This window comes from Anas acuta, chromosome 1 (assembly GCF_963932015.1).
Source record: "Anas acuta chromosome 1, bAnaAcu1.1, whole genome shotgun sequence".
NCBI classification, from domain to species: Eukaryota; Metazoa; Chordata; class Aves; order Anseriformes; family Anatidae; genus Anas; species Anas acuta.
Window position 1 is genome coordinate 93,663,052 of NC_088979.1, and position 144,179 is coordinate 93,807,230.

Genomic DNA, 144,179 nt, shown 5'->3' on the forward strand with positions numbered 1-144,179 from the left:
TACCATGTGCTCTTTCTTTCTTGTTCTTGCCTTCAAAGTTAATTCTCTCCCCCTGCACGGTGATAGGCCTTTGTAGCTAACAGCTGTCCCAGAGATCACCAGCAGAACCCGCAGATACCAGCACTCCTCCCCTGCAGAGGGCCAGTGTTAGCTATTTACACACGGGTGACCTACTTCACCGCTTAACTGTTTTTGACACTATTTTCCTGCTATATGGATTAAGATTTTTTTCTTCCTGGAGTCATCGGTGTTTCTCCTAATCTTTTGTGACTCTGAAACATTTTGTGATGGTGAATCTAACCGCCTCTGAATCTCTCCTATGGAATTTGCATGAAGAACTGCTATACTGGGAGCTTAAACCTTGTCTGGTTTAGCATCTGGTTTCCAGCAGCAGCCAACAGAGGATGCCCATTTTAATAACAAGGTCTGCGTGTTGTCCCCAAGCACTCCCAGGGTCCACTAATTTGAGTTTTGGAGGCTTCTGTGGTATGGATGGTAGGTGATGTTTTCTTCTGTTAATTTGTCCAATTGGGTTTTAACTCCTACACTTTGCATCTTGCAGCATCTTGCAGTATCTCACAGCAAAGATTTCCAGAGCTTAGCCTCCTGTGAACACCCCTTCTTCTTGTTTTGAGCATAATTCCTACCAGTTTCATTAATATCCTTTTTCCTTGCTTGGAAAAACACAGTGACAGTGTCTCCCCATTCGTCTTTTCCCTGCCACTGGTGATTTTATAGACCCCTGTCATGTCTCAGTCACCCGTTTTTCTGACAGAAGAGCCCGCAGGTATACTTCATCCAGAACCATTCTGTTTCTTCCGTTGTCCTTTCCAAACCTTTTTCTGAATCATTTCCTGCTCTATTATGCCCTTTCTGAGATGTGAGGAAAAGCACTGTACATACTACTCAGTATGCAGTGAACTATGGATTGATACAGAGGCGATTGCATTACAATGTTCTCTGCTCCTCTCTTGATAATTTCAAATATTTGATTTGCTTTTCTGCGTAGAGGGGAACACTGAGCTGATGTTTTCACAGAAATACTCATCAGAAACCAAAGATCTCATTTGTGAGCGGAAAGCCAGCTTACAGTCCATCACTGTATATATGATTTGTTTCCCGTGAGCATTACTTTATATTTAGCTGAAAGTGAAGTACACTACCTCACATTTTATCTGCCATTTTATTATCTAGTCACTCAGTCTTGTAAGGTCTTTCTTCAGCTCTTCACAGTGAGCCCTTTAACTTCATCACAATTTGTCCTCTAACTTTCCTTTACCTGAATAGCTTAATATCATTAGCAATCTGTGATATCTCACTGCTCACCCTCTTTTTCCAGATCATTTATGAATACATTAAGCAGCACAAGTCACAGCACAGGTCCCTGCAGACTCCTCTTGTGATCTCTCTTCTATGAAAACTGACCTTTATTTCTGTTTTATTTCTGTTTCCTATCTTTTAGACATTTTTGATCCATTCCTTTTTCTTCTTATTGCATAAAAGCTGTGCTTTAAAAAAATATATTTATTTATTCATTTATTTTAAATGAAGCTTTGACTGGGGATCTCATTGCCACTGGAAATCCTGGTAGCCCTTAAACATGAGCTGTCCCTTGTCCACACACATTAAGTCCACCGAAGACCTGCAAGACGTGACGTAACGTAACAAAAGCTGTGCCGTGTCTTCCTCAGCATGTCACATTTATATACGTATCTGCTGGTTCTGTTATGCAGGACAGATATTACTTATTTACCCGGTCTGGACAACACAACAGGCTTCATCGTGTATGGATGCCTCGGTCTTCACTGAAGTCTTTTTTGAAAATGTCTGGTACATTCCCCACCCAGTGAGCAGGGGAAGGGGTCTCAAAATTGGGGTCACACTCTGCAGTCAGTGCTTCGGCTTTCTGACGCCTGAGTCCTCTCAGAGCTCTTGGATGGAGGCCATCTGGCCCCCACGATGTCTTGCTTGCATTTTATCTGTTTGTTCCCTCACCTTTTCTGCCCCATACTTTAATTTGAGATAAATCTGCTCAATTCCCCATAATGGAAAGTGCTGGCATGAGTTTCTCTAAGGCCCTGTGCTGTGAATACAGATGCGAAAACATAAATGTCGTATTTTCTCCTATGGCCTTGCTTTCTCTAGGTGTTTCTTTGACACCTTTTACACAGGCCCTACCCAATTTGTGGCAAGCCTCCTGTTCCTGACACTTAATTGGAAAGGGATTTTTTGTTGTTGTTGTTGTTTGCTTGTTTTAGTTTTTTGCCTGCATGGCTTTGCAATCATTCCTCAGACTCAATTCTTACCTCCTTCATGCTATTAATGTAACAGAATTTATGTACCCATCTATCTTCCAAAACGCTTATCAAAGGATAGAAAGGAAGTTTCCTTTTTGCTTCTAATGGCTTCCCTTACCTTGTTCTTTAGCTGTGCTGGCTTCCTCTTATGTCTTTCTTTATTATGTTCTGAGAAGCTTGAGTAGCCCATTATTAGCAGGAAGACGAAAACTAGGTTTCTCTTGAATACTGGAGAATAGGCCTAAAGGCCAGGATTTACCTTGCAGAAGAGTTACTTTGCATCTTCCTGTCAACAGAAATTTTATTCTTGACCATTAAAGGATTCTTCCTCCTCTGACATTCTTAGTCATGCCAAGTCCAGCTCAAAGAGCAGCTGAGGATCTGCCTCCGCAATGTTGAAAAGGATATAAAATTGAACACTAGCATCATTTTTAAGAAGAATTTTATACATATACTTGCCTTACTGCCTTTAAAAAGAGCAGATGACTACTTTGGAGACATTAAGAACAGAAGTTAAGAATAATTTCTATAGTATCCCTTACCCCGTTTTAAAATATTGCCATCCAAACATAAAGACAAGTATGTCACTAAAAAGGCGTGGTGTCACTCAGCGTTTTGTGATGATATCTCATTGCCACCGTATCTATAATATGACAAATGAAAAAACTATTTTAGGGACCCAGTTACATACTTTTATTTTTAACTTACAAGAAGAAAACTAAAAAAAAAGACCTATTTAATATCTCAGCTAGTCCCGCAGTCCACCAATCAGAAAAGTATGGTTGTAAATATCCAGTCACTAACATACCTTGCATTGCATGCCCAGTTGCATACTCCCTACCACTACCATAAAGAAACATCAGTGGATAAAAACTAATCCATAAATTTAATTTTAGACTTGGAGTTTGAAAACCTATTTATGTCACAGTAGAAATGTAAACAGCTGAGGGTATTGAAATCAGTTGCTAATATCAATTTTTGTTTCATTTTCCAGTGCCAAATCAATATTTAAAACATTGATAAACTCTGAAGGATAATTTTTAATAAAAAGAAATTTCTGTGCAATGGAAAGTGTTTCAGAAAATATGGATAAAATTTAATGTGTAAGCAGCTCCTATATGCAGTGTAAAGTTTTTTATTTCTTTTTGATTAACTTGTTTCTGAGGCATTCAGAAACCCTACCAAACACGTCTGTGTTGCAATGAGAGTATTTGGTATGATTTCTGCACCAAAGGTAAAGAACTGAAATATGCTTCCTGTTGTTTAGTGGATCAGTTACAGTCCTTTCTTCAGCTAGCTCTGTTGTGTTACTTAGGGGTAAAGAGTGGCTTTTCCGCTCCTATTTTTTTATTTTCTGTACCTCAAGAATATGCTTACATAAACCTTGTCTTGCTGTAAAAAAATTCCAAAAAATGAGATAAATAAATATTTGCAATGACTGCTTTGTTAGTCTAAATCATCTCTTTTCTCTCTCAGTAGTATCCACTCTATATTCTTCTGATGACAGCTTTCAGGTATGACTTTGTATTACCTGTACAATTTCACCCGCTAAATTCCTTAAGTATGCTGCTGTTTTCTAAATTTAATTTAAATTTTGTTTATTAAAAGTTACAAATGTTGTAATTCAGTACTTGTTAATGCATAAATATCAGCCTTGTGTTGAGGCAAATACAGAAGTCTGATTGTTCTAAACAATTTAAGCATATTTCTTAAAACAGTATCCCTGAGGAGGTCAGTTAAATCCAGAAAACAAACGTACGTACCATTCTACTGAAGTGATGTAATTTTTATTTTGTTTCAGTTTAGGTTTGCCTTTTAGAAAAATTTTCCTGATTCAGTTCTGGTTCAGGCTCAGCAAAGTTTAAAAACAGTGACTGAAGTTCAAATTGAAGTTTGGGTTTGGTTAACTCCACAAGTAGAAATACATCCAGGACGAATTAAAGCAAAGTATGTACCCTTTGAGACTAGTTCTTTGTGCTAAATACAGGAACAAACAGAATATATCTATTTAGTCTTGTTTGTGCAGCTGAATGCAGCACTGCATGAACCAACAACAGTAATGCATGAATTAGGCAATAAAGAGATGTCTCATGACAGTAGCTACTATGTTCCTAAATCAGTTCACATTTCCTAAATAAAACCATGTTTAAAAAAAAGAGAGTGAGAAGGGGTAATAAAAGAACTACTTCAAGGAATAGAAATATTTATTATGACTTTGTCATTGAAATGCATATACATAGAGAGCACCTGAGGACTGCAGGCTGATAATTATAGACTGCTACCCTGTCTATAATTACTGAACATATGATTCTGTAACTCTGGAGTCTCACTAGCACCTACGACTTCCTAGACACTGAAGAAAGCAACAAAAGACCCTCCTGGATTCTGCTGTATGGAGCAGCAGTGGTTCCCACACTCGTCTGCTGGTTGAGAATATCTTCATCCGCATCACTGCTACTTAAACTGACTCGGAGCGACGCCAGTTGTCATCACCACGTGGAGGAGTCAGCCACACGCACTGCACCTGCGGGAAGCACCATCCCCTTGAGCAGCCTGTTACCCCTCCTTCAGTCTCACCATTTGTCCAGATTTTCCGTGGGATTTTGCAGGGGGCAGGAAGAAGCACGCTCCTGACAATGAGCAGGCTCACTGCCAAATTTCAAGCCTTTGCTGTAAAGCTAGAACAACAGGTTAACTGATTTTGCTTTCCAAGCCTTCCAAAATAATCCCGTATGAGGTAAATAATCAATAAAGGAAATATATGACTTAGATCACTTGGTGACTCACAATCATCCCCTCAGAGTTAGATTTGGCCACAATGAACCCTTTTTTTCTAATCTTGGGATAAAACTGGCTAAAAGGAGAAGGGACAATCACAAGACAGTAACAGTAAAAATCAGTGTCAGATTTTGGAAAGATTAATTGAGGAGTAGAGGATGTTATTTGTCTCTGAACTGGCCAGGGCATCTCTGATCACTACAGCCAGTATCAGCTCAGTCCAGACATTTCGAAACACCGACGAGCACATCTGCAGATCTCTGCATTTCAGCCAGCAGCCTCACCGGACCGACAGAGCATACCTTGAGTCAGAGGTCGCGGTGACGAAGGCGATACGGTCCGGTGCTGGCACGAGGGATCGCACTGAGAGTGCTGAACTATCGATAGAGAGACCGTATTTGGCCACCGCATTCATGGGGAGCTGCGGGCGGGTTTGTTTTGTGATGAGCCGTGTTGCTAGGCAGGAGCGCAGCTACAGCTTGTACCAGCCGCGGCTTTTTCTGGACACGAGGCTCCAGTTCCTAGAAATGAGTAACTGGAGTACCTCTAAAAAAGTTTCCTAAGAATGATAAACACTTGATTGTGAAAGTGATGGCAGAAAATCTGTGCACTCAGAAGACAACTACACTGCCTAGGCAAATATTCTTTCCTTTCAAATCCCCCTTTGCTGGGTTAAAAATAAATAAATTAATTAAATAAATTCGCTTAACACACTTAAGTAGCAAGGGGGCACAGTGGTTAGGTGGTCTTCCTCCTTACAGCATCCCTCTTAATACTAACGTGTAGGGGTGGGGGGGATAGGCCAGAGACATCTGGGCTTCGTAAGGCTGACAGGACCGAATGCAGACTCGGAGCTTTGCATCCTCTTCACGTCACTTGCGAGTGCCTCTCCCTGTCATTTCTGGAGCCCATTCATGCTCGGGAATGATCTCTCTGCATGCTGCTGCTAGGACATGGTACCTCCAGCACTTGTATTTATTTTCTCAACTATTTGAAGCTAAGAAAATGTATCTTTAGATTACTACTTCTAAATATCAATTGCTAAAAAAAGGGCAATTATTTATGGCAAGACAATAAAATTAAAATCCAGATTACTTCAGAATTCTTCAAATGTTTATTCATTCAGTGATGCCTTCAAGACTCTTTTTATTCTTACTGAGAGCAGCAAAGAAAATGCTAATTAGTCCTCAAGCTCAGGTCAAGAAAACCAGGTTCAGACATCCAGAGTGCCACCAACGAGCAGCTGATGCAAGTCTGGATCCCATTGGCCTTCTTGGCCACAAGGGCACAATGCTGGCTCATGGTTAACTTGTCCACCATCATGTCCCTCTCCATAGAGCTGCTCTCCAGCAGGTCAGCCCACAGCCTGTACTGTACAAGGGGGTTTTCCTCCCCAGGTGCAGGGCCCTGCACTTGCCCTTGTTGAACCTCATGAGGTTCCTCTCCAACCAGCTCTCCAGCCTGTCTGGGTCCCTCTGAATGGCTGCACAGGACTCTGGTGTGCCAGCCATTCCACCTGACACCTTCTTGGAAGACAACTCCATAGACAAATGCATCTCTATCATGCAGCTGCGTGCTTGATCCAAACTAGTTACAGTACAGCATGCTTATAATAGCTGAAAAGTCCATTTCCAGGTCTTTTTGTTCAGGCTTTTAGTGTAGTTTTTCTTCATCATGCTCAAAAAACCTGTCACAACTCTCCTCCACATCTGCCACCAACAAACGCCAATTTGAGAGTGAAGGAGGAAACTCCCACCATGCAAGGTGAGGTAAGGACAGAGCTGGCAGTCTCTGAAGCTGGTGAGGCTCATGTTTGCCACGTCTCCATTAAATCACAGAATCACAGAATTTCTAGGTTGGAAGAGACCTCAAGATCATCGAGTCCAACCTCTGACCTATGCTTGCCCTCACTTTTTAACATGGTAAGAATAATGACTTTAGATAAGGCATTAAAATATGTAACAAGATTCATGCTTTAGAGATTTCCCTCAGGACTTGAGACACCACCGATGGACAAGTCCCAGTCCCACTGAAATCACAGGAAAAACCCTTCTGTGGCCCACATCCGTGGGAGGTTTAACTGCTTCCCTCGCTGCTGATGCATGACCCTGCACATTAATTGTTCACCTGCAACAATCACCAGACCAGATACTTGCTTTTCTTTTAATTTTCAGGTGGATTTTCTGACTTTATAAGGCATTGCCAGAAATACATCAAGCGAGTTTTAGACAACTTTGCCAGAGCAGGCAGGAATGCGTTACGAGACACCATATGCCAAACCACACCCGTAATTATTAACAGAGACAAATCCAGGCCATATATATAAATATATATACAAGTTCTTTATTTTTTTTTCATTACTTTAAGGCGTGCTTTAGACTGTTTTATTTTAAAATAAAATATAGCCAGGGGAAACGCTTAACAAATTTAAACCGCTGCTGCCGACGCTCAGCCTCCCGCCGCCTCCGTGCTCCTCAACGCACGGATGTTTGCGGGACCGCCGCCCTGCCCGCCTGTCCCTCTGTCTGTCCGTCCCTGTGTCCGTCTGTCCGTCCCCGTGCCCGCCCGCCCGCGCCAGGCGCGCCCTGAAGGCCGCCCCGCCCCCCCCTCCCCCCCACTGAGGCGCCCAACGGCCGCCGCAACGGCCGCGCACGCGCGAGGCCCGCCCCCGCCGAGCTTCCCCCCGACCGTTAGCGCGCCCTGCGCATGCGCTCTGCGCATCCCCCCCCCCCACCACTCTACGTCACCAGCTGCCCGCCCCGCCCCGTTGCCCTGGCGACCGCGAAGCGCCAGGGCGGGAGCTGAGCCGTGACGTCACGGGGGCCCCGGATGGGCGCGCCCCGCCCCGCAGGCGGAAGCAAGTGGCGGGAGCTGGGGGGGGGGCGGGGAGGGGAGGGGAGGGAGGGGGAGCGGCCGCCATGGGCACGGCGCTGGACATCAAGATCAAGCGGGCCAACAAGGTGTACCGCTGCGGGGTGAGTGCCGCCGCCTCACGGCTCCTTCCTTGCTTGTACGATTTTTTTTTATATTTTTTTTCCTGATTTCCTGTTTTTTTCCCGATTTTTTAAAATGTTTATTTCCTGATTTTTATGTTTATTTCCTGATTTTTTATTTTTTTTCATTTTTTTCATTTATTTTCCGATTTATTAATTGCTTCTTCTATTTTTTTTATTTTTCTCCTCATTCCTTAATTTTTTCCCCGCTGACACAGTTGTTGATAGCTACAGAGCGGTCTTGCAGAGTTCCCCTTTTGCAGCCACTTGAAGGAACGTGGGGGCTTTTCCCCCTTTTTTCCCTTTCATTCTTCATTCACTTCAATTAATAAAAAAGAATATCACTGGCTCGTGTTTGCTCACTTTTTCTAGAAATAAAATATCGTCAGTCAGAGGTTTCCAGCTCACTTCTTTCATGTGCGGCAGTCCAGCCACTCACTCTTACTGCACCCCAAATCCTTTTCACCCATGGGTCTGTCCCCCTATGCTACAAGCTCGCCTGTCACGGTGTTTAGATCTAAAGCACATCTCAGTTTATTGAGTGTTTTCAATGCTGGGAAGCTGCTTTAATCAGTTTAGAGTGGAAGATGATGGAAAATCAGTTCTGCCACCGTCAACTCACAAGAGGTGGCGTTCACAACCAGCGCAGGTATCAGCGTGTGAACAGCACGAATCTGCAGGTGTGGTGTCACGGTGGGAAATGCTACCCTCCGGATCTCTCCGGCATCATTTTGCCATTGCATGTTATTACAATGATCTTACTCCTTTTGTTTTGGTATTGTAGTGTTGTGTTGTTCTTCAGTTTCTCTACTTGGCTTGCTTTATGTCGTTCTGAACAGGACCTGTTTTCTTAATACAAGAAAAAGATGTTTCTTCTGTCTTCAAGCTGAAATTAAGTAAGATTTTTATGGTTGGTAAATCTGTCACTTCTGCTGTAACTCCACGTGAAAAGGTTTATAATTTTATTTCGTCAACTAGGTCTGAGGTTTGGATATCTGAGTGGTGTGAAAGCACAGTGATAAAAGAGCCGTGCACTAGAAGTACAACATGAATTTTTGATGGAAATTTCGAAGGCACAGAAAGGAATTACAAATCTCCCTTTAATGTGGCATGGAATATGTGTACCTTTGTTTTTTGTAGAAATTTACTGATGGTTGTACACTTCACTGACATCAGCTATGCTAATAATACTTTTAGTCTTTGTCAGCTTTCACCCCCAAGTACACTTTCATCAGTGCTACTTGAAAATGAAGGGATTCCTGTAGTGAAGGTCATAGTTCATCCCAACGTCTAGCTATTCATCTGAAAGCAACAGCGATACTGTGGCTTGACCTGATCTTCTGTTGTCTAAACCCATTTAAAACTGCGTTTGGATACAAAAAAAATGTGATGTCTCAATTGTGTGGTGGTGTAGCGGCCTTTTTGTTAGGCCTATAACAAGATAACAGCACAAAACATTGCTAAAACACTCTTGAGAGCTTTCTAAGTCATAATTTGTGTAAGACTGTGATTAATTCAGCGTAACTTCATGGTGCAACTCACTTCTGCAGTCATTCAGCTTCCGCTGCCTGTCTTGTGCTGAGGGTATTGGCCAGGATCGGGAAATGGTATTTGGTTGGAGTGACTCTTTAAAAAAATAATCTGTTGAATCAGATATCCCCTTTTGTTTTTCTTATGAATGTCTTCTCAAATAGAGTAGAACAGAGTATATTTGATAATTAGTATCCAAATGGACTTGTGCGGATGTGAAGAAGGTGACAGTAGAGAGATGTCTTAATTGTGAGCTGTAGGAAGTTTGTAAGATAGCTTTGCGTAAGTATGACAAGATTTGTCCGTGCAGGGAAATGTTCTGTGCAATTAAGCAGAGGGATAGCTAAGGTACCTTTAATGTGCCTTATGTTAATTTTTGTGTGATTTATAAAGGCATTTGGTGTGTAGCGGACTGCTGTAAAGACAAAGAAGATTGCCTTGCACTCCTAAGTAGGTATGGAGCATTTGCTTAGAGAGCTGGTATGTAATAGCTAGAATATTCTGGTCTTTTTAAATTAATAAATTATAAAAGTACCAAGCAGTATTTATGCTGAGGGTCATTTTGGCCTTAACAGCAAACTAAATGGTGTACGCATGTGGTAGCGTGTAATTGCCTTCTCTATCATCTCCACATGTTGGTTATGTGAAAGTAAGTGATATAATCTGGCCTGTAGGTTTTCCCTTCATTGTGCAAGAATCAGACATGTTCTGCCTAGCACAATCTATTTCTTCATTTAAGAAGCAATTGGTAGTCTATGAAATGGAGATCAGATGCTTTGGATCAGCTCCAACTGAGTAGGGAAATAGATAAACAAAACAAAGTTGGGTCGATGAAGACCAGTCTGAAGAATCTCAGCCTGCGCTTTTAGGTGATAATAGATCAAAGATCAGTGGCAACGGCTGCTGATTCTTCCATTCAAGCTCTGGTTTTGTATGTCAAGAGGTGAAATACTAAGGGATTCAGAAATATTTAGGTGAAATGTTCAGGGATTTTTAGTGGTTGGCATCTCTGGATCTGTTGTATGTATGTCAGCTAGCAAATGCCAAGCTATTGAGGGTATTCGCTGTACTGCTTTATTGCCTTCAAGAGGGAAAGAATGAGAGTAAATAGATGTGGGAGAGACCCATGTACAACACGTAATTGTTCAGAGGATCTCATTATGCTAGATTCCATATTGATCGAGGCCCTGAAGGTGTGGGAGTTTTTAATATAAACTTCTAGGGAGGAACTCCTAAAGTTTACAAACTTACCTTTAATGTTATTGCAGAAATCCATCGATTCTTGTTAGGGGAAAATATTGTGTAAGGGACATATTAGAAGGCTGGTGAGTGAAGAAGAAAGAGTGTGTTCAAAATGGATATCTGGCCAGGAAAATTAAGTCTGAATAACTTGTTATTTTTTGCTTTTTGTAAGGTCAGAGTGATACGTATGTTTCACTGTAGGCTTTCCCCATAAAGCCAAGACCTTTTGAATTTCAATTTGGTGCTGAAATAATTGTGTAACCCAATCTTCAAATTACTGTTCCTTGTTGCACTGAGTTGGGTCAGATGACTTCTCATCCTGGTACAGTGACCTTGGTTTTACTAAATCCAGTTGAGCTCAAGCATTTTTCATTGTTCTGAAACAATCTCCCATGTAAAGTTGAAGTCTCTTCACTTTCTTTAGTGCAAGGTAGTCAAGAAGGCAATAACTGTTATTTTTAATTCCTTTTTGCTTCTGTGTTTAACTGTTCTTCTTTAATTGGGAGAAACAAAACCGTAGCATTTATAAAATAGTCACACATCGTAGAAGTCTGTGGTTGTGTTGATGGTTTTAGAAAGAAAGCTGGTTAAAATAACTTGCTCTGATAAATGGTAAGCAATTTCTGTATTAATTACTTATAATCATCAGAAATTGGAGGAACTAAGCAAACAAATACCTTTATTTTTTCTAGACTTCAATTTCAGAAGACCTGGTTTAAACAAGTGACCTTAAATAGTAGGTTAAAAAATAAATAAATAAAAACAACAAGTTTGTCATTTCCTGGAGCAAAAAGAGTAACAGGATTGTTAGGGGACGGGGGATATAAGAAAAATTGTGTTTAAGTTCACAGGAACAGAAGATTTGTGTTCTGGAGACTTTACTTTTTTCGTTTTTTAATTGAATAGAAAATTGCGAGGCTCTGAGGCTCATTCAATAAACGCAGGAATGCTCAGAGAATGAGAGGGGATAGGCACAACTAATGATGCGTTTTGGTTGGCAAACCGAGCAGGATGGCTGGAATAACTGTGGCAGTTAGTCCAAGACTGATAATTAAAAGAACTGTGGGCTGAAAAATGCAGCGTGCTAAGAAGGGTGCAATAGTTAATGTCAGCCAAGACTTAATGACAAGTGAGTCCAAAACATACTAAGTCAGAATTTGCCCATACTGAGGCCTTTTACTCTTTCTAAAACAGCAAAATGACTTGTAAAACTGAATGTGGAGGTTTTAAAGCATCCAATGTCTCGTTCATTGGGCATAGCAGGCAATTCCTATTGAATGTTGTCGGTTTCTCTGTAAGGAACCAGGAGAATATGTAGTTAAGATCTGCAGGTGGGTTTGTTGGGTAATAGATGTGACAGAAAATGATCAGGAATACTTAGTAAATGTGACTTAGATGAACTTAATTTCAGTTCTAAAATTGCCAAATGTTTGTCCCTGGACCTAAAAGTAAAGGCCTGCGAGGGGGAAAGAGGAATCTGATGGGGAGCTGAAGCGCTGTGCTGGTAATGAGCTGACAGGGCACTTCAACTCTGCCAGGCCAACAACAAGCTCAATTCATGGATGTAAAGTTAATACCAAAAGGAACTAGAGAAATGCTGAACATTTCTATAAGACATTCAGTATGATGTCTTCTGCTGCTGTCAACACTTGAAAAAGTATGATGACGGATTTCAAGTGGCCTTGAAAGCCTGCCTTGTGCTTTGGTTCGGTTTGTTTTTGTTGTTTTGTTCAAAATTACCTCACATTCGAAAACAAATTAGGCTGATATTTCTTATCGGTGATTCTGAAAAGTGATCAGTTCTAATCTGGAAGTACATAGTATCTAGATAAAAAAGGTATTTTTTGTAGCTCATTAGTCTAGCAAGCAGGCCTGACAGCATGAACAGGCAGATCGGAATCAGTATGTATTTTAATACTAGAAGCAATTTTTGCCAAACAACTAAGGGACAGTATAGTGTGTACTTTTATCCTTTGAATCCTTACATCAAGTTTAAAGATGCTGAATAACAGCCTAGCTCAGTCAGAAGTCTGAGCATGGCTTAGGACTGTATAGCTGACACTCAGAGGCCTACGTTATGCACTGCTTCATCGTACTGAATGAAGATCCTTCCTAATTGTCCCAGCCAAACTCAATAACTCTCCTCAAGAAATAAGAACTACAGGAAGAAAAAAAAAAGGATTATGCTGTTGGATTAGATGAAGCAGATGTTCATTTTGGTTGTGACTTTGAAAGTGTCAGCTTTTCTGGTAGCTTCAGGTGCATATTTGAAAGGTTCATATATGAACCTTCAGGTGCATATTTGAAAGGTTCATATATGAACCTTCAGGTGCATATTTGAACCAACAACAGAAAACTAAATGCTTGTTTGGGACCATGAACCTGGGATGATCTTCTCACAGGAATGTTTTGGTCACAGTGTAGCATGTGTACCTCATGACTCTGCTCTGCATATTATTCTGTCCTTTTTGTGGATAGATACCCTTTTTAGGTGAATAATTCTTTGCAGAACTGCACTGGTGTAATTCCATCTTGCAAAGTTTTGTCAGCACATGGTAAAGGAATCCCTAGTGAATGCAAAGGTGGAAAGCGAGCAAAAGCAACTGACAGTAAGCTACTGCATTGTGATGGCTGGAGATCAGTGCCAGTGGTGGCTTCCTCTGGGCCTTTAGTCCTGTGGTATTCAAGGTAAGGGAATCCCTTTTGGTGCGGACTGAAAACAGAGCTAATTAGCCTAGTGATGTCGTGTAACTTTTTCAAATGTTTACATGTTTGGTTTTGCAAAAATAAAGCTTTCTTGTAAATTGTCTGCTGACTGTAAGTATGTGAGCATCTTGGTAAGTTTATGTTCTTTGATTTGTACTTTTTGGAAGGAAGTATACTGACAGCTTTGTATTTAGAGAGGACTGTGTTTACACACAGAAAAGTACAAAGTAACTCTTGAGAAAAGACAGCAGATTTTCCCACCCCTCATCAAATGGAAACATAGCCTGATTGCATATAAGCAACTTAGGTAAAAATTATAGAAGCTCTTTCATTATGTTCCCCTCTCTCTCAAACAAGTGATTTAATTTTTTCTTTCTTAAAGTTGCAAGTTAGAAAATAGTTTTGAGCAGTTTTCCTTTTATATATTTATTAGGATGGTAGGAGAATAATGTATATTTATTGGATGTTAGAAGAAAAAATCATATTTAACTTCACATCATTCTTTTCCTTTCTGCCCTAAATACACACAAGCTTCTTATGTGAAGCTCTCTAGGTGATAGCTCTGGGACAGGTTGTTGCTGTGTGATAGGAGCCTGTCTTCATTTAGTGAAGCAGTTCATATGTTCAGGATTGTCCTTGCTCCTTCCAGTGCAGCAGTACTCATTTTTCAAAGCAATAACCTAATTGCTTGTACTAATTAAAGCCTGTTCGCAAAGCAGGATGGTATTTAGGTCAGCTTTTCTTCACTGTCCTTTTGTGCCTCCAGCTCCTGGCGTTTCCCAGTTGCTGCAGGTCCTCTACTCAGGAGTGTCAGCCTTTGCTGTGATGCCTGATGTCCAGTTCTGCCTTAAACGACCTGACCTCTTCCCTGTATTGTCATGCCCTACCACCAGTAAAGACAAAAGGCTGCAATGTTCAAATAGCTTCTGTTGTGTGGATACAACCAGACTGATTGTAACTGGTCGAGTGTGGAGTGGGCAGTCTGAACTGCTGTTTGAACTGAGTGGTCCTGAGTTTGGTGTCTCGTTTGCAAGGCTGGTGAAGGTGCAGAGAGCACTACTGCTGAGCAGAAGACACAGTTAGCCCTAAGAAACTTTCTTAAGTTGTCAAATAACTTGCTTCTAGTTCCAGGTGTGTATGAGCGTTTGACGAGGAATAGTGGAGTGGAGTGGATTCTCTGTTGTAGGGGAAGGATAAACTATGGGGTATGTGATATGAACTGCGTGTCGCTCTCCTGCAGTTAATCTTTTTTTCATTATTAGAACTTCTAAACCGATCCTTGAAATTGATGCTGTGGTCTTGTGCAACTACTTTCTTAATGGGATAAGTGACACATCTCTTGACTCATACACCTTGTGTCTTGGATTCAGACATGCTTTGAAATTGTTTGCCCAGTAGAAATAGGCTTGTGTAGGCAAACAACTGTGTGGTTTCTTTGTTTCTTTATGAATCTGTTCTGTACCGCTCTTGGGGTTAACCTTATCCTTAGCTTAGACATCTCTTTTACAGCTCTGCCTTCTCTTCCATTTCCCTTGGCCGACCATCCTGCTTTTCATATTCCTTGTAGAATTTGGAAATGGAACCTAACTTTTACCAACTGAACCTACAGGTATTTAGGAGGCTGTTTTTCATTTGCCTGGACAGGAAAATGTCAAAGTTTAGGAAAGCAAATGAAGCTCTGGCTAGTACTTCTGCAAGGAAGAAGAGCATATTTTTAAAGAAAACAAACTGGAAGTACAACAGTCTGTTCCTCACGTTGCTATCATTATCAGTATTTGTCTCTTCTAACAAGGTTAGACTGTACTCTGGGAACAGTTTTCTTGAGTTGTTTGAAAATCGGTTAGCGTACTGTCTGAGTAACAGCAATAGAAGAAATTGCTTTAAACAAATGTGCTCATGTTGTCTTTTCTCCCATTAGGAAATTCTTTCTGGAGTTGTGGTCATAACAAGTAAGGACACAGTCCAGCACCAAGGTATCTCATTAACAATGGAAGGATCAGTAAATCTGCAGCTTAGTGCCAAAAGTGTGGGTGTCTTTGAAGCTTTCTATAACTCCGTCAAGGTAAGACTTACACTGAATAATATTTTTAGCATGGAGCTCTTCTATATTTTCTTAAGTTTTTCCCTAGTGGCTTACAGATGGTCATAGCACTTCACGGTATGAGAATGACAGAAAGCAGAGCATTACCTAGCAATATATGGTGACATTTTGAGGGAGGAACTTGCACAGACAGGAGAACTTTCTTTAGGGCTGAAGTATAGTAATGCTAATAGTAAGGTTACTGGAGGATGCATTAGAGAAGCATCATGCAGTGACTGAATTTAATCAAATTTGGGTGTCAGATCAGTCATTACACTAAGAGTTTCTGCAGAAGCTGCTGAGGTTGCATGTTGCTGGCCATGGTAGAGGACCTGCAGAGGTTCCTCTGTGCAGGATGCTGCTGCACCCAACCTGTTTGACTGCAGAGCGCCTGGAAGACCTGGCCTCTGTACTGCCCTCCAGGTTTGGAAGTGTGGGTTTTGGAATCCAGCAGGTCAGGTTGTCTTGGGCTCCATGCAAGCATGACTATATCAATTGAAGGCAAGGCTGGCTATGTCTAGAGGCAGTGTAGCTATATTTGCAAAAATAGTTTGCCTAAATTAGCATAGTTTAAGTGTAGGATCTTTTAAGCCTTCATTTGTATCACACTTAATTTGTTTGTAGTGTGAATAATCAGACCATGAATGATCGGAAAACAGTAGAAGCAATAGATGATTGTTTGTTTCAGCATAGTAGAGGGAAAATACAATTAAAAGTTCAGAGACAAAAGAAGCGTAATCTTCAAGTAGAGCTACCGTGAGCATGCCTCTTTGTAGCTGTGTAGTACCCTTTTCCTAGTCTGAAGTCCGCATTTGTTGATTAGCTCCCTTCTAAGAAAGAAATACTTTATTTTGAGCTAGAGAAATAAAGTTCCCATTATGATGACCCTTAAGATGGGCTCAGTTCATTTAACCCCCTCACTTTATTCAGCCTCGCTTCTTTTGCTTTCTTTTTTGCTCATTCTGGTTGATTTAATTTACTAGAATAGTAAACAAGAGTAGTAAACAGTAGAACAGGAGAGGGCACATTTATTTCTGATAAATCTGGTTAATTGATCTGAATTGCATTATGTTATTGATAGGCCAGATGAATGTCTAGTCTGGCACAAGAGAAAGTAATGCCACATGGCAGAGCAAGTTAGGCTGCTTCTTTCAGCATGAGTGAACAGTTAGCTTGGTGCAGTCATTTCTCCTTCTCATGTTAAAAGCACAGGTTGGAATAAGCCTAATTAGGGGAAGTATAGCTTTTGTCTCATTAAATGTCAGAACAGTAATTACTCTTTCAGCTCTTGCAGGTTTTAAACTCAGCAAATACATACAAGTAATGGAAAAGATAGATTATATCTCTTATCAATGAGAGGTTGAAGCTACTTTAACTGTTTGCAAGAAACAAAAACCTTGAATGAAAAAAAACAACACTAATACTGTAGTATTACAGCCCAGGACTGTACTGGATATTCAGTCTGTTTCCTTCTCGTGTACTAGTCTTGCTGCTTTTGCTCTGTTTGTATTTATGTATGCATATTTCATGAGGATTAGGAGGATTCCCCAGTCAAATGCCAAATCACAGCTAGCCATCGTTCCAGTGAGAGATTAGTCCTCAATATAAATCTTTAGGGTGGGAAAGGTGGGCAGCAGGGTAGGGGGATCACCTAGCTGCTCAACAGGTATGTATACTTGCTGATTCCTGATGCTACTATCAAGGGACATAATTTAGAAAATGGAACTTTGCTTTCCAGGATGCTTGGGACTCTGCTGTTTAACTCTCTGAGTATGTTTAGCTGTTAATTTGATGCAACCATAAAATAGATCACAGATTGTTTTCCTCTGCAAAGCATTTGTAATATTTATATTCCATGTAAGACTGGAGAGCTGCATATCAGGAAGAAATACCTGAATTTGGGGAAATTCAGAGAGTCTATTAAGAGTTCAGTAATGTTGTTGGTTCATTTTGAAATGATGGAACTGTCACTGTGCTTCAAACTAAATCTTTATTTTTGCAGCCTATCCAAATTATTAACAGCACTATTGAGATGGTAAAACCAGGGAAACTTCCCAGTGGCAAGACAGAAATTCCTTTTGAATTTCCGTTGCATGTGAAGGGCAACAAAGTTCTGTATGAGACGTATCATGGTGTCTTCGTTAATATTCAGGTAAGGCGGTCATACCTGTAAAGAAAATCTGAGCTTTTGTTACCTGCAGTATCTCTTGTTCCATGGAAGCTGAGAATGAAGTTTTCTGGTAGTTTTATTTTCATAGTGCTAGTCTTTATATATGTTTGCTTCTATTAATTTGAAGAATGAGCAAAAGGTTAAAGATCCTTTGAAGTACAGCTTTTAAGCTTCTTTTTATTGTTACAGTGTTCTTGTGATGCATGCTAGACATTTTCATGCATGCTAGACGTAACTTAACATTAAAAAACGTCAAACATTAAACTTCAAGTATTAGTTTGTAGGTAGTTTCTTGCTGCCTGTTTCAGTTCGAGTTTCTAGGATTCGGAGCTTTCCACAGGTGCTAACACTTGTTAAAAGTGGCAAAGAAAACATCTTGAAATTTCTGAAGTCTGCTGTTATAATGTCTTTTATAACTTGCTGCAGGATCTGTTCCCCTTTCAGCAGGTTTAAGCCTTGTATTAGAGATAGCCAGTGGTAATGAAACTGATCGGGTATAATATGGGATGTACGAGAGAATTAAGAGCATACTGGGGTTTTGGGTTGAGGAAGTATAAAACATATTTACTATGCTTGTTAAATCTCATGATATTCTTTTGCAGATAAAATATAAAAATACATTCAGGATGATATTTGCATCTAGTTCTGATCTTTTTATTATTATTTGTGGTGAAAGAAGCTGCATCTCCTATTACATAAACAGTCTGCAGTGCATACCCCAAAAATAAACGTGTGTACTGTTTATCTAGTATCAGTGAGGTTTTGTTAGCATAGCAGACCAATGAATTACTGCTAATAATACTTAGCATACTTCATTTTTAGTATCTGACTTACCAGATCCATCTTAAGACATGGGCATAAATCCAACAGCAACAAAGCTACCTAATGTTTGGAGTGTGTTTTCCTGCATTCATTTTGAAGAAGCATCCTCTAACTGGAAGAAATCTTTCCACCACTTACAGTTTCAGGCCTTCTATATGGAGTAACCCTTTAAAGAAATATGACATTAGCCGAACAGTAGTGAGATGTCTTGCCTGAAGTACCTTAAGTCAGAACTATTGTAACATAACTGATTACCCCCTTGATGTTGTAAACACACTACATCTGCTCCCTTCATGGAAAAAAGGCTGCACCACTCTCTGGTGGCTTTTTTTTTTTTTTTATTCAGAAAAGCCCAGGTGTCTGAGTAATTTCATAAGGAAGTCTCAAATCAGTGTTGAGACTTTGTAGCATCTTCAAAAAACATGAGTTGTTTGCTTTCCTGTAGAGATGGGTAGTAACATTTCCTGCCCCAAACTGTACGTACAACATGGTTTTAGCAGAGTGTTGTGGAAAAACAATTCTGAAATTTGACCTTGTTTGGTTAAAGATTGCCACACCATAAATGGGTTATTTTGAGGGAAAGTCTATTTTTCAGCCATCTCTGAACATAAATGTTGTGTTAATCGTTGCTGCTTCTTACTGAAGAGTGTTTTGTGTTTTTCTTCAAGAAAAATTTGAAAGGGATCCATGAAATGGAAAACTTTCAGAACAATGCTGATGAAGAGTCACTGGGTTATAAAACACTCTTTTCCTGTAGCACAATGATGTATTAGGTTTGATGACATAGTGTAACACTATTAGTTATTTAGCTGAACTGAAAGCTAAATTCCAGACTTTTCAATTATATTAAAAAGTCTGGGATTTTAAAAACAAACAAAAACCTATAAGCCTATCAGAAGTTACTGAAAGAAAAGCAGGAGCATAAACTGGAGGATTAGACCTGTAAAACTAGGCATTTCTTTCTTGTTAAAACTCCTGAGACCTGACTTTATTTTCATGGGATACAAAGAAGTAGCAGTGATAGAAAATTCATGGACAAAATACTTCTAACTAATGCTCCAGTCTGCAATCTTTATAGATCTTCCTTTCCATGAGAATTTTAAAATAAAGTTTTAGTGAGATTATGCCTTCAGATTTACTTGCTTAACATGCGTCTTTAGTTACTAATTTTAGTATTTTGCTTCAAGATCTTATTATTATGCTTGGAGATGTTACTGAGATTTTATACTGTAAGCATACTTTCTCAATATTATTATCACAGGTTTGTACGGTTGGCTTCTAATCCAGTCATACTAGCTATGACTGGATTAGCTAGTCATAGCTGCATCTAGATAGTACCATGATTTTGTACTAATGGGGAGGATTTAGAAACCAAAGAAAGAGTTCTGTGCCTATCTGTGGACTGTATATTTTGAATGAATAATCATTATCATCATAATAAAACTCCTGATAGTCTTGTTTGAGTATGTTTTGCCTGTTGTGAGGTTTTCACAGGGGCTTTTGTTTTTGTTATTTCCACTGTTATGGAGCAAATCATGATCCTGCTTTTCATCCTGTCTTTCATTCCTTTTCAGCATCCTTTTTATCAAGTAGATAATATTCTTTTAGCCTTAGCAAGGAAAGCCTTGTCTGAAGACTTGGCATGCAACTTTCAGAGATCTGATTTCCTATCCTGTTTTGCCTTAGGTTACTTGTAAACTCTGTATTGATATGTCTGAAATTCTTTGGTATCCATCAGAATTTACCATTTTTGCAGAACAGTTTTGGACAATTCAGAAGCAAGCTGAATGTACTTATGTTGATGAACATCTATAAACTACTAATAAAAAAAAAAGTTTGTTGTTTCCATTCATACACAAAGCCTTAGACATCTTATTCTTGTGTTCTCGCCCATCCTGCAACAAGATCTTTTATAGAAGGTCAAGCCTTCAAATCCTTTTGTTTACCCTGTATTTCCATTGTTTACTTTATTCCTCCCATCATTTGCATCCAGAAGGATATTGCTTAAACCTCAAATTATATGGAGAGAGTCATGTAAGTTGGAAGAGGCCCATAAGATCAAGTCCAACCATCGCTGAACATGATAAAAGTCCATCACTAAACCATGTCTGTTAGCACCATGCGTGCACATCTTTTAAATACCTCCAGGAATGGTGACTTTGTCAGTTCCCTGGGCAGCCCGTTCCAATGCCTAACCATTCTTACAGTGAAGAAATCCTGACATCTAATGTAAGCCACCCTCGGCACAACTTGAGGCTGTTTCATCCCTTCCTGTGTGACTACCTTAATTTTATATACTCCTGGCAGCACACAGGATGGAAAAGTCCCTTGTTTTTTCTCTACGTTCAGATGTTTTTTCTAATACTTCCCATATCTTTTTTCAATCCTGGATTTCTAGGATAACATCTGATGTTTCTGGTTGGTACTTGAAAATGGTGCAAAACTGGTTGACTTGCTTTCCATAGTCCTGATAACTTGCTTATGATCAATATCAGGTCTTTCAAGATATACTTCAATCATGAATATTTGGTTGGGTTTCTTTTTGTGTATGTGGTGGGTTTGTTTTTTTTTTCTTTCCATCTCTCATCTGCATAGCTTCTCTTTGCAAGCTGAGGATAGACTGTAATTAACAGGTTGATCATTAGATTTCAGCCAGCCTGAATCTTTTTTTTCCCCTCTGTCCCTGAAGAGGAAAATGTGGTCCTTCCCAAGGTTATTTAACCTTTATCTGATACCAGATAAAAAAGATGCATAGATAAATTTGGGGAACATTAAGTCTCTTTTACAAATTAGGTTTTAACTGCTTTAAAATGTTTTGCTAATTTCAAATAAATCAAATGGAAGTGTTCATTTGCTTCTCACTACTTTGTATTTGTTCTCTGTCCAAATCAAGAAATGGAAAAAAGGGACTATAAATAGTACGCTGCCTATTTATTTTTTCATTTGAGGAACTAAGGGTGCTGTTTAACAAAAACTAGAAGTTCTGAAGCTGAGACCTTCAGTCTGAGCATACCCATTTTTGCCTATTTGTCATCTCTAAAGAAGGAATTAAAAGTCATAAAACCAGACAAACAAAAAACACACAATAAAACAAAACCCTAAAATATTCCACCCCCAAAAATTTCTTATCTCGTAAGGACATTGATAGACTATGTTGTAGGTGCTGAAGTGTATGAATACAGTGAAGGTTATAACTATTTTTCAACCATTGGTTTATGGTTTCCTTTGTAAGGAAGAAAGGAGAGGACATAGGCAGCAAGTTATTGAACAGCAAAATTAACCTTAGACATTGCTGCTTTTAAGTTGAACTACATGCTTAAAGACAGTTCCCTATTAACTGTGCTTACAACTGTTATCATTGCTAAAGTTACTGTAAGATTGAATTTTAAATTAGAAGGGCTGTGAATATATCTTGCTGATGATCACTTATCCAAATTGTGATGAGAAGCAGTGGGGTCATCAGTCTTAACTGAATGTAGTCTGGGTGCTCAAGCCACACAAGAATGTTACTCTGTCAGTGAATTAGTCCCTCACTCTCCTGTCTTAAGACAGAAGATAGGAAAAGCATGTGAAAATAATGATGGGATTGTAAACAAATTATTTTTCATTTGGGAGCATCTACAATCATTGTATACTTTTTGTGTACTTCCGCCGCCCCCCCTCCTGAATCACTGCTACATACGTTGCCCACTAATCTCTTGTAAATGGTGCTTTAAATATTAATAACAGCAACATTTTGCACATATATATATATATATATATTTTTTAAGTATAAAAGTTAACAGAAGGAGGAAATCTTAAGTTCTTAAGTAAGGCTCTCTTCCTTTTTCTTTGCCACCCCATTCTTGGCAGTATACCCTACGGTGCGACATGCGGCGTTCTCTGCTGGCAAAGGACCTAACCAAGACTTGTGAGTTCATCGTCCACTCGCTGGTAAGTGGGGTTTGCATTAACTGTATGAACTGAGCAGGATTTTTGTTTTGTTATGCGGTGGTGGTCTGTTTTTGGTGGGTTCTTTTTTCATTTTAAGTGAAGTTTGGAGGTCAGATTAGAAAACTAAGTAAAGCAATTGGTAATAGCAGCATATGTGATATCTTTGTATGAATGTAAAAGACGTTCATAACAAAAGTATCTAGAAGTTGTAAGGTGTCACTTGTTCCTGATTAGAGTAACACACCTCTCTTTTCATTTAAAGAAAAGGGTACAAATAGGATTTGCACTGAGTTTATCCTCTTACTCATTCTTTTCAGTTCTGAAACACTGGTGTGGTTTCAGGTTATCTGAACCTATCTTAGCCAAAGGTTCTGGGCACCTGCAATGCCTGTCCTCGAAGTGGGAATTTGTTGGTGGAGAGGCAATGCCTAATTTCTGTTATTCAGATCGTGAATTATGATTTAGAGCCCTGAGTCAAAGTATTGAGGTTAGGACTGCATCAAATTGCTAATAAGAAACTTGTCAGCTTAATCACCTGCATTATATAAGCCTGTGATTGGTGATATGCTGAGATATGCAGGTTAACAAATATCCACATGCTGCAGTCAGGGACACGGAGACAGTCTTTCTCCTCTGCAGCAATCATTTTAGGATGACATTTGACTGTCTCACAAGAAATGCTGTACTGCTTTTTAGTTGGAAGTTCCTATTGTTTTGGTTTTGTCTTTTTTTAAATCTTTTCAGTTTATGTTGCCACACATGTTCAGAGCATCTGATATCAGTACAGACTGTGCAGGCCTAATTAAATACCTCTTTTTTTCCACCCAGAATTTGCTAGAACATACTGTTTGTATTGTTCCTTAGAATGCTTTAACAGGACACTTAAAGTGTTAGACTCTGTTGTCTGTCTTATGAGTAATGGTGGAAACATGTTGTTTTAGTTCCGTACTACTCTTGTCGCAGATTTAGCTAGGTGCTATAAAGAGGTCTCCTGTTGATAAGATTTCATTAATTTCTAAAATATGCTACTTTTTGTTAGTCCATTATTATATTATAAGTAAGCCACAGTTGTCAAAATTGTGAACAAATTATATTATGCGGTTTCCTGATCTTATTTCTTGTTCCCACTACAGCAGTTCTTAGATCACAAGTCAGTTAATCATGACAAACCTCGCTGTCAGGGTGAATTAATGAGGTTTTACTGAACATATAATTCTCACTGCCCATGCTCAATGCACCATTTCCCCTAACCTTATTCTTTGCCAGAATTTGTCATTTGTGGGAAAACAGTCAATCCTTTTGCCAGTATCTTCCATCCTGCAGATGGGCAGCAGAAGCTATTTCAAATTCTTGAGTAGTGAGGGTAAATCCTAAGACTTCAAGCTAAGCTCACTGGTGTTGCAGTGCTCTGCCAGCTCCCAGTCACATACGGTTGGGTCTCTCATAACTGATGTAGCACTGCTCACTTGCTCTAAATGTGTAAGGAAAAGACAGTGCACCTCTCTGAGATAAGGATGGAGACAGGTTGGTGAATGGCAAGTGAAATTTGCCTTCCTGATGCAGCGTACAGACTCATCTCAGCAGGGCTCAGGGCCCACTGAGCCACTTAGGTGAAGACTAACTTCTTGGTTTTGTGGTAACTATCTGGGGTGATAGAAACTGAAGAACCATAATAATGTGCCCCCAGAATTGCTTCTCTGGTGCGGAAAGCTAACCTGGACCAAGTTTTGTTTATTTTACAGTTAAGGAAGCAGAAACCCTTAAGTCATTAAATCAGTGCTAGACTAGATTCCATCACTTGAGGATCTCCTAGTGATATGAGGATGGCTTAACAGAGCTGAGCTGTTACTGGAAGGCCAACAGAAAGAGCTCAGAGTGCTCGGAGATTGCAAGAGGGAGAGAGAGTTCATAAAACATATTTGGAGTAATGGAGCAAGTTCACTTAAAATTTACCCCTCTCCCCTGCCAAAATTTGCTAAGTATTGATAATAGCAGGGAACATTAAACATGACATAGAAAATGTAATTATTTGTAAATACAGAAATGTGAAATTTAACTTCTTCTGCAACATCCCTTATGTTTCAGAAGATTGGTAGCACATTTTTCTCTTCCAGGTGGTTTAGAGTAGTCAGCCACTCGTTTTTTGTTTGTTTTATTTCAGTGTAGGCAGAGCTTATGCCAAAAACTTACAAATGGGAAGTGTGTTGTGATTTATTGCAATGGTGAACACAAAGTAACCCAAGTCTGAAGAGTTGTGTTTCTGCAACTTGGATTAGTAATGCATTGTGATTTGTTTAGACAAATCTTAATATTATTTATTAACAAAGGTAGGAAATCTCAGTCTTCTGTTATACAGATGGATACTTGCAGTATGAAGACAATCCTGAAAATTAACACAGTGGATGGATGTTTGACTTCGTTGTATTTTTTTAGTATTTAGAGTGTGTTTGTGTATTGTAAATCAGTTTACAGTTTAACTGTTTTAATTACAGTCACAGAAAGGGAAACTGACGCCGAGCCCTGTAGACTTCACAATAACTCCTGAAACTTTGCAGAATGTTAAAGAGGTAAGGTTTTGTTTCCTTTTTTTTTAATTTTAATTTTATTTTTTTTTATTTTTAATGCAATGCTTGTGTGATTCTGAATGAGAACAAGAGAAGAATGAATAAATACTTTGTGCATCAACTCTTTTTCTTTCCTATAAAGTGATTCTGCTTGTTCTCTCCTGATAGTGGTGATTAAAGTAAGGTGGAACTTCAGTAATGGTTAATTTTTTTTTCCCATCTTTCTGAGTGAAAGATGGCAGTGAAGCAAGAGAAAAAAGTCTCTAGCAAGATCCTTTAAAATAGGTATATTTTTATATCTTGTTTTTTTTTTTTTTTTTTTTTTTTTTTTAATAGCACTCTGTGGCTTTGGGAAGCCAGTATGAACAGTAGTAGCTGCCTCAGTCAGTTAGCTTTCTGAATATGGCTTTCCATTTGTCCATTGAAATCTGTGTTCTGTCTTTCCAGATGTTTTTGTTGTGCTCTTTGTTAGTAAGAATACTTTCCTGCTGTAGCTCTCCTTTCAGCATCCCCAGTTTGTCTTCCATTGATCTTAATTCCGGGCTTTTGAATTTCCACCTATTTTTCCAGTTGTTTCTCAAAGCAGACCTCTTGATCAGCTGTTGTGTCATGCCATCATTGAGCTTATTCTGCGTATTCACAGAATGACTGCAGTTGGAAGGGACTTCTGGAGATGGGTTATTTCAACCCCTGTGCTCAAAGCAGTCATTTAGAGTGGGTTGTTCGAGGCCATGTCAGTCATGTTTTCAGTATCACAAAATGATGGAGACATGCAACCACTCCAGGCAACCTGCTACAGTGTTTGACCACCCTCAGTTAATTTTTCTTTCAATGTTTAAACGTAATTTCCTGTATTTCAATTTGTGCCTGTAGCCTCTTGTTCTTTTAGTGGCTGCCACTGAGAGGTACGTGTAAAGCTAGCTTAGGATAAAATATGAAGGGTACTGAGAAAAGTAGTAAGGCTTTAGGGGAAATACACATTTATTTACGTTAAATCTTGTAGATTAGGGTTGTAGAAAATGGCCTTGAGTTCTTGTTCTGCAAATTCCTTTTATCTCTGTCTCTGAGCTTCCTGACCACTGTACTTCAGGGGATGGTTATATGATGTCCCTGTTGGCAAGGAAGTAAGTGTACTTTTAGTAATAGTAGTGATGAGAAGAACCTGCTAGGGCTTGTACAATAAAAGGGCATTTTACTAATACATTGTAGGACTTGGGTATTTTATAGAGAGGTTTTGTCAGGGATGTAATTTCTGCTGTTTCCATTAGGAGGTAACACCCAGATGAAGTTACATTTACAAAGCACATGAAAATTCCTCTTTCCTTCACCCAAAGATTTGTTTCGAGTGGAACAGCTGAATTCTGCAGAGGTGCTGGCTGTGAGTGAAACAGCCTAAACAATAGCTGATGAGAACTATTCTGCCATTGCTTCTGGCAGTCAGGACTAAGAAGCAGAAAGATTGGGAGAAAAAAGGGAAAATCAGTTACATGGGCAAGGACACCACAAACACGCGTAAACAGATGGTTGGAAGGTAGGGGCGAACATCAAAGATGTCGATAGCAGAAAATGAAGGAGGGAGAGGATAACACTTTCAAAAGAAGGGGAAGGTTAGAGCAGCATGATGAAAGGGATCGAAGAAAACTGGATGGTGAGATACGAGCTGAGGATGTGGGTAGAGTACATGACTGATTCAGTATGCTTCCTGCCAGAACTTGAAGTGTAACAGGAGCTTCTGTCATATGAGGAGTCGCTCTGCTGGCAGAGAATATGTGATGCCTGCTGGCCTAAAACAGGGGGCACAAGGGGGCAGAAACCCACTTTGTTCTTCTGTGGAAACTAGTTTCTAGACTGTCATCCTCAGTCAGCTGTTCTAACAACTCACTACATAGAATAGGAAATGTGCTTGCTGTTGAGTGGATGTTGAGGGTTCAGCGTGATCCTGTATTGAAGTTAAGCTCCTGATTGACTGTCCAGTCTCTTAGTTGGTGTCTTGATACACAGCAGTATGGTACATCTTGTGTTAAATGAACATTTTAAATGCCTGTCTTCTCCCACAGTAGTGGCATTGAGAGAGAAATTTAAAAGGCAGAGAAAATTACTGAAACCATAGACTGTATTATAATTTGTATTGAAACGGGACGAGAATGCAGTTCTTTAGAGCACGGTGAAGTGACTTGACCGAACCATCTTGGTAATGCCTGTCAGTATGCCTCCTTCACGTGTTTCCTGACTTCTTGTATTGTAATTAGCCAAGTTTTGTCAGCTCATCCCAAGAAAAATGCTCCTGTGGACGGAAGGAGTAGGGGTGCATGTCAGGGGGAGGGTAGTAGGACATATCATAAGGCATATCCATAAGGATGCATATTTGAAGAGTTAAACTAACCAAGTATTTGAGGCATTTCTGATTTTTTTTTTAGTTCTTAATTTTGCAGCTTCTTGGGCTTTCCTATGTATTTTGATAACTACCTTACAGACAGAAAGACAAGGAGTCATTTTCCTGGCCTGCGCTTACAGTTCTGTTTGTTTTTCTCCCCATCTTCCCAGAGAGCCTCACTTCCAAAATTTCTCATCAGAGGTCACCTCAACTCTACAAACTGCATCATTACACAGCCGCTAACAGGGGAGCTGGTAGTGGAGAATGCAGAAGCTGCAGTGAAAAGTATTGAGCTGCAGTTAGTACGCGTGGAAACCTGTGGTAAGTTTCTCTGTAAACGGAGTGTGTACAGCAGACTGCAGCAATTACCAACTGCACTTTCACCCTAAATATGCAAGACTGTCAAGAGCCATACAATTGAGAAGATTGAAAACACTGGCAAAAAATCATTTTGCACTTCAGGTGGCACAGTCCAAACATTAATTTCAGTTAAACCTCTATGACCTCTAGTCTGGCGTGCTAATGTGAAAACTCACAGGTTAGAGGGCAAAAGGTCACGTCCCATTCCATTCCCTGTGGTGTTTGTCTGTGTGCCCCCATCGCCCTCCTCGGTAAATCGTTATGCTTGAATTTTGGACACTGCTTTGCCTTCCTGCCTTCCCTTCCCTTCCCTTCCTCCCCCTCTAAATTCCCCGCTTTTTCACCAGGGTGTGCGGAAGGTTACGCCAGAGACGCCACAGAGATACAGAACATCCAAATCGCTGATGGGGATGTCTGCAGGGGCCTGCCCATTCCTATATACATGGTGTTCCCCAGGTTGTTCACCTGCCCCACGCTGGAAACAACAAACTTCAAAGTTGGTAAGTGGGTAGGATTTTGTGCTGCATTTACATCTTCCATTAGAAATGTTTTTAGTGTCACTTTAGCTTCTGGCATGTGAAACTTGCACCATGGACGAAACGCTGTGGAAGAAAACCAAGGACATCTCTTTTGCTGTGTTTCATATAGATTGAGAAATTGGAGACCAAATACTTCCAATTAAAATCAGTTCTGAAACTATTATGCTAGTTCTGACTAACAGAATTACATGTTATAGGGTCAGAAGAAACATAGTAGCAGTAAGTAAGTAATTTTTTTCTGCCAAAAAGTCAGATGTTAATCAAATGTTGAATAAGAAGAGTAAAATGCAAAGATAATAATTTCCTTCTTTTCATCACCAGTGACAATCCCTCTTTCCATGGCATCTCTTTCTTTTTGTTTCCCATTCTCCTAATGCACAGACTCAAATAGAAACTGAGGCAGACTTGGCTTTCTTGACCTACACAGGCCACTTCTTCCTGCTTATCTATCCTAAATCCAACCTTTTTCATTAAGATTCTTCTCATTTGTTCAAGCAAGTACTTCAGAAATTCTCCTTGCCCACCTGTTCTGCTGCTCTTCATCTTCTTGGAGTGTGTTGGTTCTCCTTTTTGTATTGCATTGCATCAGATTGAAGTTGCTGCTATAGAAGTAGCTGTCCCTACAGTGTAAGTCCCTACCTTGAGGATCCTTCCCAGCTGAAGCTCCTCTTTATTTTCTGCTGTGCATCCTGCACAAATGTGCACAGGTAATTTTTCAGTTTTGGCTACCTGATTATCTGTTCCCCCAAGAGCATTTTTGCACTTATGTATGGTGATTATTCACAAAATAATACTGTACTCTACTTTTGCTATCTTTAGCAATTAAATAGTAACGTACAGTGACAAATGGCTACTGTTAGTGTAGTCCCCATTTCTTGAGCATCTTCATATCTCTATTAAAACTTTTCATAAATAGAACTAAACCAGAAATAACTCTTTTATCTTTGGTTTCCATCACTCATTAACAGTCTTTGAATTCTGTCTCTACTTAGAATTCTTTATAGATCCAATACCAATTTTGTTACTGAACAACGCGATATAATATTTAAAGATAGAGAATTTTTGAGAATTGTTTTCATAGGTTGCAGGTATGTTGTCTTCTGGTGTTTAATTTCATTTTCTGTAATGCCTTAGAACCTTCTGTTACATGTGGGCAGCATGGACAGGAGTCTTCCCTACCTCTTCCACTTTAGTCCATTTTAGCAGATGTCTGAACTTTGACATGCAGCCTCCTGGTCATCAGGCAGATTTTCTCAGTGACATGAGACTGAATCTGGAGGAATCCCAAAGATTAGAACCAGCCAGGGCTCTCGGGGAATGACCCAAGGTCTCAGGTGCTGGTGACTATGTTCTGTCTGGAGCACCTGGTTCAGCCCTGCCTTCCTGTATTACTTAGCCACAGAAAAATGTAGGGTATTGAAATAGCTCGGGGGAGTCCAGTGAAGTGATCATCTGAGAGCAGGAACTGTCTGCCCTGACCCTACTGTGACGGTGCAGGTTATGGGATTACTAAATGGAACTCTGTTTTTTTCCCCTTCCCTCAGAGTTTGAAGTGAACATTGTTGTCCTTCTGCACGATGATCATCTTATCACAGAGAACTTCCCTCTGAAGCTCTGCAGGATGTAAATAGCCAGAGGAAGATTCACTTAAGGATTTATTGAAAAAGGATGAAATTATTCAGAGACCAAGTAATACTTTATCTTTTTTTTTTTTTTAACTGAAAACTCCTTGAAGATAGTTCTTGAGCTTTCAGTCTATTGCTCTTCCTAAAGACTGTGCTCATCTTCCAACAGACTGTGTGGATGAATCTATCTAAAGGGCCTCGTCAAGTATCTTTCTGACTTCAACAGCCACCTCTTACCCCATTTTTGCCTGCGAAACTATGTAAGAATGATTTTTGGATATTTCTACAACTTGCAGAAATCTGTAATAAATTTCACTGCTTATTTCATAATGCAACACTTGTTCTAAAGTCTTTTAACAGCCTCTTAAACTTAGGCCTGTTCCATATAATGTATAGAGATGGTGGGGGAGGGTAAGGTAGGGTGATATAATACTGAATAATATATATCTTTGAAATTACAATAAATTGTACTACAACAACGCATAGTAGTGTCATGGGATGAATACTGCAAGATGACTGAAATAAGAGATATGAAATGAATAATATGAAGTAACACCAAATGTATTTTGGTCAAACTGGGCATGAGTTTGTATTGCAGGAATGCTTACAATAGAAGTTAGTGCTTTGCAGCTGACTTCTACCTCCACTGCACCGGATCTTCGCTGGATTAGAAAAACGTGGTCTTATTTCACCTTTGCTATATATGTAAAATATAGCACCAAGAAAGATCAGTCATAGGTTTTAGGTTAAGAACATGCTTATTCTTGGCATTTTACCATCTTTCCTGTTATTAGACTTAAAGATGTTTCAGCTTTAAAAAAGGAATGAGGTGAAAAAGGAATGACTTAGATGACAAACAGCATCACTGTGTTGTTGCAGACCCATCCCATTCAGAGGGCAGACTGTACCAAGTAAGGGAAAAACTCCATAAACTTCTGTGCTGTGGACCTTGTGCCTTTAGGATATGATTCCTCATGATGTAAGTTACCGTTCCAAGGGAGACAGGCGATTCAGTCTTTAAATAGGTAGGTTAATATTGTCACCTGATCAACATAGAACTGTAAACACCAGGAAAGGCATTTGTGAAGGTAAGATACAGTTTCACGTTGAGAAAGACATTACAACATTTCTAATACTACATCTTAAAGGTACATGTAAACTGTCAAGGCCGGCACTAGATGGGAAAACCATTTCAGCAAGAATTAACCTTCCCAAGAACAGGTTGTGGATTTTGGTGTTCGTTAAAGTCAACAGAACAGCCACAATGTTCTTCTGTGATTTTTTCATAATTTTTTTGTGTGGAACAGAGGTAGGCTGAATATATAGAATTACATCAAGTTTGAGTGTCAAGATGACAACCTAAAAAGAATTAAGAAAACTGCCCAAAACAACTTCCTATAGCTTTATCTAGCAGCATTGCCAAACATGAGAATGTAATTCTGGCTTTGGCCATGAATCGGTATCAGCTATACTTCAGGAAAACAATTAAGGTGTTACTTTAATGTCTTACAACAGTCTAATGTATATTAAAAAAAAAACAACAACCTCCCTGACTACTGTGCCCCACCCCCCATTTACTGGAAATAAACACTTGTGCAAGATCAAGATCAGCACAGGATGATTACTGGAAAACAAGTTCCTGCTTCTAGTCTGCACGATGTTAAAGGAGTGCCACCTGCTGCTCACAGCTGAGGCAGCAGTAGCACTTCACATAGAGGTTACTTGAAAATGCACTGGTGTTTGATCCTGCCTCTGGCCATAGCATCTGCAGCAGCAGATCTCTTACCTACACCCTACTCAATCGCCTCTCTGCCTGCACCATGATGATCCCAGGGGCCTGGTGGGTCAGAAATCCAGCACGGACAGCTGAAAAATCCTGGTCTGGAGTGAGTGCTCCAATTGCTCCCTGAAACGCTCTTGGTCTTCCAGAAGCAGCTTTGACAGGAAGCCAAGGATTAATGTTACAGTATCTGTGCTAAGCTGCCTAGAAGTGGTCATTGCGGATTAGAAATTGGTATCAATGCGTGAGAGGAGTCCAGATTACTTCTAACGTAATTATGGAGCATTTCATAGACCTTTCATGTATAAAGAAAAAGGTCAACAGCATCCTGACACTGCAGCAATAATCATTTAGCACACAGTGTATATCCTTAAGTTGGGAATCCTAGGCAGAGCAAGGCTGTACCTTGTCCTAGTCTGGAAATGAAGTAGCCTTATCTACACATACTTACCATTAAAGAGTCTGAGACTTCTCATCTCCATAAAAACTTAGTCTTAAACGTCTTAGAGATAGATCGTGTTTCTTTTTTTTTTGTCTGCTCTAAGGCCTCCTTATTAAAGATGTGAATAAACCACTTCTGCCAATCAGTAAAAATTCTTGTGGTTTCTGCGAGTCAGGGAAGAGAAAAAGGAGCACAGATTAAAAATCACCCCGCTTGCTTAGCAACCTGGGCTCTTACCGGTGCTGTGAGTATAGGGAAAAAATAAGACTGGCTGATAACAAGTGCGAACATACACAAATATCAATTCATTAACTCTGCATTAACACTAAGTGTTGCCTTACCCGTTTTCACAGCCAACTTACCCATTTTAAGTTATATTCTGTTTGGAAAACACCAAATAGTCGACCATGGCTTGTGGGACTGCTTTGCCACTGCTTAGCAGGTCAAGGATCCCTCTGCCCTGGAAAAGTGGCCTAAGGGGCAAGGACCTGGGCTGCTTCTGTGAACAACTGATGAAGTCTAATGAATATATTTCCCCCCCCCACTAGGAAAATAATGGAAGCTGAAAAGGATGCAAGTGGTGTAGTGCTGAGCAGCACAGTACCAAATTCTTTGGCTATACAGTGCCTTAGCCCTATAGCAAATAGTAGTTTACTCATCAGTAACTCATACCTAGCAAAAAATATTAAAATAAAAGAACACCACGTGAGCTGCAGCAGCAATTTTATTTCTGATCGAAGTTCCAATTAGCATACTGACGTATCTCGAGATAGTTTAAAACTTCCTCTGTAGTATACATACTCCACTTGGGGAAACAAATGATCCATTAGACTTACCTAATCTCAAATAATCAGCTTAATACTGCTTGTACCCAAACAGTCATACTCACTGTATTTTCAGTGTTTACGCTACCAGTGTACACTATCTAGCCCTGGTCTTCTGGCCATCTGAAACAATTTTTTACAATGAAAAGGGGTACTTATTCTGGCAGGTTCCAACTTTTGAAGCAGTAAGGTAGCTATTCTTTGAGCTGTTTGTATTGCATACCTCACACTGCTCGTAAACCACAATTCACACACAGAATACAAATGCACTCTATTGCTTCATCAAAAATAAAAAATGTTTAATTCCAGTTTAGACAGATCAGCTCAGCTATGAGGGATATTTAAGACATTTTCACATTAAAAAATTGAGTCATATTATTCCAAATCAGTGATGCACAAACAGAAGGAATGACAAGAATAAACTTCTTGCTTCAAACTGTTGTTAGAAGTCATTATTTAAACACAATCTGAATTATGAGATGTAGATTTATGTGGAAAAAAGGAGTTGAAATTGTATGAACCGTATTCAAAATGATCACAAAAATCCCGATTTGAATCCTGCAGTTAAGTTGTTATTGTTTATCCGGTGAAAAGGTAGTGGATTGGTTGTTCCAAGATCTAGTCTGTTATTCAGCTCACCTATTATTTTGATATTAGAATTTATTTTCAGTGTAGAATCAGCTCTGAAGGACTCCACACGCACTTTTTACAGGAATTGTTCATAGGCATAACCATCCTTTGAGAACAGTAGATATGGTAGTTTAAACCCCTTAGCCAAAAAACCTACCAGCTTTGTGTGATTCTGGCCTCTGAACTACATCAGCTGCACGCATTCAGGCAGCAACCAGGAGAAGTGCTGGATTTTGGAGTATACTAACTTGATAGTGTAGGTGCTGTGGCAGTACCTGCATCTCGTGGCTTCCAGCCACGCGTTAAATACTGGACGAGAATGAGTTCTGCTGTCCTTTCCAGCAAAACCAGGGATCAGCCTCTTCCTAGGCATCACATTTCCATTCCTTGTCATAACGGTTATTTATCTGCAGCCACTTTACATCTTACTATGCATTAAATAAAACAAGATTTAGGTATATTTTTTTCTTGCAGGAAGCTCAGGAAAGTCTTCAGGTAACAGAACGTGATTGCGGCAGATAGGGCAGGTACTTGAATGTTCCTTTAGCCATTTTCTAATGCACTGCAAGAACGGGAAGATTATGTTGAGGAAACAGTCCAAGTCTGGTATCAAGAGATCAGCTTAAATTCATTCTGATGAATTATCATAGTTGAGATCTAAAACTCGAAACTTTTCAACATGCACAAAGTACGGTGCACAAAGTACGCAACAGAAAACTATGTATTATTGTTTTTAACTCCAGGTAGTGGAGGATGAGGGGGAAAAAGTTAAGAAGTAAACTGACTGTACAATTGAACAAAGAGTAAACATTTGCATCTAAGTGATAAGAACAAGAATCCTTACCTCTCTGTGAAAATGATGCCCACATTCCAGTTCACATGAGTCTCTACTTAGCTCATCATGACATATGGTGCAAGGATCATCACTGGAGGCCTGTACAAAAAATGTTACTTGAAAGCTAGCAACAATTAATCATTGAATTCTACTAATGTAATGATATTATTAACTTTAACCAAGTCTATTTAAGGTTTTGTCCACAAAATGAGCAAGTCCTGATTATTTTTTCCAGCAATGCACCTAATTATTTCGCATCTCATAAGTAGTACAGGGTAATAAGTTGAAATGTATTAAGTAGTGGAGAACTTACTGTAGAGTCTATTTTTTTCCATTTAGATTTAGGTATTGCTCCAACATTTCCCCATGGCTGGAGATTTGGCTGAGCTGGATATGTATTTTGACTCGAGGCATTTTTGTGCACAGGTTTTGCCTTGGGTGGGCTGGGTACATTTTCTTCTGCAGATACTTCCTGACTCCAAGTCCCAGTCTGTCCTGGTGAAGCAGATACGGACTTCACAGGTCTCTCTGTTGAAGCTGATGCCTAGACAGGTATTGGATAAGAATTTTGAGCAAGTTCACAGTTCAGAGCCTGACAGCAAAGAAAAACGTGCTTTCTCTTCTGAAATGTGCTGTGTTATTTCCACCATCAGAGGTGAACAGCAGAAATGGCAGCAACTACAACAGTACCTTATTTTGCTGGTCCAGAATAAGATCTGTCACTCTTCTTAGAATTTCAGTGGAGCTCAAGCTTAACAATGTATTCCCATTTCTTCTCTGTACATCTTTTATGAACTTGGTAAGGGTTGAACTGAAATAAAAATGACATTGTTACCAATTAGTAACACTATGGCTACTGTAGACATAATCACAGTGTTGGAAAACACTATTTTCCATGTTTGATTCATAGCAGTAGAGCCTACTGCTCCGTTAACTAAGACACTAACGTCTCAGATGAACTGCAGCAAGCACCTGCTTCCAACAGTTCTCAATAACTAGGATCTACCTACTTTAAATCATAAAAATAAAACACTACTAGTTCTGTTTGCTGGTGCTTCTAAGTGAGGACACTGAGGAAACTCTGTAGGTCTGTTCCCTTAAGGAATGTCTCACTGAACAAGGGAAAGAAACTAATGTTTTAAGAAAATTCATCTTATAAAATAGGAGTCATCTACTAACAAATCAATTCTTTTTGTACTTTTATCATTGAATGATTAGAATTTTTATTGCCCAACACAACACTGTACACATTAAAAATTACCTGCTGTAGCCTGGAAATATAGTTTGTAGACGTGCAATAATATTTTCAAATGTTTCTGGAGGCAATGCGTTGTTTGGAATTCCAGGGGGCCTCATACGTGTAGCTGAATCATCGTGGTGGGATTGGTTTGCTTGGATATTCTGAGTATTATTTCCAGAAATCCTTGATGGACAAGTTAATGAAACTTTATCGGCATATGATCCTTCCAGAGGTTTGGAATGTTTTTTCACTGCTCCATCACTTGCAGAATGAGACTTAGAACTTGCAGGTGCTGGCTTAACACCAGCCTGTGCATTAAATGAAGCAGTTGTTGGACCTTGATCTTTAGAACTTGAAAACGCCGGAAGTAAATTAGGTTGTGCAGATGCAGAGGAGTACATGACAACAGCTGGATCACTGATAGCCAGTCTGCTTTGTTTTCTCTAGGAAATAAACAGATTCCACAAGAAAAATAGTAATTAAAATAAATCGAGCGGAACTCTTGAGCATTTGCAGCATGAACTAGGCTACGTTTTGGCCATGAGAAGGAGCTGAAAGGTCATATCAATGTATCTGAACTTGTTCTACCTAGGTAAAAATATCATACAAAAGTGCTCTTTAATACTTACTACATACAGACACCAGCTTGCATTAAGACATTAAACTAAATAGGGCAGTATATATGTATTACAGCTGTTACTTTTACTTATTCTGGGTTTACTGAAGGCCAAATGGCTGTTGGACAGCTTTAAGTTTTAAAGAAGTGTAGTTTGAAGTTGGTGGTAGAAGCCACTGCTTTAAAATAAGTGCCATCCATTTAAAAATACAAAATGCATCGATATCATCTATATATAATCCAGTGTAACATTTATTTTAAAACCAAACACATCAGCTATAATCGTCACCCTCAAGAGCTTGGAGTTGCAGTAATTCATGAAGATTTCTTTTTGAGCTAACAAGTCTCTTCCATAAATGGAAAGAACTCCTTAAAATAAGTTGTTTGGCCCCATTACTGCTGTTGTTTCAGAACTTGACTGCTCTAAGGCAGCTGGCTGCCTTCTAGCACATAGAACTAGAATTCTACATTTACTCATAATCGAATTAAACCTGCTGCTCCTTGTTCTCAGTGTTGTTTAATTTAATACTTTAATCACTTTTTGAAGTAATACTTCACCCTCTTGATACGGGTGTATGCCCATAACCACCTTTAACAGAAAAGGATCATCTCCTTAGGAGAACAAGAAGAAATAAACTAAAGTAAATTTTGGCATAAACTACTAGTCTATGAAAAGCCAGAGACTGAAAACTTGCTTGACAATGTGATTTTTAAAAATCTGTACATAACCAGCTTAGCTTTGCCAACAGAGATATGAAAAGTCAGCTTGACCTAAAACGTTACATAGTAGAACAGCCTAATCTCAATTTTAGACCATTTAGATTTTTACAAGTTTTCACATTCCTTAGGACAAAGCTTTAGGTTTATTTTTGTAGATTCTTACGGAGTTTTTAGGCTTTATCAAATGATGTTTTTGTATCACTTGATTCAAAAGTGGTAAGAATTAGATGGAGAATTACACAGTCAAGGAGAAAAATAGCTTTCATCAAGTCTTTTTCATTTGGATTCAGTATTCTCCTAGTAAAGTCTTCATGAAGCTGAAAGAACTACAGATATCTTTTCTAGTTACTCCTGCATTACTGCAGTAAAATCAGATACCAAATGCAGAACAAAAGGATCAAAAGTCACCCTGCTTCTCAACCTCTAAATTGATGGCAACCTAAGGATATAACTTAGATAACTAAGAATATCTGCAACATCCTTAAGAGTTCTGTGCCAATAAGGAGAAAAAAGATACCTAGAAATAATTGGGAAGAAATAGTATGCAGGAGAATGTAAGGGTAACCATACATGACTCCAGAAAAATTGTAGTAACAAACATAAATATACTACAGTATTAGAACTGAGAATTGGGTCCAAAGTAAACCAAAAACAAAGGAAAGAAAACAAATGACTTTCTGCAAAGAATATACTTTTTAGAGAAAGTTTCTTTTGTGGCATCTTTGATGTATAGGGATTTCATTTATGAATATACTATGAACGTTTTTACTTAGCTGTTCATTTAACTTCCCTGTCTTAAAGGGTTCTTGACTGAACCCTTATTTCCTTACTCCAAACTGACCCAGGTACAGTGATTTTTGGATACTATTTGTCTTCATGACTGGACATCAGCTCTGTGCCCTAATTTCAATTTTACTCCCAGTGAACGGCAACATTCAGGTTTTTGGCATCATCACTGCAGCTAGCTTGCCTCCAAGTATTTCAGCATGGCCATGTGTCCCCCCACCCGCATGGTGATGAATAGCTAAAGGACATCAACTTATGCTGGCTTTGTCCTTGTACCAGGAACAATCATGCGTAGTTAGGAAGTAACTGACGAGGTTTGAGCAAAGCACTTGTTGAACTTCTAACCCATATGAAAATACTGTTAATACTATTTGTCTGGGATGTAGTTACTGCAGGTTAATTTCCACAAATGGCTGAAACTGCCTCTAGTTCCTAGCAGATAAAACTGGAAGCTAATTCCGGTATCCACCATCAGTTACATTTGTTGGTGTAATGGGCTCTTGTCCCTGTGGATTTTGGTGCTACAATAAAGTCATGACGTACAAGAAAACGGGAAACATTTTAACATTAACTTTAAATAGCCTAAGCCTCTAAAAAGGGCTTGAGAATTTGTCACTGGATGTTATCCTGCTAATCTGCAGTCACCTTTTCCTGGGCATACGGAGAGACATAGATTAGTTTGTGTTCAAGGCTACATATTCAGGTTATGTACATGTTCTGTAAGAGATACTCATGCTGGATACAAACCTAAAAAATTTCTTAACACACAGCTATCAAATGTAAGATACATACTAAGACACTGGGAGGAGATGAAATATCCACAGCTTCTATTTTGGTGAGGCAATTTCTTACACCGTTTTTCACCATCTGAATTTTTTCTTCATACCCAACCTGCAGAAGGAAAATAAATTCTCCAAATGAGCAATAGCTAAAGCTCTTTTGTTACTTAAAATGGCATTAGTAACATTAATAATGGCATTAACACCTTTGCAAAACAAAGGTATCAGGCCTTTCACGTGGAGACATAAGGCCTACCATTTGGCGTAGTAACATAACTCTACTGAAGGACTTGCATTAATGTTTGAAAGGGCTCATGAAACATCTTCTAGTTTTTAAAACTTAACATATATAATGTATTCAGCTTCTCTTAGCAGACAGTTCTCCGTTGTTTTTATAAAGAAGTTGCATGGACATTTAAAGTTCAAAGAATACAAAATAACTGAGATTACAGACTCGTTAATCTGCAATCCAATCTTCAAGGACCGCATACAAAGGAAAGAATTTTGTCTTTATGTAACCGAAGATACTCATTGGAACTTAACTATATTTAATAATCAGGCCTTATAATCAAAGTTTTCTTCTGTCATTAAAAAACTGCAGATGAGTATTTGAAGACAGTGTTTTAAAAAAGGAATGTAAATTTATTCTGTTTAATCTCCAAAGTTCAATTTATACCTTGTTACGAGAAATTAAGACTTACCTCTACTTTTTCCATTTGTTTCTTTATATTTGAAATAAATATTTCCCAAGAATCAATCCATGACTTCAACTCAGGAAGTGCTGAGGCTGAGCTGCTGAAATAACAAAGATTTTCAGTTAAACTCCAGAATTTCAATTAGTTTGTCTGCTATGGAGAAGAGTAGACTGAAGGGTGACCTCATTGCTCTCTACAACTTCCTGAGGAGCAGAAGTGGAGAGCCAGCCGCAAGCCTCTGGTCACTAATGACAGGATATGTGGGAACAGCACAAAGCTGCTCCAGGGTAGGCTCAGGCTAGACGTGAGGAAACATTTCTTTACTGTGAGGGTGGTCAAACACTAGAATGGGCTTCCTAGAGAGACAGTTGATGCCCCATGTCCATCATTGTTCAAGAGGCATTTGGACAATGCCCTCAGTAACATGCTTTAACTTTTGGTTAGCCCTGAGGTGCTCAGGCAGTTGGACTCAAGGGTAGTTGCAGGTCCTCTCCAACTGAACTATTCTATTCCATTATTTTTTTGTTTAAGACCGATGGTTTTAATACAACAGTTCCTTCCTATATGGGCAACTTCTACCAGGAGAGGGAATATGGCATATATTTTTAAAGAAGTAACTGAAAAGGACTATAACTTAGTTCCTTGTAAGGAAGGCAACAATCTTGTCATATGCCAGTTTTGTTTCACATCTTCTTTATTTACATTGCAGCCCTCTCCCCAGTGATACTGGGCAGGATAACCGGAATGTTCCCAGTAGCCTAATCTTCCCAGGCTAAGAAAGAGTAAGGCAAGAAGATTGCTGCTGCTTAAGTATTTCACATGTTGATAATGTAAGACTAAAAAAGAATTCAACTTCAGTGAAGTTGCATTTAGCTACTGCGTAACTTTCAGGCAGCCACCACTTAGTGAGAAAAATTGACTTGTCTAGTTAACAGATCATGACAAAACATCCACTAATTACTTTTATTTAGCAACTAGTAGTACTGAAATTACTGGTGTAAAGTCTCCATACCTGCTTAGTGACTTCAGCATCTTGAGATTTTTGTCTGCATTGGCAGCTATGACATTTAGCTTGTATACTTCAGTTTTTTTCCAGTTTTTGAGTACTGATATCTGTAACAAAATAATTGCTTAAAAAGAATAGCAATAAAAGCACTGCTGTAACACAAGGAATAAAGCCGTGAATCATCTTAAATGATAATTTGATGATACAGAGCACAACATACACAGTGCTCCTATGGTGAGGAGTTTCAAAAGTAGAATTAAGGGCACTGGTAAGCCTTTAGGAGGATAACTAGGTTATATTCACTTCAGCTGATTGTAGAAAGCGTCCATGTGTATTCCCATTACACCTTATCAAAAATGTGCATGCACATGTGTGCATGCACACATTTTAAGTCAATAAGGTGCTCTTTTAAATACTGCATGGTTGAAGATCAACATGAACAAAACAGTCTAATCTTTTTTATGAAATCCCACTGCAGGTTAAGACAATTTTCAAGCCTTTCCTAAGAAGAAAGCATTGTTTGTGCTATTTAAAGCATTTCCAATATAAAAAGCTATTTTAGCGAAAATCTTGATCAGTAATCTGCATTTAGTGAAATACTGAAGTTACACTGATTCTACCCAAGAAAGAATTAGCTAACATTCTCTAAGCATGACTTCATTTTGGAAAGGAACCTCTATCTTCCTATGTTTTTTTTTCTTACTAGTGGAAGCAATTCATAATGCAGGTAAGTCTGAAACTGAATTATTTAATTTTAATTTTGTTGGGGCAATAACAGATGCCCCAACTTCTGTGCACTTTTAATACAGGTCAAAAATAATGCACCATGATGATTTGCTAAGTTTTCCAAGATAACATCCAGCATAACATAACAGAAGTTGTCAGTATTTGGTCAATGCTTTTACTATATTTTTATAGAAAGTTTTATATACTACTTCAAGGGAAATTATTAAGACTTTAGCAGTCACCTTCCCACCTAGCAATGCAAATGATTCAGGCTATAACAGAAGTGGTTTTTTTGTTTGTTTGTTTGTACCTCTGCTTTAACAGCTCTTTTCATATGTTCCTGGTAGTCATCTTGACTCTTTTTTATAAGTTCTTCCAATTTTACCTTCTCATTAGCAAGTTTATTGCTGCAAAACAGAAAGAGGTTAAAGATTTGAGTAATATTTACCACAGAGTAGTACATTCTAGAGGTTTTCTTCAGCCATTACTTGTCTTTTCCTCAGAACCATATATCTTCATTTATGTTGTACAGTTTGTGCCTTTGGGAATAGTATCATGTTCTTGTAGCCGTACCACTGGCTCCATGGACATAACTTTGGGATTTCTTAACCAAATTTCACCATGCAATGTAAAAAATTTATAGGGGCTTGACTACTGCAGACATGCAAGTTTTATTGTTCTAAGCCTGTTCACATATATAAAGAATGTATGTATAACTGAACCTTAAATCCCATCTATGCGCAAGTGAACAACAACTTTTAGAAACTGTTCAGATAACTTTATGTACATTTAGAATTACAAATATCCGAGGATCCAAAGCTGCATATGACAGTTCAGTATGTATGTACAGCACCCAACTTCTAATGTGTCCTAAAATACAGCATCATATAATCAAGGGAAATATATGACAGTAGTTTGAAAAGCCAGCTTTGAATTATTCTAAATAATTGAAAGAAAATCATATTTACTTATAGTAAGTAAACTAACTGAGAATAAGAGTTATGGGCTAAAGTGCTTATTTTTTCTAATCTTTCACCCAGAATGAAACAGGCAACTCCAATAATGACAAGTCAATAGAAAAATACAAATATTGCTGAGAGTTTTATAAGAGTTTTACCTGGTGTCAAGACATGTATTGAAATTTATGTTATACTGCTTCTCCTTCTCATCAATGGTCTTTGAATACCTAGAGTAATCAAACATTTATTAAGCTTTTTCTGAAAATTGTTCACTACCAAACACATTACACGTTCCTCTATAATCACAGTGATAGCTATGCAGCAGTGACAATCTATACATTTTATATGTTGTTTAATGTTATTTACACTAAAAATATGAAAATATGAAAAAATAAAAATAAAGCCCAAACTATTCATATGAAAGATAATACAACAGCATTCAAGGACGGATATCTTCTGAAGTCTGAAAACGGACAGAGAACATTAAAAGTATAGTAGGTATTGTCAGGCCTGATTAGAAAAAATATTACTAAATAAGTCAGTTTCATCAGTTTTCTGACAGCCATTTTAAGATGCTTACCTGTGCTTGCAATATCACAACAAAACACTAAAGCAGACATGCATATTCCAGCCTATTACTGTGAAAAAGCTACTAGCTGGTTATACAGCCAATGAGTAGACTACTTAAAGATTGCTGAAGTGCTTGAAATGTTTTGGGGAAAGCTACTTATAACACTATTTCAAATGACACTGGATTTATTTTTTCAGTGTGTCAGTGACGTAACTTCCTAGATGCTCTACGACTATAGTAGGAGGTTGACTGAAGCTGTCTCTTGTTGCTTCATAGCCAGGAAAACTAATTGTCAGGGGAATGCCTGGGATTGCTGCACATTGGGCCATGATGGGATATTACTGATCTAAGTTCCATGGGAGGCCCTGCAGACTTCTGTTTTAGGATGATTGATGGGTTAAAAACAAAAACAAAAAAACAGCACACAATAGATACATTGTGTATCTATCTATGTGGTTCTTGCTGATTTACTTGAATATGAGAAGTAGGGAACAAGACTAGAAAAGAAGGAAATGTGCACCCTTAGTTAATCTTCAGATACACTCTGTGGCAGTACAGGTAAAAAGCGTGTAAGAAAGATGCAGTTGGGTTGACTGTATGTGAGGAAGAGGAACAAAAAAATGAAAATTGAAATGAAAATTTAAGGCTAATCATACAGCTGTAGAGGAGCATACCAAAGCAGTAATGGTAAATCATAAGGAGAAAAGTATACAAACAGTGCTGATCTACAGGATCCTGGAAAACTCACGAAAATCTTAAACAGTGATGAAGTAGTATTCATTAAGTAGGTTAAATAACTATATGCAGATCCTATTGACACCAACTCTAACTCAAGATCTGCATTCAACTCATTTCAGAATGATATTATCAGGGCAAGAAGCTTGAATTCTCCTTTATAGAATCAGAAAATAGTAAAACTTACTATAGGCTATCAGAAATAACTCTACTTACTGCTGCTTTAAAACAAACAAACAAAATCAAGCAAAGGGACAAAAACATAGATCTACAGATGTGAATCTGTATTCAAAATTTTTACCTGTCATTAGTATCCATATGCTTTTTGACGGTGTTCCTTATTGCTTTTAAGTTCTCTTGATTTTCTTTTTTCTCCTGTTGCCATTTTTTTACTTTTATTTCTAAATCTTGATTAAGCCAGTCTAGCTCATTCTTTGATACCTAAAAGAAAACAAAACAAAACATCATTTCTGTAAATCGTATTTTATTAAAATGCAAGTTAAAGTTAGAGCAGATTGCAGACATATGATCAAAACCTTAGCCAGCAACATTTACAACGACAAAATTTTACTTAGTGCTTAACGTACTTTTAGGCTAGGTGTTTAGAACAGGCAGCATACTCATTAATGCTTAACTCCAATGATCTTCACATGCAGCTTGGAGTGCACCCTCAGCAAGTTTGTTGATGACACCAAGTTGTGTGGTGTGGTTGACACACTGGAGGGAAGGGATGACACCCAGAGGGACCTGGGCAGCCTTGAGAGGTGGGCCTCATTCAACAGGGCCAAGTGCAAGGTCTCACACTTCCAAGCACAAACACAGGCTGAGTGGAGAACGGATTGAGAGCAGCCCTGAGGAGAAGGCCTAGAGGGTGTTGGTGGGTGAGAAGCTTGACATGAGGCAGCAATATGTGCTGGCAGCCCAGAAATCCAACTGTACCCTGGGCTGCATCAAAAGCAGCGTGGCCAGCAGGGTGAGGGAGGGGATTCCGCCCCTCTGCTCTGCTCTCCTCTCCTCTCATGAGACCCCACCTGGAGCTCTGCATTCAGCTCTGGGGTCCCCAGCACAAGAAGGAGATGGACCTGTTAGAATGAGTCCAGAGGAGGCCCTCAAGGATGATCAAGGTGCTGGAGCACCTCTCCTGTGAAGACAGGCTGAGGGAGTTGGGGTTGTTCAGCCTGGAGAAGGCCCCAGGGAGACCTCAGAGCAGCCTTCCAGTACCTAAAGGGGCCTGCAGGAAAGCTGGGGAGGGACTCTCTGTCAGGGGGTGTAGTGATCGGACAAGGAGTAATGGTTTTAGACTAACAGTGGGTAGATTTAGATCAGATATAAGGAAGAAATTCTTCACTCAGAGGGTAGTGAGGCCCTGGCACAGGTTGCCCAAAGCAGCTCCCATCCCTGGAAGTGTTCAAGGCCAGGCTGGATGGGGCTTTGGGCAACTGGGACTGGTAGGAGATGTCCCTGCCCATGGCAGAGGGGTGGAACTCTTCCAACCCAAACCATTCTATGATTCTGTGAGTGTTAAAGCTGGAATTCAGGACCTCCCAAGATGCAGTACAGGAATTTACTCCAATACACAAATGAAAGGAAGAAAAAGATGCTAGAGATTGAATGACAGGCCCCTTATTTGAAGATCTTATTAAAGAATAAAGCGAGGTGGTAGGGAGAAAGGTTTTAGTCTCACCCGATTTATTTATTTTTAATTGAAAAAACGCAGACAGATGAGTAGCCTGTAGCACACTTGGCTTTAACTGTAAAACCCAAGTGATAATAGGCTGATGGTGATGCCTGGAGCCTGCTCTTGCTCCCAGCCAATTTCAAGGAAAACATCTGGAAAAGCCCGTTAGCTGTCCTAGCAAATCTGACCACTTGAACCCCTCCTCCTCAAGAAGAGGGAAAGAGTCAATAACATTGTGCTTTTTTCTTTTTGGGTTGAATCAAAGCTGGTACCTATCCACTAGATGGAGACAACCAATAACCAATGTGTTCATTTAAATGTGTTCTGAGGAAGATGCCACACAGATTTTCAGATCTGTTAAGACTTCACAGCAATGACGACTACAGTTTCAAAAATCCTGTTGACCTATCACAACCAATATTGTGAACCAATGCAGTTTGTCTTTGCTAACCCCACCATCGCATGGATAAAAACATTACCTTTGTCTCTTCAACACTTTTTTTTATCAGCTCTTTTAAAACACTGATTTCCTCTGAGCTTCGGCTTTGTAACTGTTCATATTTTTCCTGTGCTTCTTTAAGTTGTTCTTTTAATACCTGATGCTCTTTTTCCATACGTAGAATATCTCCCTGAAAATAAATTATAGAAAGTAATTCAACAGCCATTATCCACAGGGCAGCAAACATTCACAACAGCCAGTCTGCTCTCAGCTGATGGTTTTTAGCGTGTTTGTGTTGTTTCTTTTGTTGGGGGGGGTTGTTTTCTGTATAACAGAAATGAACATTAATGCCTGACATAAATGGAGTATGAAGGGAAGGCCATATCTTCTCACTCATCTCCTGATAAGGACAAAGGACTGCCATTAACATCAGTCTGAGCTGCCTGCATGCTCCAGTGGAACATTTAAATCAAAACTCAAGGTTTTGGGGGAGGAAATACTGAATTTCCTCTAAAACATATTCCAACATTTGAACAGAGACAGCTTCCTTTCTGTGGGCCTGCCTGAAGTTTGGATGAAGGACATTACAGATTATGGTCCAACAGGAAGGGTGGGAAAAAAAAAACAAACAAACAAAAAAACAACAAAACACCTCAAGATCAAAAGTATCTGTTACAACATCTTATTTTCAGATAACCTTCATCTTCACAGTCCTGAATGTTTGGGCACTCCTTTAAACTCCTTCATGAGAAATATGAACAAATATACAGGTAACTTACTTGTTGCATTTCAAATGGATGAAAAGGCAAGGTATTAGTTTCCCTATCAGCTACTTCATGATTCACCTAGAATACAAAGAGTCATTAATTGATGAGAAAAATCTCCTATTTACATATGCAATTACTATGCCAGCTGTTTTTGAAGCTTTTGTACCTAACCTACAGTTACATGAATCCAACTACATCGTGAAATATATGTCCCCAAAATTGAATTCAAGCTATAAAGAAAGCACTTTTTTCCTGATATTTTCCTAGTTTAATTGACCATGAAGCATTTATACTGGGGACAGTTCTTTCTGTCTTTAAATACAGCTGCGCTCTACACATCTGAAAACTTAAGACTGGCAAAACCAGTGTCTGACAACTCACAGAGCAGCTGTGTTTTGTGGCTTATCCTAAACTCAAGATCTGTGACACAAGTGCCTGTACTTAAAAAGGACTACATTCAATGACCAGAGTCCCTGCTTGTTTTCCTCCAATATCACTCATCAAGGACCTACTGGAAAAAAAAAAAAGTTTAAAATCTAATCTTGCAACATACTGAAGATTGAGTTTATGTTACACTCTAACACGCTATTAAAAACCACAGTCAGATGTTAAATGCCTTGCTCTCCCACACTTCTGCAAACAAATATCTCTGTGCATTATAACCTTTTGAACTCTGCTAACCAGAATTCCCTAAATTGAAAACCATTGCTTTTCTATTAACAATTCATTACACGTGCTCAGGAACCAAATAGAAATCACATTTTAGGTCAGCCAAAAGGAAAACAACTTACAGTAACTGCCTGGGAAAGACTTAAAGCAAAGAAGTGTAGACATAACAAGCTTTGGAACAAAACAAAACAAAAAAAGAAAAAACAAAAACCAAAGCAATGGAACACATTAACATTTTCATAATTTAGAAAACAATAATGAAAATATGATTATTTCATCATACAGCTATAAACAGTTATTCCTCCCTTAAACTGCCGTATCTTTAACCCTGAAAACCTGGCTTCTTAGCCCAAACTGTTTTCTATAACTTTTGCATGCGATCACTGTCTCTCTGTGTTACTTTAAGTGCATTTTCTTAAGTGGCCCATGCTGATTAATCCTTGGGGTGCATTAATAAGTAAATGTTTTGGTCCCTTCTTCTGGTCAGCTGCATGCTGTGCCCCTTCAAGGGTTTTCAGCAATGCTTCCTGTGCCTGTAGGACAAATTTTCTCTTTTGTTTTGTTGTTGCTTTCCTTCTTCAGGAGGAAAAAGTAAGGTGAAGGGAGTTTGCCTTTGAACTCACCCTACAGCTGGGCCATCCCTGTGAACTGGCAGGTAAGCATCAGCCAGTGATGGTTAGAATCTACAAACCATCTAAATCCTCAAATACTGTACAAGTTAAAACAAGTCACTGAACAAAATGAAAAAAAAAAGATACAGAAGCACGTCCCCTAACCTCTAAAGCAACATTTTCACTTGTGTGCACTAGTTCCCCCTCTTGACCCTGGGTCAAAAGATCTCCAAAAACTTCAAGCAGAACAAAATTCAGAGACTGTTCTCTAAAGAATTACAAATGAAACCCAAAGATAACAGAAAAAAGCATCAGCAATTTAAAATGAAATTCTAAGGAAGCTCCCAGTCTGATAAACACCTCAGTATTTTCTAACTTGTGGCCTTTTCAGAAAGATAAATAGTAGAGAACACTAATACTATTGTTAGTATCTCCTATATTTGAGTAGCTTGAAGCATTACTTGCAGGTTTCCCCTTGAAACTCTATACAACATTTGACCCTTTGGGAAGTCATAAAGAAATCATCCCAAAAGGTGTTGCACTTTGCACAGCAGCAGAAACCTAGCGCAAGATGCCCAACACTACCTTTTGTCACTTGAAAGTTCTCAAATAATGGTTCCATTTTAATCTCTTACCTGAACAGCTACCATTCTTGTATGAGGATTGTTTTTCATTACAGGTATACTTCTGCTTGCTTTTCCCTTCTTAGTCACCCGTACACAACATTCAGCTTCATTTGTACTATTTGCAACAGCAACACTGCCCTCATAAAATGAGTTATCCGAGTTCAACAGGCACTGAGGGTCTTTGTATGGTTGTGTTTCTGTTGGTGTTAAACTGCTGCAGACACATTTTCTGTCTGAAATAGCTGATTCATCATTATCCCGATGAGCTACATGGTCAGCATAAATATAACGAGGTTGCTCGGCAACGTTTGAAATGAGAGGCATTTGAGAAGTCATTGGCGATATTCTTTCACATCGATAACCCCAGGAAGGCTGAGGCAAGAACATATCAAGATTTTCAGAATCAAAGCATTCTAGTAATACTTCAGAAAAAGACGACCTATTTTCTATGGTAGCAATATTCTGACTAAGCATTGATTGACATGAAGCAGGTAAAGAACAGGGCAAATACTGTGGAGTGTCATAGCTTGCTACTATTATATCAGAAGATGTAGATAAATGAGGTTGCTCAAGATAAGACAGGGGTTTGAATTCCTTAGCAGCTGGATTTAGCTGTAGCTTGTTCTGGAAAGGATTTTCTTGCACATCACAGACAATAAAATTTTCTTCTTCATTATCTTCAGTCTCATTCCTGTTTATATTTTCTTTTATAAGAACTTCATGCTTTAGTAAGCTAATAATGTTATCCACCATAACGAAACGATGGGATTTCAGAAGAAAAGATTTCAGACCACCTTCATCTTCTACAATCTTTCGAGCTTCTTCAGGGAAATGTTCGTATTCCCCAGTTAGCAATTTATTATTAATTTCCATAGGACCGTGTTCTTCCAATATTTGAGAGAAATAGCTTTTTTTAAAAAAAAAAAAGTTGTAATTGTTAATCAAGGTTTTCTCATACAAAATTTTCTGTAATTTTTTTTTTTTTTTTTTTTTTTTTACTTGTCCACATCTTACTTAGAAACCTGCCACTGACTGAAAACACACTTATGTGCATACCTGCAACAGGCCATAACAACTCAAATGGGCCTTAATAAAATATGTTTTTAAGTAGGATGTTGCACGTAACATTTTTGTCTCCAAAAAGCAAATGATATTTATGTGAGGCATTATTGCAGAAAATGTACACACCACAGTTAACTGAGAATTGAAAGGATCAAAATAAGAAATAGGCTGTCTAGGCAACATCTGTTAGTTGCCATTAGACAACAGAAACATAAAATATGCTGTCAATAAACTGTATTGAGCCATCATCTCTGTGTTGTTACATGCCTTTACTTTGACATTTAGGAATGACTACTGTGAGTACCAATGAAATGAACAGATAAATTACATCTTCAGATGTCAGAAATGCCATCCTGCTCACTGTTTCAAAGCAAAACTACAGTTTGCCATTTGACAGTTTTCCTTTATTACTTGCAAGCACATTCTTAAATGCAAGGCCTCAGTTTTCCTGCAGTGGTCCAAAATTAGAGCTTTCCTACTGTTCATAATTGTCAATTATTTCTATGCTGGGAATCAGATACTTTCTTCCCAATTACTTCTGTCACTTCTGTCTAGAAATAGTATAATTTTAATTTTCTAAAACAATGATATAGAACTTCTATGTATTTCAGCTTAAACAGTAAAATTTTTTGAACTGCTAAGCACAGAAATGTATACGTACTCATATAAACTTTCACAGGTTTGATCTGGATTATCGTCCAAAAATCTTTGATAGCTGTTACTACTTGAAATGTCATATATAGCTTCAAATTCCTCTCGTCCTCGAAGATATTCTGGGATTATACATGGTTCATAAAAATATGCAAAATCTCTAAAGATTTGAAAAGAAGAATAGGAACAATGATTCTCGTCTCTGGAAATAACTGCGTTTTTCACATATACTAAGAACATTATTACCATACGGTAGCTACACAGGTGCTAAGAAATACCCCAAACAGCAAACTCTTTTTTCTACCAACAGAATAAACGTTATCCCCCAAATACTTAACTGCTAAACTTCTTAAATTGAGAATAACTGACCTGCTAACTAGTAACTGTTAGTAATAGGTCTTAGTTCTTTCCTAGCAGCTTTCACATCTATAAGAGCGAGCAAAACCAGGCTCAGGACACAGGAGTTTGACTGCTGATTACCACAAAAATTCTGAGACATGTTCTACATCACAACCGGCTTGATACAGCATAGAAGGCAAAGTTCTTTTGTGACTAATGGTATGTATATGGACTTATCAACCAATTTCTTCCTATAGTAAAATGGAAGAGGAAGATAAGACGTTAATTGAAAGAATCCCTTCTGGCCTAGAAGACTTATTGGGCTGCAACCTGCTAATCATTTGTTTCTCTCCTATATCATTAAGATTTTTAAAATTCTAATACCCATTACACCTGTCCAGGAAGCAGAGAAGTAATGGCTCTCTGGAAGCTCATATTAAGGTCATCTCACAAAACACTGAGATATGAACCCAGACTTTCTAAAGTGTTTCAAAGCCTGTCTTCTCTGGTACCTGGCAAAGTACTTTGAAGTTTGGGCAATAAAAGCAAAGGTGCATGATGATACTTACAATGTATTTTCTTCTATAAATATCTTTTCTTCCTCTATTGGTGCTGTACTAACTCCACTGGATAATACTAAAATAGACTAATTAAAAACAGATTATTATTATTTTTCTTACTGGAAAATGATCTGATGTGAACAGTATGAGTAGGCAGACTATGGAACTGCAAAACTGCTAAGTACAATTATCAGTATTAAGCCACAACGACAAGCTTCTTAACTTTAGATTATTAATTTCTTCTTCAGAATTTATTTTGGAAGAAGAAATTGGGACATTCCAACAGCCAAAACAGTGTGTTTTTTTTTTTTTCCTCTAGATGTGCCTGATTTTTCACTGAGTTAGATAACAAACAGATTTTTTGTTAAGACTTCTGTCTAAACTCATTCCATTGCTCTGCATATCAACTGAATTTCTAGGAATCTCTTCCACTATATTTGAGAGCCTTCAAACTTTAATAATTTTACTACAAGCAAGTCTGAGTGATCCCTAGTTCAACAGTTTTAGTATTATATCTCCTATTCTTATGTTCACCTATTACATGCTTTAGCTATCTTTTATTTTTTATTACCTATTAACTTTAGAAGTACACAGACTTGTACAAATGGGTCCAAGTTAGGAAAAAAAAAAGGAAAGTTCTGGCTGATGAAAATAGCTTGAATCTTCATTTTACTTGAACTTCATGACAAAAAATATAAAACATTGGGGGCATGGATGAAATCAAGATGATTACATCTGAGACAATCAATATAAAAGATCACTTTCAGCTAGAATATTATTTCTAGCAAAATCTATAAAACACTGAACAAGTAACATTTTTTCTGAGCATTAAATGAAACACTTGCATCTTCAGTCACTGATATACCCATAAAAATCGTCAGAAAAGACAGTTAGAAACAAAATTTCAGATTTATTTTGTGAGGTATAAGGACACATTCTTCATCCTCAAATGGACTGCTAAATAGCCTTTTGCCAAATTTGAAATTTATCAATGCAAAACTAAATGGATGTGACATACTAATTATATAGTGCAGTCTGAGGATGGTATTCACGGATGTTTTTTACTTTTACATATAAGAATTTAAGATCAAAGTACGAGGACAGTGGATAGATTGAGGTTACTAGTACACAGTCAGAACCAAAGTTATTCATAAATAATCTATTTTCCAGGTCTAGAAACTCATTTTATGTTGACAAATTCATACGGTAACAAAACAAGGAAAATTGTGTTAATTGAGTCTACACAGCTTACTACTTCTTCAGAAAAAAATCATTTCATGGAATAACCTCCACAATATATTCAGGAAAACAGACGCTATACATCTGACCTTCAGCAACTCTAAAAAGACTATTTATAGTAAGCAGCTAAAAAGTTACTGACCTTTGAATCTCTACAGTTCTTCTTTCTGTTTTTGTTTTTAACTTTGATATTGTTAGTCTGCAAGAAAAAAAGAATCACTTTTTTATTAGAATAAAATTATGATGCATTTCCAAAACCAGTATATGAGTTCAAAAATGTCATGCTAGAATTCTTATTCTGGTTTGAACAGACCAAGAAGCAAACAAAACCATCAGAAGTTTGGGTCACTTCAAATTGTTATTAAGATAAGCAATGATGGAGGAACTAAAATGCATCTTCATTTTTTAATGGCACTTGATTATATATTAACACAATTCTACTAACAGTAATTTAATGAGAGAACCAGAAATCGTCACTTTGTTTTAAGATATAAGTAACACTGAAATAAAAATAGTTTTATTGTAATTGCTTTTACTTCATTTCTAATTCATCAAAGAAAAGAGCAAGGGATTTCACATATTATTAAGATTGATATCTAGGTTAACTTACCAATATATCTTCATTTCCCTGCTTCTTTAATATGATGGTAGGGTCATCTATTAAAATGATAACAGAGTCATATTCATAAACTAAAATATTACTATTTCAAGTAATTTAGAACTGTGAACTACGGAATCACAGTAATAATTATTATACTCCCTCAAATACCATTGAGGCATCTCTAAGACTGTTGTTGCAGAATCATTATGCTTAAAATTAAAGAAAAAAAACGATTTTGTTTGGACTGCATATATGCATAAAGGTTAACTTATGTGGTAGTTGTGGCACTTGAAACAAACAGCAGACCGTACCCTTTAAAAGGGTGATTTGCCTTTTAGACTCTGTTGAATTTTATGCACTGAACACGTAAATTCCCATATAATGAGGTTAGTAATTTACTGAGATTTCAGCCTTTTGCAGAGTACACCAGATGAGGTATAAAGACAGAAGAAATACAATTCTTATGAGAATAGAGACCTTAGCATATTTACCCATTTTATCAAAGAATTCATCTAAAGCTTGATGAAGAGATGGAAAATTTTCTCTGTTGAGTTCTAACAGCCATATAAAACAACGAGCTTTTTCTAGAGGCGGTTTTGAGAAATAGTCAAGAACTTCTTCAGAACTCGTTGACACGTAATCAAATTTACTACCATACTTCTCATTCCAAAGTGTTGTTAAAATAGAAAGATCAAGTTCTTTTAAAAATTGTCCATATTGAAGGAAAAAGTTCTCTGTAGCTGTCAACCCTGAAAGAGCAGGAAAAAGATAGCATTTTATTGAGGCCTCAATTTGTTTTTCAAGTGTGATACTCCTCTTAAAAGAGGAACAGCTTATTCCAGAAATTAAATATATGGTAGATGAAAGATTATGTAAAAACTTTTTTATCTTGAAAATGCAAGCTAAAAAAGACAAATGGATTTTATATGAATTTTACTATAATAAATCTATACAAATTCCTTCAAGGGCATGGATACAACACAAAATAAAGAACCCTTGGCACCTTACGTCCATTTTGCCTGCAAAAAGAAACTTGCATCTTTATCCAATTATAAATTCAATAGGAAACCACATAGCAGGGCAACACTACCAAAGAGAACCAAGTTAAACTACTTCCAGGTGATCTTACCATATCTTCCCAGAAACAAATGATTTAGACAAATAGTCTCATTTAAGCCTAAAAAAATGTTGGCATACAAAAATTGTTTAGTTCTCTTTTTCCTACATGGGCAAAGCCCTGTCTACATTAAAATGCTTTACTTATTCAGAAAAATTTGTCTCTGCAGAGAAGAGAGAGGTGGTTGCTGTGTTACTGATGGTCATATCTTCTTCTCTAGAAATCCCGCTAAGGATCAAATAAATGAAGAAGAAGAAAGTTTCACTTCATCACCCATCAATGTTAACAAAGCAAGACTGGAAAATATAGGTTATCTTCATCTGCAGACTGAACAATTACGACCAGGTAAGGTCTTCTGCTATTACATAAACATATAGCCTACCCAAGTTGTTAAGGTGTTTCATCCACTTCTGTAACTTGGGATCCACTTCTTCCAGCTCACTCAACACATGAATAAAACCCCTTGTTTTCACTCTGTTTTTTTCCTGAATTAAGTAACTGATGAGCTGCTCCATCACTGCATGTGACATGCTGCTAGTTTTGCAATATGATGTGTAATCCTCCCCATTGATTACAGACCAGGAAAGCAATTCCTTTAACAGTTTGGAAGCATCACGAACAGCAGTTTTTATTTGCTCAGCATTTTGAATGATACGCTGAAGGACTCTATCACCAGTATATAAGCCTTGATCATAGCCTGCATAACCTAAAGTGGGATTAAAAAAAAAAAAAAGAATAACAGGATTTCATGTTTATTTGCCACAAATAAAAGCATCAACTTTAAAGCACAGAGAATCTGGACTAAGTGGAGTTTTCTTTTTACTGGATTTTTAATATTAGCTTTTTCACAATACCTAAAATTACAGAATATTTTTTTAATATGTAATGTATATATTTTTTAATATATAAACTTGCTTTATCTTCATAAATTTGACAGTACATGGCTTTAAATCTGGTTTACACAACAAAGTAATCCTTAGCACCTCGACTGGATTTTGGAAAGAATATGTTTTTTTTACCTGCCAATAGCAGCAGCTTGAAGCAATTGCCTGTACAAATTTATTTTTTTCTGCGCAGGCTGTATGCCAGCCCTGATGCAGAGAGAGAACTTCCCCAAGCATCAGTTTCCAGAGCAAAAGCACATTTCTGAACATCCAAGCATATACCTTGGATGCAAAGACTATCAGTCTAGCAGAGACTGCTCAGACGTGAAGAACTTCATTCTTGATTTCTTGGTTCAAAAAGGAACATAAACCATCATACAGTACAAACTTCCAGTTATTTATAGAGACTAAAACCAAAACTGAAAAAAGCAATCCTTAGCATAAATTTAAGTTCCTATGGTAAGATTATACAAGTCTTCAGGGCTGGGGAGGGTATGTCCAAAATTAGTAGTTTTCTGTCATTTGATTTAGGACATCCAGAATGCTAACTATGGTATCTCATATTGTTTTAGAACAATCATCCATAATTCTACATACCACTGTGATCACGGTGTTGAGATGGTTCATTTCCCATCTGGTTTTCTTCTATTTTCTGTTTAGCAGCATTCAGTGCATCCTTCCGTGCACATTTTCTTCGTATTTTTTTTTCTTGTTTCATTTTTAGCTTCCTAAAACTGATAAAGACAATTAAACAGTGAATCTAATGTTAAGATAAATGTGCCTAATTACTTTGGCAAATTAACTTTTTTTCCATGTCTTACAATAGCTATACACTTCCATTCCACTGTAAAATATTATTTTGAATAGTACATATATAATAAAACTTTTTTTTTTTTTAACTCATTAAGAAACCACAAAATTTCATTAAAGTCTCATAAAAGCAAGTATGTAATGGTAGGAATATTCTCAAGATTCCTGAAATTATTTTACTCCGAATTTTACTTTTAATGTCTGAAATAGCATTAAGTACCGGAAATACTTTTTTTTTCCTTTCTCAATTTATAACACATTTTGCACCAAATAATACCACATGACTTTTATTAACTTATTTTTATTCCAAGAAGATGCTCTAAATTAATTTTAATGTCTCATTATTTATAATTTTGCTTCAGCTATAGTATACTATATACTATAGTATATATACTATATATAGTACATACTATATATAGTATACTATACTAGTATATAGTATAGTATATACTATATTCTACATAGTATATTCTATATACTATATATAGTATATAGTACGTATATACTATAGTATATAGACTATATACACTATAGTATATACGTACTATATACTATATATAGTATATATATACACTCTATATAGTATATATACTATATAGAGTATATATACTGTATATATACAGTATATACAGTATATATATACACACACTGGTGTGTGTATATATATAGTATATATATACACACATTATATATATACACAATAATATATATAGTACATATACTATAGTATATACTATACTATATACTATAGAATATGTACTATATATATACTATAGTATATATAATATATAGTATATATATGGTGTATATATATAATATATATACTGTAGTGTATATATAGTGTACTATAGTATATATAGTATACTATACTATAGCTATACTATAGCTATAGTTAACTGAATTGTGTTAAGCTCAATTCAGTTATGTCAAAGGTTTTGGTACTAACTTACTGAAATAGCATTACTATATGGAGTTTTTATTTACATTGATTTCTAATCATTCCTATAAATTTTGCTAGATGGTGTGGTACTGAATTTATGCTATGCAGTGATTCTTCTCCCACACAGCTAAAATCTTGCTGACTTCTTCCCTCTAGCAACAGAGGAATAGAACAACATTTGCAATTTAAGGTTGAAAATAGTGGTGGTTTTCTAATCCAGATGCACTCAACTTGCAACACTGTGTTTTTATTAGGACACTCAAGCCATTACGAAAAATAACAGAAAACCATTCTTTTAGCATTCCAATTGTTAAATATCTTAGCATGAATGAAGGACATGCATGGAGAGCTGAAGTAAAGAGAGTTCCTAAGTTCTACACGTAGCCTCTGCATCATAATTGTGCCATATGATGTTACTTCACCACCCACACATTTCACAGTGAATTCGGTTTCAGGTATATGGGCTTAAAAGATGTCTATGTCCATTTATAGTCAAAAGCTATAGTCAGGTGCTAGTTGCCAGGAAATCAATGGTGCAATGCACAATGTAATCCTCAATAGGAAGGTGCGGTATATCAGTTTTTGCAACAACTCAGATCTCATATATTTGAAGAGGAATGGTCACATCCTGTGACCAAAATAAAAATTATGTTTTATAGAACTAAGACCACTAGAGAGCTAACAATAATTTTAACAATAATAACAACAATAATTTATTCAGAAATATCAGTCAATGCCCTTCTGTGCTCATATTTATAAAAATAATATACAGAGCTACAGGTTTATAAGTTAATTTAAATATTTTTATGATGGGACAATAAAGTACTTTTACCCGACTTCCTAGTCGATCTGCTTTTTTTTTTTTTTTTAAATCAAAAAATGATTTCCATTCATTCAAATACATCTTTTCAGATGTAAAGCACAAGAATAGCTTTCCAAAGTACCTGTGGTGTTTTAGCAATTCATAAGAAATTAATTTCTAGAAAAACTCACTCCTCCAGTATGACTGAACTTATTTTTAAACGGTAGAGAGCTTACCTTGAGCATTTCTGTTTAATATTGGCTCTTGGTGGTTCCTTAGGTTTTGTGATTTTTTGTTCAAACTACCAAAACAATTGACATCACATTGATTAAAACTTAGGTTACAATGCAACATTGATGTTCTCAAAACCAAACAGCATTTGAAGCTTTGGAAAACAATGAAAGTAATACTGCAAAAGACACTGTGCACCCTTGCACATATGCCTCATGAATGTCTACCTAAATACCGGTTTCTACTACTACAACTTAGTACACAGCAATATATTTCTCTGAAAAAAAAAAGACAAGTGGAAATATAACACAAGGCCAGAAGAACTGGATGCTGTTTCTAGTTCTAGTTTACTAGTAGGCAGGAAGCAAACTTTACAATCTTTTTTTTTTTTTTTTCTTCTCACAGAGCAACAGAAACATTTCCAGTTCCCTTCAGTGACAGTTCTAACCAAAACAAGGTTAAGAACAGAACAGGTAATTTACGTCCCTAAATAATGCTCAGATTTTTAGTGAAGATAACATATTACTTATGAGCTTGCATATTATTTCTGAGTTACATTATCACCTTCACTTTATCTCCTTCACCAAAGTAAATATTTTAAAGATTATTTTCATATTTTATATGAACATTTACTTACTTCGCATTTTACCAAACCAGAAGAATTGAAAATAACTATTTTTGAAATAAGGCCCGTACAGTCAGGAGTGAAACATAATTCTTGAAGAAAATCCTGTAGGAGAAAACGGTACACACAAAGAAGACATTTAAATTCATACAAATTCTATGTTTTTATACAGATTACAGTTTCTTTATTTGAGTTCAACAAGGTAATTAAAGCTACCACATGCCTAAACTCTTACTGGATGAGGATAGAAAATCACAGCTGACTTGGCAAGGACTGCAAATCCAAAGGTTCCTATACCTATGGCATATACTTGTTATTCTCAAAGCCACAGTAAATCCCCTCATCCTCCAACTTCAGGTTCAAGAGTCAACTTTAAGAATATTACTTTATGAGTTCATACCCTCCCTGGATTACCCTTCATTTTATACTTACTGCCAATATAATCTTTTGTAAAATTACTTTAGATATACTCAATGTCAATTTGTTTCTTCAACAGCAAGACTGTAGAAGGAATACACTTCCATATGGGAGGACATAATTGATGCAATAGAAACAGGCTAAGCATACTGCATTGGATTTATGTGGCAAGATTTTGGTAGGAGTGGGGGCCGCAGGGGTGGCCTCTGTGAGTGGGGCCAAGCAGCTGTCCAATGGGTCTCCAAAAGAGACCCACTGCTGGTCAGAGCTGAACCAGTAAGTGATGTTGTTTGCACCTCTGTGAGAATAGATTTAAGAAAGGGAGAAAAGGCCATGCAACAGCAGCCTGAAGAGAGGGGTCAGAACCAGCCTTGCAGCCCCCAAGGTCACTGCAGCAGGAGGGCAGGAGGTGCTCCAGGCAGGCAGCAGCAGTTCCCCTGTGGCCTGTGGAGAGGTGCCTGGTGGAGCAGGCTGTCCCCCTGCAGCCCATGGGTCCCACATGGAGCAGATCTCCACGCTGCAGCCCCCCTGTGGAGGAGTAGGTGGATGTGGCCTGGAGGAGGCTGCGGCCCATGGAGAACCCCCGCAGGAGCAGGCCCTGGGCAAGTACAGAGCCGTGTGGGAGCAGTGCTTGAAGAGCTGCTGCCTGTGGGCAGCCCCCACAGGCTCAGTTGGGGAAGGACGGCATCCCGTGGGAGGGACCCCATGGGGACCAGGGGCAGGAAGGGACTGTGAGGGAGCAGTGGAGAAGTGTTGGGGACTGACCCCATTCCTCTCTGCTGCTCACGGGGAGGAGGTAGGAGAGAGTGGATAGGAGGAAGGTGTTTTTATGGTGTTTTTAGCTTGCTTTTAGCTTCCCACTGTTCTGTAGCCTGTTAGTAATATGCAGCAAATTATTTTAATCTTCCTATACCAAGTTTGTTTTCCCTGTAATGATAATTGAGTGATCTCCCTGTCCCCTGTGATCTCAACCCTTGAGCCCTTTTCATTGTATTTTTTTTCCCCTTTTCCTTTGAGGAGGGGCAACGAGAGAGTGGTTATAGTGGAGCTCTGCTGTGTAGCAGGGTAAAACCACCACAAATACACAAGCCTTTCTTCTGTAGACGAAAGAAAGCTTTGCCCACACTTGCATATTAGACAATTTAGCAAGAGACCCCTCCTTCCTTTCTCTCTTCTTGCTATTGTCAAATGAATGTTACAGCCATATATATGTTTCACTTCACTTGCCACAGACCAAAGGAATGCTGTAACATTGACAAAAAAAGCTTCTAGTCTGACACAGGTCTTACCTTATCATTTTTATCACTGTAGTTTGTAGTTTTCAACTTTTTCCAACAGCTGATATGAAATTCCACTCTACATTGCTGACAGCAGGTAATACGTATAAAACCCTAACATTGGAAAATAATATTAACATCTTTGAAAACAACAGAAAAACAGTGCACAACTAACAAAAGATATAATAAAATGGTGTGCTTTAGATAGTGTTCTAATATAAAAGTGGATAGAAAACATGAAAACAGGATACTGCATTTCCCAAACCCTTTTAAACTAAAATTTACCTTAAAGTCTGGATCTGTAAAAAATATTTGGATTTTGGAGTGGCCATGGCATTGCTGATAGCGACAGACTGCATCTGGTTCTGGAGGGAACTTGCACTCCTCGATACAATTCTTTAAGATCAACTGAGAAACATAAAACAATATCAGATAAATTGCACAGAAACCAGGAGAAGATTAAATATCTACTTCTAGGGAACTTTCCAGTGAAACAGACAGACATCACTTTTTGAACTAATACATACAACTAATACCAAAAGGTAACTTTTACTAGTGAAAGCCATTCAAGATTTATGCCAAAATATTCAAAAGTTCATTTGAATTGCTATCAACTAAGTAACCATAGTTTTCCTATGTGCAGGTTTATACATGCTTAACAAATTTGAATTGCATGAGAATATAGTAAGTTTTCTATACCAAAATTCCCAGGGACAGCTCAGACCTGGTGCTGCACTGGAGCTAGTGAGGTCTCCCTAAACAGCGTCTGAAGGTAAAGATATTAAAATAGGATAATGTCAAGTGTGTTCCAAGTCCCTTGGTGTTGGCATTGAGCCCAAATTAATGAAACATTATTAGAAACAAATAGACCTCCAGTTGCAGCTTTTCAGATATTTGCATTAAGCCCTCCAGCAGTCCCGGACCACAGCTGTATAAGGCCAGCTTACTACAGTATTAGCCTGATGTCTGTGAGAAATCATTGCACCCGTCACACTGTTAGAAAACAACAGAACTGCTGCTTTGACCAGAAGCAAAACAGGTTAATACAGTATAGCCACTTTCATACAGTGAGTAACCTCACATGCTCTGCTGTGTCAGAGTGTCTGCATGCTGAGGAGCTTATGTGTCTTGACTTTCATGGCATGGTAAACTTCAAAGCAATAACACCACCAAAAATTAAAAAGCTTTTCAATACAAAAGAGTAATCTGTAATTTCAGAACCAGAAGTTGGATTTTTCAATTCAAACAAAGAATTTTACCTTAAGAACTATACAGTCAAAGTATCCCATTTGGTTTTAAATATAGCATTACTTATACAATTTTCAACTTCATATTTTTGCTAATTCTCATTTCTAATGTGTTCTCTCTAACATTACATTGCATATAGTATTCATAGCCATTTAGTTCGATAACATCAAATCCCCATTATGTACAACTTGGGGCTGATTAGAACCACATTATTACATAAAAATATTAAAGTATAAACTCCTATACAGAGACCTGCCCTTATGCTGTAAATGGTATGCTTTCCAAGAGTACAGTTTTGCCATTGCAGAAAGAGCTCTTCTCTGCACAGACCAGGCTTTGGGGTTGACAGTGCTCTAGGAAGTTTACTTGCACTGGCTGCTTCATGCAGAACCCCTCCTCACTTCTGTCCTCCACCTTCCTTGGCCTTGATAATGGGGGGAAAGGAACAAAGTGAGGATGACAACCTAAGAGTCACACTACTGAGCTTTGGGAGATTTTTTTTTTTTTTTTGGAATGTCCATTTGAGAGAATAGGATTTTTATTTTTGTGGTTAAACATACCTGTAAATTCTCTTTTCGTGTTTCTTCAATGACCTGAGATGTTGTGGGCCAAGTTAACACTCCGGGTACAATCTTACGACTGACCATTGTTTGAGACTTCATAAACTGATCAAGTGCATCTGAGAATCTGAAGTTTAAGCAGGCACAACACGTTCACATCATCTATCAATGACTTCTGCTCAGAATATGATTCTTTCATTGTTCATTTTATGATCCAAGAAAATCAAACAGTAACAATAAGAGTACGTGGGATGAAAAAGAATTAAATTATGTGATAATAAATGGCTATCCAGTGTAAAAGACTTGAGGCCTGTGGCAGTGGCTGGGTAAAGGGTCCAGAGTTCATGCATGGATATTAAGCAGAATGAGAACCTGTGCTGATATTCAAGGGATACATGACTGTGGGTGTGCTTGTTAATCTGGAGCGTGAGGACATGCATAGTTTCACTAGCCACCTTCAATCCCAGTCAGCCAGGGAGGGGGCAGAGGATGCTGCTACCTGTACTTATGTTTTGTGTGAGTTCAGATAGTGCTGCATGGGTGTTGAAGGGGCAGCCTGTGTGGCCAGCTCTATTCACAAGTGTCTGTGGGTGTGTGCAACTCTTCTAGACACAGCCTAAAGCTAAGCTTCTACCAGCCAAAACTGCAAAGGGAAGGGACAGCCACAGCCATGGGACTGGGACACAGGCAACTTCTAGGTCTTAGAACAGACCTGGCTACACTGCAGCAGCAGAAAGGAGGAAACCCCTCCCAGAGTCCAACACTCCCTGGCCAGGTTCTTTCAGATATTCCACACGGAGTGGGGGTTAATGGTTAATATCAAACTTACTCATTGGATAAGGCTGGCATTGTATTAGGTTTAAAAGGCAAGGGTTGGGTTTTGGCCAGCGGGGGTGGGGGACAAGGGTGCAGGGGCATCTAAGATCAACCCACCATAGGCTTTTGATTGGGATTTTGATTTAGTAGAGCGATACTGGATACTATCCTGAAATCACAGCACAAGCTGGGAGTTTCCAGCTTCTAGAAAGGAATTTGTGAACTGAAGCCAGCCCATTGCTCTCTTCAAAGATTAGTTGTCTACTTTTTACACATTTTGTCAGGCTGAGCCACATACACGCGCCCCCCTATTCTTGTCTGGCTAGCTCAGGAAGATCATTGCTATTTATTTCAGGAAACTTGATGACTCACTGATGCAGCTGGCTTATCTAAAACCAAGGTTACTCCCTTGTCTCCCTGGTGTTGAAAGAAGTTCAGCTTTCTTTACAATGCATTCTTCCCCAAACTTATCGTTTTTTACTCTGCCTATGAGCTCTCCTCCACTGGGGGGGTGTGCTGGTTGACCGGTCACGTCCCCATACCCTGGAGTCTGCTGGATTCAGCAGCTTCCATTACATTTTTAAAAGAAAAAAAATAAATTTGTAATAAATCATTCTGATATTTGAATGTGTTGATTAACAAAGAATAATTACTAAAAAATCATGCAGGACTACCACAAATGAAAATATTTTTTGTATCAAGTATTGAAACTTTTTATTACACAAACCTGTTTTGCCTGAGGTATACTTTTCCAATTCCATAGTATGCCAGACAATCAAATCTTTCTTCCTGGTACTGTTCAATTATTTTGTTAAACTGGTCTTCGGCCTTTGTCAGTGCCTTGAAAATAAATTTAAGACAAGAACATGACATTTAGCCAGAAGCTTTTCAGTTTTTCCCCTCTTTTTCCCTCCAGTAGAGTGGGTCAATATGCCCTATTGTTTGATCAGTCCTATGAACTGTAAACAGAATTAAACAGTTTTATGTTCACACACAAAGGGCTCTAAAAAATAATGATATGAGCTAATTGAGCTTACTGATACCCAGACATTTTTAATTAATTGAAAGACACTGAATATTTATAAACAATACTGAAGCAGGGCAGGGGGAAAGGGTGCATCCTTCTGTTTTGGTGTTTTCTGGAACCAGAAACATTTTATTTATTTATTATTTTTTTTTGAAGATTAGTGCATAACCATGTTATGACAAAGATGAAGTTGAAGAAAAAAATGAATATACTTCAGTAATACTTAAGAATCTCATTTGAAACCTTAAAAAGTACTTTTCTTATTTGGTAGCTTAAGTTGTCTAAAACTATTAAAGACCTAGTCCCAGATTTAAAAAAAAAACACACATGGTTTTCAAAACTGTGGCAATGCTTTCCTTCCCAACTCTTTTTATGTCTGTTAAGAGGAGACAAAAACAGATGATCAACTGCCTGAACTAAAACTTTGAATAAAAGCAATATAGTATCTTAATGTCATACCTCAGGCTGTCCTATTCCAAGGAGAGCAGTGGCATGTCCATAGATGATTACAACGTAATTAATAATACGAAGATTCAATTGCTGTAAATAGAGTCAAATTATAGTAATAGCGCAAAAACACTTGGCTAGTAATAAGAACATTACTATCTACTGTAAATTGAAAATCTTCACCACAATAGACACAGAAAACCATCATAGTTTCTACACAGATTAATGTTACAATCAGCATAAGAAGTGAAGGTAAACTGCACCTTTACTGCCGGTCATTTCATCCTGATACATCAGAGTGATACATCCTGATCCTTTTAAAAATGCTACAATTACTGACCTTGGTATGTTTTCATGTAGTACAGTGTAACTTTGCTGGATTTCATATTCAGAATCGAGCAGATTCTGTTATGTTTTTAAATAAAAAAACTTCTCTCAAAATTTTACCTTCTAATAAACTAGGTCACAATTCCAGATGGGTTGGTGCATTACTTGCTTAGTAATGCATTTCGTACAGACTTGTTGTTGGTACTGCAATAGCTCTTACTAAAATGAGACCTTGAAGTACAGAGATACATGTGCACACAAATGTTCACAGAAAACTTAATGCTACAGTAGATTGAAAAAAATTAGGCTGCCAGTTGGGTCACTGGCAGAATGACTAGATACACTCACACAAAAATTCCCAATACTTGCATCAAGGCATTACCTGATCAGAATAATATTAAATTATTTTCACCCTACAACATTATCAGTAAAGCTAACAATAGACAGTAGTTTCATATTAAGTAGTTTGGTAAATATTTTAAAAATTGTATATAGAAATGTACATGTGTATGCTGAACATTACAAAGATAGAATTACAAAGATATAATACCATAGTTCTCTTATCCTGTTCTCAATTTTTTTATTTTTAAGCTCCTTGGCATACGTATCAGTGCAACACCTAACACTGGAGTCAACATCACAGGCAACAACTCAGCAACACTTATTTTGGTTGAAGGAAGGAATGACACACAGTATTGAAAGAATAAAGCTCAATTACCCTAATAACTAAGTTATTCCTCTCAATTATTTACCTTTAATTCTGGAGGATTTAGAATGCTCAGTAATTGTGAAAAGGCTTGTTCAGCACTGCGACACCGCTGGTCCATCAAGGCTGTATAACCATCACGAACAAGGGATTTAACCTCTTCTAGCAACATAGCTGAATCCACCTAAAACATTTAGGAAAACAGCAACTCAAAATGAAAACAGACTTTTTTTTTTTAATAAAAAGTGAGCTATTTACTAAAATACTTATCCAATAGGTAACTGTCCAAATTTTCTACTTCTACAGTTTTATTGTAATACTGCTTTTAAAGCTGGTCAGGTAACTTTTTTTTTTAAAGTAGTTTTAAATTCAACTTCTAAAAACTTAAAGTAATTATGGACCTACTGCTGACAATCTCTTAAAAACCTATTTTTATGTATTTATTTTTTTTTTTTTTTTGCTGAAGTCTAGATCATGTTTCCCTTCAGAAAGTTCCAAGTTTAGTTCAAGCATTATCTTAATGCTTCTTACACATAAAAAGCAGGCATCTCTCCCCCCACTTGTAGACTCTGTCTCACGTACAAATATTTTTAAAAAATAAATCAATACAAGCAATTGCAGAATTAGGAACTTGGTCTGCTGAAACACTTAAAAATAATGTTATGCTTTGGAAAGAGATCTTTGTGCTAGCGTAGAAGTACTTTGAAGCTCCTCCATCACCTTCTCCTGTCATCACAAGCAAAACCAAACAAGAAGGCCCACCTGTCTATTTTAGACTAACTCTTAATTAACTAGGAATTCTGCCTTACAAGCTTTTCATTAACTTTTTTTTCCCCCTCCCTCTTCATACATGACGATTCAAAGTTGTTTTTTTCCCCAGGATTCTGAATACAGGCTTGTGGGCTGGGAAAAAATAACGGTAAGGTTTTGGAAGAACGGGACATTAATCTTTGAGTTGCCTGATTTTTTAAACATTACAATAATGTTGTAGTTAATTGTATTCCTGTGAAAGAAACTAACATTTTGATATACTAAAATTAATGCTCATCCACAACACAATTTCTGTATCATCTACGAACTTCAATCATACTTTGTTTTTGTTTTGTCACCTGGTTAAAAAGGACAAGTATAGGAAAATACCCATGATCCAATGAAAGTTGTAAACAGAAGTGGCAGGGACAGCAGAAACAAACTAGCAGGTATGGGAGAAAAAATGCAGGAAAGATATTTTTTAATTTCCTAGAAGTATTGACATGAGGTAACACTGTCAGAGCATTCAGGTATGGAACAGAACTAACTTACTGTTAAGCTAATAATGTACACATGACATAAAGTTGATTAAGCCAACAAAAAAAAAATGAGTTTTGATTCTAGTGCTGCATTAACCTTACAAAACCAGGTATTTTTAAGGAAGCAAGGGAGTCTTAGTGCAGTCAGCACCTGCATCTTCTCCTGAATCCATTTTTTCTTTTTTATGAAGTAATTAATTATCAAAAGACTAATTATGTATGCCCCCATTAATTAATTCATTCAACAGTTTGGGAATACTCATTATTTGTTGCTAATAAGACCTGAGAAATAAGACCTCAATTTCTGAATTTTATTGAGTTTGAACAGCTGTTCAACAAAAAATTCTGTGACCATTTCCAAAGATATGTATCAAATACTAGAAAACATATTTAATCTGAACTCCTGGGGAAGTACTATAAGCCCCTGAATGACTCCCAGTGATTTTTACAGTTTCACACATAAATTGAGATACAAGGGAGCCAATTTACTAACTATTTCTAGCCATTTTATGAGTACATTGGAAATCAACAAAACTGCATAACAAAACTGCATGGTGTCTTTCAGGAGTGGAAGGTGATTTCATTGTACAAAAGCAGCAAGTAAATTGATTTCACTTATCTGTGTTTACACACCAAGAAATAAACATTCAAATGGTCTACCTTTCCGGTTCATCCTGACAGGCAATGATACATTCACTTTGGTCTTGCTTTTCATGCCTCATAGGAGCTGCTACCATTTCAGATCTTTGACCTTTCTACTTTACCTCGCTAGTAATAAGTCTCTGACAAAATTCCTTAATTTCTCTTTTCTAGTTTTCATTATCTGAGTATTCCATGGTTCCAGACCTGCTTTCAATCTTTTCATTCAGTATTTGTCTCCTCTTCCTTTGAATAAAACAACACGTAACGGTGGTCTGTAGCAATCAATGTTAACTTCTCTTTTAACACTGCTATTTTCTCTGGTGTTCATGCATGCAAGTTTACATTTGTATTTCATTCAAACTAAATATTTCTAGAGCAAATCTCTGCAACTAAGCCATCTCAGAGTAAGAATCAATTCTTTCAGTTGGATGGAAGAAGTTTGATCTAGGACCAACTAAGAACCTAAAGAAACTGCTCAGTATAAGTACATACTATTTTCTGGTTATTAAACAGATGGATGCATAAACCCCCACTGACTTCAGTATTAAAACCATGCATTTGATATATAGCTAGTCAAATTTTAAGTATTTAAGCATTAAGAAATAATTCTGAGAGAAGTTACGAAACCACATATGCTTCCTGACACCCAATAAAAGATGATCTCGTTGCCTTTTCTTCAGGGTCACAATAGATTTTCTTTCTTCTGACTAGACCTTTTGTTCACAAAGCTTTTCAGCATGCACCATCACCGAGACAGCTGCCTTTTGTGAATGTAAAGCTAAATGGCAGTGGGTGGGGGAGAGGAGAAGCAAAAAGAGGACTACCAGCAATGAGACAATATAAATCAGTGTAATCACATGACCTTTGTTTCTTGATAGAAATCAGGCTAAACATGAAGTGTTCAATTTTTGAGCAAACTGGGATTTTGGAGAGCATCATTAAAAGTTTGTAATTGTTTACACTTAAGGTCATATGCTAAATAATTCCCACAGTTACCTGTTGTACAGTACAGAAGAGTTTATCTTGGATGCTTTTAGACTCTATCTTCAAATCAAGGTGATCTCTACAAATAACAGGACAATGGTATTATGAATTCGTAGATGTATTTTATATGTGATCTAATTTTCAAGAAACGAGAAATTTCTGTGCTTTTACCATACCACCACATGAGCCTATATGTTAGAAATTCTTATGGCACACTTTTCCACAATAATATTCACAATAGTATTTTTCACAAGTATTGTAACATTATCCAGGATTATGATACTATTCAATCTTACGGCTTGGGAATCACTAGGGCTTCAGGGAAGTAGAGGCCTTCTCCATCATTTTAGTTTTCTTTTATCTTCTCCAGCTCAATGTCAGTTGAATTGCTTTTTTGAAGGGCTGGGATAGGTAACTAGAGAGGCAGAAGTATACGAAGCCACTTAGGCCTCTTCTCCCTTCTCCTCTTTTCCCTGCTGTACCTTTTTTTAAACACAAGTTCCTTTACCCCAGCACAACAACCACTTAAAATTGAATGCATGTAGCAGCCATGCATGGCAGAGGCAGGGAGAACAGAGAAGAGAGGAAGAGAGAAGTTCTTTTCAGCTCTTCCTTTCTTCTACTAGGGCAGAAAGGCAATGCGCAACTGGGAAATGGAGCAAGCGCAGAGGCAAAGTATTGCTCAATACTCTAAATTAAATTCTCAGTGCTAAGATTGCTACTCTATCCTCAATGCTACTATATTGCCTATGGCTAATATACATTTAGTTCAGTCACATTCAAAGGCATCAAGCACTCATCGCTTAGGGTAAATCCTTTACAGTGTCACAGGATTCCCTGATAATTTATTTTTTTTTTGAAGCCAAGCAACTTGCCAATTACAGAAACAGAGCTATGATTGTAACTGACCATGCACCTCACTAGAGAAATACCATGTAAGTCAAAAACTTTACTGTGAGACAAGCAATTTCATAGATGATAAAAAAAAAAGCACTTGATAGAAACTTGTATCAGCTTCTCTATTTCAGTGTAAACATTTTATTTCGCTCTCTCTTATCGGTTTTAAATCATCCTAAACACAAATGAAAAACGCTAGCTGAAAAAGCATACAAGAAAGTACAGCCTGAGCTCAATTTGTCTCATTTCACAGTTGAGGTTGCAACACTGAAAGCTTCCAACTGTGCATAGCCATAAGCAGTAAGTCATTGTTTGCCTCAGTCACATTACAAAACAAGTCTGAAGTAATAGCTCTTAACTCCTTAACTATCTATTCAGTGAAGAAATACACTGGCAAACAGAATTACCTATAAATGCAGCGACTTCCTCAAACTTGTTTAAATCATGTTGGTCCCAGTATCACTGGAAATTACTATTTCTTTTGTTAAACTCTTAAATTTTAGGACAGATAGAAGCATACATTTTGTACATAAAATCTACAGTGCTGTTTATTTCGACTTTCAATACTGGCCCCGAGCCACCAAACTTACTCATTCACATTCAGAAAAAGTATTTGTGTGCTTAAAATTAGACATTTATTCGCTTTAAGCCAAGGTTTAAGTTTTACAAAGTCCTAAAGGACTTTAAAAGCTCTTTTCTAGTATTAAACTGGAACTGATTTATAATGATTTGACCTTGTGGTACGCTGTAGAAGTAGTACACAGTAGAACTAGTACAAAGAGTCCTTGAAAATAAGATACAGCTTGAACTATGCTGTAAGTTTGAATGTAACAGTAAGAACAAGGTTTCTATTATCTTTTGCTGTAAAGGAAGCACGTTCGTGGTTCGGCTGTATCATGCAACTTGCTTTTGGGCAACTTAAGCAGTGGTTATTAAAATTATGCTTTCATTTACTAAAATCCAACTGAGATTTGGAAAATATTTAGTTTTCAATAAGAATTCGGTTTCTTCATGGAAGCTGGAATGTAGTGAGCTTTAATCAGCTGTCTTAACATGAACTATATCCTGAAGAGGATGAAAAAAATATAAGCACATAATAGGGTATAGTAGGCTTTAAATAAAAAGTGGTTAATCAGCCTTCAGTTATAGTTCATTAAGACCAATTTCTCTCACTTCTTTTCATAATTAGAAAAAAAAGTTTCTTCACCCACAAAAATAATCGCTTTTGTATACTACCAATAATTTTCCAAGTGGCTTTACCACACTCCACAGTGATAAAGTATACAGGAAAATTAAGATATACTTAACCTGTTTGTATATATGCTGTTGATGTGGTATTTTGTCAGTCAGAAACAGGGTACTGAACTAGACGACTGTTAGCGTTGAAAACTTAAATTATAATTAATGCAAACTGCATAACAAACACTAAACGCCAGCATCTCCTTTTCATATAAATCCTCTTCTCTATTAAAGGTAGCTTGGATTACCAACAACTGTGATTACTTTGCCTGACATCCTACTAGAAAAAAAAAATCAGTATACAGGCACTATGCTCTAGATGGCATTTCTAGTGCTCTCGTGGTTTTCTTACAGGAACCACTTTCCAAATTAAGGTCCACATTTCAGCAAAGCATTTGACTGTACCTAAGCAGTACTGCCAGAAGAAATGGTTACTAACACACCACACACCATTTGCGTAACAGAAATTTCTCTTTGTTGATATTCTCTTCCCTTTGTACCTCAATGCTTTTTTATCTCTTGGGAAATACCATGGAAAATATACATATGCAGATACGTATCAGTATATCTCCTGTAAATGTACTATTACAGAACTTTCAGTATCTAGAATAATAAATTTGGTGTTTAATATCTATGATCTCTTTGCAGTGATTACTGATATTGTTATTACCTTTGCATCAAGCTCTTAAAACCTGTATGCAAATACTGAGATGACTTTTCTGTGTATACTTATACAAATGCTACCTATTTTAGAAATGTCAAAAGACCATTAAAGAAAAAAGTGTTAAAAAGAAACCAGGTAGAAGCAAACAGATCTTCTAACTGACAAATTTAACTTTCTTAGACTCCTTCAACAAGGTGGTAAGAGGAAACATCATCACAGCAGAAGAAATACTCTCTCATTTTTGTGCCTACTTTTTCCATGCCTACAAAAAGTGGAATAAAAGGCTTCTGCACCAGGATCTCCTATACTCCTCATACCTTAAAATTAGAAAACAGAGCACTGATGATTTTCCCACCCTCACAACACCCTCATACTGCATAATATACTCACATGCTACCCTCTCCCACACTGGGACCCTGCTACTCCAACTTCAACTTGCTACTATGGACACCTTTCCACAAAAATCGGGACCCTATGGTATTTTCTCCTCTACTCACTAACTTCCATGCTCCAATATTTTGACCTGCAAAGCAAAGGCCCCAGTAGGGTTAGGTTTTTATTAATACAGAAGGTCAAGAAGCTAAGAGCACAGTTGAAAGCAGCAATGAATTATAACCAATCAACTGCTCAGGTAAGTGTCTACGCACAGGCAAATACAATTAATCTAGTGGTAAAGGCTAAGAGGGAGACACCCATCTTAAAACTCACTGAAGTGTCTCATCGTATGTAGTGTTAGGAGCTGCTGCTGCATAACACTTATGAGGTTCACAAACAGGGAACAATTCCCATCTAAGTGTTCAGTTTAAATGTTAAGTTTATAAAATAACAAATAATAAATCAGTTTATTATGTTTTATGTATTGTTTATTTATGTACATATACAATAAATTATAAATAATGCTTTAATAACAATATTAATGGTATACATTAAAACATATCTAAATACAACGTTTTTCATTAGAAAATAATTACTCTACACTTTCTTCCTCTATAGTTTACCTTCTGCTCCTTGACATTGCACTGAAATCACCACCCTCTCTCTAATAATAAACATATACTACTGTGGGAATAGATCCACCTATTCAATATAATGGATTATATATCAGATTTAGGGGGTTAAATTAACCCTTAGTTGGGGGAAAATAAAAAAAGCAAAGAGCAAGCAACAAGACAAAGCTGCATCAGCCATTTATAAGTGCAATATATATTAAAAAAAAAAAACAAAAACAAAAAAACACTAAATTAAGTTATACAAAGTAACTACAAATTTTACTTACTTCGTCTTTTCAGAATCACCAGGTTTGTTCTTTGGCCTTCCTTTGTTGTGGTGACTTTGGCCTACAACAGGGAAAAAAAATATTTCAAACACAATGACAATAACCTAAAAAAAGGAAAATGCACACAAAACTCTTATTTTGCTGTACAAGTTATAGATTTGAAATGTTTACAGTATTCAGAACTAGCAAAATTTTTTCAGACACATCTCTGAGTGTTATGATGCAAATTTGACATTATTTCCATTAAACAGTATAGAATTTTATTAATCCTATAAAGGGAAAATGATGTTTCAAATAAACAGAAGAATCTTCACTTTCTCATATCTTACATGAATCAAAAGTGAAAACCAAACCAAACAAACCAGGTACACTTTACAACGCCACTTTTGCTATTTAACTATGAGATAACCAGAATTTTTAAACGTAATAATAGCTCACTTTGTGCACTAAATGTCTTCATTCGTGTTTGGCTACAGAAATTTTGCAGGAAGACTGCTACTTCAAAAATACATTGCTAGAGGAGTCAAGTGCAAGCCAGATTAACCTTAGAAATACAAACCTATGAGTCAGATCAACATAAACATTCCTGCTTACAACACAGAAATGTTTGGCTGCATGGAAACAAACACTGGGCTACAACAAGAATGAATCTATCCTAACAACTGATTCACTTGTAACTCTGAAACGACATCAGAGACAATGCAAAACTCTAATATACTTTATAATTTCTGATATCTTACGTTATCTTAGTCACTCTGCTCTATAAACTAAGTAAACAAGTCAGTAGGAATGAGGAACAAAATAGATTGTTTTAGTACTTTATTGGAATTGGTCAAAACCAGGAAGCAACTCAACTGTTTTCTCTGGAACACAATTAGAAAATTGTCAGCTAGAACATGAGATTAGTTACATGAATGTGCATAAGAATGCTCTTAATGAAGTCATGAAGCCTTTAAATTTCAAGAATTTTAAGTTGGAGTTTTTTTTTTTTTTTTTTTTTTTTTTTTTTTAACAAGACTGAGTCAACAGCAACAGTGACAAAATCCACTTATTAAGAGAGCTTCCTTCTGGTAACCAAACAGTTACAGAAACAAGGCAAAAATAGTATGTCTGGTCTGGTAAAGAAACAAGCAACTGACAAATTCAGTTACAGAGCTGCTGAGCATCACATGTTGCAGGAGTTCCTTATTACACACATTAACATGTTGAAGAGGGCAGAGGGGCACACTTTTTTTGCTAGTTAAACCTAATTCTTTTCACAATTCATATAAGAATGCCTTTTTCTGTCTCAGCTACTTGTTCCAAGATAAGATAGCTCCAGCTATAACCTTTTAGAAACAGCTTAGGAAAGGGCTGTAGCTTCCAAGCACTGGACGCCATCACACAGACAACACACATTCCAGCACCTGGAGTTAAGCTGGTAGAGGAGTGGAACCCAAATACAAGGTACAGCTACCAAATAAATCAAATGTAATAAAATACTGAATGCTGCTGAAGTTCAATTACCGTAAAACTGAATTTGGAAAAAAAAAAAAAAAATCACATATAAATTTCAGCAATTATCTACGCTTGAAAATGTTTATTCGTAGATATATAGAATATTTTTCTGAGTATCATATTTTAGTATATATATATTTTTTAAAACACTGAAAGACACTGTTCAGAGAAAAACACAAATTATCCATTTGACTAATCTCACTCAACAAGACAACGGAATGTCTCAAGTTCAATTACATACATAGACACCCTCACGCCTTGTGCCTCAATTAATTTTTCATTAAAAGCTACTTAATGACAGAACATAAATTAATCAGAACAAAATTCAAATGTCATAAAGATCACGTTCAGAATTATTTTATGAAGCATTTATTGAAAATGTCTGAAATGTCTGAACAGGTGTGTGCTGGAACTGTTCACATGCATTAAAAATTCCAAAAGTAGCACAAATAATATGAGGACTTTCTAATGATTAAAGATATTTAAATGATGGAAAACAGTATTTTTGAAGGCCAGACAACATTTCAATCATATCATCATTTTACCACTTAGAGATAGAGATTATATTGCCTTTTCTTCATTAAATATTTTTCCCCTCCTTAAAGAACTGAAATACTCAAAGCAAAATCTTAATGAAGATATACCAATACAAATCTTTTCTTGCACTATCAAATGAAAGAATTAATCGGCCCTATTATTTCACTTAATGAATCTAACATTAAAAGCCATGCAAAAAAAGAGATTCCAGAAAACTTTCATACAGAAACTACTACTCCCATATACCATTCAATTTTAAAGTGTTTTTTAAATCTGAAAGTAGTATCTTTTTAAATGAAAGTAACAAGCAAATCTTGATGAATTATCATTAAAACACTTCAGCGAACGTATTAATTCAACAGCAAAGAGTTCACTTACCCCAGAAACATTTTAAAATATTAGTAGAAGTAGCATTGCTTTTGCTAGAGATTTCCATTAGAAGCAAACAAAGATATTTAACAGAAATATACACATGTTCAGAAAAACAGTACATGCAAGCAAAAGCTATAATGAAAAAGGACAGCACTGTTAAGATAAGATACAGTGGCATAAAGTTCCTTTACATTAGCTCTTCTGCAAGCCACAAGCCTTTTCTATGTGAACAAAGGATAAGAAAAAGAAAGCTGTTCATCCCCACCCACACTAAACTTGTATCAGCTAGTCATTCAGAGCATAACTCCTCCTTTCACATCAAAGCCAAATCAAATATTTTTTTCTACAACAGTACTGACATAATGAGTATTGGGGGGAGGAGGAGGAGGAAGGAAGAACAGAAAAAGAAATGGAATCAGCAAGTAGTTTTTTTTTTTTTTTTCCCCAACACAACATTTCACAGTCCTATGATCTTTTCAGCCTAGACGAATTTTCAGTTCTCTACCTGCATTCCCTTTCATGATCCCTCTTCCCTCCTTAACCTCTCTAAAATCAACTATCCTTCTTGCTCAGGAACAAGTGAATTCAGACATTCTTGTAGTCACTTGATTCAAACTTGTTCAGAATTCCCTATGGCACCATGCATCTCATATTTTGCTCTGTTAACACCATTTACATATAGTTCCTAAAACTGATTTTTCTTCCCGAGCTTGACTTCCCCTTTCCAAAGCTCTTCCCTAATTTATGCTTTCTGAATTAACACTTTACAGTTGTTCTTTTTAAAGTAATCCTACCAAGGATCCTATCTTTTCAATAAATTTGCATCGACTTTTCTTTTGCAGCCTTTTCCAATTCACAAAAAATTACTTAATTCTTCAAGATGTTTGCATATGATATCCAAAGTCTACAGAAGCAACACCACTTCTTCCTACTAATCATTTCTCAATATTATTTCGTAACATATCTTCATTGGCTTCCTAAAATCAAATTTGGAGTCCACACTTTCAGATAAAAATTTAACTATGTGAAGTCCAAAGAATGGGATAAGTGAGCACTTCAAACTTCTGCCTGGTCAAGAGTAGAAGGACTCATTGCTTTGAAGGTCACAGCTTTAGAAGAGAGCATGGACAATTTCTGGGAATCAAGGAAATCTCTTACACATTTGCAGTTAAAGTATATTTACCAGGTGATAAAAAACAAAGTTCAGGAAGAGAATTCACTTTGAAGCTGAGAGCTGTTTGTGCTTAAAATGAACACACTCACCACAGGAAAGTAACTCCAGAACTGCAGTAAATTTGGGAGGTCTTTCTACAAAAGTGCTTTTTTCATTAAAAAAAACAAAAACAAAAACAAAAAAACTGAACAACACCAGCTTACATCTCTTAGACTTTGTAGCAAAAGATCCTCTGTGAAATAGCTTGTAGCATCTTTCCTCTCTAACTGCAGGACGATTTTCTTAATGATATATACGGAGCTTTTAGTAACCGTAAAGTAATTATGGATACTGAAACTACCCACACAACTCTATTAATTTTAGATCCATTTAGATCCAAAATATACCTTAAAATGAGAAAAGCATTTCCAGCCTCTGACTAAGCATTCCACTTTTTAGTTTCACTTTCAATTCTGAATTCATCCGTATGAATTAGACTGAAACTCCAAAAGAATTGAAGGAAATAAGGCACAGAAATATAGGAGAGAAGTAGTAACTTAGTAAGTCCACCTACCAAGAAAAAAGCGAAACATGATGGTCTAACATTGTAAAAATAACAGCAGGTACAATTCTACTTATTATTAATGGTAACAGCAAGGGAAGAACTGACTTAGACTTGAAAACAATAATACAAACTCACTTGGTGGAACCTCCAGAGACCACTCCTTGCTTTCTGTTCTTGGGATGTTGGTGACCTAATGACAAACACACTCATTTGGTTTTATACATAAACAAGAAACAGAAGTAGGTATTACTCAAGTTTCATAGTCACTAACCTTCATAAACAGACTATCTTAATCTAAAAACAGATTTGCCCATTTCAGTACTATGTGGGAATTACAACCAAATTGCAAGCTACAATTTAAACAAAGAAATCACAGCTATAATAGCATACGCTATGTCTTCGATGAAAGAAGTAAAGAAGTTTCATTAATCAATGTGTATTTATACATTTTTTTTAATTTCACAACAACTTAGATTATCTAAAAATACTATCACTTTTTCCAGTAACATTCGTCTTAAGGAAAGATAAATTTACAGACCTACATTATGCCAACTTGCATGCATAAAAGTAGATTGAAGTTTTCATAAGATAGCAAAAAAATCTTCAAGCACTTCTTGTAAGTTCTGTAACTCATTCTCTTTTTCAACGAATTACTCTAACGTATCTTTCCTTCCCTTTGCCCTTGTATCTTAGTTTCACTTTTCCCGCTACTGAGTCACCTTTTTTCATTGCCCTGCCCTCCTGTGAAACCTGAAAAGGCTATTTTCAAATGTACATGCTAAGTTTGCTTTGAACCTGCTAGTAGATTCATATTATTTATCATCTTGCTTTCATGTAATATATAGTTGATAATGCACTTTATATGCTAACATACAGGAAAAAAAATGGATTAGCTTAAAAAAAAATGGTAAACAATCAGAAGTACAAAAGTTTATTTTCAATTAATAACTAGTGTGAAAGAGAACAAGTATTTGTAGGCAAATTGGAAGTTGTAATGTTAAATTTTGAATTCATGCTGTTGCAGCATGACTGTCACAGTATGCGTGTGTCTAGCAAATCAAGCCACTTGGGAAAATTTATGGACCATAATGATTAACAGTCTCCTCAGAATAATTGACTTAAGATAAGTACTATGACATCAACAGCTGGGAGATCCCACTGAAATCTATTAGTGAAATCCCCTGGAAACAACATGATAAGCCATGACAAAATCCCCAGTTTCCACATTTTTTTTTTTTTTAATAAAATGTATATATATTGGTTTTGTCTTTGAGTTGGTTGCTTTCACAGCAGCTCATATGGTACTATCTTTTGGATTTGTGACCAAGACAGTGTTGATAACAATAATGCAATAATATTGAAAATAATGCTTTAGTTTTTGCTAAGCAATGCTTATACAGTGTCAAGGCCTTTTCTGTTTTTCAGTGTGCCCAGCCAGCCAGCAGGCCAAAGGTACACAAGAACCTGGGAGAGGACACAGCTAAGAGAGGTGACCCAAACTGGTCAACGGCATATTCTGTACGATGAATGATGTCGTGTTCAGCAATAAGAGCCGTTCAAAAGGAGGAAGAAGAGAGGTGACATTCCTAGGCATGGTGTTTGTCTTTCCATTTACTGTTATGTGTAATGAAGCCCTGCTTTCCTGGAAATGGTATGCATCTACCTATTGAGTAGAAACAGTGAACGAGTTCTGCATATTGGTTTGCTTCCATGCACGGATTTTGTTTTGTCTATTAAACTCCCACCAGATTTCTTGCTTTTACCCTTCTGATTCTCTTCCCCATCCCACTGGGGAGAGAGAGCAAGCAGCTGTGTGGTGCTTAGCTGCCTGCTGGGGTTTGATCCACAGCATCATAGTAAGTCTTTGCACTTTAAACAATAAAAAATAAAACACTAACAGGCAGAGTTAGAGACTTTTGTTGGTGGATTTGTTTGGCCATCCTTCACTAATGTGTAACCTTATTTTAGTCATTTTTTAGGAACAAAACACAAGAACAAAACAGAGAACAAAATTTAAGTTTCACTTTATCTTTTAAAACTTCCTCACCACAGTTAATAAAAATAATATAGTAGAGCATTAACAGTTGTAAACACTTTTTTTTTTTAATATTAAGAATTAATCCAAAGCATTACAAAAGGATATGCATAGCCCAATGCAAGTCCATTGTGCATTCTAACAGTATACTACACTTGTTTTAAACATAAGCCAAATATATAATCAAGGTCCATAAAATCCTAGTTTTAAATAGGATTTAAGAGTTAAGAGTACTATTCAATCAACATTTTTTCCACAGAAAAGAAATCTGTTAGCAGAACAACAAAATAATGGTCCGTAACCATATAAATACTTAGCATTGCAAGATCAGTGCAGAACATTCCTTAATAGCAAGAACCCTGTATATGAATTAACTTTGGCTAAGGCATCTTCCATGGAATTCCATTATACCAGTACACATTAACTAAATCCTCTCCTAAAGCCAAAGGGAAGTCCACATCTGAATGCACACTGACAGGCAGGACTGGTCAATTAATTAAGTCAGACATGACTTCAATCTCTCTTTTAATAAACCCTGAGAAGTCCTCTCTCTCCCTTGTGAAATACAATGTCCATCTTTTCCTTTGACCAGCCACTTCTCACCTTCTTTCAAATCCAAAGTTCGGAACATAATTTTATATCAAAGGAAAAGTGCACTTGCCTGAGAAAGTACACAGTTATTAAAGCATGATTGCTGAAAAGTTTCAGCCACAACATTTAAATGGCTGTATTAGGTTTATGTGGCAAGATTTTGGTAGCAGGAGGTCATAAGGGTGGCTTCTGTGAGAAGAATCCAGAAGCTGCCCCATTATTAGATGAGGGCCTGGACCCCGCTGCTGGCCAGAGCAGGCCAGTAAGTGATGTTTGTGCCTCTGTGAGAGCGTATTTAAGAGAGGAAAAAAACAGTGGGGGAACAGTAGCTGGGAAAGAGAGAGAACTGAGAAACAGCCTTGCAGACACCAAGGTCAGTGTAGAAGGAGCAGGTGGATGTGGCCTGGAGGAGGCTGCGGCCTGTGGAGAAGCCCCCGCAGGAGCAGGCCCCAGGCCACAGCTGCAGCCCGTGGAGAGGAGCCCCCGCAGGAACAGGGGGTCTGGGGGGAGCTGCCGCCCACCCGCGGGGGACCCGTGCTGGAGCACTTTGCTCCTGGGAGATGGATGGATGGACCCCGTGGGACAGAGCCGTGTGGGAGCAGTGCTTGAAGAGCTGCTGCCTGTGGGCAGCCCCTGCAGGCTCAGTTGGGGAAGAATGGCATCCCGTGGGAGGGACCCCACGGGGAGCAGGGGCAGAGAGTGACCATGAAGGAGCGGCAGAGACAAAGTGTCAGGGACTGACACAGCCCCCATGGATGGGTGGATGGAGGGGAAGGTGTTTTCGGTTTCTTTCCTTTGTTTATCACTTCCTAGCTTGTTAGAAATAGGCAATAAATCTTACTACCTCCCTACTCTGACTCTGTTTTGCCTGTGACAATAATTGTGGAGTGATCTCCCCCTCCGTATCTCAAACCTTGAGCCCTCTGCATCGTATTTTCTCCCCATTCCCCTTTGAGGAGGGGGAGTGAGAGAGTGGCCTTGGTGGAGCTTGGCTGCCCACCCAAGTAAAACCACCACAATGACACATTCCAGGATGGAGAAAATTAAAATACTGCTAGTCTTGTAATTAGCATCTGTAGCATAACTTACTGTGGTATCATGTTTTTGATGGCAGTGGTGATCTTTAGGATCAGACTGTGTTCTCTTTCTGTCTTTTTCTATTTCTTTTTGTTCTTGAGAAATGATTAAATGAGATTCTGAAGAACTGCAGTCTCTGAAAAGTAAAAAGAGAAAATGCTAGCTCTTCCAGTGTTGATATCTTTTCTTGATATTTAAGGTGTCCCATACGTACACTGAAAAAACAAGTACAAGAAGCCTAACCCTCACAGAAAGTGCCAACAGCATAACCATATTTAAAGGATTTGATCAAACATCCTTTTTTATGCCTTTAAACTGCATATTATTAGGCTAAGTAAAATCTCTAACAAAAAATAATACAAGAAAAAAGTAATAATTTTCTATGGATAGATAGCACATAACTAAAAGTTGACCAATAAAAATCAAAATGGTCTTTCAGGAAAATGTTTCAATGAGTTAAGACATATACTGTAACACAGATCAATCTGTGAATATGGAACCTCCTTACCTTTTCCAGTCAAAGCAAAACCATAAAATACATGTGACAAAGACAAGTTCCTACTACTTCGGATATATGTTCGTTGTTTGTTTGTTGGTTGTTTTTTTTTTTTTTTTTTTTTTTTTTTTTTACCATTGCCAAAATTCATTTGCTAGCATTCAGCTCCTCTTATAATTAGGATTCAATTCAGCTTAATGTCCTAGTGAACATCATACAGCAAAGTTAACACAAAACAATGGGTACGATTGCACAGACATTTTCAAATGCCAGTTACCTTCAACAGCATACATACTTCAAATAGGGTGGAAAATAAACATGACCATGTAATTGTTTCCCCTTTTTTCCAGCACAGCTAGAACTTAAAATGCTGAAGTAGACTACTTGAAAGTAGAAAACATCACAAAGACAGCTTATTTAGGTTGTAGAGGTCCTCTTTACTCCTAGACTGGATTCTGGCTGCAGTTCTGATCTTATTTCTTTCATTTGTATTGCTTTTATTTTGTTGTATATCAGTAAACATTGACGGTATGTATTATGTAAATCTTATACTAGGCATTGCTAATAAAAAAAATAGCAAATTTTGCAGTTGCTTACTTTTTCTCAAGAAGCAATTTCTTTGGTTTCTGCTTATATTCTTTAGTACCTGTAGAAAATTTTATAGGAAGGAAAAAAATAATTAGCTAGCTTCAAAGGAACGTTACCAGTGAAGGAACGTGGCTATGTTCAAGGCAGATCTTCAAAACTGAAAATGTTACCATTGATTTCTTCTAACGTCTTCTTTAATTTGTCATTCTGCTGAATAAGATCCTTAAGTCCATCAAGAATATTCTTGCAGAGTTCCTGAGCTCTCTCATTAGCTTCCAAAGCCAGTTCATGCTCCCCCAGTAATGACAGTGCCTTACAGAAGTGGTAGTGACCCTACATGGATACCAGTTTAAGTACTCATTCACTCAAATAAGAAAACAGTTTACATTCAAAACAGTTGTAGTACAGTAGACAATATAAAGTTTTCACACACTCTAAAGTTATCTATTTCAATGGTGAATAACCAAAGTTTTTAACCACCCAGCACACTGAAACAGCTAGATACTGCTCACAATTAATTATCTTCCCCCTAGCTTTGGAGAAGATCAAATTTGCTTTTTCCTCTAATTTCTACTATTAATTTGCAATCCTTCGCTCTTCTTTAGTCCAAGAAGATCAGGAAACACATTCTGGTCATTAATTAAGGTTTTTATTATTTTATGGACAACATACATTCTTTTTAAAGCACCGTGACAACAAAGCTATGCACAACGATGTAATATGTTTTTTCATCTTTACACATGCAGAACATCATGTAAACAAGTGTATCAAAATAGCATTTTAAATACTAAAATACAAGCAAGCTATGTACATGCCTGAAGCTGAATTCCCAGATACTCCGCTCATTCTACTGTCATTAATGCTTAATTCTGATAATAACAATTCATACGTACATGTGTTAAACCTGTAATTCAGACCGGGACCCTATGTTGGTTTACAGGACAAACAAAGACAATTTTGAAACATATACGATTAAAACTAACCTTTGGCCAATTAGGCTTCAAAATAGTGGCCCTTTTTCCATCAGCAAGTGCTCTCCTTAAAGAGAAGGAAGAACAAAAAAGATTAATATTTATACTTCAGAAATCTCCAGACCAGGGCTGCATTGTACAAAGCATTATAAAAAGAAGGTAAGATAAATAAAACAGTTCATTCACTGTATAAAGGTATGGTTAGACAACACTTCTTAGCTGAAACTTACCTGGTTAAAATGTTGCAGTCTCAACTATTTCACACATTAAATATTTATTCCCTCCCTCTACCTTCTAGGTCTTCCAGTGTTTCTGTACATGAAGCTATCCCTTATAAATGGGCTCTAACATGACACTTATTTAAATAGCAAAGGCTTAACAAACCAAAATATGTTGAGAGAAATCATATTAGGGAGTATTTACATAATCATTACAGCAACAGATTTGAGAGTACAAGTATTAACTACAGAGCACAGTAACCTGAAAATTGTCAACTGAAGCCAAAATAACATGCCTGACTTTTTATATGCAATATATCATGGCACAAAAAAGTAATTTTGATCAGGTCAGAACAGAAGTGGTCTATTACTACAGCAGCAGGAGAGCACAGAGCAGCAGAGTGCAGCCTCTGCTGATACAAACTGCCTAAATGGGGCAGTTACTGAGTTGATATACCTTCGTGATTTGCTTCTTCACAGAACTACAGCTATGTGTCAGATAAGCAGGATGCAGTAGATTATAACAAAGAGGCGTAACACAGATCACTTCAGATGACGAAGTTCTAGACAGTATGTACTTTTACAAATAATTCACTCCTTTGGTAACTGGGTTATATGGACTTAGCAAGGGCATTAGGTCATGTTGCAGATATTTTCTAACTAGAAAGGCTCATAAAAAATAATGAGGAGCTATTTTATTTCCACACAGGGAAAAAACAAACAAACAAACAAAAAAAAACTTGTTACACACACAAGTGTTTGTAAGTTGCCTAGTCAGTAACACTGTTTTTTTTTTGCAACTAATATAGCAAGAAAGCTTGCACAGAATGATCTAAAGGAGGAAAACATTTTGTGGTAATGAAAGCTAGATTCCAAAGAAAAGCCTAAAATAGCAAACAGAGATAGACATAGCCTGTATAAGGCCTAAGCAAGGTCATGAGCTGAAGATCCTGACCATATCCACAGTAAACAGGCAAGAGCTTCCACAAGAAATTGGGCAGATAAAGTAGCTGGAGTGAAGAGGCATAGCTGAGAATAATCAAGGTTAAAAATGATTGATACTGAGAAGTAGAACTACTTTAGATGAAGCAGAAACAAAGCTAACAATTGTGAATGCTTCATGGAAAGCTACTGCAGGAATTAAAAAGGATGTCTCTGAAGTGAAATGCTGAAGTAATTGAAAATGCTGGCATTAGCACATATTTTAGGGGAAATGCTGGCATTAGCACATATTTTAGTATCCTGCACTATCTCTTCCTAAGGATTCACTGTCTTTAGATAAATGTTGTAGTGTTTCCCAGGTAATGAAGATGAAGATAGCCAAATACTATCAATAAGCTCCTAATCTGATAAAGAGATCTGAGATTCTTCACAGAAAGATCCTGAGGATGAACAGGTATATCTCAACCTTTGATAAGAACTTGGAAGATGGCAAAACACACTGAACTGACACGGAAGGTTGGAAAAAGCATGCGCAGAGAAGAAAGGTGAATAGTTCAACAGAGAGGAAGACTCTTTACTTCATCATGAAGACCACCAGGAAGACCACCAGATGGTGCTGCGCATGTGCAAGTAGGGAGGAGCCATTGAGGCTGATGTTGCAACTCGAAATGAATATCTATGAATTTATGTATCTCCAAGAATATAATTTGCGGTCGGGATGTAACGGGATTCGAACCCAGATTTGGGCCCTGGTTTCCAGCGCTGAATAAAGCACCTTCATATAATCACGGCGTGGTTATGTGTCTGCTACGCTAACAAAAAGACCTACAACACGTTGAAAACTAAAATAATAATTAAAGAAACAGCTAACAATTAGAATGGGAGAAGTTAAACCATATTCATATCACAAAGGAAACAAGCAAGGAAAAGAAACTTGAGTAAAAGACAGTGGGGTACAGAACATCAAGAGGAGTTCATCAGGCTTTCATCATCTAGGAGATGATGAAAGCCTGGCACAGCACTATGAGAAGTTGCCCCTAAGCACTGCCAAAAAAAAACCAACAAAAAAACCAACACATCATGGCACGAGGCTAGAAACAAAGCGAAGCTGCAGTAAAAGGTTCATAAATATAGGCTGAGTGAAGGCCCATAAACATGATTTATAGCTTAACAAGTGGCTTAAGGAAAAATAACTCCCAGATACCTTCTTCAAAAGGTTTACTTCTTCACAAGGTTTAATAAAATCACAATACTCACTGGTACTGAGGGTTTTTTCCCCCAGTTGTATAATCTCCCTCCCCCCTCCCAATTTTAAATGCCGTTACATACTGTCAGTAGATACAGCTAATATTACTCGTTTCTCTTAATATCAGTTTCCTGAGGTAGTAAGGTAGTAACATCACACATACTATATATATTATTATATATATATATATTTTTTTTAATATATAATATATATATATATATTTTTTTTTTTTTTAAGTAGTTCTTTTGTAAGTGTTTTACTTGCCAAGCTGCAGTAAAGGAGATCACAAACATTACATATTATAAACAAGGATTTACTCACTTGTACTGTCTTGTGAGAATTAAACAGAGAGCTCGGTTTCCATACAGAAGGTGGTTTGCAGGACTGAAAAAAGAATATACATATATATTAAAAAGTTATTAATACATATTATTTCTGGAAATCTTAAGAAAAAAATAATCATCTCAGACACATACACTTGACTGAAGACAGCTTAACCAACTTTTCAGGGAAGCTGAAATCAGTTTCAATTTGGGATTGAAATGTATTTTATTATGTGACATAAAATCTGAAGCAAGACATCACAAAAGTGATAATCTTCTCAAATGCATGACTATAAAGCTACAGGCTTCGAAATAAAAGAAAATTAGAGCAATCTTTTTTTTTTTTTTTTGAAAGGTGGGATTAGTGAATTCCACCATATTCCACAGATGCTGCAGCTTTTAAAAGCAGCATTTGCTTGGCTACAACACAAGTTGCAATGACACCAAACCAACATGCTTTCACTAGTTCACATTACATGTGAGCCATAGAAAGGGGACTAATGTGTTTTAGTACAGGAAACCAAACTGTCTCCTTATCCCTTCTCAAAGACTAGATAATTCTCCAGATCCCTTTAGCAAAGGGCTTTGGGAGAGAAATGAAACAAAATTTACAAAAGGAAATTAAGTCCATCACATCTATATACAACGAGCAAATATTTAATATAATTTGTTCTTGTTCACTAGGTTCTGCAACACTTCTGAGATGGTAAATATTTGTGATGATTGGTCATGCTGTTCTGCTAGCTCATTATTCCCTTTCCAATTTTACTCTGCTTACTATTAGACATCTTAGATCAGCTTTAAGTCTAACAGAACCTCTGGGGAAGAAAAAATACAACCAACCAAAACAAATATAACAAAAAAATGTGCTACATAGCTTTTTTTTCCCTCTTTGCCTCCCCTCCCCTTCCCCCCGTTTTTTTTCTTTTTTTAAATTAGGTATCATTTGGCCTCTACAGTGACTCATACAATCTAGTTAGCAAGTTCAGTTCTTACCAAAACTCTATGGCTCTAGTATACGACATTATAGCGCAATCAAAGTTTCCTTGGGAAAACTCCTCATTTCCTTTCTGTTTCATAGATTCACTGTTCTGTGAAATCAAGAAAAAACAATTCAGAAAACACTGTAATTAAACTCAGTTGCAATGAGAAGTAAAGAAAACATCTGGCAAGAGTCAGCTATTTTTCATGCTTCCAAAAAAACCACAAATGTTATATATTCACTATTACCTGTAAAATAATGCTTTTAATTTGTTGTAATGTACTAAGATTTAAGGCATACAAATAAAAGTGTTGTGCAGACAAGAATACAACATGCACCAATTACAATGTAGGCCTCAATTCAGGAGCTCCCTTGGTCTCCTGAATAGTTATTATCAAAAGCAAGTGCACGTCAACTAGCAAATTAGACTGAGTACAGTGATGCTCAACCAGTTCCACACTTGGTGCTTTTCAACACAGTTCCTGATTTCAGCAAGAAAGCCATGGGATGGATGGGACAGGATACGGATAAACACTGTCCAATGTACAGTGGCAACATAAATGACTACTGTTCTGCTTACTAGGTCTGGATCCCTCAGGGCAACTATTGTGTCTAGACAATTACTCACTCAAGCTTTTGAAACCCATACCTTTGATCATTTGGCCATTTTTATCATTTTTTTTAACGCTAAAATCAAAACCAAAAAAAAACCACCACACAACAAATGATAACCACAAAGGTTGACATATTTTCTTACCTTCCTACAGTTTTCACAGGTCACAGCTTTAAATTCTTCAACTAAATTACAATCTTCCAAGGCTACTTTTGTTATATAACGTTTGCCTGTAGACAAAATTCAGAAGAATGCAATAGACAAAGAAATAATCAAAGACAAGTAGAGTTTATCTTCTGTTAATAATTGTGCTCTATTTTATGTCTGGAAACAAAATGTGGCATACCAAATAAATAATAGAAACAAACTATGTGACAGAACAAACTATGTGACAGAAGTATTCAAAACAAAGGAATCATTTATTAGCATTTTACAAGCCAAAAAAACTTGTCACAGGCAGTAAAACCTTTATGCATTTGCCTTTTTTTTCAGGCAATCAAGTGAAATATGGTTTTATTTTAAAGAATTTGCATTTTTAAGATCTACTAAGATTTCTATTTTAAAGAATATGATCTTTGGTACTTAACTATAAAAAGATACTTCTCCTTACACGCTACTCTGATTCCAACCACTCAGTTATTTACTGCAATAGCTGAGTTATAATGTGCATATGCAACAAAAACATAAGAACAGAAAAAAAGCCATTCAACAGACATCAAAAACAGTGGACTTGGGAACCTATTCTCATTTCACTCAAAGTTCTCCTGCTAGTGTGAACAGCATACAGCAACTACCATGAGCTCTGTAGGCTTATTTTTGAAATGACTGACACCTCCATTAATAGGCACTTACTTACTGTTTAGTAAGACCCATTTCATATTTCATACACCTTTCACCTCTAAGTTAAAGTTGATAGTCTATAGGCATACATACTGATTTGTCTTTGTTGTCCACTATGAATTTTCTGAGCATCTGTTCAGCAAGAACATATGCACTGAATATGACCAATATACAGAAACTCAAGAAAGAACTGTTTGTTTAAATAAACAGAAAACAACACTATTTTTCCAGTCACTCCCACGATGAAAAGCACACAAACATTCCTATTTCATAACTATAACATAGGTAACTTTCCACATGGTTGTTTCCTCAGAGTTGTTCATACTTACATTCAGCAAAGAAAATTTCAAGATAGATCCAACCGAAATCACCAAGTTTCTCCAACTTCTGCAGAATACCAACATCACCTGTATATCTGACCCACTCAAGTGCATCCCCAACATCAAAGACACCCTAGTTCAGTTGAAGAATAGGGGAAAAAAAAGAAAACAAAAGAAAACAAAACAGTTAGCTTTAAGTCAATACAAAGAAAAGTCCTAAAGAAAAAAAAAACACCACACAAACCACTAATTGAGTGACAATAGTGGATATATTCCATGTAAATATAACAAACTACTATTATACCACTTACATGATGCACTCATTCCCAATTTGTTAGCCTTTCAAACAGGCAATCGCTCACAAATACAAATATCTAGGTATTTGTATTTGTGAGCAAACACAGCGTAATAAAGCATATTCACAGAATGAGGACAGATGTATTTTCTACATCTTTCTACAGGAGACAGGAATTATTCAAATCATAAAATTTTATTTACAAATATTTTTGATGACTGCAACAAAATTCCTTTAGTGTGAAGTGACAAGCCTGATTAAAGAAATAATATTCACCAGGCTGTTAGATATGCAAGCAGGGCTAAGACTTAATTCCATGAATCATAACTTCCCTTCTACTCAAAGTAAGTTTACCTGTTTGAGCTACAGAACTTTATTTGAAGGAAATGGATTGAGTGAAGAATGCCTGTTGCCTGGGATACTCTCGTATTACATGAATCTGCAGATTTTTAAAAATAGTTTAAAAACCTGCATGACTGAGAAAAATATCACTAAAAACGCAAAAACTGGGTTATCCAGCAGTAACTTACAGTTGTACCTATTCTGCTTTTCCTATTGCTACTATCAGTTTTGATACGGTCTTCAAAATGAAACGTCTTTTTCACTTTTGCAGTTAAACTACAGAGCACAGTCAAAACTAGGAAGTGGAGAATAAAAATGATAAATGTAGGGAAAATAAGAATGTTCTCTTAACAAGGACAGTTCCATCAAACATTGAATTTGACAGTGAACACAGATCAGCAGGCTCCCTTACCACACCCTTAGCCAGCCATTCACAGTCCTTCAGACTGAATCAGTACCACTATTTGAGAATCTCTTGGAAGATTGTCAACTTGTCTCCAACAAAGAGCATTTCTAAAGGTTTGCATCATTTCAGCAATCGAGCACAGTCCCGTTTGTAGCTCTGAAGCCCCATCTTGTAAGATGGGTACTAGATGGTACTAGCACTGCCATTACTAGTACCAGGCTGCAGGGACTGCAATCTGTTGGGTTTACAACTTGCCCTGCACCTTGTCTTGACCTACTCAGAGCTCTTGACTTAACTTGGTTGAACTGTAACAGCAATTTTTCTTTTGACTAGGTGGCTGTAATTAATTTGTTTTGTTTTTATATGGTACAATAATAGTTTTTAAATATAGACAGTAGTAACAAGTAGTTACTTGTTACTGCTATGACTAACATAATGATGCAGCAGTGAGAAATGGAAGCCAAATACAGAACAAATGAACAGAAGCAAATGACAGAACAAAGGTCTTGAGAATTGCAGACACGTAAAATAGTTCAGAGGAATAGAGGCATGGGACAGTAACAGATGGGTCAGAAGCTGACAACAAAGACTCAATGGCTATAAGCAACTGGCCAATGGTCATTATAAAAATAAAAATGGTCATTATAAAAAAAAAAACAAACAAACTATGAAACTGGACAAAATTAGGGTAAAAACTTTTTAACATACATAAAACATAATATAGAATAAAGTCAGGTATTACCTTAAACCTGTACACCAATGAAAACAACAAGCAAGGTATAAGAGTGTTTTACCAAACATGAAAAACCAAACCCAAGTGAATCCCAGACTTGGAAGAATACAGTAACAGCACTCCTCACAGCAAAGAATACCTGATAGTGATGCCTATACCCGCGACCCCTCACACAAAGAACAGACTGCAGCCACTGGCTTTAGAATCCCAAGGATCAGTAAAAGTTAAGCATAACACCACAAAAAGGGTCAGAGACTAGGAAGTGTTTGTAACCCAGCTCCTAGTGAGTTTTTCCATTTAGAAATATTTATTTCTTGGTTTTCATTCTTCATCTGCAATAACTCTGGAAGATTTCAGTTACACTGTCAATATTTTTTTCTCCATACATGTAACATGTGTTTGCCTTTCACCCATACCAAGATTTTTAGTATAACACACTAACACCAGCACAGAAAGAGAGGACAAGCAAAATGTACCAGAGATAGGACATAAGAACTACCTCCAGAATTCTCACCCATTTTGATCTCAAGCAGACAGCATTTATTTCACAGCTCCTATCACATAGATTTTGTTTTGTGGCTTAGTTGAAATAACTGGCAACCCCAGTCCTGCATGCCTATATAAGCCAAAAGCTACAGACTATTTATGTGTTTTGAAATTTTGTATATTTGTACACTTTTTTTTTAAACATATATTCACACACAAAAATGCATTCCAATTAAAAACAATTTGAGATACTTACGTTTTCTATCCTGCTGCCAATTTTCAGTATGCCCTCAATAAAAGGTGGAACGTTCTAGGAGAGGGATAAAAAAACAAGATCCAGCTGATACAACCAATGAAAAAACCATCCAAAACAACAGTACTTCCCCTGCTGGGGTCTTCTGCTCCTCCAAATACATTTTGCTATTACCATCTTTTACATCGACAAGGAGACAAAGGCTGAGGAAGTTAAGAAGAGGGAAGCAGAGGTAAACAGGGGAATGGGAATACACACAGACCTTCAGATACAGATTGTATGGGAGACTACCACAGGAAGAAAAAGCAAGAAGAACCCATCATGTGAAACAATGTACAGTAACTGCAGAGACATCCTGAAGTACAAGAAGGTGAAAATAGAGCACTCGGACAGCCTGAAGGAGGAAGCAGCAGAAGGAGCATAAGGAAGTATGAATCCACAACAATACACGAATGCCTAATCATAGAAAGTCATATAAGAGACAGAAAAACATAGCATGGTGTTGAACACACAATTTCAGTAAATCATTAAAAAAAACAAACCACCATATCATACTTAAATTAAAATCATAAATAAAACTATCTTCCCCTCAGCTGCTGAAAACATTTGTTCTATTACTCTTTTTTTTCCACAACCACCGTTTTAAGTCAACAACAGTATCAAATTTTAAATATCGTGTGTTGAACATGGAAAAAATAACTGAGAAAAAAATCTGCTCAAGTTATTCATCAGGGAAAGGTGCCATTTTTCTCACTGATACGACTCTCTTAACAAGGGTTGCAGTCAACCATATTATGGACTCTGCAAAACTTAAGGATTATCCCAACTATAATAAAGCCTGTGACATGAAACTAACTTTCTAGAAAGCTGTAACTATCAGACAATTTATTCACTCCAATAAAAGGATATGTCTCATTTAAGATAAAACCCCAAGCTGCCTAAGATAAAGAACTAATTAACCTATTATATTTTAAAACATACACAAAGTTAAAAAATAATACTTACAACAACTTTTTTAATCAAATCAACAAGGTCTTCCAAAACCTCTAAATCACAGAGTCTCTTCCAATTCCGGTCTAAAATCTGTGAACTGCTTCAAAACAAAACAAGTCGTTATTCAGAAAAATATCATCATGTAACATGGTCTGACATACTAACAGCTGCAGTGATTAGACATAAGCTAGAACATGGTTGAGCATGGTTATAAACTCTTCAGAGAAAAAAAAAAAAAAGAAAAAAAAGGATGGAAAGATTTTGGTACTTTTTAAGTACAGGGCATCCATTTAAATGCTTAAATACATTCTGAGATTCCAAATTTCAGAAACACATTTTTAATATTTTCAACCATGTGTTGAAAATAGAACTAGGCCTTCTGACCTTAACTAATTTAGCTTATTGTAAAAATACACCTGCAGACTGTTTTACCATTAGCGAGAGCATACGCTAATCTTTCAGAGAAAACAAAAATAAATGCAAAGGCTGATGAATCACCGAGAACATGACTACTTACCTCCAATCAGCTACCAAAGAATTACTTTCACTTTTGAAGAGAAGAGGCCAAAAGATGCGTATTTTAATAACGTTGCAATATTCTCTTAATACGTCAGCCGGCTGACTGCACCACACTTCACAGGGATCAACATCTTTAAGAAAAACAGTTAGGAACTGGATTATACAATTCAGGCATTACAAGTAATCAAAGTCCAACTAAACATTCAAAACCACCAGCTATTTCCACAGTGCATTCCTATGTACTATTTAACCAGAATGAGATAACTTGAAAACTCTCAATATACCTTGCAACTTGAGTTTTTTTTGTTTGTTTTTAATAAATTGAAGGAGGAGAAGGAATTTATATGGAAGTAAGAACAGAGACCTGCTGACAGGCTTTCTATTCCTTGCCCAAGGAATGACTTGTGTCCTGAATTGCATTAACATTAATAAACATAACTGGAAAAAAAGGCCTGCTTCTAATAACAAGCCTAACAAGGGCTGTGAGATGCTCAAAAGATATTATTTTTTAAATAAAATGTGAGCCTCTTCTAGCTGTACCTGTTTAATTAGTTTCTATAATAGATTCAGAGTAGCATGGCATGTAGCAACATGGCACAAAAAAAAAAAAATCAACCAACTATTTTTATTCTCTAGAAGCCAGTATATACATGATGCATGGCTCTTTCAAAAATATAAACCATGTCCTTTGGAGGCTGTCTGTAAAAGGTGAAGTTCCTTATTAGACTATTGAGGTGGCATCAAGTACTTTCAGAGGAGTACTATCTGAGCATTTGAGTATATGCAAAAACACATCTTACAGAGCTGCTGGCTACACCTGAGTTTCCTACATATTACAGGTTATCATTTCTATAGGGTATACAGCCTTTTATAACTCAGCTTGTTATAAAGCCATCTGCTCTTCTGCAACTAGCAAAAAATTAGAGACTGTAGGCATAGAGCTTTGTAGTTAAAAAGATCAATTTGAATGTGTCTTTAGACCTATACAGCTAAAATGTTGCTACAATTAAAACACGGGTAACAAACATACACCTTAAATCTTCATTCTTATAACATTAACTGCCTGAACACATCACTGTTATTGACTATTCACACTGTTCTTACAAATGCATAGTAGAAGTATTCTGCATGTTACATAAGCACAAAAAAAAAACAAAACCAATAATTCTTCCAGTGGAAAAAAAGTGAATTAATAATTGAATGATCCAAGCACAACACAGACAGAGCTTTAGAAAGTTATGTAATATTGGTTTAGTTTACATACCTGTTTTAGGTTTATGTGGAGAACGTTGTACAAATACTCCATGACCCTACAGATAAACATATTATTTCTTAACATTGTTTATCTTGCAAATATGTTACACCAACTATAAATCATTACTTAAAAGTTTCTAAAAATTAAACCAATATAAAATCTTTACATCAGAGGAAGGGAGGATTAGAAGTGACTTTTAAGCTGTCACTAACTCCTTTGCTCAAGGAAAAAAAAAATTTGCATATACTTTTGCTTTCAGATCACAGGGGACCAGTAAAAAAAAAGATAGTCCTCGTAAACAAGCAGACTGATCAAAAAAGGAAACAGATCTATGAAGCGAAGTATTCGGTAACAAGAAGTCTATATTTCACATGATATGTGCTTCAAGGGGATTTAATTTGCTCTGGTTCAAGTCTAGTCCCACAGAGCATCCATTCATGGTTGATACGTTACCTATACTCCTAAAAGCAGCTTCACCCCCAGTGAATCCCACACTAGCAGATTCCAATAAAGATGTAACATGGAAGATGGAGACACCTGGGATATTTACTTCAAAAGTGTTCTGATCCACACTAAAATACTAATGCAGACACATCAACTAAGTTCATTACTAATGAACTAAAAATTAGTTACCTATTATTAACTGTAATTATTTTGTAGTTAACTTTTGGTAGTTAACTAAAATACTAATGCAGACAATATGGACCTAGTCAGGAGAATGATTTCCACATCCCTAGTTATTCTGAGTGGGAGTCTTTTATAAAATTTTAATAATGCTCATCATCATCATCTCACTATCCCCTATGTCCAATCTGAGATAGCTGAATTCTCCCTGCTCCCATCTCACCCCCTCCCCCCCAATCTTATTGCATCAAGAATAAAATACCACTAGTGTTCACCATTCTCCCTCATTTCTGGAAGTCTGCCAACTGTTTTCTGGGGCAAAAACAAGGAAACTTAAGGTCTGCAATATTTTGCACTATCAAATGACAAACCCCTTTGTATCACATCTTTATAATCCACGTATAGCATAGCCAAAAAGCAAACAGCAAAAAACTATTTTTTACTAGAGTTACCTAACACAATAGTTTAGTTGCATTCCTATAATATATATATATATCTACATATCCATGATCTAAAAAGCATATTCACAGATTAATAGATCTGAATGAAAGCAAAGTTTTTTAATGGTTTAAGCAATGTATTAAATCACCCTAGGACAGCATTCTTCTAAAAACCTAGTCATTCACAATCAACTAATAGACAGCAAAATAATATTCAAGAATACCTAGGGAAACGCTTCAAGGTAACATACTCCAAATACAATACTTTAATGGGTTTAAAACATAGTGCTGCATATAAGCCTCTCAAGCTGAAGAGTAAATTACTTTGTTCTGTTTTACAGATCTCTACAAAGTCTATTATCTTAACATGTATTGTATGTGTCATTTGATGCACACTATATGCATTGTGTTTATGTACAGCTGTGTTATCATTTCAAAGAAACACACAGCTATCCCTGAATGTGACTGAAGAAATGTATAGAAACAAACTAAATACCAAACGTCTCTTTCATAGTCCTTTATTCTTTCAGTGGCAGATTTCAGGGAAATACTCGCAAGCTGTGCAATGATAACTTAATAACTTGACCTAAGGCGATGATAAAAAAAATCACATGATCTTGCCCAAAGCAGTACTCCTGAACATCTATACACGTAAACCAAGGCTTACCCTTAAAAATACGTTATTACAATGTGAACAAATTCAACAGACCACAGCACTAACAGAGAGGAAAAACATTAACTAGTATTTCAAAATCAGTTCAACTTGAAAGATGACTAAGAAAGTCTCATTCACTCCCCAGCATGGATTTTGCTACAATATTAAAAAAATAAAAATACCACAGCCCTCACCCCCATCCCCAACATCCATGATTGACATATCAAGCTCAAGGTGGTATTTCCACTAAAGCAGATTTCAAAAACATGATTTTTAGCACTTGCACAGACAGAATCAGGGGTTTTCTTTCCACAGCACAACACTCATATCACTTTAAAAGATAACACGTCTAGTATCCTATGCTAACACAACTGTTTAAATATTTTACTCTGTCCATAGCACAAAAAAAGACTTTATTGATATAAACAATTTCCAGTGAAACTCACTACTCTACTGGTAGCAGTCCCTAGTACAGATACAGATTTACTTATAAGAAAGTTACTTGACCTGTACTTTTTATTTCTGCATAGAATAAGTATCATGTGCCAGCTAGCTTGTATTTGGCAGCAGCAACATTTAGGATAAATAACCCATAACTGAATTCTCCAAGGAGCAGAAAGATTAACTGCCACAGCGTTCATCCTCTAAGATTCTTTGAACATAGCAAGAAGTGGAAAATAAGAGTCAAGGAATGCGTTCTTGGAAATAAGCAGAAGAATGCTGCAGTTTACGCAATAAAAGCAACAACTAAATAAGCAGAGGCCCTATGGGGCACAAATGACCAGGGGAAAAAAAAAAAAAAAAAAAAAACACACATAAAAGATGAGAAATACAAAGAATGGGTGAATGTTGTACAGTTAATTTGCTGTCTTGAACTTACACATACTGTTAGGAATAATTGCTCTGTGGTTAAAGGAGGTGTCACTGTAAGCTATGTCATCCCATACGGGGACTGGATACACAGCCAAGAGATTGGTAAAGTTCTGTCAATGCGACCTACGCACCACTGTCTGGTTTTACATGATTGTATGCACACCCAATAAAAGTTGCCTTACAGAGATATACACTATCTGTGCCCTCACCAGATTTAGGGCTTTTGCAAGGGCGTAGCATATGGTGGTGTAAGATACCAGTTTGAACTCATCAAATTACAGATAAAGCCTGGGATTAAATCCCGCTGGAGCATCTCGCACGTTCTCCATCCAGCCCCAAGCCTACTCACCAATTCACAGCACGATTTGTCACCAGCATAAAAAGCCAAGGCTGCAAACTCGGATTCAGATATCGGTTCACCCATGGTGCATGACCCTGGAAGAAAAGGAGTCAGAGAAACACAGACTGGAGGGAGCCAGGAGGCAAACCGCCCGCGTTTTACGGGATTTACAACAACCACGTCACCTTACACCTCCCAATTTTCCTGGAAGACACGCGTGACTTCTACACGACGTGCATTTCACGGCGTTTAAGCTGAAAACCGGTTAAAGGGCCTCACCCCAGCAGCCCCCCTTGAGCTGCCTCAGCCGTGCCCAGCCCGGGGTCCCAAGCACGGGTTGACCGTGCGGCCGGAGAGCCGCCCGTGCCGCTTACGGGTTGACCGTGCGGCCGGCGGGGCTCCCATCCCCGTCCCTCCCCGCGGAGCCCGGAACCGACGTGTCACAGCCCGGGCACGGCCCCGCAGCGCCGGTCACCCTCCTCAGGGCGGCCCGGGGAAGGAAAGGCGCTCAGGAGCCCAGCAGGGTGCGGGGAAGGAGGAGAAGGGGAGCGCCCACCGCCGCCACCCCCCCAGCGCCCGCCGCTCACCGGCCCCTCGGGAGCCGCGGCTCTGCTCCGGGACCCTCCCCGGCTCCGCCCGGTCCCCACCCGAGCGCATGCGTTCGCCTGCAGCTTGCTCGGCTTGCTCTGAGGGCGCATGTCCGGGGGGGGCTCCACGTCCTTCCTCCTCCTCTTCCTCCTCCTCCTCCTCCTCCTCCTGCTGCTGCTGCTCCCTCCCGTACCGCCCCCCAAGCGCAGAGCCCGGCATGGTGGAGAACTCCCCGGCCCCCCTGCCGGAGCGGGCGATATACGGCTTTGCTCTGTTTCTGGGATCCTGGTTCGGCTTTAGTGAGTACGCGCTGTGCTTGTGGGGCGAAAGGCGTCCGGCAGGGGAGCCCCGGGGGGCTGGAGTGGTGCTGAGCTGCTGCCTCCCTCCGGGGGCTGTTACACCGCCTGCCGCGGCAATGCCAAGTTGTGTCTGTCCCTCGTAGTGCTGCAGGGCTTGGAAGGTGTCACGGAGTCAAATGCTTATGTCAAAAACCCTCTGTGTTATAATTTTAGGAGCTTTTTTACTTGAGCTACTCGTGTTCTCACTAATCACGGTAGTGAAAGCTTCCCCACCCAAATGCTGAAAAACAAAATAAACAAACAAACAAAAACAAAACTAGGCCAGTCATTTCACTGCTGATGTGACAGATGCTTTAGCATTCACTGGGCGTATCTTACATGCTCATACAGAGCTAAAGCTTGAGTGGGTGAAACGCTTTCAATGCAAGAAATGCTTCTGTGAGTGTACTGTAATTGAATAGTAAAACAAGATCCTGCTACAAGTTTTTATCATCTTAAGGAGGGAAGCAGAAGGGAAAGGATGTTGGCTAGATTAACTAGATGTTAATTCGAATATAAAAGCGATATCATATAAGCAGCTGCACGATGGTTCCCCCATATTGGGCAGGTTTTGTGTGAGAGGCATATTCTACAATGTCTTGGTATAGCTATTTTGACTTTAATTGTGTAAAAGCAAAATACTGTCTTGGTATGTCCCAGTGTGAAAGTATTGATCTAAATCTTAAGAAGGAGGTCTAAAATGGTATCACTTGGACTGTTACCCCTTTTTAATTCTTTTGTGCAGTACTGTATCTTATTTGGGCATATGTTCCTGAGACTTGGCTCTTCTCACTGGGACTAACATACTGGCCTCAAAAGTAAGTTCAACTTTAAGGTCTTAAGTTCAATCTCAGACTCTTACATTTGGATGTGTGTAATTATTTTCAGACAGGAAACAGTGAAACCATTTTTTAAATAGTGGTCTTAAATTTAATCCATTTTTTCCTGATTTTAAAAGACTGTAATCTTTATGAAGCATTATTTCATGTGGATAAGTAGTTATGTTGAAAATTGTAATGAAACAGATAGTATTTCAATGTTTTATGGTAAATTTGAAATTTTGTTTTCAGGGAGTTTGCCAATGAAAATACAGTAGACTTTAAAAAAAAAATCTATTAAATGAGTCTACTTGACAGTTTATACCCTCACTAGTTACAGTGATTTCTGCAGTCCGTTCTCGTTGGAGAAACCAGGGTTCCTACTCATCAGTAGTGTTTCTTTTCATGTTTCCAAGTTTGTGCTAGATGCAATAACAATCACTGCATTAAAACTGTTACATTGTTAGGTGTTTGTTATTATAAAACGTAAATTTTGAAATCTGATTTCCTCAGGTACTGGGCAGTTGCTTTACCAGCATACCTACTAGTTTCTGTAGGAATTGGTTATATATTACTTTTTGGTATTAACATGATGAGTACCGCTCCACTGAATTCCACGAATACCGTTACAGGTAATATTATTGGTGTGGGGTTTTTTGGGTGGTTGGTTTTGGTTTGTTTTCAAGATTTTGATACTTAGCTGATAATTTCTCTCTCTCTATATATATATGTGTGTAGAATCATAGAATCATTCAGGCTGGAAAAGACCTCTAAGATCATCTAGTCCAACCTTTAACCTAGTACTGAACTCCACCACTAAACCATGCTACTAAGTTCTACATCTACACATTTTTTGAAGACCTCCAGGGCTGGTGACTCAGCCTGGGCAGCCTATTCCAATGCCACACAACCCTTTCAGTAAATAAATTTCTCCTAACATCCAACCTAAACCTCCCCTGGTGCAACTTGAGGGCATTTCCCCTCATCTTATCACTTGGTGCTTGGGAGAAGAGTCAGATGCCCATCTTGGTGTAGCATCCCTTAAGGTAACTGTACAGCACGATAAAGTCTCCCCTGAGCCTCCTTTTCTCAAGGCTAAACAACCCCAGCTCCTTTAGGCACTCCTCATAAGACTTGCTCTCAAGGCCCTTTACCAGCTTTGTCACCCTTTGGATACGCTCGAGCACCTCCATGTCTTTCTTGTAGTGAGGGGCCCAAAACTGAACACAGTATTCGGGGTGCGGCCTCACCAGAGCCAAATACAGAAGGACAATCACTTCCCTTATCCTGCTGGCCACACTGTTCCTGACACAGGCCAGGATGCTGTTGACCTTCTTGGCCACCTGAGCACACTGCTGGCTCATGTTCAGCTGGCTATCGACCAACACCCCCAGGTCCCTTTCCACTGAGTAGCTTTCCCCCAGCCTGTAGCATTGCATTGGGTTGTTGCACCTCAAGTGCAGGATACAGCGTTTGGCCTTGTTGAACTTCATACTGTTGGCCTCAGCCCATTGATCCAGCCTATCCAGATCCCTCTTCAGAACCCTCCTACCCTTGAGCAGATCAACACTCATGCCTAACTTGGTATCATCTGCAAACTTACCAAGGGTGCACTCCATCCCCTCGTCCAGATCACTGCTAAAGGTACTGAAGAGAAGTTTCCTCAATACTGAGTCCTGGGGGATACCCCTTGTGACTGGCCTCCGGCTGGATTTAACTCCATTCACCACAAATCTTTGGGCCTGGCCAGACATTCTGTTTCTAACCCAATGAAGTGTACACACATCCAAGCCTTGAGCATCCGCCTTCTTTAGGAGAATGCTGTGGGAAATGGTGTCAAAAGCTTTACTGAAATCTAGGTAGACCTCATCCACTGAGCACATCACCTTGTCATAAAAGGAGATCAGGTTCATCAAGCAGGACCTGTCTTTGATAAACCCATGCTGACTGGACCTGATCACCTGGTTGTCCTGTAAATGCTGCATGATGGCACTCAAGATAATCTGCTCCATGAAATTCCCTGGCACCAAGTCAGACTGACAGGCCTATAGTTTCCTGAATCCTTCTTCCAGCCCTTCTTGTCAATGGGTGTCACTTTTGCTGGCCACTAGTCAACTGGGACCTTCCCTGGTAGCCAGGACTGCTGATAAATGGTGGAAAGCAGCTTGGCCAGTTCTTCTGCCAGTTCTCTCAGTACCCTTGGGTGGATCCCATCCAGCCCCACAGACTTGTGTATGTCTAAGTGGTTTAGCAGTTGGCTAACCATTTCCTCGTGGATTATGAGGGCTTCACTCTGCTCCCTGTCCCTATTTACCAGCTCAGAGGGCTGGGTACCCAGAGAACTTGCTACTAAAGACTGAGGCAAAGAAGGCATTAAGTATTTCAGTCTTTTCCTCATCTCTTGTCACTGTGTTTCCCCCCACCTCCAATGCTGAAGATGCATGATGAAGATTCTCCTTAATCCTCCTTGTTTATATTTATAAAAATATTTTGTATTGTCTTTAACAGCAGTAGTCAGATTGAGTTCAAGTTTGCCTTTTGACCCTTCTAATTTTCTCCCTGCACAGCCTCATGACATCTTTGTAGCCCTTCTGAGTAGCATGCCCCTTGTTCCAAAGCCCATAAACCCTCTTTTTCATCCTGAGCTCTAGCCACAACTCTCTGTTCAGCCAGGCCGGTCTTCTTCCATGCCAGCTGATCTTTCGGCATGTGGCCTGCTCCTGTGCTAAGAGGGAAAAACTCTTTGCTATTTGATGCAGTGGTCTCCAACTAGTGAAGCATATTCTTTTAGTAAAACAGACAGCATTAGAGGAACGGGACTTGGGCCTATAAAGCTTGACCAGGCATGTTCTTCTCATGCCACCCTTTCACTTTGTGCCAATCCAAGAGCCTGCATAGTTGGTGAGATAGGGGACCTACTCAGTTTGAAAAACAGCTACTCTTGTCTCTCTCTCTTTTTTTTTTTAGAGGGAACTGTTCGAAATGCACCTCCAAACAAGTTTATGCTATTGTAAGAATGGGTGCTGCATGGTGATAAGAACAAGAAGCCAAGTTAAAGGGAGAGTGAACAGCATTTCCCAGCAGGAATCCTAATATTAAATGTCCACAGTACAGACTGAGCTATTCACTGTAGGGCTTGTTCATTTTGTTTATCTTTCAGGTAGTTTTGGTTTAATGTCATACAGCATTTTAAACCAAGCAAAGTTCTAGACAAAGATTCCAGCAGAAGGGCAGGATTGATTTCTTCAGGGCTTTTTAATATATATATATATATATATATATATATATATATATATATATATATATGCTAATATATGTTGATGTAAAGTGTTTCTGATTTACCATCTTGTTACACCTCAGCACTCAGTAGCTAATTTTATACAGTGTTGCCTTATGTAATATTTCTTCAAAGAAAATGTCTTTAATATATGGAATGTCTTAATTGTTTCCTGTAGATAACTATGCAAAAAAGCAGCAACAGAAGAAATTTCAAGAAGAAGCAATTCCAGCACTGAGAGATATTCCCATCAGTGAAGTAAACAGAATGTTTTTTCTTCCTGAAAAAGGAATCTGCAATAGCAGATAGTTATTATTAAGACTTGTTTGAATTAGCTGATTAGTTGAAGCATTGCGTAAGTAAAATCAAAACCTTCCCATGGTAAAAGAAACTTCTTTCTGATTTTATAACAGAGCTTTTTGTTCTGAATTTCTAACTAAATTATGTAAACACATTTCATTGAGATGGTTTGGTTTTATTATTATGCATGCAGCATAATAACTTGCACTGATATGAAAATTATGCCACATTAATTTATCTAACTGTTCTTTTGATTTTAAAATAGCATTCTATTACTTGTAGGTTGCTACTTGTGATTTCCTTCTGAGTAAAAGATAATATTTGGACCTAGCGTAATTTTGTTTCTCACTGTGTTTGGGGAGAGCACATGTGTTTAATTTATCAAATGCTTGAAGCTTTTTTATATAAGTTAAACTGAAGTGTTTACATTGTAAATGTATGGTTTTCATATGTAGATATTAGTAAAATATAGTTAATTTTTACTTCCTTAAAGTTAGCAACTTTCCTGTGATTTTATAATATTTGTTCTGGGTCAAGATATATAGTGGTTGACTTTTCTTTACACAGTTCTTCACTCAACAAACTATTTTATTTTTTTCCCAAATTGGTGGACTTATTAACCATAGAACCACAGAATGGATTAGGTTGGAAGGCACCTTGAAGATCATCCAGTTCCAACCCCCCTGCCATAGGCAGGAACACCGCAACCTAGACCAGGTTGCCCAGGGCCTCATCCAGCCTGGCCTCGAACACCTCCAGGGATGGGGCACCCACAGCTTCTCTGGGCAGCCTGTGCTAGGGCCTCACCAGCCTGAGTGAAGAATTTAATCCTAACCTCTAATCTAAATCTCTCCTCTTTGGTTTAAATGGCTGAATGGTTTAAAGCTATTCCCCCTTGTCCTGTCATTGTCTAACTGAGCAAAAAGTTGCTCTCCATCTTTTTCGTAAGTCTCCTTTAAGTCTTGAGGGACTGCAAGGAGTTCACCTCAGAGCCTTCTCTTCTCCAGGCTGAACATCCCCAGCTCTCTCAGCCTTTCTTTGTGGGAGAGATGCTCCAGCCCTCTGACCAACTTCATGGCCCTCCTCTGGCCCCACTCGAACAGATCAACATCCTTCTTGTGCTGGGGGCCCCAAACGGATGCAGCACGCCAAGTGAGGCCTGACAAGGCAGAGCAGAGGGGCACAATCCCCTCCCTTGCCCTGCTGTCCACTCCTCTGTTGATGCAGCCCAGGACGCAGCCTTCTGGGCTGCAAGCACACGCTGCTGGCTCATGGCAAGCCTTTCATCCACCAGAACCCCCAAGTCCTTCTCTGCAGGGCTGCTCTCAATGAGTTCTTCTCCCAGTCTGTGCTTCAGTCTGGGGTTGCTCTGGCCCAGGTGTAGCACCTTGCACTTGGACTTGTTGAATCTTGTTAGGTTCACATGGGCCCACTTATCAAGCTTGTCCAGGTCCCTTTGGGTGGCAGCCCTTCCTTAATTAAAATACCAAGATCACCAGAAATAAAGGATCTATGTTAAAAAAAAAACTGAAACAACTTTTGAAATTACATTTATTGAGCTTTTTATAAAAAAAATGAAAACTAGTTTGAAGGAGCCCTCAGGTCCACCTTGTTATAGTCTGGGTTGTAACAAAAAACACAGTAACTTACAGCAGTAGTTCAAATATTTCTTAAAAAGTAAATGTTCTTTCATGTATGCTACATTTTAAGTGTTTTGTTGTCTGTGTGTGTTTTACAGGAATGAGTATTTATATCTAATCTTCATGACTGTAAATTAGTAAAATGCTTGTTCCTTGAAAGTTGTAGATTTCTTTGAGGTGTTTTGTTTTCCAGAGTGCTCTCAGTTGCTGTTATTTCCCCCTACCCCATTTTTGCCCTTCAGTTTATCTTAACTTACATGCCCAAACACTTATCTGTAGGGTGAATACAAGGTTTTATGATCAACAGACTTGAAGATATATTTAGTCTTTTGTTAATTCTCTAGTTATGTTGTAGGCACTGAAGTATTGACTGTAATCTTTTTTTCTTTTTGTTCTCCCATGGAGTTTCTGTTCACGTTCTCTGTTCCTTATGCTTTATGAGAAAGCAATTTTGTTTTTCATTCTAAATTGACAACTAGTGAAGGCCATGTTTCTGTTATCATTTAATGTAAGGATTAATTTAGTCCCCTGTTAAGGAGTCCCAGATCCCTTCAGGATAAAGAAAAGCTACTGGAAAATGCCCTCAGGCCCTGAAAGCACACAAATTAAAGGATGGTAAACGTTGGACAAAGATTGTATCAGTGATGAATCTGCCATTTCATTTAACTGCTGACCTCACAATTATGGGAAAACCAACAGAGGCACCTAGGTGAATAGGCAAACTGGGGCCATTTGTTTAAGTAAAACTTGCAGGCATGAAACTCAATCTTTGCTTTTCTGTCACTACTGTGTAGCGGTGCTTCAAAGGCACTGTAGTGACCTTTTCTTCAACTCAGGAATAATAATTGACACTTCAGAAGTTGCCTTTGTGATCAAAATAAAACTAGATAACATGGTGTATATGGGCTATCAAATGTGTTTTGCTAGGGGATATGTGTATTTTGTTTGGGATTCATTAGCTTATGGTCTTGCCTATGGCTGCAGTTAAGCAAAAGATATACAGCTCTGCTGCAAAGAGAAGAGAGGTTCTGCCTTTCGTAAACACACAGCGAATGTTAGCTATAGTTATTTAGAGGAGTTTATATAGATTTTGCCTTACATTTTGCCATTCTAAGAAAACCTGAAGTGATTGAAATGTGTGCTAGTAGTGCCTTTCTTTACAAAACATACCTGTTTAAAGGCTTTGGATATCAGGTGTCCATTATTATCAGACTGAGGCAAAAACTAAGTAAATAAAAGCAAAACCAAAATTTGCCCCCGTTTTCACCCTTCTGACTTACCGATGGCATCTTTTCATAGCACAACTAGTAGAAATTAGTGGAATTTGATTCAGCTTCTGTTTTTTTTTCCCTTCAATTTTTAATGTGTTGGAGGCTGATGAGTTTTTACACATCTCACTATAAGCTTCATGTGATAAGACAAGCTCCCCCCAAATGGTATTGGAATGAATGCGTGTGTAAACATGTAATAAGAAATAACAAATGAGAGCTGTTTCAAACAAAAAGGCTGAATGCCAAATAAAATTACAGAACTATGGTTGCCGAATTTGTATAATGATGATAAAGATTCCCTCCTTTCCATCTTAGCTATAAACAGAAGGGTAGTAACAATACAGGTGATGTTTATGATGTTGAAGTTGAGAAATACTGAATTAGAAACTTTGGGAATAGCTTCCCTTTTTAATCATTTCCATTACTTTATCTTGGATAAAGTCTTTTGAGACTTCAGAAAAGACTTGGATAAAGTCTTTTATTGCATTGCGCTGTGTTGAATGCTGTAAGCTTGGAAGCTTTAGCACAAATATTTAACTTATGCATATGAAGCAGCAGAAAAGCTAAATTCTCCGTGTATTCACATAATTTTATTTTTGTTGTAAGTATGTCATTAATAGAAATATTTTTTCACTTGGTGATCAACAGGGAGATGTAATAAAAGAGGTAAATGCCTGGTTATGAAGATCAAACATACAAGCATATGGAGTAAAATATGCAAATGTTATAAAACCTAGCACAATTCTGTGTGTGTTAGTGTTTACTGTTCCTACACATAGGATGATCGCAGGAAGAAAAGGAAACAATAAGAAACATGGCAACTCAATTTTACTTCACTTTGTGAGCGTGAAAATGATGTAGGAAGCAATGCCGTGTGAAGAAACTTCTTTTGGCAGTAGTAAAACGGAGTTGGCTTTCTCCTTGTGATATGTAGGTATAGTTTTGCTGTTACCTAAAGCAATCTGAATTGTACAGGCTGTCTTAAAAATCGGAGTATAGTTTTGGGATGCTGTCAACTTGATTTGATGATCTTTAAAATAGATGTTGTGATGGGAGAATGGGCTAAAAGGTGTGTAACAACATTTAGGCAAATAGGCATTGTCTAGGTACCTCTCCAGCATTCAAGTACCAGTGGGACATGAACTTACCTGTCACTCATAATTTTAGACAAACAATGGAAATGGAAAGGTAGCATTTGCTGAAAATGTTACAGTTGTTGAACTGGTAACAGAAGTTCTGCAAGATGAGGTCCTGAGCCAACAATCTAATCCGTAAAATGGTACATTTCTAGCCTTGTCTTTGAAGTAGTAAACTCATGATAAACTCATTATTTGGGGATGCTTTGTTATCTTTTTCCTGGAAATGATGGATGATTCTAAGGTCACTGAAAACTTCACAAGGTCAAACTGCAGATGAAGTAACAAACCAGAACTGGAAAATGAAAATTAACTGCAGTTGAGAAACAGAGATGATATAATTAGTTCACTTCTAGTCTTTAGTTAATTGTTAGCAAACTGGTAAGGAATCACAATGCACAATTTATTTAAGTGTGCAAATAAGGTTATGTTGACATTGTAACATGAAGATACATTTGTTTATGTGACACACACACACAAAATGCCGGTGTGTTTGGGAAAGAATAATGTAGCTTTAACTTCCTCTAATAACCATAGCTAAATACATGTATTATCAATCAGGAAAATAATACAGTAATAATACCTTAATTTAAAAATGGAATTTAACAGTAAAGGGGAAAGGAAAAGAGACATAGTGTAGTATTGACTGAGAAACTGAATCAATTTATGCTGATAACATGTTGTCAGACCTCAGCAGATATTTAAGGTGATTTATTTTGATATTCCTAAGAGCCTTTGGTAAGACTGGTATCCACTATGCAGTTTCATTTTTCTAATAATAAGTTTGTTCTACATGCCTAATGATCATACTTCTCTGAAGCTATTTTTTTGTGTTTCAAAGGTATGGATTTGCAACAGCTCTTGCTCATGTAATTAAAACTACATCTGATGTAGCGCATTTAAGAACATGTTTCATGCAAGACCAAAGGTAAATTTAGCTCACATTCTCTCTCCAACACTGACTAGTAGTAGTACACACTCATGGAAGAGTAAAGATTAGTGCAAGAAGCTAGTAATGTTTCCCCAGGATAATTTTACAGCCTGTAACAATGTGAATCAGGAAGCTTTTGTGCAGCATCTTTATATTTTTCTTATGAAATTGTTTAATTTACTTTTTATAAGTAGGTAGACTATTAGTTTCCACGACATCACAGCATAGTCACAAGCTGAGTGAAGTATTCACTTTGTTTTAAACCCACTGCTCACTATTCTCATTTGATGTTCAATCATTTCCCACTATCTTCAAGCCTCTCAAATGTTCAAGACCACATTTACATATTCAGTCATGTCTCCCAGGCTAAAAAGTTGTGATATTTTGTTGTTTGCACAGCTATATTTTCATTATCCTTTCTCCCCCTCTCACTTCATTGCATTTATTTCAAGTGTGAACATCAGCATCTAGAACACAGCGGGCTTACAGCATGCATTTTGAGTAGTTGATCTGCATTTATATGGTGGCTGCTTGTCTGGGATTTCTGAACCTCCAGCATTTTTCTTCCTGGAAATATTTTTAATGAAGCTGCTGGTTCTTGTCCAGGATGCTTTTTTACAGACCTCAGTAAGCCCCCCGAGGGGGGCGGGAATTTGTAGCAAATAAGACAAAAAGTTAGTATGTAATACATTTTAATATGCCATTAACCTAAATCCTAGTTTTTAACCAACTCACTTTTTTTTTTTTTTCCTCCTGGCTGACAACAAGGCACTTTTCTGATTAGAGGGGGGAAAATTAAGTATAAGAGAAGATACCACAAGGCTGTCATTTAAAACTTGTCTTGGCAGGAAGTTATATTGGAATCTCTGTTGAAATTGCTTAGGTTAAACTGGCATACAGTGTTAAGAAACAAATATCCTCCCACAGAGCTAATAAACAATAGTCTTGTATTTGAAATCATTCATTTCTTAAATTCTTACAAACATTGTGTTTCAAAGCCTTCAGGTTATTATGGGGCTGTATGTTATATTATTTTCCCTCATGATCAGTCCTATTTTCATTTTATCCAGACTGCAATGTAAAAGAATAATGAATAACCAAAGACAGTGCTCTTCACATTCTTAATCCAAGTATTGCTTAAATCAACTCAACTTAAAACATTACAACTTTTTTTTTTTTTTTTTAAGTTTCAGGGTTTTATTTAAGTCTCTCAAAACACGAAAGGATTTCCTCTTAATTTCCAGTTGCATTGACTCATTCTTCTTGGGTATATAGGTATAAATAGTCTTCATAAGCTTTGATGTGTTTCTTTGTTCATTCAGATGTTTGTCCATGCGTTTGTGAGAGTTCCTTTCTTGATTTCTTGTTTTATTTATTTTTTGGTTACATTTTTGTAAAGGCTGACAACTGTTTATTATTAGGCTGAACTGGTTTCTTCTTCATCTTCCTCAGAGTCAGTGTCATCATTGTAGAAGTGAATTGTAGCTTGTACTGGAAAACTAGCCAGAACCTTTTCTCCGATGTTATTAAGAAATTTTTGGGATTTGGACTTAGGCAAATATAGTCTGATAAGAAAACATTTGAAGAGAAAAAGTAAAACCATGAGACACTTTCCCAGCTAACCTAACTTGACTACTAAAATCTATTTTTATCTTTATTTGAAGGGAGAAAAATCTTGAGATTCTCTGTATTTTAAAATATAAATTACTAACTTAAAAGGTATTGTTAACTTTAAATTATCTCAGTTGATTTGGGCATATCTTGTATTGTATTTACCTAAGGTCCCACCCTGATAACGTGTTGCCAGGGCAGTGATGTGTGTTTGAGACTTTTTGTTCTGTTTTTCAGCTCAGTACAGAATGGAAGCATCCCGTGTGACTGCAGAAAGTGAAGAGGGATGTTCTGGGATTCTGGCATTAAGATTAAAACACCAGATTAAAATTGGGGTGGGTTGACTCTTGCACACAGGCTGATCTTAGTGATTTTAATGTCTCCAGGTGGAGGAGGAGGTAGACGCTGAGATTTTTTTCAAAATTCATACTATTTTGTATTGACACCTTACATATGTCGTATTAATTTACATTTCAGGTTTTCACCTGTTTTCCTACTAAAGCAAAATTTATGTGGTCTATATACATATGCATGTGGTTTTGTGTGCATATGTATGCACATCTTTTCCTCTTGGTTCCACTTTGGGCAGTTTTCAACTAACTTGACAAAGGGATAAAGGTCATACAATTTAAATTTCTACAACTTCTTAAAAATGATGCTCATAAAGAAGAGGGATATTCCAATGCAAATATAAATTAGATCAGACAGGATCATGTTACTTCTTTTAAGATGGCTTTTTTTTTTCTTTTCTTTTCTTTTTTTTTTTTATATTATTAGAGTATTGTTTCAGGTTTTGTTCAGCCTGGGCAACTTTCCTGGTGGGCAGATAAAAATCTACAGACTTTGGTGAGTAGTTAAACTGCATGACTAAAAAGAAACACTGCAGAGACAAACTGATAGTTCTCCGTAGAAGAAACATGATTTTTTTTGGAGACTGTTACTTTCCCTATATGAAGTGATAGGATTTAACTCACCTCACTGGATGTTGAAAACCCAGGGCTCCTTTTGATCTAAAATTCATTAGCTGACCATCCAGTTCTGACTGTAAAGAGACATTATATAGAATAAGCTAAAAATGACAAATTCACTCTTCTACAGGTAACTAAAATTCTACGGTAGTGTTGCTTTGTTTGGTGCTCTGCATTTTTTCTGCTGACTAAACAGACTTTGGAGATTATTTCTGCCCACTTGCTGCCCATAGTTGTGCATTTGACAAAACATTTGAACTTGTGTTTTTATGAGCCATAAAGCTGTAAAGTAGTGGACATTCTGCTTAAGATCTTGTGGAATATCTGTAGAGACTGGTGAGCTAATAACATCAAATATCATCAAATCAGTGATTGGAAGAAAAAAGGGTTATCAGTGATTGGGGGTTTAGGGGTTTATAAAATACCTCTTTAACTAACCAGTAGGCTGGAGTTGGAATGTTCAAATCAGCAAGCTTAATTTTAATCAAGGATCACAAGTGCATTAGGTGTCCAAACAGTAAAATCAAGAGACAGCTGGCATCTGATATTTCTATTCAAACAGTGATATAAAAAGCAAGCATTTTTTGATACATCAAACTGTAGCAAAAATCCATTTTAAATATCAAAAGGAAAGTTAGCAAATAAACGCTTCAAAATTAAGGTCACAGTAAAAAAAAAAAAAAAAAAAAAAAGAATTGGCAGAAGAAGTTTACATTACCAAATCCCATTACGACTGTAAACCTGAAAGCAACTTCCAAAGTCATTGAGACCTATTACTTGGTCTTGTAGGCATACATGTATGTTCTCTTCCGCATCTTCAAATAAGATTTTCTCCTCCTATTACTATAAACTTCACTTTGCATAAAATAATAGATTTAACTTCGCTGCAATATAATTTCTAGTGAACAAAATCTAGAAGCTGTCTACTATAAACAAAGATGACTTATGCCACTGTCAGAGCAATTCATCTATCTTTCTGAGGAAGTAGGCCTAAGCATGAATATTTTGGTGGGCCCCCAAAAGCCCTTGGGCTACAGATTGAGCAAGGGGTCTTAAAGAATTATCTCTGTATTTTTTATGTTGGTCTTATCTCCCATGCCTGCCTGTTCGTCTTGTAGCCAGAACGTTTTGTCTTCAGGCTGTTAGGTTTTTAATTGGGAGACTTCTTTGTTTTCACAGTACCTAGTAAAACGGGTTCCTGATCTGGCTGAACATTGTCAGTGTGATCATAATATTTATGTGAAATAATAAAAACATACACTGTTTTTATTTTCTCATATTTAGATTAAAATTAAAATAGTCTTTTTACCTTAATTGACCAGTTTTTTTCTTGCTATCTTCTGTTCAGAAGATAGCATATATATTTAATATATATATAATATGTAGCATATATATTTAATATATATATTTAAAATTATATATGCAATAACATGCGTTGATTAAACACATATATATGTACATTTTTCTTTTCAGACTGTAATACAGCATTTTTGGAAAGCAATTTGATAAACCCAATTAACTGCAAATCTAATTCAGCTGTTTGCATATAGCAGAACATGTTCAGTGCTAATTTGTATTATGTTGTAGATATGGCATAACTTTAAATCGATTTTCATGGCTTTTCTTCTGGCATAAATAATATTTGCATTTAAGTTGTATAAAAAAGATTAATTTTTATTTAAGGAAAATATCAGGCATAAGTAAACAGGGTGTATTGTAACACATGATCTTGGCAATAGAAGTACAATTATTTATTTAATTATTTATTTTACCAGTGCTTCTGTTTTTTAGTCCTTTGCTTGGCATCGTTTAATTTCTCAGGTTAGAGTTTTATAAGTATATTCTTAAATCTTCTATTTAGTTACACAAATGGAGTATATTGACACTTATTTGCTTCTGTTCAGTGCTTGGAATGTCAACTGATCCATAAAACACTGGCATTTGTATGTATATGTTGTAGAAAATAGAAGTATACGGCATGCAACTAACTAGCAAAACATTGTGCTCAACCCATTTTTGAAGGCCTTCTCCTAGACACCTCAATAATCTTGCTGAAGAAGATGCTTCTTTTTCCCACAGCTGTGGGATATCCCTATGCATCAGCCAGCACCTCTTTCCACCTATACACCACACAAAACATCCAAGCATCTTTCCTCATTTGTCAAAAGTGCATATGGAAGGTCTCCTAAAGCCTTCCCTGAGCCCTCATCTCATTAGGTCCCAGGTTACAGAGGCATCTGCAGTGTGAAAGGAAGATGAATGGACCATAAGGAGTGGATGAGAAGGATCTGAGCAGCTTCAGGCAAGAAGGAGAAATGTTTTTTAAATTTATAGTTTTTTTCAAATGAACTGTTTCAGCTGAACTTAGTGTGAAGCAATGCCAAGCTGTCAGCATGAATGTTACGCTAGTGCTGCTAACATTAGCAAAAATTCATGCGTGGATTGTTTTTCTTGCACAAATGTTAAGAAGCCCAAGTGTGGATTAAAACTTTCAAGCTGTTTGAATACAATTTTCTACAAAAATGGAATTTCAGTAATAAATCACAGTTTCAGAAACCTTAATTCCTTGAAATTGTAAGTATACAATCCTTCTGAGAGTAGGGTAGCCCTCATTCTTAGCAAGGTTGCAGGTGCCTTTAGGAAGGACATTCTTCTACAGGCTTTCCCTAACGTGCTTGCCAGGAGTATGGCACTCTAAAAGATCCATATAGCTACAGCCTCCATCTTCAAGAGGCAAAAAGTACATGATAAAAAGATACTTCACATGTTAGAATATAGTACAAACTATGATTCTTTAAAGACTTGCACTAAGGAGAGTTGTCTTAACCTGCTGAGCTTTTGATAAAAAGTTGGAGATGTAACTGTGGATCTGATGCTGCAAAAACTTACAAAGGCACTTAAAACTAAGCACTGGAGCACCATTTCAATACATTTTTTTCAAGTTTGCAGCATTGGGCCTTATGTTGAATGTGCTTCAATGTCTTTTTATTTTTATCCTCTGATCTAACAAATCTTTCTAAAACGAGTAAATAGAACTAATAATCTCTGGGCCTTTCAAAGGCATTTTTCAGTATGAGCTTTTAAATTGATTTTTCTTTTGATTTCTTAGCTAGTTTAGCTATACAACATCCCTCTCAAACATCAATCAACAAAACTGTGCACCTGAAGGTATATTTTTCAAATTTCATCTTAAAGTCATTTTCACTCCCAACTCTTTTTTTGCCATATACACAATATCATGTATGGGCTAGGGGTGGAAAATTCACTCTGAAGATATTTTAATTCTTGTAATTAAGCAAGTAAAAGCTGATGCTAAAATTTGTTGTTGTCTTAGTGAGCAGTGCTCTCTGCAGCTCCTTAAGAGTTCGTAGTGATATTATATCTAATATAAATTAGAGGTACTCTTAAACATTCTCATGTATAGAGCATTGTAATTCAAAACATTTTTAATACTGAAGAAAATGCTTTTAAATTGACTTTTTTTTTTTTTTTTAAGAAAAAAAAAAGAAAAGAAGACCAAGCCTCACTTCCTCTGTTCAAATAGCTTCAATTTCTGCACCTGTTTTCTATAAGGATTATTTTCTCCAGAATTTAATCTCACCATTTGTTGATTCTCTGTCATTTCACCATCTCTGGCTGTGAGCATCCAGGGCCTCCATAAAACAGGGCTGCTGAAAGATTAAGATAGAATAGCACTCCCACAGTTAATTCTCTGTCGTAATATCCATACAGTATCCATTCAATACAAATGCTTTTGTTAGATTCTGCTGGCATCTTTTGAAATAACTTTTTTTCCACCACATTTTGATCATCGATTCATATAATATCTGAGTTGGAAGGGACATATTTTGATTTGGTAAATGTGATTTCAATGGCAATATTAATCTGTCCTCTGTCTATGATCTGATTGAACAAGTTAGACAATCACTTGCACATTTTTAACGAAGGTATCATTTCCTATTAAGATTTCACAGCTCAAAGGGACTGCATTGCACTCCAAATGATGATGTAATTAATACTGAAATATTTTCTGTTTATGCAGTACTGCTACAAAATAAAAAAGTAATTCTCCTTCTCTGATGCTATGTCTAATTAAAGGTTACATATGGTCATGGTGTGCCTGGTTATTTATTGATTAGACAGCTTCAGCATTAAACTAACATGGGCAATCAGATCTAATTAGCTTAAGAGAGCATATACTGTCATGGATGCTATGTGTCCCATTTTTTGGTGATGGCTACTACAATTTTAAATGGCATTTTCAGTAGTACTTTCCTTCTCTGCTGCTGTTACATACAGTAGGGGAAATGAAAAAGTGTTTTTATATGTAAAAGGTAAATAAACTTTAAAAAAATCAGTTATCGCAACCTGAATTTTCATCTGCTTCCATTTACAAGTAAATCCTGAAATATTTGAGTGGAGAGTATAAAATATTGGAATAACAAATAAAATACAAGTTCCAAGCAAAATGTTTTCAGAAAAGTATTTTACCCATTATTTCTGAAGTTGAAAATTCTTTTTTGTTGTTTGTTCAATGCCAAAAACATTACATTCAAATGATACTTACAGTCTGGGCTTCTTAGTCATCTTGAAAGTGACCATGTTGTTGTTCTTAGTGGCAGAATCCATTTATTGCTCACCTTGTGGTACAGCTGGTGGTATTATTTTAAAGGGGATGCTCAACAGTGCCTATAGACAGATACAATACCTCTCCTTCGACTGGATTCCTGTTTTAAGGGAGTCGTATGCTTTTCAGCTCATAGTATTTCTGGAGAAGCTTGGAATGGAAAGTTGGTGAAAAAAGTTCTCTGCCTGTCTCTGTCTTACCTCTGTGGCTGTTCTCCTGGATGGAGCGAGTGTTGCTGGGTGTCTCGGGAGCAATGACAGACGTGATCCACTGTAGCCCGGAGCGAGAAATCTGCAGCTGCACCCTCCATAGTTTTTGACCGTCTAAAGCCTGCTGTTTCTGTGGCAGGCTGACTGCTTGTCTTGGCCTCTCAGCCCCTCCTTTATCTTAACTCCCAAAGCATGCTTACCTAAAACAAACATGGCCTCAGGTAAAAGGAGAGAAATGTCCTTAATGAGTTTTCTTTTGACTCTTCCAAATAGTTCAAAGATGTGGTTCTCACATGGCTAGGCTCCTGGTGAGAGCAGTTCTAGAGAAACAGACTTTTTATTAAGCTTAGTTAACAAATCATATTGAATAATGTGTCCTTTGTCTTTCCGTTGATGTTTTACAAAATCTGTATTTGTTCTGTATGAAATATACAATGTTTTACATTGTGTGTGTCTTGGGAAAGCTCATCAGCATCTGCTCCTAAAAAAATGTAACTGAAATTCAAAGAGAATTTTAAATATACATAAAAAATTACAATGACTGAAGTCTTTTCCATTTTCTAACTTCAAAAGATAAAAAGATACCAAAATTCAGTGAAGGTGAGAGGATAGGCCTTGTGACTTCCTCGAGGCTATTGGGATGTTCCTTTAATTTGCTTGTTATTTGATGGATGAAGAAGAAAGCTTATGCCAAGAAAGATTACTTCATCTTTTCAAAGAATAAGAGTTACAAATTCCATTGCTTTGAGGAATGTTTTATTTCACAATATGCAATATATGGTTTAAGCCTACAAAGAATGAATAGGAACAGACTTAGTCTAAGCTTCCTCCCTACTGTTTTCATTTGTACTAAGCATTACTTGTTACCTATTACATTGTACAAGAACGATTTATTACCTGGTGGGTGACATTATCTGATTTTCATTGTTATGGTTCATTGCAACAGTTCACTTTGTTTCCTTTATTTCTCAATTACTGCAGAGATGCGAGAGGATTATAAGAACCTAATACTGAATTCTCTTCCCACTGGTGCTGTTTACACATAGACATCAAAGAGAACAGGTTGAACTCCCAAATATAATCAGCTTCTACTGTGAACTTTCTTCCCAGAGAGAGAAAAATAATTTTGCTTAGTGAACATGGATTGTCCATTGATTATTCAGTATGAATTAGATCCTTGAGCTGAAAAAGCCATCAAAACATTCACTTTGAGAGGATGCTGGCAATTCTCTGTGGGAGACATGTTCCTCCTACATGAGCCTTCATGGCTCTTTTCCAAGCTGTGATACAGCAGAAGGTAGCACATGTCCAGTCAGCAAGAAAGGGCAGGACTCACAGATGAAGACCACTGGATATACTTGCTTGAGAGACATCGTTTTCCTTTGTTATTGCTCTGTATTAGAAGGCATTCTGTATCTTTGCACTTTTTTTTTCTTGAAATTAAGTTTTCCTATTCCCAACAGGAAGGAATTTCAGTCAGATTTGAAAGACTGATTTTCCTATGTTGGTGCAAGTTGAATAGTTGTGTTAGCTACTTGACTGCTAAAATAACAGCATTACAGAAGTACATATGTTTTTGAAGTAGTCTTACGTAACATATTCTGGAATTTGATGTGTTGAAGACCAACATTTACATTAATTTTCCCCATTCTTTAAAACAGCCATTCTTGCTGTGACAAATAGACACAGTTTAAACTTAAAAGGTCAAAGCCATTAAATGCTGTTCTGGAAAGCACTGACTGGAACAGAGGGCTCTGAGTCTAACTCTACGCCCTCCCATGTTTCAATGCTGTGTAATATTTGTAAATTTGTAACTAAGTAAATAAGACTGCATTTGAAAGAAAAAAAAAAGTATATGAACAGTCTCTGTAACTTTAAACATTTATGTATCAAAATCAGTACAATTATTGAAATGAAGAATGTAGTGATTAGTGCTCAAATAACTCTATATTAAATAGCAGCATGGGTTCTAGGAAAAAAATAAAAAGCAAACTTCCTAAGTAACCTGAATTATAATTACATATTTTGCTGAATTACAGTCTTAAATACAAATATGTAATTTCATCAGCTTAGTTTTATTTAGATCTAATTTAATTTGATAGCTGAAAAGGAAGTGTGCATTACACAACTGATGTCTATGGTCCCAATCTTGCAATCGGATCCATATGTGGGGATAATTGATTTATAGCTCTGGAAAGGATCTGCCAACAGGGATATTAGTGCAGAATTAAACCCTAAACTACTAAAGCATAGCTCTCTGGAATATGAAAAGTTACCATCAAATAAATCTGTTAATAAAGCCCTGCAAGACCAAATCTGTTATAAAATTATTGAACATATTATATTGTTAATGAAGTTATAATGTAATCTGATGTAATCAATAGGTAACATAGAAAAATGTAAGTTAATATTACATTGTTGTTTTAATCAATTGAAGCATACATTTTTAATGAGTATTTTCATGGAAATCACTAGCTAAATTCAGGTTACAGATATGTAGAAAATGGTTTAGTCCAGTAAAATATGAGCAGCTGTATTAATGTTTGATCTCTAGTTTCTAAGAAAAAGGAAAAAGAAAAAGACAAGAAGAAAAAAAAAAAAAAAAAAGGATTGGTTACTCCATTCATAGCTGTCTAATTGTAAGAATCATAGAATAGTTTGGTTAAAAAAGACCTTAAAGACCATCTCATTCCAACCCTGCCATGGGCAGGGATACCTCCTAGACCAGGTTGATAAAGCCCCATCCAGCGATGGGGCATCCATGGCTTCTCTGAGCAACCTGTGCCAGTGCCTCACCACCCTCTGAGTGAAGAGTTTATTCCTTGTATCTATTCTAAATGTTCCCTCTTTTAGTTTAAAGCCATTCCCCGTTTTCCTGTCACTGCACTCCCTGACACAGAGTCCCTCCCCAACTTTCCTGTAGCCCTCTTTAGATACTGGAAGGAAGAACTACTTTACTCTTTGCAATATACTTACTTTAAATATGAGGTGCTGCGTTTGGTGAAGAACACTTCACAGAATCAGAAAATACTGATTCTGTTACAAATGCTTGTCTTTTTCTGATGGAAACCTGTTCTACTCAGTTTTCTCATGAAAGCACTTATGCATTTGCAAGAAGAAATAATACTCAGTATGAATTGGATAGGTCCAGGAGTCAGGTTGATTCTAAAGCATTTATAGTTTTAAATAATACTTGGCATTAAACAACATAACATGGGCATTTGTAGCCATTAATAGCATGCAAAGCTCCTCAAAAATAAATTGTTGGAAAAATTCTCATGGGACAGGGAAGCGGAAGAAGCAAAGTCATTTACAAAGTACAGCAAAGCCAGTCTCATAATACTCATTTTAAAGTTAAAAAAAAAAAAAAAGACAGAGAGAGAGAGAGAAGCTCTTCCACATTGGGGTTTCATGGTAGACTTGACCCTCCTGTTCTGAGTCTTTTGGAAGCCTTCCCACATTGGCTTTTTAAAGAGTCTAAAGAGACTTAACTGTCTTTGCTGAAATTGGTCCATCTATCTCATTTAAGGGTGGGTCCCCCAGGCTGCAAGCAGAAATTCAAAATTTAGCCTATGCCTTTTATTCAGGGTTTACCTAATTCTCTTTAAACAATTTCATGTCTGTGTGTGCCTGTGTTCTGCATCTTGCAACATTTTTCTGTAATCTGTTCTCTCTGACAAATACGCAAGAGTTCTGGGAAGTCTGAGAGCTAATATTACTCACCATTTATTTTCAAGGCTTCCTTCCACCCCCCTTTATGGAGAAACTGATTGACATAGTTATTTTAGAATACCTATTTTAGTAAATTTCCTAGTGCGTAAATGGCCTTGACTTTATAATAATACAAAAGAATGTTTCCCAGTATAAAATTCCTAACCTTTTAATCAGCCTGTCACGATTAAGTCTAAGCTACACTATGACAGAAATTTGAACACCTACAGCAATGTTATGGCTTCAAATCATTCTTATTGAAAATGTTCCAACATCTCACTGTCTTAAAATGGTGACTGTTTTTGCCTATATATTGTTCTGCTTTACATTCCCTTCTATCATGAAGTTTTGACTCATTTTTCTCATATGTTCATAAACTTTTGCAGGGCAAAGCAACCTTAAAAAAAAAGGGGGGGGGAATCAAAACATAGTTGACAGCGTTCAATGCTGTCATTGAATACTGAAGGATTAAACAAAGTATGTTCCTCATCGTGCAAAGGTTATATAAACAGTTGTGTTTTGCAGTGTGCTCTGAAGGTCAGCAATGCATGGGCTGTTGAACTGTTACAGGGAAAGTGAATTCCAAAGCTGAGAGCTTTCTTTAGAGGCTGTACACTTGGCTTGTTTTCTTTCTTTTGATGTGCCTGTAAGTATTTTGTGTAAGATGTGTAAGTATTTTGACTTCCTGCATAAGATAATCCACACAAAGAAACAGTGCATAATGCAAAGTTAGAACCACTAGAGACTTAGTTTCTCTCTCTGTAGAATATGTAGAGGATATAGTAGCGATACAAGGGTGATACTTCATAAGCTTGAAATGGAGGGAGGGAATTGTTTAAATTATTTAACATTCCAACTGAAAATGTCAAACATCTCCACCATGTGTTGTAGAAATTAAAATTATGTCAGAGATTCCTGTCATTTTGGATAAGGTTCTGCTGTGGGTGCAGATTTATAGAAATAAAAATGTCTGTCACGGTACTAAAAATGCCTGCCATAGTACTGGTGGTGTTTTTTGATATTGATACCCATGCCAAACTGTGCATGGCTGATTTGTTCCTTGTTTATCTGCAATGCTACTGTGGTGTTGCTGGAGATTCTTTTGGAAAATTGTGATTTTAGAATACCTATTCCCGTAAATTTCCAAGAGCATAAAAGGCCTTGAGTTCAGAATAATAAAAATGAATGTAGCTTCATGTCCTGTTCAGGAAATGATTGTTACATATCAATCAGCTACAACTGTTTAATGATGATGTCACTATCTTTCTTTTAATCTTTTTGCAGTTTTCCTCATATTTTTTTCTTCTACTCACTAAATAGCCTCCAGGATTAGGCTGATATGTGTTCTTTTTACAGAACTCAATATTACCACTACACTAGACCTTTCGTGTAAAATATAAGAATTATTTCATAACATTCATGCATAGACCTGCCAGCTGAGTAGTGGATACCTTGTGTAAGTTTGTTTACTGCTTCCTCCCAATTGGCAAGCTGTGTCTGTAGCACACAGGGCACGTGCCCATCACACAGTTTTATTCCCCAATACACTCTTCACTCCTGGTTCAACGACCTGCCCCTCAGAACAGTGATTTCAGGTTTCCTATTTGGCGAATCCTATTGAATTAAACGAATATTTAAGTGAAATCAAATGTGTCAGCTCGTGCCTGCTTTGCCCTCTGGTGGCTATCCGTATGTACAGGGTCTGATGTCCGGTGTTTTTCCTGTGTTTGTGACCAGAGACGCTGCTCCCATAAGATGCAATGGACCCTAAAATAAGGTTGGGTGGCAAAGCTGAATCATTCTTGAGGAAGAGAAGACTCGTTCCATGTTTCTGCATGAAAGCTAGCAATACATTTGACTGTTACTGTTTTGCCTACTGCATATACTTTCATACAACTCACCTGACAGGTGAGGAAAGATATTTCTATAGCAGAAACATGAGTCTAGTCCTCTGAATCGCATCTATAACGTAATGTGTGCGTGGCAGAGCCCCTAATCCACAACGCTAAACCACTAAATACTTGCTTTCACCGCAAAACATTGTTCATGTGGACAGCATTGACTTTGGAGAGCAGGAAAATGAACGATCCCTTGAGGAATTGGGTCAGAACGGGTCAAAACGCTTGGGAAAGGCGGATATACGCTACTCCCCACTGCCCATCCCGCAGGAACTTTGTAAGGATTCACACCACACACGAATACAAAACAGGTTTTTATTTATTTTAACTAAATATATTTAATTATTTTCTTTTCACTTGTTTCAAACGCAGTTTTGCCTTGCGGGCGGCACCACACCCCCTCCCGCGCCCCCTGAGGGCTCCGTTGGGGCAGCGCCGCCATTTAAAAAAGGGCGGGGGCGTCCTGCCGGCAGCCAATCGGAGAGGCGGAGGGGAGGGAGGGAGCCAACAGGGGGTGGGCGTGGCTCGGGGCGTGGCTCGGGGCGTGCCCCCGCCCGGCGGTTGCCGGCCGTTGGTGGCCGTTGGCGGGGCGGGGCGGTTGGAGGCGGCGGTTGAGGGGGGGGGGGGGGGTGGTGCCGCGCCCGCCATGCTGATCACGCTGTGCTACCTCTACCTATGGGCGCGCTGGGGGCCCTGCTCGGCCGCGCTGATCCGGCGCACCGTGCGGCGCCTGCACCGCTCCCGCTGCTCCTTCACCTTCTGCTGCCGCTGCTGCCGCCGCGCCGCGCCGCCTGACGAGCGCGTGTGCCTCAGGCTGGGGAACAAAGTCTTCTTCACGGACGAGGCGCAGGTAAACGGGGAGCGGGGCGACGGGGCAAGGCGAGAGGGGCGGGGAGCGGCCGCGCCGGCAGCGCCCCCCCCCCCCCCCCGGTTGCCGTGGCGACGGCTCAGCCGTCGCCACGGCAACCGGGGGGGGGGGGGGCGCTGCCGGCGCGGCCGTCCCCTCCCCAGGCTTAAAAAATGAGAAATAAATGTTTATTTGCGCTTTGGGGAGTTAGGAAACCCCTCCAGAGATCCGTTATTTTTTCTTTTTTCCTTAAAGTTTGGCGTAAAGTCAGGGCTCTTATTCAAAACGTACTCGCCCCTTCGCAACATGCACTGAAAGTTCTCTTAACTCAAAGCGTATTCGCCCCTTCAAATTATGCACTGAAATTCCCAGTTGGATCTGACTCTGAGTCCCCGCGTGAGACGCCTGCCACCTTACACCTCGGTCGTGTGACACCCAAGGGCTCTGACCTAACGGCATTACGGGTAGGGGTGGCATCATCCCCAAACACCGCGAAGAGAAAAAAAAAAAAAGTTAATTCTCATGCTTTTTTGGCTTCTAGGAAGCTAGCTGGGCTAGTTTGGTTTCCAAGTAGGCGTAACTGCCTCTGGGCTGCAGTCAGTAACTTCCTTAAGATAAGATAGCAGCGGCTCTAAATGGTAACCCATCCAGCATTGTTGTTTGATCTGTAGTCAAATTGGAGGCTTAAGGTAGTATAAAGCTCCATCAGATTAGCTCACTTTCCCGTAGGTAGCAGTGTTTGCTCTTGCAGCTTCCACGCTCTGTGAAGCTGGTCAGTCAGGCAGTCTAGCCTGTCTGTCTGTCCCCTTTAATTTTAGTTCTTCAAGCAAGACTTAATATTGCACCCTTTCCATTTACATGTGGAGCGATGTATATACATGTAGCGTGTTCAAAGGCAACTCTTTCTTACATTTCTACCTAAAGTTACTGAAGGCATACAAAACCTGTTCCTAGCATAGTAGTTCTGAAATAACCATTTCTTTTGATGTTTGTCGCCTTTAAAATATGTCAGAGAAAGAAAGTTCAATGCAATATCTGTGTAAAATTTGACATAAGATGATATGGGAACAGATTATTTATGGAGAAGTGTTGAGGTTCTTAATGCCGTTGTTTGGTATAGTGATGCCAGCTATTGAGCTTTATTTGCTCCCTGATGAGGAGGTGCGAGGGAACAATTTTTATAATTTAATGAAGAAAAGTGCTTGCCCAATGATCTGCTAAGTGGATGGACTATCTTAAAGGCAAACTTCCTTTGAATGATTTATTTCTCTAAGTTTAGAGTTACATACTGAATGAATTATTTAGGTGCTAGTGCATGAAGATTTAATACTTTAAAAAGTACCCTCTCCTTCTCTTTCAAATCATTTTTTAAGATTAGGAATTTGTCGTAGTTCTTAGGAGGCTAGACCTGTCAACAAAATATAACTGTCATTATATAGCTTTAGGAAAGACATCCTAAAACTTTATAAGTTAGGTAAATTAGGTATCCTAAAAATTAGGCCCATGTAACGTATGGTTCTTGGGTCATTTGTGGCTCACGGGCTGACTGCTCTTTGGGCAGATGGGTGCAGAGGCAGTGTGTATTATTTGGCTGTGGGACAGAAGGTTTCCTGGAGGACTGTTACCCGACTAGAATGAAAGCCACCTGCAGTGCTAGCCAGGCAATGGCACTGGCGCTGTCCTGACTGCCCAGGCAGGCCATGCATTATGACTGCTCTTGTAGCCCCTGCCAAGGAGTTGGCAGTGGTCTTCTGCCATCAAGAGCCAGAACCAAGGCATCAGGACCATGGGTTTGTGTAGTCAGAGAAGAAAGAAGGATGGAGGAGGCAGGGTGGTCTGTAGCATGGACAGGAGAAGAGGATTGGGTTGGATGAAGGATGCTGCAGACGGCAGAATCCAGTGACAAACGGCCCACAGAATGTCATGGTGCCAATGGCATGGCTGTCATCAGTGGCCCACTCAGCTGTGTACTCCTACAGCAACGCTGACAGCTGGAATCTGGATTGGCTTGAAAGCTTGGGTTGTCACTTTTTATTTTACTTTACTTGCTTAATGATTCAGACCTTTTACCCCTTTTTGTCCTCATGGGAAGTTGTTTTCCTCATGGCATTACAGAGAGTGTTCATGTTAAGCTGAAGGGTCAGATTTGAATTTGGGCTGGGGATAATTTAGAAAAAAATTATTAAATCAGATGTTCCATATAGACTTATTTTTCTTTCCTGTTTCTTTCAGCTCCTTGATGATTTAAACAGATGGAGTCTACTTCTCATTTCTCCTTTTATTTATCCTGATAAATTGCTAGAAGCAGAACATATAGCTTTTGTGACAGAAAGCATTTCAGCTCAGACAGATAACTTGCAGAAAGTACCTGTCTCTTCGAAAGAGGTAAGCAGTTCTCTTTGTTTCTTGCAAAGAAAGTAGTATGGAGAACTCATTTGGTAGGCATAACTCCAAAATGCTTGAAGGAAACAAATCAATGGCAGATAGGTTTTGTACATTTACAATGTTTCTAGGAATAAAAATATAAGCTCTTCATTAAACTTGATCACTTAGTACTTTAGTTCTATTTTATACTTCAAATAAACTCATAGACATTTTCCTGAGTGGTTTATTTTTGTAGCAAACTTCTCTGTCTGTGGACAGAAACTGCAGAATTTAGTCATGATTGGGTGAAGCATATATGGTTATATATGTTGAACAGGAAAAAACAGCTCAAGAGCTGTCATACTAAGGCAGATCAAAAGTCCATTTATCTCAGTATGTTATCTCTGACACTAGCTGAAGCAAATGCCAAAGTAAAAATACACAAAGCAAGCATATGTTATGACTTCTGAAAAGCTCATCAATCTCAGACCGAGTGTAAAAAGTTGCAGTTGAAATGGAAACCTCTCTTGGAAGCTTCCTTCCATTGTGATTTATAAATACAAGTTTGGTGCTATACATTTGGATAATTTTGTCAAAGTTTATAGAAGAAAGGCCCAAATCAGTTCCTTTCTTTTCTGTGAAATGCGGTGGGGGAATGTCAGTACTTTTTGTTTGCAAACTTACAAATTGTGTTTGACCTGTAATAAATAATACTGACAAAATGTTCTTGAGGCATCCAGAGACATAAATTAAACTAGTACTGAAATCCTTATGGCAAGCACACTTAGAAAATGTTCACATCCTAGATGCTTAGAAATCTTAAAGTCCCTTCTCCAGTACTGTGCTGAAAGTGGAAAGACACAGATTTAAAATATGATGTTCTAAAATTTGACTTACTGTATATATAGCATCTCTGAATGAATTATGCATTATAAGCAGTATGTAGAGCCCATCAAGATTTACTATGAACTTGAGACAACTTCTCTCTCCCCTAAATTTTGTTGTTCTAGTAACTTTTTCCTCACATGAGGAATTTTTTCTGTCCAAGTGTCTCAGCTTGGATGCAGGTCTGAAGGGGAAGAAAAGTTATAAGCCAAAGCAAAAGACAAACTTAACTTTGAGGGAAGGAAAAGTCTTGGCTGTGGTACAGGTTGCCTGAGGTCCTTCCTAAGGCAGTCTGTTTTTGCATGTTGTACACTCTCCTTAGTGAATAGGAATATGCTGCCTACAGAAAAGAGAAGATATGGAAAGACAGGCATGCTAGGATATCTCTGGGGAGACAGTAGTAAAACATCTGGCCTGATCACTGAGATAGACCGAGTCTTCTCTAATAACTAGGCTATTTTATGCTACACTACAAGCTAGGAGCCCCATCTGAAGGGAATCAACAAGGTGTCTTCCTGAACAGTTCCACTCAGCACCCCACAGGACCATCTGTCATCCTTGCTTTCTGGCAGCAGGTTGCCTGTCCCTTTCTGTTGTTAAAGGAAACCAGTCACGTCCGCAAGTGGCCGTGGCTCATCGGCTTCCCTGGATGAGGAACATGCATTTTCCAGGCAGCTTGTTCTGAGAGATGATCCAGAGCACTCACTGCTGGAGTGAACACTGAGAACAGAGTGGGTGGTAAATAGACTTACCTAACTTCAGTACAGGAACAGAAGGACAGATCTGGAATGGGCACAAATCCAGATGTGTCTGCAATCCAGTTTTTAGTACCTTCACCTTCCACGTAAGCCTTTGAATGGAGAACAGAGCATGCTTTTGGAACGTGTTAGTCTTTGCCCTCTAGAGGAATGATGTCCAGCTGAAGTGCCAGATCAGGCCAGATCATTATCTCCATGCTACATCAGGCCAGATCATTATCTACATGAAAACCGGACTGTGAGGACTAGAGGCACTGAAAGCTTGTTGAGAGCTCCGAGACCTTTTCTGCTGAAGCCTTCTGACCCTGGTCCAGCTTGCTTTGTGTTTCCTTGGAGCACGTAGGAAGTAGCCACATTAGCTATTTTGTTGATGTTTTTGTTGCCTTCGATGTAAGTCCGAGGAATCATCCAGGTGAGTTCTGATTGTGGGAGATAAACTAGACAGTTTGCATTTTCTTTAGAATGAAAAATGTTTGCATTCTTCTATAGACATTAATTATGATCAATTTGATTTATCAAGCTCAAAAGCAATAGTCCAGACAAAAGACTGAAACTACAAAGAACTGCCGTTTTATTTTGTTTATTATTGTTCTGTGTACGTGTCACTTAACTAGAAGTGCTTTTAATTCTGCTACCTCTGGCAGCCAGCTGTCAACCTAGACAGGGATTGTAAGAACAGATTGTTCTTGTGGCCTACAAGAATTTCTAGAGAGAAAAGCTGTTCTTTGTACAGCAATCAGTGATCTGTGACTGGTTTCTGCTGAAACTAGGGTGGATCTAGAAAGCAGGAGTATAAAGAAATTCTCATCTCTTAATAAGAGCTAGCCTTTCATTTTTTATTCTGGCAGAATTTTGATGAAGAAGCAGAAAAGCAAGGCTGGTTTGAAAATGCTTTCTGAGGACTTTTGTACATTGTGGATTGTTGCATGAACAGGATTCCAGGTCATATGTCTTGGCAGCAGCCTAACTTTGTGAGGTTCTTTTGTGTATTTACTTTATTTGCACTAAACAGCAATAACCGCTTCTTGTTGTTACTTGTTATTCTGTCTAATGTTTTACTTGGTGCCATGAAAAATGGTAAAAGCCTCAGTATATCCTCACAGTTTGCAGATGATGTGGGTGTTAGCTGCTTGTGCCTGTTTTCTGGATAAGAAAGGATATCTAAAGGATATCTTAAAAATGGTGTGAGTCTTTTACCTTCTACCACAGGGAGTAGCCCAAAGTCATATGCTGAAGAAAAGAGAGAGGGTTATAGAAGACTTGACTTGAAGGACATGCAGAGAAGGAGAAGAGAGAAAGGTGAGAAAGGTTAGACACTCTTGAGTGTCTAAGAGTGGTTGACCTCTTGCTGAATTCCTGGGCAAAGAGACAAGGCAGCTGCATAGCTCTTGGAAAAATTCTGGTCCAGAACAGTGGTATGTGCATGTGTCTATGATGTGGATTAGAAGAAGCACTTCTGGTCTTAGTGAAAATCTGATATCAGAGAGCTTCATGCAGGTTATGACTAAGCGTTTCATGTTTCGTAGTCTGTCCTCTTCCCTGGGGTCTGACCTAAGATTATTATTCTGGTTGCCCCAGATATGATAACATGTATTTGGTTGGGATAGAGTTAATTTTCTATGTGGAGACTTGTACGATGTGGTGGTTTGGATTTTTGATGACAATAATGGTGGTAACACATTGATGTTTTAGTTGTTGCAGAACAGCACTTACACAGAGCCAAGGACTTTCCTGCCCTGCCAATGAGGAGGGCACCAGGAGGCGGAGGGGACACAGCCAGGACAGCTGACCCAAGCTGGCCAGAGGGATGTCCCATATGACATGGTGTCATGCTCAGCAATAACAGCTGGGAGAAAGAAGGAAGAAGGGGGGGGGGAGATATTGGGAATGATGGCGTTTGGTAATCCCAAGAAACATTAGGCACGATGAGCACTGCTTTTCTGGTGGTGGCTGAATGTCTGCGTGATGGGAAGTAATGAATGAATTCCCCGTTTGCTTTGCTTTTTTGCCTTTTTTTTTTTTTTTTTTGCAGGTTTTGCTTTACCTAGTAAACTGTCTTTATCTCGACACATGAGTTCTTGTATTTTTACCTTTCTGATTCTCTCTCCCACCTGGGAAAAGAGAGAGAGTGGCACTTAGCTGCCTGCTGGGTTTAAAACACAGCACAGGGGAAGGGAGGCATTTTTGACTTCTCCATAGAGAATCTATCAGTGAAACTAGAGCTGCCAAAGCATATGTTTTACATATACCTGGTAAGATTTTAGAGTGACAATGAATTTGGTTTTGGTCTTATCCTCAGAAGCATGAGAGAATGTAACATGGCAATAATGTTACTACTAGCAGTGTAGGTCAGTCCTTTATGCTGTGAAGGTCAATACAATGCTGTGGGAGTAGGTAATCAGTTTAGCAAAAGAGGAGGAAGCCAGTATCCTTTGACATAAATGTATCATTACACATTAGCTACCAGCGATCACAAACTGCTAACAGTTAGCAGTAGGCTCTGAGAGTAATACCCCTTATGACTACAATAGGATACTTCCATTTCAGCTGTGGGTATTGCACCAGTGGACTACACAGCTGGGAATTCCTTCCATCTGGAAAGTGACAGTGTCGTTCAGGACATCACTCAAGGCAGTTAGTTGTGGGTAATTGGCTGATTTGGTCACGAATTTCCCCAGTGACAGTGGGGGGAAGTCTGACTGATGCTCCAACTGCAGTGATACAAGTCTAGCAGGGGCTAGGATAGGTATCTTCCAGAAGCAGATGTTTTTCTTCAGAACTGGTTGATACCATTGTGCCCAGAAATATATTGTGTAACTTTGGGGCTGGTACAGAGTCGCAGAGGTGACTTTTCAAGTCCTAGAAGTAGAAACTCCAGGGGAGATTTAGGTTGGAAATTAGGAGACATTTCTTCTCAGACAGAGCAGTCAGGCGCTGGAATGGGTTGCCCGAGCGAGGTGATAGAATCACTGTCCCTGGGGGTGTTTAAGGAAAGGTTGGACATGGTACTTAGGGACATGGTTTAATGGGTGACATTGGTAGTAGGGGGATGGTTGGATCAGATGATCTTGGAGGTCTTTCCCAATCCTAATGATTCTATGATTCTATGAAATTCATTGCTATTGCTTTAACCAGTGAGTGGTCATTATGTCCAGGACCTGAGTGATACATCAGTCATGAATGTAAGGGCTGGCTTTCACCAGCTGTGTGTTCTGGTGTAGCTGGTTTGAAGCTATTACTTGCTCTTGTATTTCAGAATTTGAGTTTAACCTGCATGTTAAAGCATGCAGCTGACCTGGTGGTTTTATGGTTAAACTTGAAAGTCGTTTTCCAAGCCACTACAACTGTATAGTTTGGGTTTCACAAACCTCTGAGCAGCTGAACCCAAGTGTGTAATTTTCATAAGACCGTTCTGGAGAGCAGAATTTTTGATGTATATGAGCAACTTGAATCTTTTGTGCTTACTTAATACTTCTGATAAAGTTGTAAAATTATTTCTGGTACTTGAATTCACCAGTTGTGCTTTTTTGGTTTGGGAACGTCCCTTTGTTAGGTTTGCCTATTGTTGTGAGGCTTTTTAATAGCAGAATCCTTAGAGAAGGAGGGGCAGTTTTACTTGCAGTTCATCTCACAGAAGCATTATACTGTTGGTATTTTGATATTTTGCTGTATCATTTTCAAGCTGAAAAACATGTGTATGATTTATTCCTAGGTTGTGAAGTGGTCAGACTATTGTTCACCATTGGCCTATAAACCTGGGGAACCTTATAAATTAATTGCTGAAGCAAGTGTAGATAATTTCAGCAACCTTGGAATAGCATTCATGGAAGACAGGCTTCAAATGGATAACGGAATGGTGCCACACAAGATTGTTTGTAAGTATGTTCGTAAATTGTGTTTTTAATTGTAAAACATCTTTGTTTTATAGCTATTTTAGGACTGTACACATCATCTTCATACCTACATAAGTAAACATGGTTTTATTTTTGTGCAGTGTTTTCTTCCTGTTGTCATTTTAGGCATTTCATCACTCTTGCACTGTCATATTTTATACTGAATATTGTCAAATATAGAGACTGTTGAAAAGTTAGACCACTTTTTGATTGAGTTTCTCTTTACAGAATGTGTTATGAATACAGCAACAAAAATAACAGAAAAATAGTTCAAAGACATTGGAATTAAAAACATTATTTTTTATTCCTGTATTGCCTCATAAGCTACTGCCTATAATTAACCTTAGTACGATGATATTCTTGAGTATCTAAGATGGTATTTTTCCTTTTTCCAAATACGCATGAAAGTATAAGCATCACAACGGTGAAGTTGGAAAATATTGTTTCCGTAAGCTTGCCTGTTAGATTAACTGACCTGTTTGCAAAAATTACAGAAGGTTTTAGTCAAATGTTCTCTTTTCAGTTTTGAAATGAAAGTATCTTCAAAGCTAAACACAGTTTGAGAACAATTGCTCTAAACTGAGCATCTTCATTCTTTGGATCACTGAGAGAAGAGATCATGTGCTTTCTAAACAGATGGAAAGAAATGACCAAGAGAAAGAGGATGTTTTCAGTGCTAATTGAACTTTGAATTTTTGGTGGATGGTATATTTCTTTTAGGAGGTAATTTTAATGATATCAAAGCTATTAGCAATTGTGTCCTCATTAGCTTAATAGCTTTGGCAAAGGTAGGGAGGAAGTTAGGGCAGATCACACACAGAGGACAAGTAGTAGTAGTGGTTCCATTTGTAATACTACACTTAAATAGAATTGTTGTCTGAGCTGCGGGAAGTCCAAGGTTCACCTCTCTTTCCTTTGTGAAAATTGAACGTTTGTTTCCAGCATGATTCTAATACAGACTGCATATTAATACATTCTAGGGTATTGTGAAATGGTGGGCTCTCTGTGAGTAGATCCTTTTTCTTTTTTTTCTTCAACAACGGTGTTGTTTCTTCTTCTCCAGTTGTGCCTTCTCATCTATGTTGATAAAACTGTGGGGTCATGAGTTCACCAACAGTAATACAATGATTTGGGCTGCAAAGATCCCTCTATAGCCCCTTACTCTCACCGCAAAATGAGGGAAAAAGCCTTTTTTTTTTTTCCAAATTTTTTAAAAACGTAGATTGTAGTGCATTGGCACAGGCCAGGGAATGGCAAAATCAAGAACAACTAGCTAGGGAGCAAGCTGGCGGGAATATGAGGAATATGCTGGCAAATATACCTGGCATGAAACTCATTTTCCTCTTGGTGCTGTTTTGCAAAAACATTCATGCATGCATGCAGGGGATAGAAGCTGGGATAGTTTCCCAAGAGACACAGAGAGCCACTTTTTCTGGTTCATTTTGCTTCAGGTACTATGTTCATGCTAAAACCGCTTCAAAAGAGACTGATGGAGTTTCTTGATGGAATAATATGATGACAGCTGTGAAATTCTTCTGGGGTCTGAAAACTCATACTTCAAATTTGCACTCCAAAGTAGGCAAAGGGATGTAAATTCAAGGGGTTTCAAGTGTTCTTAAGTGAAGAAAGTAATTGAATTTGGATCTGGTGTGTTGGGTGCCAGTTGACTATTTTGTTAATCTACTTTCTCACTGAATTTATGTAAGAAATCAGAAACAACAACTTAGTAAGTTTATTTGGCCTTGTGGAAGTGGAGAGGGATTCAGTAAAGTTTTGTGTGCTTTGATTTAAAATGTTTCCATGGTTCAGAAGCTGAAAGAAATCATTTACCATACAAAGAGCAATTTTTCTCTCTTTCTCAGTTTGCTCTACAAGTTCTAATAACAATAGGCATCATTGCCCTTCTTTTCTCATTTGTACTTGCCAGAAATTGTTTATCTCTGCATTTCCATTTGGGGGGAAACGGAGAGTTTAAACCTTCCAATTTGTTATGTTTTCCTTGGATTTTTAGCTCACATCTTGCTGTGGCTGGTTATGCCTCCCTTTCTGCAGATTGGAAGCAGTTCAGCAATTCAGATGTTTCTCCTCCCTTTCATGCTTGTGCAAAACTTTTTATTTTGCTGCCTACAGCAATGCAAGAGACATAGTTCAGTGTTTCCATCTTACCCAATATCATCACTTGAATAGCTTATTTCAAAATAGTTTATTTCAAAATAACAGCAAGGAATTTTCCACCCTACCCTCCTAAAGAGACCAGTCTTTTTCCAAAGGTACTTCCCTTGCTTTGTTTTGTATTTATTTTAGTCATGGACAAAATAATATAAGCTGATAAGCTGATGCATTTGTGTGAAAACTTCCTTCCCTTCCTCCCATAGACTGCTGTTCTGTTAAGACCATGTCTGGATCACATACGGTAGCTGTCAGGTTTTATTTTTATCCAAATATTTGTGTACTTCCAAAGAATGCTAGTGTTTATTTAAATGTTCCCTGTAAATGACAAGTGCTATGCTTTGACACACTTTCCTGAAACAAATAGTCATTAGAGTAAAGAACATGAGTGCAAATTTTTAATATTCAAAGGTGTAGGGTTTAGTTTGTCAAACTAGTGGAATTCTTAGTATTCTTGATGATTTGCACTGAAATTAAACCTAGATCCTGATATTTGTTGTAGATCTTTTAATATAATTTTTATAACTCCTTTTTCTTATTATTTAACTCTTCCAGCTGTCCATTTACAGGAATCGACTCTGAAGGAGTTGACGCAGGTGGCACCAGCTGTAAAAGAGATGAGTAGAAACAGTACACAGGTGAATGAAGCAACTCCTACTGCTACTCTTGGGACTACTGCTAAATCAAACTTAGGAGTAGCTGAGTCTGTAGGACAAGGTGATCAAGAGGCAGAAGAGAAATCCAAGCTAGAGAAAGAAAGCGAGTATGAAGATGAATCCAACAGCCCGTCTGACAAAGAGACAGGCTTTGGAGAGCATCATCACTTGCATCTTTCGAGCTGTCACGAATGTCTGCAGCTTGAAAACAGCACTATTGAATCTGTCAGATTTGCCTCTGCAGAAGACATTCCAGAACTTTCTGACCATTGCAATAGCAAACTGGATGAGAATGGTGGTGATTGTCTGGCAACAGGAATAAAGAGAGTAAACCTTGCTGGAAAGCCCCCTAATGTGTTGGTTTATGTTGGTTCTGAAACTGCAAAAGTGGAATTTGACCAAGTAAAATCAATCCTCCTGGAATGCATTGATGCAGACAACTACACCATCTACCAGCTGCATGAGGAGCAAGTTCTGAAAGATCCATGGATTGATAATGCAATGCTGTTGATCATTGCCACAGAGGAGCCTATTTCTGACAAGAACCAAGAACAGTTTGTGAAGTTTTTATCTAAGGGTGGAAAGATTCTAGGGTTTTCTTCCTTGTTTACATTTGGTGGTATACAAATAAAGAGAAAAGACAAACTGAAGAAGACCGTTCATGAATTAGTTGTCTCTAAAACTGACAGCACTGAAGTGAAATTAAACCTTTTGATCAGTGGCTGTATTTTTGAAGTAAAGAAGGAAAGTAACAGCAAAGTGAAGCCATTGAGTCATTTAAATAATGCTGATAAAGATACAGTTATTGTTCATCTGCCTTACGGAGACAATGGAGGAGAAGCCATTCTTTCTCAGGTACTGTGTATGCAAAAGCATCGATTTGCACATTGCTACACGATATGGTGATATGCTAAAAAAATTCACTGGTTCTTACTGCTTGCTCTTTGGGATGCTTTCAAGGGGCAAGTATGGATGGATATTTTGGTGATTGTACAAGGACTCTGAATACAGAATGGTTTTCCCTTGGTTCTTGGGAAGCTTAATGAAGGATAGAAAGTGTCACTGCTGTTCCAGTCCTTGTCTTCACCATGTAGCCATGAACATGTAGGTCATGCGTGATCACAGTGGGTGGCAGAGGAGATAGCAAATATGCATAGTAAGAAAGCATCTTCAGGAGCAGAGCTGTCCTTTTGTGCCCACTGGAAGTTGCACGGTGACAAAGCTGTGCACTTTGCAGACTTTGGAAAATGGGAACAGGAAAAGCAGTGGTAGTGAACTCAGGGTGAAGGGTTATAATGGCAACATACTTCCATACAAAAATATGAATTATGGTGAAGTAGAGAGTCAGAAGAGAAAGTAAAATAAAGCTCACAAGAAACCTTAAAGAAGTCTCCTCTTAAGTTTTAAGGTAGGCAGCCCCTTTGGAAACATGTGAATAGTAAATGAGAATGTCCCAGCCTCTATCATTGCTGCATACTGTATACCCCAAAACTGCCGTTCATTTTTTTGCTTGAACAAGTAACTATAATAAAGATTAGTCTGAATAGCCCTGGAATGCCACTGCTGATTTAGCTCTGCTGGTACTGTTTTGCTGATATTGTTACTCTTTTCTCAGTTCTGATTGTATCTTAGTGCTGTGACTGAACTGAATGGTTTCATGTTTTCTTTAGCAGTGTTCTGGCTACAGATCATTTCTAGGGAGATGGTAGGTTCGTGGTGTTGGCCTTGCTGCTCTTTCAGATTAGAAACAATGACAACAAAAACACAAACACTTTTATATGTCTGGAATGTATTTCTTATATTTACAATCAAAATTGAAACAAACTGAAAATTTAAATTAATTAACCTTTTTTTTTTTTCTTTTTCTAGAGGTAGACAAGTATGTTTTCAGTCAGTAATGTATGTTTATGCATTCTCTGGGAGTACAAGAAAGGTCTGGTCAGCTGGAAACATTTTTTTGTTTGTTTCCAGAGTCTTCCTTTGGCCTTTAAACTTTTAAATGTTTAACATTCTGCATCTAACAAGTAGCTCAGAGCACCTTGGGGGCGGAAGGGGAAATATACAAATGAGCCAAAATCTTATTAGCTCCACTTAAGAATAATAACATTTCAGCAACTAGGAACCTCTTCAGTGTTAAGGTTTTGTGATTGTTGTTTAAAAAACAAACAACAGCCAAACAAACAGAGCCCCACCCCTTCCAAAAACTGTGCCAGTTAAGTTGAACAGTTCTTTTTGTTGTTGTTGCTGTTATTGTTACTCTCTGTATTCCTGGAGAAGGTGTGAGGAACCTTCCATGGCTGTGTTACGGGTAAATGTTTGCCACTGACTACTGAAATCTTCAGATAGCTGTCTAACATTTTGAGTGATAGAAGGGATAATAAGAGGTACCACTAAGTTTAGAAAATAAATCTATGTCCTGGGGAGTAAGGCATCTACCTGGGTATATAGCCTGTGTTAACTAAAGTGGGAGAGATTTCAGCCACTTCCCAGTAATTTTTAAAGTGAGCATGAAGATAACTTGCACATTTTGTTAGCCTCAGCAGCAGCTGAGAGCAATGTGGTTGTTGTTGTTGTTTTCATTATGCTTGTTTATTTTTAGCAGGGCTGTTCCCAATTGTATCACTTGCCTTACTCTGTCTTTGGTTTCATGCAGCACATTGAGAAAAGCAGAACAAGATTTATTTACCAATATTTAAGTCGATGAGGAATATAATGGAGATGTAGTCGAACAAACTTTTTGGAAGGTTCTAGGAGATATTTTTACCAATATTTTAGTTATAGGAGAACTATCTCAGGAGCCCAAACCACTCAGACGTAACTGCTTACGTGTCAGGTAGCATGCACTTTTTTAGCAATTACTCAATTCAGAAATATCAATCAGGTTTCTGAGAAATGTTTTTGTCTCTCATCAGTTTATAAGATTAAATCTGGTAGTTTTTTGGACACTGGTACATGTAGTAACATGTTTATAGCTTTATGTTGGAAGTTTTGCCACCCATGTGCTCTATACTTGTACTAGAAAATTGATTAGATACTGGTGCTATCCATTTCTGCAAGTTCCATGGTAAAACCTGCTTTGCTGTACCGTTTAAATTGATCCTTCTGCTGTAATAAAACTTAATACTGCAGAGGTTTTCCCCAGAAAAAGAGCATTACAGTGTAGCTTCAAAAATCAGATTAAAAGGATTAGAGTGTCATTTTATAATTTTAAATGACTTCCAGTCTGGATTTGAAAAGCCTTATTGTTTTCTCTTCAGGGGGTTGACAGTGACATCAGCCATTAAATATTCTGTCATAGACTAGTCGTTTCCCTTTTCTTGTGCTCTTCTGTTGTCCATATCTGTCCCCCCCCTACCTTCAGCAGACTTCTCTGAATTTTGGTAGATTATCTATAAAAGATAAAGAACATTGTTAAAATGTGCAAAGTGGGAGACATGAACACCAGTAACAGCTTGTGATTTTCATCAAATGAATGTGCATATAGCAGAGTACAAAGGCTTCTAAATATTTTGAAACAGAAAAAAAAGGCCTAGAAGGGACTTTTAATGCTTATCATTTCTACTTTTAAACATCTGCTTCAGCCAGAGATGTGATTCTCTACAAAGTGATGTTCTGGGGTTCTTAGTTGACTTTCAGAGACATTTCTTTAATTGCGCTGATGGCAACTTAATTTGCGTGACACAGTAAGGATTTGTTCAGGCTGAATTCTTCTGATCTTGTGCAACCTCTGATAAAGGCCTTTCAATATTAATGTAATTCTTCTCTTCTACAAGCCGGAATGTGACCAGTACTGGTGTTGGTTCTAGGGTGCTAACAGATATAAAATGCCCTGGGAGAAGTTTAAATTTGTGAATACATACAGGTTTGAACAAGTCCTCCAGGAGAATATCAGTTTATTTAGAAGAGATATTTTATATAGTTTTCGAGAAAATTGTTACGTGCTGACAACTGTCGTCTCTGAGCTGGTACCTATAAATGTATTGGTATTCCCTCCTTTATTAGGATGATAATACCTACACGTGGGTATGATGAAAGCATGAGACTTCTAAATGACACTAGTCATGCTGGGTAGTTCAGCAACCACAGCTGGGACAGAGCTGCTTTTGGAACTGTTGTGACCATTTCTCTCTGTCACTCTAAAATGTGTAATACCAGTAAAATGATTTTTGAAGTTCTCTTTGCACGTATCCTGCCAGGTGCACTTGGAACTGGATATCAGTTCTGTGGATTTCCAAACTGAAGAGGATTTTAATTTGCTTAAGATGAGCAATACCAAGAGATATGAAGTTCTCAAGGAGATCCTGGTATCGCTTGGCCTGAGTTGTGAATTAAGTGAAATTCCTCCTTTAACGCCTATTTACCTTCTCTCTTCTGATGAGGTAAGGCTTCTACTTACATTTCAGTTGACTGAGATTTACCCAACAGGACAAGTTCGCTGATCAGTTGAATACAGCTTGTTTCTTACATACTGTTTTTGTTTGGAGAGCTTTACGTGTATATTACCAGTAAAGAGGAGGCTTAATTTCTACTTTGTCACTGTTTTGTTGCCTGCTAATACCTTTGAATTTAACATTAAGGGAATTTTTTGGGGGTAACTTTTCAGATATATTTGCTATACTTGTTAAGAATTTCTGTGCTTATTTACATACTTCTGCAATATCAAAACATAAGTTGTGGTAAAGTACAGGAAGAACTGGGTTATAAGACAGGATTTATTTTTACTTAAAAGCAGGTAGAAAGTTCTGTATAGGCTGGGAACAAAGGATGAAACACAAATTATGGAGAATGGTAGGGCAGACCAAAACTGAAAGACAAGAATGAATGGGGAAGGGTGTGTAATTCAACAATGAAGAGCTTTATTCCTGAGGATGTTCTGGTATTTGTTGGAAACAGAACAGTTCCTTGTAATTCAAACAGCTGACTGTATAGTACTTTTCAGTTTGAGACACTGCGATGAAGAATTGTGAAGAACATATAAAGCAGTAATTTTAACGTATTTTTCCTTTTTTTTTTTTTTAATACAACTTCAAACACAGGAGAACCATACTGTATTGATCTGAAGGGCTAAAGCAATAAGTGATTAAAAAACAATATAGGCTACTCATGATCACCGAGGTAGTTGTTTCTAGCGCATTTAGCACTGTTACTTTGTACTCCTAGCATGCTTGTCTGATTCCTTCTTCTTTTCTATGCCATCCTTACATTAGCACAGAAAAGAGATGTTTATCTTTAGCGGAGCTCAACTGTAAAAGCTCCTCCTTGGACGCCTCGTTCCATCACATAGCCAAACATCCTTGTTTGGCTACAGTATCAATCAGTGAATAAAGTGACATATTACAGCTGAATGTTTTCATATGATTTGGATGGTGTTTGAAATTTAGATTGTACTTCCAAAGCACAGTACAGGCTCGTTAATCCTTAAACTGCCTGAAAGGTGGGTATGGTAATCATTACATACCTTATAGATGGAAAAATATGTGATGTGTCACATTATTCAGTGTGTGGCAGGCAGGTCAACAGCAGATCCAGACAAATTCATAATTGCATAAGCCAGTTCTTTTTCAGGGCTCTTCAATGAATTCCATTTGCCCCTATGAATCTGAGTGAGTTCAGCTTCTCTTGAGTAGTCCTTCAGTTGACAATTCCATCATTGTTTCCTGACTCTGCCTTTCCCAGATCATGCTGGTGCACATTGCTGTTTGGGTGCAGTTGCCCTTGAAGACCAATGCAAAAAAGGCATTAAGTAGTTCAACTTTTCCTGCGTTGTCTGTCGCTGGGTTGTCTTCCCTGTATGTCAGTGCACCAGTGTTTTCCCTGAACAACTGTTTGAAACGTGTGAGGCTGTGGTATCCCTTCTTGTTACCCCTACTGTCCAGCACTAAATTAACTCTAGGTGGGTATTTACCATCCTGAGTTTTGTCTGTAGATACCCAGATTATGTTTTTATATGCTTCTCTCATTGCTTGTCTGTGTTTCCACTGTGCACATATTCTTTTTATGTGTGTTAGTTCATCAAAAGCTCCATGTTTAGCCAATCAGGTCTGGTCTTCCTGCATAGCAGAATGGTTCAGAATAGGCAAGTTCTTTATTAGTTTACTTTACAGATCGGTTGTACATCCTGGGTACCCTTCCCTTTGTGGTTGCTTTCCAAGGAATCCTAACGAGTAATTCTTTGAATAAGCTGAAGTCTACTTTCCTGGGGTGGAACTCTGCTGCTTACTTTTTCAGCCTTCCTCCAAGTCATTGATTCTCATGGTTGCTGCAGCCAGTGCTTCTGTCTGTGACCAGATTTGAAACAAGTTCTTCTCTGTCTGTCAGTGGTAAACTCAAAAGAATCAGCTACTTGTTTGTGTGGCAGACAAAAACAAAACTAAAACTCATTCAGCCTTTCTGACTAATATTAATATGCTGTATACAGAAGACATGAAGGTTATTGATCTTACTTTTTTTGTGCTTTTTTCCTTCGTTCTTTGTTGTGAGTATTGATCTTTCCCATGCACTTGCAATTTTCAAGCAATCATACTGTGTTACAAAAAAGTTAGCTAATTCTGTCCAAACTTGCCCTCTAGTGGCATATTACAGGTTGCAGGCCATTAACAATATTTTAAAAATGTATACTGTATAGTTAAGTCTTATATCAAGATTGTTTTTAAAATGTTGTTTTTCCACAGTATTTTTTAAACAGTAGTTTTTCAGCACCCATATGTGTAGTCATTGTTTCAATGTTTTTCGCTTTGGCTATGACACACTTCCAGAATATTGCATGAAAGGAAGTTGCAACTTCTGTGTATGAGCTACAGTTAATAATAAAGAGCATATTAAAATAAGTAAGGAATATGTAATACTTGAGCTTTCTAGCAAGTTATCTATTTTTCTACATACGTTATGTTTTACATGATTTCTAACTTTTCCTAGAGATCAAGATACCATGAAATCTATCTGGTAGATATATCTGGTGAATAATTTCAGAAATATGTAAATGAGTTTCACATCACAGTGTATTTCAGGAGTACAGGAAATTGGGATGAAGGAAACTGTCTTGCTAGCTTTATTATTCTTGAACTTCAATCTATTTTTTGTCACTGTTTGTAGAAAGAGCTTTCCCTGTACAGGTCTCTGGGTTGTCTTGGAGAGTACATCCTGAGAGATTAAACAAGTTAAGTTCATTGAGAACAAAGGATTTTTGGATGATTTTCTACTCCAGAATAAGAAATTCCATGATGAGCCAACTGATGATCAATCAAGCTTACTGTCCTCTTAGCAGTTGCCAGTAGCAGATACTTAGGGGGAAATAGAAGAATGGCAAGTGTTCTCCTTTCTAAGAGCTGGCAGTTCATTGACTTCCTGGCTGCCTTCCTGCTTTCCTTCCTTTCTGGAAGTCATATCTGTACCACTATGTTTAAAAACCACTGGTAATACCTAACCTCGTCAGAGTTTTCTAATTAATTTTAGAAACTATAAGCTTCTTTGTCTTATGTGTGAGAAATAATTGATTATGCTCTGCATTTCCTACTTCATTAAGAAAAAAAGTAGTTTTTTGTCCTTTTTTAATTTTCTGAATTTAATTTGCTAGTTTGCTTATTTTTTTTTCTTTCTCTAAACTTCAATTTACAGTAGATCTGTTTCCTGTTCTGTGTGATTTCCTTGATGTATCCTTCCACTCCCCTTCCTCCTTTATCACTTCACAGCTTCCATCCGACAAATTTCCAGTTATGTTGTGAACTTTAAATAAAATGTATTGAACTTTATTGAATGAATAAGTATCTTCTCTTGTGTTTTCCTCAGCCTAAAATTCCTGAGCAATCTATGTCTTTCTACATTATTATTGCAATGCTGTTATTAGTCCCATCCATATTAGGCAAACTGTTATAAATTTGGTTATAAATTAAGACTTAAAGTTCTTCTTGTCTGCTCTCTAGGTCTTAGAAGGTACCTTTTGTAATAAAACTTTCAGCTGCTTGTGAGGGGGGGAGGTTGGAATTATTTTTATTTTTCTCCTCAGGATTTGTATATTGAAATTTAGTTTGTCGTTTATATGGTTATCAAATACCTTAAAATCAGTCTTACTATATAGATCTAGAAAAGCTATCCAAATATCAACAGAACTGCCATTAGCTTTCTGAAAAAAATGTCAAACTAGAAAATATAATTTATTCAATTCTTGTGTGTGCCACTTTTCAAGTAATCTGACTGCTGAGATTGATTTCCGTTCTCAAGGATTATTGGTTTTATTCTTTATTTCTTCTGTGTTTCTTTCATTTAAATGGCTTTTTCCAAAAATGGCCAGAAGCTCTACCAGTCTGAGATTGAAATTCTGGTAATATTGTAGCTTTGAATTCACGTAAAAGCTCTAATACTTGAATAATGGATGACATTGTCCATCTGTTTAGAGGTCTATATCTTAGCATGTGGAATTACACTAGTCAAATCCTCAGCTAGCGCTGGCTGCTGTTGGTGTTGAATGATTTCTGTGACAGCGTGCACATTTTATTCCTGATCTCCTTTCTTGTAAATAGAGTACAGGGTAATGGGCCTGGAAAGTAACAGCACTTGAGGCAACTCTTTCATCACAAGATTTTTTGCACTAAGACTTGCAAGTATGGTTTACTTCAGATACACACATATGGACATTTTTAAATTCAGTTAACTAGGGAAAAAAACATATTGATACTGTGCTACAGCAACAATGAAGGCAGTGTTTGAAGCAAAAGCAATGTAGTATGAAAGGCAGGTTACTTGGTGGCTAAAAGTTCAGTTAAATCTGCACAACTTGCTGTTCTTAAAAGTCATTTTAATGAAAAGTACGGATATTGAAACACAGAACTTTTCGTTTCCTCCCTCCTTGATATGGTGTTACGCAAATTGTAGACTTGTGCATTGCTGTAAAAAGAAAATTCTACGTCACTGTGGTGCTGGGTGAAATCAAAGTGTTGAAACAAATGGTGATCAGTGTACGCCTGTTGTCTGGCACCCATATGTTCAGTGGCAGCTTCAAGCATAGAGATCTGATTTTTTCTGCAGCTTTGCCTTTAAACACTCAAATATTTATTCTTTCACATTGCCATCTTAAAGGATAATTTTTCAGACATAAAGGCTAGGATTGTATTTTATTGCTCCAAGTTTCAGCATAACGCATTCTGGGTTTCACGGAAACTTGAAACAAGAATTCACTCCTTGAAGAATGAGAAAGATTTGTCAGAATAGTGATTATTTCCATTAGGAAGTACATTACTCCCACACATTTGCTCATATGAAGCTTCTCAAACTTGACTAGTAACTCAGGCTGTGTTAGGCTGAGTGACTTTTTTCAGCATCTTCAAACGGATGGCAGCCAAACGATGAGAGATATAATCAATCTTCATTGGTTTGGCTGAGCTAGTAACCATCTTTTAAATAATATGTTCTTCCAGAATAATAAATAAATAGTCAATACAGCACATTGCCTGAAGCTTGAGGTTGGGGGTTTTAACTTTTGTTTACTGGAGACAGAGAGAATAATTTAACATCTCTTGAATTTCAAACCTTCTTTTAAAGGACACCTTCAGGTAGAGAATGCCATTCTCAAAAGAATAACGCAGGGCAAAGATGACTTTGTGTATCTGAATAACTCAGGTACTTCATAACAGAACCACTTAGACCAGTTTTACATCTTGAACTGCAGTCTTAAATTGTGATTCTGTGGTGCCATCGGCTGTTTTGAAATTCCAAGTCCATTATGTCAGCAAAGAGAGTATGAAGTTACTTTATCCTGAATAAATCTTTCTTTGAGGATGGGAAATTTGAACTCTTAGCTAACACTATAATGAACCTAGATTTCAGGGTACGTTTTGGGACACAATTGTTTCTGAAATATTTCCATATATGTTAGTGCTTATTGTAGAACTTGAGATTCAACTGCAAAACTGCAGAGTTTTTTTTTTTAAATTCCAGTGCTAAAGTGAGAGATGGTTATGCTAAAATTCAAAATGATTTTGATTGTTACCCTATTTTTTGTACTTGACATCTAGAAAATAAGAGGACTGCTTATTCTTTCCTATCATCCTTTAAGCGTAGCATCATTCCTGCCTTTTAGCCCATAGGACAAAAACCAGGAGCCCTTTGGAAGTATTTATTCCAGAAAGGAAATTTGTTCCTTTCTTTAGCTCAGGAGTAATCTGAGAACTGAGAAAAACATTGAATGAAACACATGCTGTTGTGAGGTATCTGAAAAGATCCTGCTGATCACTGATGAATAGTTTGTGTCCAAAATATTTTACTTTTTTTAATGTATCATTTTGATTGATCAGCAGATTATTGCCAGAAAGTGACTGTACATGAGAGCTTTGTGAGTTTGTCTTTTTGCTAGGAAGGTGAATGTGTTTATCAGTGAAGTTACTGCAGGGAAAAAAGAACAAAAAACAAAAAAACACCACCACCAAAACTCTGTGATGTAGATGCGGCAATGTAAATGCATCTGTATCAATGAAAATGTCTATTTGCTGGAATAATTTATTCTTTTTGGGAAACTGTTTTAATGTATGCCATGTGCAGAACTCTTTTGCTGTTAAAAGCTGTATTTCTACTAGAATATTTAGACAAAACAATGCATTTGGCAAACCATTCGCATCCTGACAGGTAGGTTTTTGTTTGTTTTCCTTTCTTAGGTGGCTTTCTGAAGAATTTATCTGTGAAACAATCCCAGGATTGATAACAGTAGTATCAATTCAAACATATTTGTAACTTAACTCATGTGTTTAATTTTTTTCTATAATAAATTCAGTCAGAGTTATTTGTAGGCTTGCAAAGATTTGAGTTGTATGTATGTAGGGAGGGTGGGTTTGCTTTTGTTTCTTTTATATTCCTCCATTTATTCCTCAGATTAACTGTGTTTCTTTATAACAAACCCAAACTATTTCAGTGTTATTGTCCTTCATTTTAAAACAGTGTGTATCAATAGGGGACTATTATTAGAATCTCTTATTGTGCTGTTGTTTTTATATGGTTCTGAACAGAATTACCCTCTAGGAGGGCTATTTGGGACCACCTCTTGCTTTGGCACTTCAGATCTCTGTTGGACGGAGGAATACAGGAAGCCATTCATCTGAAAGCTAATTTTACCCTAACTGAGGTGTAAGCCTCTGCAAATTCCTGGTTTACAGAATCTCAGGATGGCTGAGGTTGTTGGGGACCCCTGGAGGTCACCTGCTCCAAGCCTTGCCCAAGCAGGGCCACCCAGCGCAGGCTGCCCAGGGCCATGCCCAGGCAGCTTTTGCAGATCCCCATGGAGGAGACCCCACAGCTCTCTGGGCAGCCTGTGCCAGGGCTCCTCACCTGCACCAAGCACAGAAGTGCTGCCTGGTGCTCAGAGGGAGCCTCCTATGTCCACTAATAAAGAAGTGAGAAGCTTGCCAGCTCCATTCTCTGCAAGTTCACCTTGGAAAAAAAGCAAGTCTTGGAACTGCTTGTCCTGTGTAGGGTTTTTTAGGCACCTTTCCCATGATAGTGCTGGACATAAGACTCAAAGGCATGGTGGCATACGTTGTAGAAGTTTAAGCTGGTATGGTTTTTACTTCATGTTTGTGGATGGCTACAAGAATGATTATGGTCAGTTACTGTGGTTCACCAAGCACAAGGTAACTTCTTAATCTGTGGTAACTTGATAGTATAATTGTGAGGAGGGTTGCTCTTCTGTTTTCTGTGCTTTCCCTCTCTGGCATACAGAAGGAAGGACAAACTATGAGACTTGAAGACAGGTGTAGCATTAGTGAGGAGAGGAGAAGGAAATGTGTGGATGGGAAGCAAGTTACTGCTTCTTGTATCTCAGTGAACAGGAGATTAGTAAAACCTGTTATAAAGTAGTAAGGTGGGCAGAGATGAAGTAAGTGCTGTCTGTCTCCATTTTCCTCTGTTTTCTGTTATTCTATATACCTGTATTAGCATAGTTTCCTATTGTAGACCAGCCAGTTCTTCAGTAAAACTTTTGAGTTCCAACTATTTGGCAGAGAGAGAAAAGCTTAAATGAAGCTGAGTCTCTACAGTAAACTTTGTGTCATACAGTCCAGGGCAGGATGCTTTTCAAAGCTCATTGTATGCCAAGGCACTCTGTCAGTCTTTCCTGGCAATAAAGAGATGTTAGTGGGGTTCCCAGTCTGCTTAAACCTAGCTGTGACAGAAACACCCACCCTGTTCTTGTCACCTCCCTGCTGGCAGGCCAGGCAGTAGTAATGAGGCAGGAACTTGTGAGGGACTGAGAGTGTTGCTGTGACAGGAGGAAGGGGATGTCTCAGGGGAGGTGAGATAAAGGAGCTTGGGACTACAGTGGCAGAGTGATACTCTCTAAGTATAACAGCAGTAGGTAATTTTATGGGGCGCAGCAATGACTTGAAGAGTAATGGGTAGCTTTAGATTTGCTGTCTGACACCTATATTCTTCCCCACAGCTGAAAGAGGTGATGAGAGCATGACAAGGGAAGGGAAGCAGCACACTACCATCACAGAAAGAACATCAGTGCTATGTTGGACTTTCTTCTTCCTCTCCTAACACCTCACAGCCCCACACAAATAAGGGAGGGGGACAGGGAAGAGGCAATGCTTTCTGAATTTTCAGGTCTCTGCTGCTGGCTGGTCTCTCCAGTGGCCTTTTCAGTTTCATTGTCTGGGAAAAGGAGCAATCCTCTGTCTCCAGAGGTTGAAAAGAATGTATCTTCTTGGCTCTCCCCAGATGAAAAGAGCTTTCTTCAATCAGTGAGGGTTATTACACTGACATCTTGCCTTGAAATGTTATTTTATTTTATGCTGAAAAATAAACTTTCACCTCTGCTGCTGAGAAGCATTTAGCTGATACTGTTGAGAAAGAGAGAAAGCATGGGAAGTGTCTGTATGTAGGGGCGTTGGACAAAAAAACAAAGAGGGGTACTGAACTTAACCTCAGACACAATTATGAGAAACTGGGCTTTCATGACTCTGTTTAGACACTTCATTTGTAGCTAGTCTTATAGTCCAAAAGACTAAGAAACTATAAATGTGTTTTTTTTTTTTTCCCCACTAACTTTTGAGACAAAATTTAAATATCCAATAGAAATTCCTTTTCCTATTTGCTGACTAGTCAAGGCTTGGGTTCTTACTGATAACTGAGTTTGCTTCTGCTGGCCTCAGGAAGTGTCAGAAGGCTAAATTATTTCTCAATTACTTATTCACTCATACAAGTTTTTTTGAGCTCAGTATGGATCTCTTTATTGAAGAAAAGCTGTCATACTGCAGGTATTTTCAGTGAATTCACTAGGGATCAGGCTGTCTGGCAGTGTGAGATTCCGGTATTGATCAGCATCCCTGCACAGCTGAGCTTCAGCAGTGTTGGCATTACATTAAAATCACCAGGAATCTGTATTGCTCTGAAAATCTGGAAGCAGTTGAGGCTTTTTATGCAGCTTTTTGAGTGAGGGAAGGTACCTAACCGCTAGGGGTCACTTATTAGCTGGATTTCGAAAACACATAGTAAAAACAAAAATATGGAAGGGATGGAAAATATTTTTTCACATTGTGTTGGGTATAGACTTGCGTTAAAATCTTTGTATGTTTGTAGCAGCTGGCCTGTATAGCATTCCCTCAATTTTCAAACTGCTTTGTAAATTTCACAAGATCAATGATCTGTAGTGTCAAAATACTGTAGAAGATTTTCAATTAAAAAATTTTGATGAGAGACGAGGGGGACTCCAAACGAGGCACCAAGTAATTCCAGGTGGTTGTATTCTAAAGTTATCCTTTGCCTTTCTGCTATTTATCTTCAGGGAATACTTACTATGTATTGCTTGGGGAAAAAAAATATGGCAAACATTCCCTTTATTTTATACTTCTGTAGTTAAGAGGTTTTTTTTGATTGTTTTTGTTTTGTTTTGTTTTTTG

The 144,179-nt window shown here is 37.8% G+C and overlaps 5 protein-coding genes and 1 long non-coding RNA gene across 12 annotated transcripts in view; 3 read left to right on the forward strand and 3 right to left on the reverse strand.

Moving 5' to 3' along the window:
* Positions 1 to 4,483: 4,483 nt before the first annotated feature.
* LOC137859288 (uncharacterized) lies at positions 4,484 to 5,794 on the reverse strand. Its single transcript, XR_011098223.1, has 2 exons — positions 5,378 to 5,794; positions 4,484 to 4,821 (listed from the first exon to the last, which is right to left on the reverse strand). It is a non-coding gene; the product is annotated as an uncharacterized lncRNA (long non-coding RNA).
* Positions 5,795 to 7,899: 2,105 nt separating this feature from the next.
* On the forward strand, positions 7,900 to 30,348 carry VPS26C (VPS26 endosomal protein sorting factor C). 2 transcript variants are annotated; one of them, XR_011098242.1, is made up of 9 exons: positions 7,900 to 8,050; positions 15,465 to 15,608; positions 17,629 to 17,778; positions 22,471 to 22,551; positions 25,044 to 25,118; positions 27,660 to 27,810; positions 28,197 to 28,349; positions 29,933 to 30,077; positions 30,183 to 30,348. XR_011098242.1 is itself a non-coding variant. In XM_068688320.1 (8 exons), exons 1-8 carry the CDS (start codon positions 7,994 to 7,996, stop codon positions 30,013 to 30,015), a joined length of 894 nt encoding a protein of 297 aa, XP_068544421.1. In that variant the 5' UTR covers positions 7,900 to 7,993; the 3' UTR covers positions 30,016 to 30,348. The 2 variants fall into 2 exon arrangements, 1 of the variants encoding a protein (XP_068544421.1); XM_068688320.1 differs by having other exon boundaries at positions 29,933 to 30,348.
* A 2,989-nt stretch (positions 30,349 to 33,337) lies between these two features.
* TTC3 (tetratricopeptide repeat domain 3) lies at positions 33,338 to 96,211 on the reverse strand. Of its 5 annotated transcripts, none has more exons than XM_068688249.1 (46): positions 95,992 to 96,211; positions 95,414 to 95,499; positions 92,482 to 92,527; positions 91,216 to 91,348; positions 90,711 to 90,795; positions 89,709 to 89,762; positions 87,200 to 87,323; positions 86,175 to 86,260; positions 85,432 to 85,526; positions 84,434 to 84,496; positions 81,719 to 81,773; positions 80,906 to 81,068; positions 80,745 to 80,793; positions 79,664 to 79,787; positions 76,084 to 76,138; positions 71,825 to 71,885; positions 67,761 to 67,827; positions 64,880 to 65,017; positions 63,813 to 63,893; positions 63,054 to 63,166; positions 61,511 to 61,637; positions 59,988 to 60,110; positions 59,715 to 59,816; positions 58,021 to 58,113; positions 57,389 to 57,453; positions 55,198 to 55,334; positions 54,099 to 54,422; positions 53,091 to 53,348; positions 52,609 to 52,655; positions 52,141 to 52,197; positions 50,769 to 50,845; positions 49,871 to 50,020; positions 48,157 to 49,054; positions 46,254 to 46,319; positions 45,515 to 45,664; positions 43,659 to 43,798; positions 42,210 to 42,278; positions 41,403 to 41,499; positions 40,373 to 40,473; positions 39,367 to 39,460; positions 38,679 to 38,777; positions 35,786 to 36,207; positions 35,215 to 35,335; positions 34,838 to 35,068; positions 34,534 to 34,623; positions 33,338 to 34,251 (listed from the first exon to the last, which is right to left on the reverse strand). In XM_068688249.1, the coding sequence occupies exons 1-46, from the start codon at positions 96,209 to 96,211 to the stop codon at positions 34,141 to 34,143; spliced, it is 6,147 nt and encodes a 2,048-aa protein (XP_068544350.1). In that variant the 3' UTR covers positions 33,338 to 34,140. The 5 variants fall into 5 exon arrangements, with proteins under 5 accessions (XP_068544350.1, XP_068544358.1, XP_068544341.1 ...); XM_068688257.1 differs by having other exon boundaries at positions 39,367 to 39,457; positions 90,711 to 90,798; XM_068688240.1 differs by having other exon boundaries at positions 90,711 to 90,798.
* On the forward strand, positions 96,156 to 102,524 carry PIGP (phosphatidylinositol glycan anchor biosynthesis class P). Its single transcript, XM_068688337.1, has 4 exons — positions 96,156 to 96,291; positions 97,076 to 97,148; positions 97,662 to 97,780; positions 100,604 to 102,524. Exons 1-4 carry the CDS (start codon positions 96,210 to 96,212, stop codon positions 100,732 to 100,734), a joined length of 405 nt encoding a protein of 134 aa, XP_068544438.1. The 5' UTR covers positions 96,156 to 96,209; the 3' UTR covers positions 100,735 to 102,524.
* Positions 102,525 to 107,045: 4,521 nt separating this feature from the next.
* Positions 107,046 to 113,269, reverse strand: RIPPLY3 (ripply transcriptional repressor 3). The gene is made up of 4 exons (XM_068688349.1): positions 113,110 to 113,269; positions 111,884 to 111,953; positions 108,289 to 108,356; positions 107,046 to 107,268 (listed from the first exon to the last, which is right to left on the reverse strand). The coding sequence occupies exons 1-4, from the start codon at positions 113,217 to 113,219 to the stop codon at positions 107,121 to 107,123; spliced, it is 396 nt and encodes a 131-aa protein (XP_068544450.1). The 5' UTR covers positions 113,220 to 113,269; the 3' UTR covers positions 107,046 to 107,120.
* Positions 113,270 to 119,339: 6,070 nt separating this feature from the next.
* HLCS (holocarboxylase synthetase) overlaps positions 119,340 to 144,179 on the forward strand; it is a 123,347-nt gene continuing 98,507 nt past the window's right edge. The window contains exons 1-5 of one of the 2 annotated variants that reach the window (XM_068688283.1): positions 119,340 to 119,577; positions 121,807 to 121,959; positions 127,294 to 127,456; positions 130,199 to 131,154; positions 134,496 to 134,678. In XM_068688283.1, coding sequence (XP_068544384.1) covers positions 119,374 to 119,577; positions 121,807 to 121,959; positions 127,294 to 127,456; positions 130,199 to 131,154; positions 134,496 to 134,678 — 1,659 coding nt within the window. In that variant the 5' untranslated portion in view covers positions 119,340 to 119,373. Of the gene's footprint in view, positions 119,578 to 121,806; positions 121,960 to 123,779; positions 123,994 to 127,293; positions 127,457 to 130,198; positions 131,155 to 134,495; positions 134,679 to 144,179 lie in introns of those variants that run through there. The other variant, XM_068688290.1, reaches the window with a different exon arrangement.

Excerpts from the sequence above, each read along its gene's own strand:
- TTC3 (XM_068688240.1), bottom strand. The coding sequence starts at position 96,211 with ATGCCGGGCTCTGCGCTTGGGGGGCGGTACGGGAGGGAGCAGCAGCAG. Across the intron at positions 92,528-95,413 it reads ACAAATCGTGCTGTGAATTG|GGTCATGGAGTATTTGTACA; the intron begins GTGAGTAGGCTT and ends GTTTATCTGTAG. Across the intron at positions 45,665-46,253 it reads ATCCATTTGAAATGCAACAA|GGAGATATTCTACGTATGGA; the intron begins GTAAGTTACCTG and ends ATTTATTTTCAG.
- PIGP (XM_068688337.1), top strand. The coding sequence starts at position 96,210 with ATGGTGGAGAACTCCCCGGCCCCCCTGCCGGAGCGGGCGATATACGGC. Across the intron at positions 96,292-97,075 it reads GGGATCCTGGTTCGGCTTTA|TACTGTATCTTATTTGGGCA; the intron begins GTGAGTACGCGC and ends TCTTTTGTGCAG. Across the intron at positions 97,149-97,661 it reads CTAACATACTGGCCTCAAAA|GTACTGGGCAGTTGCTTTAC; the intron begins GTAAGTTCAACT and ends TGATTTCCTCAG.
- RIPPLY3 (XM_068688349.1), bottom strand. The coding sequence starts at position 113,219 with ATGGAGGGTGCAGCTGCAGATTTCTCGCTCCGGGCTACAGTGGATCAC. Across the intron at positions 108,357-111,883 it reads TGACAGAGAATCAACAAATG|TCAGAACTGGATGGTCAGCT; the intron begins GTGAGATTAAAT and ends GTCTCTTTACAG. Across the intron at positions 107,269-108,288 it reads GGTTTTCAACATCCAGTGAG|ACTATATTTGCCTAAGTCCA; the intron begins GTGAGTTAAATC and ends TTTTCTTATCAG.
- VPS26C (XM_068688320.1), top strand. The coding sequence starts at position 7,994 with ATGGGCACGGCGCTGGACATCAAGATCAAGCGGGCCAACAAGGTGTAC. Across the intron at positions 15,609-17,628 it reads CTTTCTATAACTCCGTCAAG|CCTATCCAAATTATTAACAG; the intron begins GTAAGACTTACA and ends TTATTTTTGCAG. Across the intron at positions 28,350-29,932 it reads AACAACAAACTTCAAAGTTG|AGTTTGAAGTGAACATTGTT; the intron begins GTAAGTGGGTAG and ends CCCTTCCCTCAG.